The 139,634-nt window shown below is 31.2% G+C and overlaps 6 protein-coding genes across 12 annotated transcripts in view; 1 reads left to right on the top strand and 5 right to left on the bottom strand.

Annotated features, from left to right (window-relative positions):
- Positions 1-23,906: 23,906 nt before the first annotated feature.
- On the bottom strand, positions 23,907-42,898 carry LOC143054292 (basic phospholipase A2 3-like). Of its 2 annotated transcripts, XM_076227251.1 has the most exons (6): positions 42,839-42,898; positions 35,455-35,524; positions 34,153-34,248; positions 33,403-33,541; positions 25,686-25,789; positions 23,907-24,193 (listed from the first exon to the last, which is right to left on the bottom strand). In XM_076227251.1, the coding sequence occupies exons 2-6, from the start codon at positions 35,498-35,500 to the stop codon at positions 24,063-24,065; spliced, it is 516 nt and encodes a 171-aa protein (XP_076083366.1). In that variant the 5' UTR covers positions 35,501-35,524; positions 42,839-42,898; the 3' UTR covers positions 23,907-24,062. The 2 variants fall into 2 exon arrangements, with proteins under 2 accessions (XP_076083366.1, XP_076083367.1); XM_076227252.1 differs by lacking the exon at positions 42,839-42,898 and having other exon boundaries at positions 35,455-35,528.
- Positions 42,899-54,581: 11,683 nt separating this feature from the next.
- LOC143054290 (acidic phospholipase A2 PA-1G-like) lies at positions 54,582-66,668 on the bottom strand. Its single transcript, XM_076227247.1, has 6 exons — positions 66,588-66,668; positions 57,534-57,623; positions 56,750-56,845; positions 55,999-56,137; positions 55,641-55,750; positions 54,582-54,892 (listed from the first exon to the last, which is right to left on the bottom strand). Exons 2-6 carry the CDS (start codon positions 57,577-57,579, stop codon positions 54,762-54,764), a joined length of 522 nt encoding a protein of 173 aa, XP_076083362.1. The 5' UTR covers positions 57,580-57,623; positions 66,588-66,668; the 3' UTR covers positions 54,582-54,761.
- A 3,834-nt stretch (positions 66,669-70,502) lies between these two features.
- On the bottom strand, positions 70,503-87,167 carry LOC143054288 (uncharacterized). 5 transcript variants are annotated; one of them, XM_076227240.1, is made up of 14 exons: positions 87,036-87,167; positions 86,639-86,659; positions 85,630-85,689; positions 84,261-84,320; positions 82,686-82,745; positions 80,895-80,954; positions 79,452-79,511; positions 78,437-78,496; positions 77,196-77,255; positions 75,015-75,074; positions 74,169-74,228; positions 73,446-73,505; positions 72,533-72,580; positions 70,503-70,780 (listed from the first exon to the last, which is right to left on the bottom strand). In XM_076227240.1, exons 1-14 carry the CDS (start codon positions 87,070-87,072, stop codon positions 70,770-70,772), a joined length of 717 nt encoding a protein of 238 aa, XP_076083355.1. In that variant the 5' UTR covers positions 87,073-87,167; the 3' UTR covers positions 70,503-70,769. The 5 variants fall into 5 exon arrangements, with proteins under 5 accessions (XP_076083355.1, XP_076083356.1, XP_076083357.1 ...); XM_076227241.1 differs by lacking the exon at positions 75,015-75,074; XM_076227242.1 differs by lacking the exons at positions 77,196-77,255; positions 78,437-78,496.
- Positions 87,168-88,013: 846 nt separating this feature from the next.
- Positions 88,014-102,223, top strand: LOC143055544 (putative peptidylglycine alpha-hydroxylating monooxygenase 1). The gene is made up of 12 exons (XM_076228704.1): positions 88,014-88,208; positions 88,379-88,436; positions 89,334-89,421; positions 90,654-90,757; positions 91,746-91,823; positions 92,648-92,696; positions 94,187-94,254; positions 95,332-95,412; positions 96,367-96,446; positions 97,820-97,873; positions 98,757-98,806; positions 102,005-102,223. The coding sequence occupies exons 1-12, from the start codon at positions 88,092-88,094 to the stop codon at positions 102,150-102,152; spliced, it is 975 nt and encodes a 324-aa protein (XP_076084819.1). The 5' UTR covers positions 88,014-88,091; the 3' UTR covers positions 102,153-102,223.
- A 13,232-nt stretch (positions 102,224-115,455) lies between these two features.
- On the bottom strand, positions 115,456-123,664 carry LOC143054287 (uncharacterized). Its single transcript, XM_076227239.1, has 7 exons — positions 123,536-123,664; positions 120,333-120,723; positions 119,768-119,938; positions 119,160-119,244; positions 118,376-118,507; positions 117,377-117,536; positions 115,456-116,636 (listed from the first exon to the last, which is right to left on the bottom strand). The coding sequence occupies exons 2-7, from the start codon at positions 120,707-120,709 to the stop codon at positions 116,293-116,295; spliced, it is 1,269 nt and encodes a 422-aa protein (XP_076083354.1). The 5' UTR covers positions 120,710-120,723; positions 123,536-123,664; the 3' UTR covers positions 115,456-116,292.
- Positions 123,665-136,693: 13,029 nt separating this feature from the next.
- The window catches only part of LOC143054285 (acidic phospholipase A2 PA-1G-like), a 10,756-nt gene continuing 7,815 nt past the window's right edge, over positions 136,694-139,634 (bottom strand). For both annotated transcript variants that reach the window (XM_076227236.1, XM_076227237.1), the window contains exons 3-6: positions 138,897-138,992; positions 138,147-138,285; positions 137,787-137,896; positions 136,694-137,008 (exon numbers count right to left, since the gene is read on the bottom strand). In XM_076227236.1, the coding sequence (XP_076083351.1) occupies positions 136,878-137,008; positions 137,787-137,896; positions 138,147-138,285; positions 138,897-138,992 (476 nt within the window). In that variant the 3' untranslated portion in view covers positions 136,694-136,877. The remainder of the gene's footprint in view (positions 137,009-137,786; positions 137,897-138,146; positions 138,286-138,896; positions 138,993-139,634) is intronic.

The raw sequence follows: 139,634 nt of genomic DNA, 5'->3' as shown, positions 1-139,634 counted from the left end.
TGATGTGTTTTGTCATTTGATTTTGCCATGTGATTATGTACTTTCCGATTGGATTTTTCTCTGAGTTCATTTTTTTTGTGATTTTACTTTTTCGCCCCTTTTCGTAAACTTTTTAGCAAGTCTTGCCATTTCTTGTCAAGCTATCATCCATCTTTGCAGGGCTAATGAGTTTTCTGTTAATTGTGCCTCTATCTGACTTAACAACATGTTTATTTCCATTCGTTTTTGATGTGTTTTGTCATTTAATTTTGCCATGATTAGGGACTTTCCGATTTGATTTTTCTTTGAGTTCCGTATTTTTGTGATTTTACTTTCAAGTTTATATGTAAAAATAAACGTAACTAAAATGAAAATAAGTAGATATCTTGTGTGCTATATTTACGGAGGGTCCAAAGTGCCAGTTTGTTATTCAAAATTGTGAAATAGTGAAAACCGACCGCTTAAATGACGGCGAAACCCCTTTGTCTTTCAATGGCATTCGTATCTTTTCACTTCTTTCAATTATGAAAATCATGCTTCTATGTAATCAAACATTTTAATTTTTTATGATTTTCAACTAAATTTGAATATCGAACCGACTGCTATCGAATATCGCTCATTTGAAAAAAATGTTTTCTTATATATTTTTGTCCTTTTTGAACAATAAGATATTTTTTAAACCATTGAATTTTCTTTTAAAGTTATTTAATACAAATAGAACAAGGTGTTATACAAAAGTGGAAGGTATAATAAGTAGAAAAATAAAATCGGCAAAAGGACGACAACCCCCTCTCGGAAATGACAAAAAGATAAACATTCTACAAGTAGCTTTCAAGAAAACTGAAAACATACCAACACGGACCCAAGGAAAAAAGGTGATTTTAGGTCAAAGAAGAGTACAAGAAAGAATAGATTGATATTTTCATGTTTTCCAAACCTCCATATTTTATATTTAAATATATGCATCTACAACCTATGTAGAAATAGAGATTTTATATGTTTATCCTTTATGGTCCTACATCATGTTGTATGTCACAATAAAACTTAGGGTTTATCCACAATTTTTCCACATAAAGTTATACCTGTACCAAGTCAGGAATATGGCATGTGATTTCTATTCGTTTGATGAGTTTGAGGCTTTGGTCATTCGATAAGATAATTTTTGTTTTGAATTTTCCCTTCAGTTCGATATTGTTAATATTCCATGTTTTGCAGACACACATGATTTTCTCAGACTGTCAATAACTTCTTTACCCATCATCTGTTTAAGGTGTACCCTCTAAAAAAAAGTTTGTTTAAAAGATAGTTCATTCCCTAACTTAAAAGACTGAGTAATCTAAGATAGGTACTCTGTTTCGTAGGTTGCATTTTTTGTTGTTGCTTTGATCTAACTTGTATATCAATTTTAATGTCAACGGGTTTTTATATTTTCCTATTGTTTTTCTGTAAGGTAATATAACGGTTGAAAGAAGGCTTTTCAAATAATTTGTCCAGGTTCTTTGTCCAACGGCTGATATTTTTCGTGTTTGCTGTGCCCATATTTTGACTATTTTATTTATTATGTCTGTCGTTGTAAATATAACGGAATTTGAGGAGACTGTGTTACAAGTGAGAGGCGCTATAAAACCATGTTCAATCCACCATTTTCTTCGATTCGAAAATGCCCGTACCAAGTCAGGAATATGACACTTGTTGTCCATTCGTTTTTGATGTGTTTTGTCATTTGATTTTGCCATGTGATTAAAAATTTCCGATTGAATTTTCCTCGGAGTTCAGTATTTTTGAGATTTTATTTGTTTTTTGCAAACTTTTAACATATGATTATTTTCGTTTTAAATAATAACATGTATATAGTTTGTAAACATTTTTCATCCTCGCAAAACACTAGTTACTTTCAAAATGTCACCTATTAATGGTAAACACCTCTTGTCTATAAGATGCCTCCTTCTTTCAATTGCAATGGTTATTTTGTTGTTCAACAAAGTATGATTAGTATAATATTGAGCACAATTAGTATTTCCTCTTGAGTAATTCGGTTTTCTTGATTTCAATAAATCGTAATTGTAATTTTTATCCACATGCGTACTACCTTCGTCGATCCCTTCCTTTCCAGGTAATGTGACCTGATGTACAGCCAATGAGGTCGCAGTAAGGTCAATCACGTGACCAGGTACACGATTCACTGCCCTCAAAACAATAAATGAATCTATATAAGGTCTGCCTATAACCAGGTCAGGTAAGTCAAAAAGTGGATAGGATTTTTTTATTATGAGGAAGTCAATTCCATACGGTGTATGTAAAGATCCTCTATTATAAGCTGCATGTTTCAGGGTCACGTGATTCTTTGCTTCTTCGAGTGTTACATTCCGTACGTCTGTACGTCTACCTATTAGCAACAAATCGTCTGAATTGCTTAGCCTCGATTTCAAAATGGTTTCCAATGTTTTTATGAGGTCATCTGTAAACAGGATATCACCATTAGCATATGCATAAAACGTAGAATCTACAGCCTTGAAACTCGAGTAAAACAGATCTTTTAGCACCGGTACCTTAGTTACGCTTGCTACTTTTTTAACTGTAAGAACCTTCCAACCCATCGACTTCACTCTTACAGTCAAATCAGACTCATTAGTAAATAAGATTCTAACAACATTCTTCTGCAAAAGATTCCAGTTTTGAACAGTATTATTTCGGCAAATATTTTTTTTCTTGTCAGAAATCCATGTTGTAAAAATAGTAAGAAGAGGTTTTGTCTTAGGAATTACTTGTTTGTCATCTTGATGCTCAAGATGAACCGCTCCTCTTCGTAATGTAAATGTATTAAATGCATTTCTGTGATCTTGGTAAAATGGTTTCAGCAAGAAGAATATGTAGAGGGAACAGTATAGTACAATAGCGATGGTCGCCTGGTACATAATCTTTTTTGGGACCATTGGAAAGACGACTGGCTTTCAACTGTAAATAAAAAGTGTTTTTCGCATCAAAAGTCAATCATATCAAGACAGTTCGCCTTTTCAGAATCTAAAGGACTATGGGTAATCTCATTTTTCGTACATCATAATGAAAATAACGTTACTTCTTTCGTTGAATTTCCATTGTTTAGAACGTTTTAAACCAATCACAACGAATTCGAGTACGTTTTTGAAAATATTACCCAGAATGCATTAGATTCTGAATAGGCGAATTATATGTCCATGTCGTGAAGCATACCCTCTTTTATTCAAAGGCACCGAACCTAATAAAATAAATAAAAACAAGAGGGAAATTCGAAAAAAAACATCTTAAGATTTTATTGTCTTAATGCTGACTTCCGACCTCACTGGTGATAACATTGGAAGAAGAAACTGTACCAGTATCGGCACCAACCTTGTTGTAATAAGACTCATTATAGATACCAGGTTATGAATTATATAGAAGAGTTCAACACTGTCACCAGCCCAGTAGTCAGCACATGAATATCAATTATATGGTCATTTTTATAAATTTTCTGTTTACAAAACTTTTGAATTTTTTGAAAAACTAAGGATTTTCTTACCCCAGGAGTAGATTACCTTAGCAGTATTAGGCACAACTTTTGGGAATTTTGTGTCCTCAATGCTCTTCAACTTTGTATTTGTTTGGCTTTTTAACTATTTTGATCTGAGCGTCACTGATGAGTCTTATGTAGACGAAACGCGCGTCTGGCGTATAAAATTATAATCCTGGTACTTTTGATAACTATTTACACCACTGGGTCGATGCCACTGCTGGTGGACGTTTCGTCCCCGAGGGTATCACCAGCCCAGTAGTCAGCACTTCGGTGTTGACATGAATATCAATTATATGGTAATTTTTATAATTTTTTTGTTTACAATACTTTTGAATTTTTCGAAAAACTAAGGATTTTCTTACCCCAGGAGTAGATTACCTTAGCAGTATTTGGCACAACTTTTGGGAATTTTGGGTCCTCAATGCTCTTCAACTTTGTATTTGTTTGGCTTTTTAACTATTTTGATCTGAGCGTCACTGATGAGTCTTATGTAGACGAAACGCGCGTATGCCGTATAAAATTATAATCCTGGTACTTTTGATAACCAATTAATATAAGTTTCAGTATGAAATTTATGAAACTTTGAATTTTACAATGAAAATGTAGAATTTTAAAACATATCAGGACCTATTTTTCTAGGCGGAATATTCATATAAGTTTATTTTCACTTTTTAAGTTACAAAATGACATCATACATATATTACCTTAGGAAATATTCATCTAGTTTAATTTTCTGTAAATAATATATACAGGTACACGAATAACGAATCAATAATGTTGATTTCGTAGAGATTTGTGTTTCAAACTCCGGATGAAGACATTTAATAGAGTGAATTTGATTTTTGTTGTCCAGAAGTGCGTTTCTGTGAAATAATTTTATATCCTACCTACAAAAGTCCTGATTTAAATAAAGGATGACTACATTTGTTTTTCATTTTTTTATTCCGAAGTGCGTATGTGTGACACGTTTTTACATTATATAAAATAAAATATGACTACATTTGGTAATCTTTTTTTTGTCCAGAAGTGAGTTTCTGTGAAATATTTTTATATCCTACTTATAGAAATGTCTTAGTTTGAATAAAGTATGTCTTTATTTGTTCATTCTTTTTTTACGTCAGTATGGACACATGATACATGATAACAAATAAAGCTACTTTCCTTTCAAGCTATTTTATTCATTCTAATAGAAAAGCACAATAAATCCAAACGAAAAATAACTGTAAAACCAAACTAAGTTTTAATACGTATGACTATAGATTTTTCTTCATGTTCCATTGCGTTAATATCGATCCAAACATCACTATATAATTATATAATAACCACTTAAGCTACCATTTTTGCAAACATATATAATTATTTTTAACAGAATATACAGTATAAACCACACACGAAAAAAATCTATAAAAATAAATTTTTAAATTGAAATACCTGAGCGATCAAACGAGAAGAACCTAAATGTTTAATATTACAAAGTCGTTAAAATTTGTTATTTGATGTAATAGTTTGTGACTACTGATTTTAAAATGGAAATCGAGAATCGAAAGTGCAAAATTATTGGAAGTTAGTTGAAATCTTTAAAATGTGTAAAACATCTCTTGAAATTTAGATAATATGGGAACGATTAGAAATAGAACAATGATACACAAGAAAAATAAACTAACAATGACAGAAATATACACAGTGAATACACTGAATGTTAGGAATTATACAATATAATTTATGAATTGATTAAGGGGGAATATATTAAAGATAAATTTGCATATTATGAATTATATCAGTACCATTTCAATGCAGTATGTGCTTATCATACCCCAGTGGATAACCTTTTCAGTTGTAGCTATATATATATATTTAGTGCTAGTAAATGAAATAAATGCTTTACAATTTTTTTTCCTTCAAAACGTCTGCATTTCCCTTTATCAGGCAGGAACTTCCTAACCGAAACGTTTATAAGCCAGTTTGGCTTATTTAACTAGAAGCTGAATATATATCATCAAACAGGATATAAAAATATGACTTAATAATATACGCATTGCAGAAGGGACCTAGTAATGCTAACGAAAATAAAAAGAAAATAGATAATTTGTATTTTCAAATATTGAATGATGTTTCTAGAAAAAAATATAATTACAATTTAAATCGTAAAGCGTTTAATACAAAAACAGAAAAAATTCGAAGATATTTAATTTCTGAAAGCAAGAACCTATCAATGACATGGCATGTACAAAATGCATCTATATTTAGAAGAATAAAATGCAAAGAAGAATTGATGTAAGAAAATCATTGACAGGTGTAGGCCGATACATACAAAAATACAGTTTTTCATCAGATTTCCGCGTTCTGATTTTGTGTTTTAATGATAGTACATAAAACTATTTATAAACACCAATAACGAAATTTTTACTTAGATAATTTAACTTACCAGGATTTTAGATTCCGTCAAAATATTTTAAGTACATAAACAAGTTTCCCATAATCTATAGGTTATTTTAAAATATATGCATTTGAGCAGCGGAGTGTTTCAAAATATTCATCCTATTCATTTAAAATTGAAGGTAAAGTAGGTGAAATAACGAAATACGCAATGCTGTCTTTTAAAGCGTAAAGATTTATTAAAGGTAAAGAAACATAATATGTTTATTTCAAAGCCAATAAACTCTGTTCCAGCATTTTTTCGGTGTAACATTATTCACTGCAAATGTTATCGGTGTATCGTATGATTGATGTAACAATAATACAAATTGTAGTATAATTGTGTGCACTTGAAGTGTGGGAAACTATGAGAATGCCTGTACCAATTATACATCCCACAGAGTAAAAAAGGATGCATTTCTTAAAAATGAAGTTTTGGTACATTTTTCAAGAATTGGGGTGTATATTGGAAGGCAAGCATGGCTGAGAATTTATACATTACAAACAGTAAAAGGATGCATTTCTTTAGAATGAGGTTCTCTGTCGGAAGGCAAACGTGGCTGCGTTATCATACACCCTTAACAATAAATAAGGATTCATTTCTTTAGATTGGGTATTCAGTGGGAAGACAGTCGTAGTTGCGTATTAATACATCCTACACAGTCAGAAAAGAAGCATTTTATAATAATGGGTTTTCTAACACAAGGCAGACGTTACGGCATATTTATACATTAACAACAGTAAAAGATGCATTTAATTACAATGTGTTGTTTTGTCGGATAGTACACGTGGCTGCAAATTTCTATATCCCACACAGTGAACAAGGATGCATTTCTTTAGAATGGTGTTTTCTGTCGAAGGGTTGATGTGACGGCATATTTATAAAGATGCTTTGCTTTAGAATGAGATATATTTAGTCGAAAAACAGGATTGGCTTCGTATTAAACATCACATTTATTTTTTTAAACTAGACAATGACCTCACGGGCATGCAATGATTTCTTTTGCATCCTATTATGTTTTTTATGACTACAAAGTGTTTGATAACAATACTTTTATGATTTTATAGACATTTTATCGCATTCAGAAAAATTTGTTTTTATACAAATTATGTAAATTTCACACCGGGATATATGTTTATAAACGTAAATGGTCAAGCTATAGATTCTTTTAAAATTTTGATAGGACATATTGACGAGAGATTTTTACTGTATCGCATGTCATGTGAGTCTGAAAATGTTAATTTGTCAGTTTCAGGATTTGTAAGTTCTTTATTTGAAATAAGAGAAAATTTGCAATAAATGTTGTTATTCTTCTTCTACATATGAAATAAAACCCATAGGAAAATTAGATGCCCCGTTATGAATTTTTGTGAATACACTGAGATCTATGAGATTTAATTTTTAAATGAATTATGAGAAGATAAGTTTTATAATACGCTTTAAGAAAATAAAAATAAATGAATTTTAAATTGAAATACCTGAGCGATCAAACAAGAAGAACCTAAAAGTTTAATATTACAAAGATGTTGAAATTTGTTATTTGATGTAATAGTTTGTTACTACTGATTTTAAAATGGAAATCGAGAATCTAAAGTGCAAAACTATTGGAAGTTAGTTGGAATCTATTAAATGTGTGAAACATCATAAGAAATTCAGATAATATGCAAACGATTAGAAAAAGAATAAAAAATACAGTTTTTCATCAGATTTCCGCCTTCTGATTTTGTGTTTTATTATTATGTTTTGTCATTTTTATAAATTTCCTGTTCACAAAACTATGAATTTTTCGAAAAACTAAGGATTTTCTTATCCCAGGCATAGATTACCTTAGGTGTATTTGGCACAACTTTTTGGAATTTTGGATCCTCAAGGCTCTTCAACTTTGTACTTGTTTGGCTTTATAAATATTTGGATTTGAGCGTCACTGATGAGTCCTTTGAGAGGTAACCGGTGAGATCACGAACCGACGAATAATAACGAGCGAACGTATTGGGAGCAGTGATTTTCATCTTGGCTAATGCTCATTAAAATCGAATTATCGACTAAAATACCCCTTGACACCTCAAAAAGTTTCCTTTATTAGAAAACAATGATAAAATACCAGCTTTCAAGTAGAAGGATGGATATATAAGACTGTATTTTTAACATGACAGTTGAATACCGGAAGTGCCTATGTACGGATTGAAACGAAACAGTACGTATAAATGTATACCTGTGGTGATCACCTTCTACACTTTTAGTAGTCACGTGGAATGATAGCATGATTTAATCATGGGGAAAATCTTTTAAATACCACGGTGCATGTGTTTGATAGAAAACATATAGAAGATATTGAATATATACTTGTTAAAAAATAAACATTTAAACTAGTAGGGACCAACCCTTTAACTTGAAGGTTTTTTTATGCAGCGCGACAATTTTTTTTTTACTATATTCCTGCATAACGTGATTTTTACCACGCGGAGCTTTCATGAGAAAGAATACCTAATATGGAAAGTGAAACTGCACTTCATTACATAATGTCCAAAAGCACAAATAAGAAAATGAAGGTTTTTTTTGTCAAAGGATGCCGGGGTTATCCTCTCTGTGTTTGAAATATACACGAAATATTTGCCACTGCACTTTTTCTGTTCTATGAATTCTTACCCTGAGTTTTCTATCTGTTACATGCCAAGAAATCCTCGTTAAAAAATCCGGTCGACCTCCTACGGCACTCATTAGTAGTTAAAGATTTGATTCCATTCAACAAATTAATTTATGACCTTCATGTACAATGTACGTGTCGTTTAGAATACGGCCATATACCAAATGGTCAATATTTAGCATCCATTTAATTTGCTCCATGGGTATTTGCAGAATTTCAACGGAGGCAATTTTTTGGCATGTAATTGTTTTCTCAAAATTTAGAATCAAGTATATTATTTCCGAAAAAAACATGCCCACCTCTTCATGTTAAATGGTCGGTCCGGGACAAATTTCTTGCAAAGGACTGTCCCTAATAAGAAATTTGCAACAAATAATAAAAAAAAAAAATCATTTGCCCAATTTTATTCCCGTCTTTTCCCTACATATTATTTTATATCGCAGTTATAGCGGGCCCCGGTATCGACCATCTATCTTTGAGGGTATAAGGAGGCACACATTTGATTCTGAGGGGGCCGGTCTGGCAGGTTTGGTCAGTCAGATTATTTATATTAGAAAAAGAAATTCAACTGCTACACGCAAGATTATTTATTACACATGTATCATTTTCTGTTTAATAGAATTTGGAGGCCAGGTTTTTTTAGGTGGAAGCCAGCATATTTATTACTATTTTTTCCTGACCAATAAATTCATTTACTAATCTGCCAGCTCTGATCCTAAAATCAAAGGGTCGTCCCCTAACCCCCATTTGCGGTATTGCTGGTATTATTTCAGATATTTAGTCCGGCAAAAAAGAATAGTACGCTTAAAAAAAATAAAATTGAACTTAATACGCTGGAATTATAAAATTATATGAGTATATCTTATTTGGTTATTTATCGTTTATTCTGCGAAAGAACACATAGTATTCGGTATTCGTTTTTTTCCCTAAGTGCAAAGAGCACAAGGAATCTCCCCCCTTTTTTTTAATTTGCTCATTCTAAAAAATGATCCGGATTAATACAAATTTTAAGTTAATTCATTCTTAAGCTTTGCATGTATGCACCCAAGGTCACTTCCTATATTAAATTATATACAGACGTTCTGCTAGAATTGGTCATTTTTCAACTACATGACTGGGTATGAAATTTAAACCTTATTATATGACTAGGCCGGTAATGTCAGGCCTAATATATGACTAGGCGAAAATTATCAGGCAAACCTATGATTGGGGCAGAAATTTTAAACTAAGGGACCAGCCAATTAAACTGAAAATGGGGCTTGGGGAAGGGCATATTCAAGGAAGGGCATGTTCAATTTTCTAGTCAGAAATAAATTTTTGTCCCTTCCATTTCTAGCCATTTGTTTCCTTCAGTCTCCCGCCAGAAAATGCTCCGTGACTGACGACGACATTCAAAATAAAAAGAATAAAACAGACAGTACGCGTATTATATCAATCAATAAAAAATGCACTGATAATTAAGGCGAGATAATCATGAATACTTAGGCATCCTAACTTGAAATTAATGATCCCGCTTCGTGTCATAGGGCAAATTAGGTGATACGTTCGTGATTCGTACGTAATTCGGGATCTCACCGATTGACGAAACGCGCGTCTGGCGTACTGAATTATAATCCTCGTACCTTTGATAACTATTAATGATAGTACATAAAACTATTTATAAACACCAATAACAAAATATGTACTTAGATAATTTGACTTACCAAGATTTTGGATTCCGTCAAAATATTTTAAGTACATAAACAAGTTTCCTATAATCTATATAAGATAAGTTTTATAATACGCTTTAAGAAATTAAACAGATAAAAACGGTGTCACCGAACTTGTTTTCTTGTTACAAGTAAACCAAACAAGTTTATCCATCATTTTTGACATAAGAAAATACCTGTACCAAGTCAGGAATAGGACATATGTTATATATTCGATTGATATGTTTGAGCTTTTTATTTTGACATTTGATTAGGGACTCTCCGTTTTAGAATTTTTCTCGGAGTTCAGTATACTTTATACATTGCTGTTATTTTTAACTCCGAAAGGAATAAGACTGGTTGTGTCGACACATTTTCATACTCCATCAAAACTTTTTATTTATTCAGTTATTGACTTTTTATAACATCTTACCTTTGTCAATGATTCCTTTATATAATTTTTCCTTTTTTTTACATTGATTTTATATTGACGGGACCAAAACATTAACTCGACTTAATCGAGTATTCGAATTGACCGAGTTCGACGCATTAGAGGTAATTATGCATTTATCAAAACGGAATTTTAACGGGAATTAGAAATAACTTCGACTCATCCGAGTTTTCGACACGACGAGGTTCGACTGAACTCATTGATTCACAACATCAATTGAGTAATTTAAAGTAGTAGTTTAAAGTTCTTGGAACGAAACGGGAAATTTTTTCTGTTAAAACAATATAAATACTTGTACATCTGCTATCTGATTTTGTTGGTATCAAAACAAGGATGTGTGTTACATAAGTAATAAACACTTGTATTAATATGATTACAAGGAAATCAAAACACAATTTATCAAAGAATAACGCAAAACCTTTCTCTAGTGTTGATTTTTATTACATACAAAAAGAGGGACGAAAGATACCAAAGGGACAGTCAAACTCATAAATCTAAAACAAACTGACAACGCCATGTCTAAAAATGAAAAAGACAAACAGAAAAACAATAGTACACATGACACAACATAGAAAACTACAGAATAAACAACACGAATCCCACCAAAAACTAGGAGTGATCTTAAGTGCTCTGGAAGGGTAAGCAGATCCTGTTCCACATGTGGAGCACAATATTGGTCATATGATAACATGTCACAAGCATTTTAAGTAGTGGCTGTTCCAGAAATTTACTGCCTAGGAAGGGTCCCTCCAAGTCATTCTTCAGTGATTCCCTATATAATCAACCAATTATTTCCCACAAAAAAGGAGGACAGGCCCTCTAAATCGCGACTTCTGTTAGCGATTCTCATCATATTGTATCTGATAAGTTATTTTCAGTTAGCAGTGTTTTATTTGTGAAATGCTACGTAATAGATATTAAAGGCAAAAGTAATCTAACCCAGTTATTTCGTAGTGCATTTCTTTTAGACAATAAATGAATATTAAAAAAATTCCCACTTGCTCTTTCTCAATAATATTTTTTACAGTGTACTACTTTTGGGACAAATTATGTCAAAATTATAGAAAACTTCATCAGCTCTAACTCAAAATATGGACAATTCTATGTTAAGGGGGACTTGACATCTTTTAACAGCTTCCGAAGTGCTAATTTTTTACCTTTTTCAGCTGGACCTAATCACTACTTTACATTAATATTTATGACCCAAATTTTTTAACAATGTCATTTCATCCCCATGATTGCTATATGAGGCATAAAACATAAAGAAATAAATTTTGAAGGGGTATAAAAAAAATTGGCAAGCAACACACTGTCTAAACTAAGGACTATATTCGTGGACAAGGAAAATCAAAGGACGATAACTGTGTACTCGGACCTAATAGGATAGAAAAAGTTGACCAATCTTAATAAAACTTGGTATGACCAAAGCTTAATATATTATAAGACTGCTTACAAAGTTCATAGCAATAGGATATATATTATAGACAATATGATTAATTCTGTATTCAACTTTGCGTGTTAAATTTAGACGTTAAAATTGAGAATATTCAACTATCAACATTTGGGGATTTTAAAATTAAAATATTGCAAAAAAATACTTTTAAAATGCCTTAATATATAATATATCATGTATTAAAAGCAATAGAGTACTCATTTGGTATATCAGACTTAGCATAATTATTCAAAAGTAAAATTTATATGAGCCTGTGCCTAAAAATGGAGGTTTTGCCAATAAAGGTGGCCCTCACATGAAGATATAATATTTTCCAGCAATTTTAAATTTGTTATACGATGATGACTGATGTACCCACGACATAAGGAACATACATTATATAATATCATCTGTGAAACTGATATGTTAGTTGATCTGATGGAACATTATGTTAATTTGTACATGAATTTATACGATATATTATAACTTTTACTGCAATTAGATAAACCTTACCTGATGAAGTTACAATAACAGTCGTTACAGCTGCGCTTACCACTGCACGTTGTACTTGAACTTGAATATGACAATGAAGGAAAAAAAAGTTATTGTAGGAAATTTACAATTACCATACTTGTTCTTGAGATATTTTGGTTGGTTTTTGATTTAAAGAAGAGATAAACAGATATCTCTTTTTGTTTTTTTATATTAATATGGATCTTGTCTATATACCAGCTTCATCATTTGCTAATTTTCACTTCTTGGTACTACATTTCTATGAACATCAAGATTATTCTCCTTAGATCTGTACAGGGAAGTTTTATCTAGCTCTAAGTGTATAATTTTATTGTTGATTTTCACCCCATATGTATGTAGTTTTAAATTATGTATTTATTTGAAAGAACTTTCCAGGTATTCCTAATTACTGGAAAATTTTATACACACAGAAGTAGTATACCTAATACGACAAAGTTATTTTTCATTTACCCGTGTATACTATGAATAGTTATCAAAGGTACCAGGATTATAAGACTCATCAGTGACGCTCATATCAAAATATTTATAAAGCCAAAACAAGTACAAAGTTGAAAAACCGTTTTTTTTCAAAAGTGATTATTTTCTAAGGTTATTAAGTATTTCGCGATGGTGTCTTTTGTTTGTTTGGACTTGTTTGTTTGCTTTCTAGCATTGAATGTTTGTCCCTTATATTTTATTAACTATGTTTATGCAATTAGGTATCGCAGATCAAATTTATTCGTTCATAATGTGTTAATTTACGTTTTTTGATTGAGTTAAGCCTTCCCATTGATATTTTATGGTGTGTTTTTCTGTGTTGTGATGTTATACTATTGTTTCAGAAAAAGGGAGAAGGTTTGGTACCATTAAAACGTTTAATCCCGCTGCAAATGTTTGCATCTGTCCTAAGTCAGGAATCTGATGTACAGTAGTTGTTGTTTGTTTATGTAAGTTATACTTGTTTCTCGTTTCTCGTTTTTTATATAGATTAGACCGTTGGTTTTTCCTTTTGAATGGTTTTATACTAGTAATTTTGGGGCCCTTTATAATTGATTGTTCGGTGTGAGCCAAGGCTTCGTGTTGAAGGCCGTACATTGACCTATAATGGTTTACTTTTTTAATTTGTTATTTGGAAGGAGAGTTGTCTCATTGGCACTCACACCACATCTTCCTATATCTGTATATGACACATTACTTTTGTTGTTTCCGATTTGCTTTTTATCATGTTATTCATCAATAATCATATTTCCAGATTGTTGGACATGTTTAACATATAAATCGTCTATTTCGCAGATAACATTTGACATTTGGAATGTATATTTTTAAGGATTTTAATACCAAATGGCTTTTGAAATATCAATTCAACGTTAACACTCTTCGTATGGTATTGGCAAAATATCCGTTATAGCATGTTGTGTTTTTGTTTAACAAATCAGTACAAATCAAAAACTCTTCATAACCGAAGTGATGAAAAATATAGATTCCATGTTTTGTTGTAATGATAAGGTGTATTCGATCTACAAATTGAGCACAGAGGCTAGTAGTGTCAATTGTTTGACAACTGGTTTTTGATAAACTGTCGTTTGTATTTTTTTATATTTTTTATTTTACGACGGTCCCATAAGTTTGATTTTGATATTTGTTTTAATATCCTTTTAGTATTTTCAGCCTCTTTGTGGTTACTCGTGAATGAACAAGAACTCATCAACACATCAATATAAAACATTAGAGCTGTTTGTGGTCTTCATCGAAAGCTGATAGCATCTATAGTTGTCGAAGATCGAAGAAGCTGATGGTATAAATAACATTCATAGCATAAAACAGTAGACATTTGAGAATATGTTTGACTATTTTCTTCTCATCATTATATTTTTTATGCCACAACCTTGAAAAAAAAAGAGTTACAAATGTGGTTCCCTCAGTTTTAGTTTGTAACCCGAATTTGTTTTTTTCTCAATTGATTCATGAATCTCGAACAGCCGTATACTACTGTTGCCTTTATGTACAGTTGGCTATTAGAAAAATAAACGGAAGTAAAACAAGTTGTTTTACTCTTTTTATTTTGACAGTCAAATAATAAAACATGAGCCAAAACGTAGAACTTAAGCATTGTTTTTAATAACTTGATGTCAATTCAATCCTTATTCCTTAAAATTATCGATTCTCGATTGGTCTAGACGGGATGGTGAAATTCAAAAAAAAAAATGTCACCCGCTCATCAATATGATAGAGTTGATTAACACCCTCGTGTAAGCCAATCAAAATCTGGCATTTTAACTTGAGGTATAATGATATTACTTATTCATCCTATTATGATAATCTTGTCAAAAATTAAATTACAAAAATACTGAAAATTCAAAACGGAAAGTGCATAATCAAACGGCAAAACCAATAGCCCAAACACATCAAACGAATGGATAACAACTGTCATGTTCCGGTCTTGGTACTGGCATTTTCACATGTAGAAAATGGTGGATAAAACCTGGTTTTAAAGCTGTGTGACGGTTTGCCATTGTTTTACAATGTCTTATTCACACTATTTTTTTTATTATTTTTTTTATAGAAAGACAATTACTGTGCAGTGTCTAACGATTGTTTCAGGTAATCACAATCGCAGATTATAATGAAACGAATATTTTCATGTAAAATTTAGACAATGCCTACCACTTTAACTCTCTTAAAAATATCATAACAAAGAAAAAACTTAAACATCAGTACCTAAAAACAACAGATGAACACTCCAGTATATCAAGACGTTATTTCCGGATGTTACCTACCGCATTTGAATAATTACATATAAAACATGACCACATGTTGAGCAGGATTTTCTTATCCTTCCGGGGTCTATAAATTTCTATCTTGTGTTTTGTGTACTATTTTTTGTCTATTGGTTTTGTTTTGTATTTTTCTTTTTAACCAAGGCGTCGTCTATTTATTTTTGACATATCAGTTTGAATGTCCCTCTGGTATCTTTTGAACCTTTTTTTATGATCAAATTGACATTTTATATGTAATGTCAGTAAATTGATGTACGCAGAAACGTCAACAGATATTTCTCGGCCTAACAACTGGTATACCACCTATAGAATACTCTAGTGACATATACGAAATGTCGAGTGTAAACGTTCTCAATATACATATACGAACCGTCATCAAATATAGGTAAAGAAATTGTAGGAGCATTGAACTAAGCTCCTCGAATATAAAAGACAAAATGAATAAAAGAAAGTATGCCACAAAAGGTTATCAAATAAAATTGCATAAATTCTTAGTGCATCTACATTTCCTCATTGACTGTACGTACACTAGTCATATCATAATAAGATAAAAATAATAAGTCCCTGTGTTAATACAATTTACTTTTTACTGTACAGTTGTATTCCAAAACTGAGATTAGGGCTGCACGCCAAAAAGACATTAAATTAAATGTACAAAATATAAGCAGACAATTAGGTGAAGTTGAAATCATTCCTTCGTAAGTGTTACAGACGCCATCACGAGTTGGTTGACCGTAATGGAATAACCGTTTCACAAATATGTTTAGATATGTTCCTTACGTCGTAACTACAATCCCATTCCCTTTCATGAATGTGACCTCCCGATGTAGACCATTTACCGGATTTGTTATCACATAAGCAACACGACCGGTGCCACATGTGTAGCAGGATCTGCTTACCCTTCCAGAGCACCTGTGATCACCCCTAGTTGTTGGTAGAGTTCGTGTTGCCAGCGGCACCAGCATATGAAGTAAATGTGTCTCAATTGATACGTTACTCTAGAGCTAGCCCAAAGTACCCTTTTTTTGTTGAAGAGGAATACTGCTTTCTCAAAAGTTGCTAAGACAGGGCTATGAATCAATCAGATTAAGATCATCACTCAAGAAATTTTACGGTTGCCATCATGAGCTGATTGGTCATTATGACAAAAGTGTGTCAGAAATCATAAATGATATTCTTCCTCAGTCATAATAACATTCCATCATTACCGAACTTAACAAAGAAATAACACGACAGTTATACGGTGCAGGAAATGCTTACCCTTCCGGAGCACCTGATTTCACTCCCGAGTTTTAGTGGATTTCGTGTTGTTTCTTATTTATTATTTATAACTGTTGATGTAAATGTCCTTTGATTATTAGATTCTTTGTTTACTACTTGGTTTTGAATGTTATTGTCTTTAGTTTTCTATGTTGTGTCATGTGTACTATTGTTTGTCTGTTTGTCTTGTTCATTTTTAGACATGGCGTTGTTAGTTAATTTTCAATTTATGAGTTTGACTGTCCCTATGGTATCTTTCGTCCCTCTTTCAGATATCAACAGTTTGTCCATACTTTCGATATAAGCACATTATCATAATGCCTAATACCCAACCAACAATTAGTATTCCTAAAGTATGTATGATACAGACTTCTAGTACTGGCCTTGCTAGAACGTATTACCCTTTCACTATTTTTCCATTTTGTGAAATGAATAGTGGTGTCAAAATTTCAAAAAGAAATTCAGGAGAAATAGTTCATTTGGAACCCGTAAGTAATTTAGTAGATTCCAATCTTACGAGTGCTAAATGTTTGGTCAAAATTATTAAGAAAAGAGCGGTCATAAGATTGATGAATCCTACAAATCAGGAAACACACATTCCCGCAACAAAAGTGCTAGCTTCTGTATCAGACATTGATTCAAATTTTATTCATGATTTAGATAATAACATGCCATCTGTTGCTAGTAAACAGCAAACTAAGGGAAGCCAAAGAACCTATTAATTTTGATTTCAGCACTTCTGATTTAAGTTCTGAACAGAGACAGAAAATGCAGACATTTCTTGCTTCCTATAGAGATTTTTTTGCTACTAATTTATCAGAATTAGGTTGTACTAATAGGTACAAGCACAGAATTGAAACTTTTAGGGATTCATTCCAGACCAGTCAAAATGGGATTCTATAATCAGTCTCCTCATATGCATAAAGAAAAAGAAAAGCATTTGGTAGAAATGAAGAAAAATAACATCGTTAAAGAATCAACCAGTGAGTATCATTCACCTGTTATATTAGTGAAAAAGAAAACTGCACCGGGTCAGCGTCAGCAGTACAGATTTTGTGTGGACTTCAGAAAATTCAACCTTCTAACAAAAAATTGATCATTTCCAATTCCCCGTCTAGAAAACGTATTTGACACAATTTGTGAAGTGCAGCCGCAAATTCTGAACTAGACATAAATCAGCTTTTATTACTCGTAATGGTGTCAATGAATTTCTCAGAATGCCTTTGAACATTTGAATATGAAAGAAATATATTTAAAAACACTTATTATAGAATATACTTGTCACTTTATTTTCGCTGTTTACACATCTCTTATACATAATGATACCACGAAAGCTTTTGAAAGGACGTGACATACTAAAGAAAAAAGTAATCAGTGTTGATGTAAATTTGTACAAATGGTTTGGAAGTTATATTGCAAATGAAAAACTAAGCTATTTTTCAAGTTCGTATTGGAGTTTTAAGATAAGTTATGCTGGAGTTCTGCAGAGGCTATGTTTTATGTTCCCTTCTAATCATTATTTATGAATAATTTATAGGTTAACTCGAAGAACTTTCAGAAATATAAATATATATTTAAATTAAAGATGAAATTGATTAAATGATTTTGAACCCCACTCGTGCTGGTGAACACGACTCCAATTTAATTAATTAGTATTGATAGTTTTACTACCGAAGATCGGTGATTTCTCCAGGGACTCCGACTTCCTCCACAAAAAAACTGACCTCCACGAAATAGTACAATAGTGTAGAAAGTGGCGTTGAACACCAAGTAATTAATAAGTCAATCAGCCATCCAATCAATCAATCAATCAACTAATCAGTTGATACAGCCAGTTGTGGTGATATAAAACTTAACATTATTCCGCATGAGACATATGTGCAATTATTTAAATGCAGACATGCACCGTGTTACAATGGAGCTGTGACTATCCTGTTAAGAATAGTATTGACTATTTTAGATTGCCACAACGTGTAAAAGATATATGTATAAGTAATTAAAAAGATAACATGTAGCGTCTAATGGCCGGTGACCTTTCCTTTCAGTATAAAAACAAAGACATTTTTAGGTTTAAACACTTCTATATCATAATTACCCAAAGATTTATTAGAAACCTGTATTCTTACATCCAACACTTCACTCCAGTCCAGTCTTGTGTGCAATAATCCATACTATATTGTTTTTTCTTTTAAACTTTGTATAACGTGTCTGCAGATGATACAATCATAGCTTTTGTATCAGGTCAAAACACGAATTTTTTTTTAATGACGAATTCGGCGGTCGATATGCTTCCTTGGGTCGATATATCGTATACTGACCTAAAACAAAGGCTTTAAATGTTATATTAATAATTTTCGAGCATATTTGTATCGATATCGTTAGTCCATGTCATGGTCTTTTTTCGACCATTCAATTTTGTTGGAATTAAAAAAAAATATTGTCCTATTGACATTAACAACATATTGATGTTATACCAATTACCTTTTATGTTTTTTGGGTTCATCTTATGAATTTGAAGAAAAAAAATCATATGTGCTCTCTTTTTCATTCATTCCTTTCACATTTGCACCTTACACGTTTGCAAATGTTCATGAAAGTTTTGTGTTGAATAACTTTTTCATAATGCTTTAGTTAGCATGGTTAATGTAATGCGATGTACACTTATACAAACTTTTAACAATATCTTGACATTCATAAGATGACGTCGGAAGGTACACCGGTTTCTATATATTAATAAAATGACCGTGCAATAGCACTGCAGCTATGCGCCGTTTTCGAACTTCCTACACTTTGTAACATGTGACTATCCCTGAACAAATCAAATTGGTTAAAATGTACAAATTATTAATATTATGCTTTTCGTCATTAACTAGAAAATAGATAAACAAATATACCGAACTCCGAGGAAAAATTAAACGGTAAGATGTCGAAATCAAAAGCTCAAAAACATCATAAGAATGGATAACAACTGTCATATTCCTGAATCACTCATTTTCTTATGTAGAAATGGTGGATGAAACCTGTTATATATGCGTGTTTTTATGTCCTATATGTTCTCCTATTTATTTGTATTGTAGTTCTATCATGTAATGTTGTCGTTTTAATGTTATATTTTTTAACATAACCAGTAATGCGGGAGGTTTGGTATGCCACAAAACCAGGGTTAACCCACCATTTTGTTTATTAAAATGTCCTGTACCAAGTCAGGAAAATTGCCATTGTTATATTTTAGTTCGTTTCTGTGTGTGTCGTAGTTAACATTTTAATAATGTGTTTTTGTTGTGTTGTAGTTCAGCTCTTATTTTTTATGTGTTTGCCCCAGTTATAGTATGTAATCCGGCTTATTTATTTTTCGCAATCGATTAATGAATTTCGAACAGCGGTTTACTACTGTTGACATTATTTATATAGCTAGCTAAACCTCTCACTTGTATGACAGTGGCATTCAAATCTATTATGTTTACAACGATGATCTGTAATATTCTTACAATTGGCCGACATGTCTTACAGGTTATTGTCTGGTAAGACATTTTTAGCATTTGTATACCAATATATAATATACACCTTGTAGATCAAGGGATTTTGAAAGTTCGAAGGCTTCTTTTGATAATGGGTTTAGATTCTCAATAATTAGTGTAGCAAGGTATGAAATAGATTGGTTTGTAATACAATTTTCAACTTGAAGTCTACTTAGTTCAAATCTTACTCTTATATTTGATGACGTTTTCTTAAAACGTTAGATTGATTTTTTCAAAAGGTGTGTTATTATTAAAGTTGCGATGGTCAATGTTACAATTCTTTGGTCCGCTCTATGGTTAGCTCTAAGGAACACAACGAAATAATCCTTAAAGGATATTTCAGAGTTTATAAACTATCAATTTATAACAGTTTCTAAAAAAAACAGAGTTGCGAACATCTTTCACAAATACATTATATTCATCTTAACTAATATTAGTTTGCACTTTATCAAACAAAGATATCGCAAGTCATGTCAGGGACTCAGGGACACTAAAAGTATTGTAAATTAGTGTTCAGGAAAGCAGTATAAAAGGTTCAACATAACGTTTATTTGGTAACGAATTTAATTAACCATTACCTAAAACTACGATTCAGATATACGCATTTGCCTTGATTGTTAAAATTTTATGAGACACGTTGAAATAAATGAGATTGTGGGCAGCAACCCAATAACTAGTTAACCAATTCATCTGAAAATTTCAGGGCAGAAAGAAAGTTACTTGATAAACAATTTAGTTCTGTCAGATTTACTCTAAATGCTTTAGTTTCAGAGTTATAAGCCAAAATCTACATTTCACCCCTATGTTCTATTTTTAGCCATGGCGGCCTTCTTGGTTGGTTGGATGGGTCATCGGACACATTTTTTCAACTAAATACCCTAATAATTATTGTGGCTAAGATTTGTTAAATTTAGACCAGTAGTTTTAGAGGAGAAGATTTTTGTATAAGATTACAAAAAATAACGAAAAATTGGTAAAAAATGACTATAAAGGGCAATAACTCCTTAGGGGTCAACTGACCATTTTAGTCATTTCGACTTATTTGTAGATCTCTCTTTGCTGAACATTATTGCTGTTTACTGATTATCTCTTTCCATAATAATATTCAAGATAATAACCAAAAACGGCAAAATTTCCTAAAAATGACCAATTCAGGGGCAGCAACCCAACAAACAGTTATCCAATTCATCTGAAAATTTCTGGGCATATAACGCTTGATATTTCAGTGTAATAAATGTCACAAATTATGTCCGAAAATTGTCTTAAAAATGGACAGGCAACATTTATAACTAGTATGTCACTATGTGTAGAATATAGTTTTTTTTCAAAAAGCAGGGGAAATAACTAATTTTTTCAAAATTACATCCAGATTAGTTTGAGCATGAAATTTTCAATTGCTGGAATATGTTATATGATATAATTACCCTCAACACATCTAAAAATATTTTTGTTTATAAGAACGGACTATTCATATGACATATTTATTAACAACTAGAGCCAACAAAAGTGGGAATTTCAGGATAAATTACAATGACTAGAATTTCTCTATTGGCAAATTTTTGCAACATTTACACAAGAATTTGTTTGCACCATTTTGTTGACAAAACATCCATAATTTTATATTATATAGTCTTTTATGTGAGGATTTCTGCGTTTTCAGTAATATCAGGTGTAAAAAATGTCGAAAATCGGCAAATATCATTCCGATTTTTGTGTTAAGTGGACCACCTTATGTATCAAAAAACTGTTTTTTTTCGAAAAATGTGTCAGTTAGCAGTTTAAATGATTGAAATGGTCTCTTATACCAATGAAAATAACAGAAAATGTTATGCTTTATCTCATTTTTACCATAAAATACAATGTTAGCCATTTCTCCTTGCTATACTAATATAAACATATGATGTCACGTTGTTTTCATGGCAACCAGACTATACAGATTTTTTTATTTATTTTTTTTCAATTTGACTGTTAGTTTGGACCATTTTAACTTAAAAAAAAGTAATCGAAAAAAAAAAATCTTGCCAAAATTTTTCATATTTGGTCTATTATTACAGATAATTGATGTTAATATGTTATATTGCATTCAGCGTCTATATAAGGCACATTTTGTATTTATAGATAATTGACAAAAATCAATGAAGTTTACTTCGATTACCTTTTTAAACTTGCAAACAGGAATTTCAAATAGTTCTTTTATAATTTGTTTTGCAAAATATGAAAATAATTTCTTTAAGGTTTACATACACTACTGAAATAAAAACCATATCAACCAAATGAAAAGAATTCAATTAAAATTCAAGTAGAATACTGAAGTGAAATTAACGTTATTATTACTTTTTTTTTTATATTTATGCATATATGCTTTATGAAAGGTTAGCGCTCTTGACGCGATTTCACAGAATTGCTTAGTTTAGTTTAAACACATTTTATTTGCAAAAGTAGCAAAAGGGATTGAACACAAGTTATAACAACATTAGAGACGTCCTCTCCCAATATAAAAATAAACACAAAGAACATTAGATAATGACGAAAAAACATAGTAGGAATGCATGTAATACATACTACAAACGAAAATTAGAAATAAAAAGGAAAAAAAAATACAATATGATAAGGATTAATAATGAAAAAACTGGACTGGAGTGAAGGGTTGTAAAGTAGAAATTTAGAATGTTAATTGATTGTTTTAAATCTTTGTGTTATTCTGATATAAAATTGTACGGACTCAAAATGTCTTTGTTTTGCTGAAAAGAAAGGTCACCGTCATCAGCTAATAGAAGATCAATAGATATAGCATATCTTTCTAATTTTGAAAACAGTATTTCTCTTGCTTCGTTGTGAAAAACGCACTCTAAAAAATAGTGTATACTATCCTCAACAGGATGGCCACAGCTGCATGCGGGACTGGGTTTAATATTAACACGATGTAAATCTGAATTTAAAGAACTGAACATATTTCTCAAACGTGTATGAATGATATTATGTTTTCCATCCCCACAACTAAAATAGGAAGGTGGCTGTATCAATTTGGACTTCAACTTACTAACTTGCTTACTAAATGACCTTTGGTATTGCAGATGACCAAATAAATATGATTATAATCATAAGAGTACTGAAACTGAGCCGAAACACATTTGGTCATTAATTTGTATTATGAATTATGTTTTTTCGTGTCTTTTTAACTTAATATAACACATTTGAAAAATCTGCCTCTTTGTATTATATGTGAAACTATTAATAGTTAACATTTATGTGCATACGTTGCGCATTTCCTCTATTGATTTTTCTTCAGTGATGCGCAAGGAAAAAATAATCCAAAACCAAATATTAACGTTGTAAAGCAGTAAAAAAGTGACAAACTCAAAGTGAGGCCAATTGCGTTAATTTTATTTCATTGGTCCGAAAATACAATCATGATTTCATTAACTGTGATGAATAGTCGATGGCATGAAAGCCCCCAAAATATTCCACTTATCGCAATGCAATTGCATTCTCGTTGCCTAGATTATGACATTAATTATATAGGTTAGGTCAGCACACTTTAGCACGCCATTAACATCAAAGCGGGTGCAGATATTAGAGTAGGATTCATTCCTATCTTTTTGTTATGACCCCTCAATGTCTTCTCGCTTTTAGATAAGGAGACAAAAATCTATTCAAAGAATAAAATTGCAAACACTATAATTGTATATATTTATGAATATAAAAAAATCTGTAACATTTACAACAAAGATAACAATCGCAACATTCAAAACTCGAAAAAATGAGAATGATTTAAAAAAAAAGACACGTTTGTTCCACAGAGCACCAGAGTTAGTAATTATTGTTTTCCATTGTTCTATTTAGTTATTCGTTAATTTATGTTTTGATACAGTAATCTTTATTTCCTTTCTTCCATCGTTGATTATAATGAAGTTTCTTGTTTGACAAACAGTTTGCTGCCTCGATATCACACATACAGAATTTTTGTTTGCACTCTTCACTATCAGCTGAAGAATAAAAATGTAGATGCATATTAATTCAGGTGTCTGAAATATAAAAAATACTAGAACACACCCGTGATATCGCGGGTCCGTGACTGATTTAAAGTATATAACTATGCGCAAGCCTTATTTTAATATTAGTATTGTCATCTGATAAAGTCATGCCGATTATAAGATGCACAGTTTTCCGTCTGCTTTCAAATCTTTGTGTTTAAACCCGTCGAACTGGAACTTATCAATTATTGGTAATATTAATTATTTGAAAAACTAAAGGTCCTGGAATGGAGTATTTTTTAATCAACAGCATTGTCCTGTATCAGTTATAAATAAAGTTGAATTCTTTGATTCGCTGTTTTACGTCATGACCGCTAACATTGAAATTGAAAACTGTACCTATAGGCCTTATTTTTAGTCCAGATTTTTAGTATTCAGATTGTTATCTTAGAAAGTCTTACTGATTAAAATACTACAATAGGTAACAATTTGACCTGTGATTATGAACCGTCAATATAGCATATTAATCCTGAATACACCGTTTGTTGGTGCGCCTGTCAGATGCGGAACGTACAGATAAGATAATAGGTAACAGGTGAATATACTATTGGTATCGGTATCGGACTCGACCCGGAACTTCTTAATTATTGGCAATATTAATTACGTGGAAAACAAAAGGGCCTGGAGTGGTGTAATTTTTAATCTACACCTTTGTACTAAATTAGTTATATATAAAGTTGAATTCTTTGATTCGTCGTTTTTACGTGATGACGGCTGACAAATTGGACCTCGTAATTTTAGTATTATAGATATATACATATATAATAAAAAGATACCAGTCAAGTAAGAGAACATCTAAAGGGATCCAATTTTTACATGATTAAATTGAGATTTGCCATGACGTGTAAATTTATGTGTTGTTCTAATATTTCTATATGCCTTTTTGTGTTTCTTTGTAAAAAAAAAATGACGTGACTTTGTACCGTCATTGTTTTATTGTACATTTTTGAACTCTGCTTTGTCTATGTGTCATTTTCTTTTCTAAATATGTCTTTGTTTTATAGTGATTAAGATAATAACACAATGACGATTAATGTACATCAATTTTAACATATTTAACTATTGTGTGTGCTTGTTTTGTTCACACTTGGTCAAAAGAATGGAATTTTGTGCTACTGTAAACGAGGGAGAGTGTTAACTACATAATGTTCCTATGTTGTCTCAGTATAGGACCTTTTTTTGTTATGTTTTAAAACCACTAATTTATGAAAAGCATCGTAAACATGGATCTTGATAGTGTCCGGATAAACTCTTGCTTATTTCGAGTGTTCTTAATGAGGAGACTTGATACGGCATGTAAAATATTTTTATAGTATCTGCTACTATAAGCAACTTATTTTTGATGATACTTAATTTTGCGTTTAATATTTCTAGTCCACTTTGCGGGCTTTTTTGCTTAATATGCATTAAGATTATATGACAAGATGTAAACATTTGTACTTACTACATTTAAATATTAAGCACTGCTCATATGAGTAGTATCTAGATGACAATGGACAACCTTTTGACAATATCTCTTTAAGGCACATCTGGTGCTCTAAACAGCATCTACAGATAAAAAGCTGCATTTTTAGGATTCAATTAAATATAAAAGTCTTATAAGCTTTTGATTTTGCCATTTGATAAGGGACTTTCTGTTTTATTTTCCTTTGAGTTGGGTTTTTTTTTCTTCAAAATTCCCTTTCAAATTAAATTAGGAATTAAAACTATTTTGATTTAAGTGGATGACGATAAATCCACATCTACCAATTTGCAGTTTGGAACTAGTCGGAATTAAAACTATATAATCATTCATTTTTTAATTGTCTAAATGCATTCTGTTTCGTTTGATTCTGTCAATTTCTCTGTTTATCGTTGCGTTTGTTTGTAAGCGTGTCCGTTAAGGCAATTTCAAGTGAGAGGATTAGCGCTATAAGACCAGGTTTAATCCCTCATTTTCTATATTTGAAAATACCTGTACCAATTCAGGTATATTACAGTTGTTGTCCATTCTTTTGATGTGTTTCATCATTTGATTTTGCCGTTTGATTAGGGACTTTCCGCTATGAATTTTCCTCCGATTTCGATATTTTTTTTATTTTACTTTTTTGCGAAATAAGTGTCCTCACTAGTAACCCGAATGTAAATTGATCGGACAAAAACGCATTAACGCTGTTTAAATGAGATTAATCGTCATTTGAAAAAGATTGACAAAAGTTAAAAATCACTTTTAGTTTATTTCAATGCATATCAAATCATTTTAATGCCAGTCAAATAGATTCGCTTGCAGTCGTTCAATTTAATTCAAGTTGGTGGTAAGTTACGTCAAACAAATAGGGCACGCCCTGTTAAACTATTTCCAACTGGTATTAATTCGTTTTAAACCGTGTTGAGACCCGAGCTTTTAACAGGTAAATCATTCAAGCAAAACAACATTGATGTATCTTTCGTTTATTTGTTTCAAACTTTATCGACTTCTATATATATAAATGCGTGTATTTTTATTAAAGTCACACACTTCACAATTTAAACAAATGAATGATCTATACACGTAACATATAATGAATTTAAATAAAAACAATAATATATTGATGCACGGTTTAAAAAATGCAAAACTTGTGAATCTGTTAAAAATAAAATAGTTAGATGTCTAACATATTTTTAATTTGCCCAAATGCAGTAGATCTTTATCTCACATATTCGTTTCAAAACTTGCTGAGTGCTAAGAAAACTTGTGACTTGTAAGTAACGTATGGTCCATGGCAATGACTTACAAAACTTTATGTATTCCTGTATATTTCAGTTTCTCTTCTGTCTTACTATAGTGTACTCGAAAATAAAATATAGACACGGAAATTAAAGTAACTTACAAAAATTATGTATTAAATCGATGTGTCTTATATTTCCGGTCAACAACAAATATTCCCTAGCTGTATATTGATATATGAAGTAGCTTGTAATAAAAAACAATGCTGTGTTAAATAATAGAATTAAGGAAGATAATGCTGACATTTGTTGAATTTAATAAACAATTAAGTCTTGCTCAAAATTGTAAATGAAGAAACAGCTCAATAAACTTTTAAAACTATGTCAAATTGTAATACCGGTCACTAACGCGAAACGGGCGTTAATTGTAGAAAAGCAGCACAATACGCAAATTGTGAATTGTGGTTCCGATTCTGTAAAGGGATTATTGTGCTGTCATGCACCATGACGTACAAAAAGTCTTGCTATAAATGAACATATATTCTGTTTATATGAGATACATTTTAGTCTGCGATAACGATGGGTAGGTTGATTTAAGTTTAACGACCTTGACTTGCTCTAAGTCGACATTCTCTTACGTGTAATGCATTTAAAAATATGATTACGTTTAGGGCATTTAATATAAGTATACCTACCAAATTAAAATCAACAGAAACATTATTAAAATAAACAAGAATGGAAAAGAAACAATTATGCATTGTTGCTCTGATATAATTTTTAATAACTATATTTTAGCGGTAATTTCTAAATAAAAACTTATTGTCGTATAAATAAATTATTTCATCTAGGTGCTTTCGTTGAAATCCGCGTTACATTGTAAAATGAATTTCATTGGTCGGAACATTTGCAAACTTTCAATCCAGGTGTTCTCATCGAGGTCCGCGTTCGTGTTCAATTTTTAAAATACACAATATGGAGTCCAATATTGTAAAAAAAAGGAATTTTAAACTCTACGATGTCCGAGTAAATAAATAGAATTTTGAAAATAAAACACTTACACGATTCTTCCAACACAATAAACTTCAAACACAATAAAATTTCTATTCTGTTCGCCGATGAATAATTATAACTATTTATATAAGAACAAGGATTTTTATACTATTGCATTCAGTATAGCATCATATATTTTTAAAATATGTTTTCGCACAATGTCTGGATATCGGTGGACATGCATAATTGCAAAACCAGAAAACTACAAATGGCAATTAACACTTAGATCATAGCCATAAAGTAGGACAATAAATGGACAAAAGACAAATCCGAATCATGGGGTACAGATAATACACATAAGTACCAACAAAAGACGATCAACATTAAAAACTAAAAGTAAATCTTAAACATGCATGGATCATCCAAAACATGCAGACACCGGACTAATGGGAGTTTGCTTCTTGCAAGACATAATCATTCGCCGTGAAAACAATTTGATATGATGAACAATGATGAAGACCAGCTTTTGTTTCAACTTTTTTTTAAATTTCCAACATGAGGCTGTTACGGCCCCGTCCCATGTTCTTAAGTATCACATATTTTACTTTCATTTTATTGTTAGCTTTCTGAAATAAATATTTACATATTATAGACTATATTTTTTATAATTTATAATTTTTTTCAATTTCAGTTAAACACTATTTCTGATTTGCTTTTTTATAACTTTAAAATGTCTGCTTCTTTTTCTTCATTTTTTTTAAACCCCGGTTTTGTATTACAACTGACCAGTTCAGTCAAGAAACAGCTGCTTCATGTTTTCATAAATGTGTTTGTAACCAATCTAACATGCTATTATTTCCTTATTTTTTATTCCGTGTCTTTAAATATATAGTCTTTATCGGGGAGGCAAGATTTATTTTGTCTATTGGTTGCATAGCTAGCGTAAACAAATCGATTTACGTCATACTCTGAAGTTGGATTTTTCTCAATTTTAAATTGGGAAGTTTTATCACATGTTTTGCATAATTATTTTTTTGTGCTTGCAAATGAACGATTGATAAATTCATACCTAAACACAGCTAGCAAAATATATTTAGGATAATCTCCTAAGTGTAATTTTTATTTCAACTTTGACGTTTGTATCAGGACGACGTAAACAGTGAAAAGTTTCTTTTTTAGAATGACATTCGTTTCTTCAAACAGAAATCGCTTTTATCTTTTATTTTATTTTGGCAGTAAAAGACCGGTTTCTAAAAAAAACTTTCATACAATCGAATGAACGAAGTATATAAGCTTCAGGAAGGTCAGAGATTATAACATATTTTTCGTAATACTGAAAAAAACGAAACTTTACGGTAGTTAATGGTCGAATTAAAGCTTAATACCTTCCTAAAAAATCATTGCTAAAAGACTTTTATTTTATTAATCTCTGGTGTATCTAAGATGGATTGGTTTGAAGCGAGAACAGACGAAATAGGCTAACTAGTGCTGCTAAAAAACGGCCGTCTTTACCGAACGTCGCGTTCAACACGCTTTCGTAATCGCAAATACCCTAAATTAAATATGATGGCAATTTTTATTTCATGCACATATATATCAGTTTGAAACAAAATGCAATCTTTTCTTCATAGATATCTACTTTTATTTGACTTGTTTGTTGTCTCCAAAACATTTATTCGGCAGTTTTAAGAAAGTTATTTTTTTTCTCATTTTGTACATGTTCAGTGGCAGATATAACGTCTTTGACGTCGCAATCCCACAGAGTCGCTGCATTATATAAGTATATGTTAACCTTCGAGAACTATTCTAAAAGAATGACGGATTTTATGTTTACCATGGGTTTTTTTTTGTTTGTTCCGTTACTGAGGATATGTTTTGTCCTTTATGAATCCATATTAAAAATTTGACTCCAATACGGATAAGTTTTGTCTCATAGAAAAATCGGAAGTTTTTATCCGATAGATTTTCCCATTTTTATCGGATATAATTGTTTTTTTGAAAAAATACAAACGATAATTATTCATTAACGTTTCGTATGCATCAGAAATTTATTGATTGATTATAGAAATATCGAAGCAATTCTTTTAGGTTATATAATTAAATATACAATTAATTTTATTTAGTTATTTGGATTTAATTACCTTAAATGAAAGGGTGCGAATACAATAATATATTAATATTACTGTTTCAATAAATTGCATAATTGCATAGTATACAAATCCTTGTTCTAATATAAATAGTAATAAATTACATAGGCGAAAAAGATAGATACTAGCTTTTGCTGTGTTGGAAGAATCGTAAAAGTGCTATTCCTCTAAATTTTATTTGCTTATTCAGACGTCGTAGAGTATAAATTTGATTTTTTTTTACCGTATTGTGTATTGAATTGCAACATGAAGGCGGACCTCGTTGAGAACACCTGGATTGAAAGTTTGCAAACGTTCCGACCAATGAAATTCATTTTACTTTGTAACGCGAACTTCAACGAAAGCACCTAGATGAAATATTTTATTTGTACGACAATTTGTTTTTATTTAGAAATTTCCGCTAAAATATAGCAAATAGAATTATATAAGAGCAACAATGCATAATTGTTTCTTTTCTTTTCCATTCTATTTTTTTTTAAAACACAGTTTGTGTTCATTTTAATTTGATAGGTAGACTTATAAAAAATTATTGTTTAACTTAAACTAGCATCGTTATCGCAGATTAAAATTTACCTCATATCAATAGAACACATGTTCATGTATTGCAAGAATTTGTGTACGTCACGGTGCACGACAGCACAATAATCCCTTTACAGAATCGTAACCACAATTAAGGTTTCAGCTCCATACAATGGAGTGACCAATCCAACCTTTTTTCAAGTTAAATGGACCACCCTACCAGCATCTTTTGACTTGTATAAAGGATTGCCTTTGTTTTTTTTTTGTTTTTTTTATTTTACCTCAAAACGGTATTATTTGTTTTTCTTTATATTGGTTAACCAATTAAATGTAATTTTCAGGCTCTTACACAAGTTTTATTTCGGCTTTGACTCCTTGGGTAATGACGTTAACAGTATAAGACAACAATCTACACCTATACATCCTTATTAAAAAGAAGTTGTGATATGAATGCCAATTTTCATAATTACATGATCTTACATCATAACTATTGTTCCACCCCTCTTGATGAATCTATAATATATGCCACTGGACGTTAATCGATCAACTATTAATTCATCCATCTTATCCTCTTAATTTTGCTATAATTTGCATATCAAATACATGAAACAACTGCAGATTTGCACTTTAATTAGAAGGCTGGAACGGGAAGTATTGCACATATAAAAAAAAAACATTCACAACCCTACGTTTTGATCCCCTCACAAAACGACACTTTATAAATTTCACGCATCCGCATTATGGTGCTAAAAATGCTTTAATTTGTCCGTGTTTTTTATTTATGTTGTATTCAATTTAGTGCTGCAATTTATTAATTGATTAATAGAAATATGGAAGCAATTCTTTTAGTTTATCAAATTTTAAAAATATACAATTAATTTTATTTAGTTATTTGGATTCAATACCCTAAATTGAAGGGTGCGAACAGATATATTAATATATCTGTTTCAATAAATTGCATTGTATACAAATCCTTGTTCTAATATAAATGGTAATAATTTTATTTGGCGAAAAAGATTGATACTTTTGTTGTGGTATTTTTCTAAATTCTATTTGTTTAATCGGACATCGTAGAGTCTAATTTTTTTTACCGTACTGGACTTATTGTGTATTGAATTGAAACATGAACGCGGACCTCGATGAGAACACCTGGATTGAAAGTTTGCAAACGTTCCGACCAATGAAATTCGTTTTGATATGTAACGCGAACTTCAACGAAAGCACCTAGATGAAATATTTTATTTATACGACAATAAGTTTTTGTTTAGAAATTACCGCTAAAATATAGTTAATATAAATTATATCAGAGCAACAATGCGTAATTGTTTCTTTTCCATTCTTGTTGATTTTAATAATGTTTATGTTGATTTTAATCTGGTAGATAGAAATATATTAAATGCCCGAAACGTAAATACACGTTTTTTTTTTAAATGCATTAGACGTAAGAGAATGTCGACTTAGAGCAAGTCAAGGTCGTTAAACTTTGATCAACCTACCCATCGTTATCGCAGACTAAAATGTATCTCATATAAACAGAATGCATGTTCATTTATAGCAAGACTTTTTGTACGTCACGGTGCAAAACAGAACAATAATCCTTTTACAGAATCGAAACCACAATTCACTTTTCGTATTGTGCTTCTTTTCCACAATTAACGCCCGTTTTGCGTCAGTGACCGGTATTACAATTTGGCACAGTTTTAAAAGTTTATTGAGCTGTTACTTCTTTTACAGTTTGAGCAAAACTTAACTGTTTATTAAATTCAACAAATGTCAGCATTATCTTCATTAATTTTATTATTTAACACAACAGAGTTTTTATTACAAGCTATTTCATATATCAATATACAGCTAGGGAATATTTGTTGTTGACCGAAAATAGAAGATACATCGATTTTAACTATGTAAAAAATAAATAATTTTTGTAAGTTACTTTAATTTCCGTGTCTGTATTTAATTTACGAGTACACTATGGTAAGACAGAAAAAGAGAAACAGAAATATACAGGAATACTTGAAGTTTCGTAAGTCATTGCCTTGGACGTTACTTACATGTCACGATTTTTTTATAGAACTCAACAAGTTTTGAAACGAATGTGTGAAATAAAGATCTACTGCATTTGGGCAAATTAGAAATATGTTAAACATCTAACTATTTTTTTTTAACAGATTGACAAGTTTTGCATATTTAAACCGTGCATCAATATTTTAATGTTTTTATTTAAATTCCTTATATGTTACGTGTATCGATCATTCATTTGTTTAAATTGTGAAGTATGTGACTTTAATTAATAAGAATACACATATAATTCGATAAAATTTGAAACAAATAAACGAAAGATATATCGATGTTGTTTTGCTTGAGTGATTTACCTGTTAAAAGCTCGGGTCTCAACACGGTTTAAAACGAATTAATACCAGTTTGAAATAGTTTAACGGGGGCGTGGCCTACTTGTTTGACGTAACTTATCACTAACTTGAATTAAATTGAACGACTGCAAGCGAATCTATTTGACTGGCATTAACATGATTTGATATGCATTGAAATAAATTAAATATGATTTTTATTTTTTGTCAATCTTTATCAAATGACGATTAATCTCATTTAAACAGCGTAAATGCGTTTTTATCCGATCAAGTTAAATTCGGGTTACTAGTGCCTACATTGAATGCGATATTAATATTTCGTAGTAATTTGCTTGAACTATCCAGCTATTGCACCAAAATATTTCTAAGCCCAGAAAAACTATAAATGAAATTCACAATGGGAAGATGTGTTACCAATAGTATAAAATAGGTAGAGAAATAATATAATTTGTACCTGTCTAGTTCGTCTACAGGATAGCTAGTTCCGTTTTGAGCACACCAACATCCATACTTGTTTAAATCATCGGCAAAATAAACATTATCTGATTTAGTTTTGAGTATAAACTGAATTCGATAAATACTTTTGAGATCATCTACAAAATGAATAGATTATTTAATCCTTCAACAGCAGCTAACTGTATAATTAGCGTCAAAATATATACATAATTTGTTGGTGTATTTTACTTTGAACAGACTGGTTTTCGTTTAAATTGAAATTGGTACTTTCAAAGGGCATTTAAGTTTTATTAAGTATGCAATGTAAAATGACGCGTCACTGTACGAGTTTCAACGGTAACATCACTTATATCGCATACTGTAAACCAACTTATTTTCGCGAGCGATTTATTTTCGCAAGTAGAAGAATAACGCGAATTTAAATCGTCTTTAATATTTAAGACTTGGATCATTCCTTGTTTAACTTCATGAAGTCGGTCAGAAAATCGCGAAATTAAATAGCCGCGAAGTGGTCTACAAAGAGAAACACGCGATATAAAGTATCCTCGCAAATAGGTTGGTTTACAAAAACTTATGACAGTACCCGACATTACAAAATGTGGAATAGTTGAAAATATTGTATTATAAGTTCTAAGACTTATCTGGTATTCTTAACTTTTAAAATGAAATGACATATCTTGTTTGTTGAAATATGCATAAGTTAGAGTAAATATTTCTCTCTTTACTGTATTGAACAAAATGGTATTACCTGGTAAAAACAAATCTTGATTTGTATCCATTGCATTTTTTCCATCAGACGTCCACATCAATACATGTGTACTACCTCTGGCTGCAATGCATACAACTAAAAGAAGAAAAAAGTGTTTTGTAGTTACATGACGCAGACTAAGAGTCGTCTGATGCAAAGCTTTACCAATGTAATCATCGCATACCTGTAAATACCTAAGCTTAACTTCCATAATAGAGAACACGTTTTGACTCTACTTTCATAGTTTTAAGTTGGTGTGGGTCCATCCGGAAGTTTGGTTATCTTTGTTCATTTTTTATCTAAAGTGCATTGGACTTTTACTTCATCCTTGTGAAGTGACAAGAGGGGTTTATCTGCTCCTAAATTAGATTAAGGTAGCACAATACAAAGATTTTTCATCCCCAATCAGACATCTTTAAACTGATGTAATTCCACTCATCCTTCTTTAAATTTTATAAATGAGGTACCAAAAGAAAGAAGACTGATTAATCTTTCAAATTGTGATAATTTCATTATGACATAATTATTACATAATTAATTGTTATGTAATTAGTTGCTATTTTGTGATATCAACACTTGAATCAATTTAGCTTCTTTGTTATTCATAGCATCCCAAAATATTTTATAAATTCTTGCACAACACAGTTTGACCTCTAAAACTGTGTCTCAGATTTTTCCTATTGTATTTCATTCTCTCATAAATCTTTAATGATGTTTGCAACATCAATTCATAAGAGATCACTAAAATTCAATGTGGTATAAAATTTGTTCTAGCGATGTTTTTGGAAATCTGAGACACAGTTTTGGAGGTCAAGCTGTGTTGTACAAGAATCTATAAAATATTTTGGGATGCTATGAAGAACAAAGACGCTAAATTCATTCAAGTGTTGACATCACAATATAGCAACTAATTACATAATTATGTCATTATGAAATTATCACAATTTGAAAGATTAATCTTTCTTCTTTCTTTTGGTACCTCATTTATAAAATATAAAAAAGGATGAAATGAATTACATCAGTTTAAAGTTGTCTGATTGGGAGTGAACAAATCTTTGTATTGTGCTACCTTAAACCCCGATTTCACAAACTCCGTTAAACGAACAAACGTTTCAATGGAGATAATGAATTCAATACAAATCGCTCACGAAGACAAAGATATGTGCATTCTTCGAGTAATCTGTAATATCATGACATCCATCATCATTGAATAAATATATATTTTGGTCAAAAATAAGTATAGATAAAAAATAATACAGTTATATCCTGGAAGAGGACATACAGCCCATCCATCCAACTTACCTGCCAAAATCCATAATACCATCAGAAGTACAAGATCTATACCCATTTTCTGTTTTGTCTTTAACCAATGCTGTATAAATAATTCAAATAATCTAAAATGCAATATTTATCATATAAATTATCATTGTAGTTTAGTACGTAATATTGCCAAAACAAATTATGAATAAGAGTATTTTGCATTATGAAACCTTCTTTACATGATGAATAAGAATATGATTGGTAACAATGCAACCTTGTGAAGACCGTGTTTTTTTCCATATGGGGTTGGTAGACATTTACGGAAACTAGGATTACACTAAGACTTAAAATTACAGATAACGAAAAATAAGGGGTCTTCCCAAAATGAAAATATAAATCCAATTATGATACACAGTTAAATGACATAATCACGTAGATAAGTCTTTCGACTTCACACAAAGGCAGGAAACCTATGGTCACAGATGTGAATCGTCAAACAGTCCTCTTAAATTCATTTGTTTTCTTTTCATTTTCCGATGGCATAGTCAACCTTAACTCTGATTAGGGGCTTTCCGTTTTTGAATTTTTGTCGGAGTTCAGTATTTTTGTGATTTTTTTTCTAATAATGTATAATACGTCTATTTATTTTCTACATTCCCTGGTCTGCATATTTCTGTGGTTTGTCTCATGTAAGGTCTCAATACTGGATTTTTGTTCAGATATCTTTTGTTGCCAAGCATTAAAGCTCATGTAGGATGGGAAATGGTTTTCATACTTCTGATCAACACATATTGCTGCCTGTAGGAACAGAAATTTAATGGTTTTACACTAGTAATTTTGGGGCCCTTTATAGCTTGGTGTTCGGTATGAGTCAAGGCTCCTTGTTGAAAGCCGTACATTGACCTATAATGGTTTACTTTTTTAAATTGTTATTTGGATTGAGAGTTGTCTCATTGGCACTCACACCACATCTTCCTATATCTATTAACATAATATATGTTGTCTTCGATTAATTTAACAACGCGAGTGTGAATACAGTGACAATGTCTGTGTCCAGCAAAATTCTGTTCTAGGGGTCTATGATAATACGGATACGATTTTAGCCATAATAGAAACGAAGAATTGCGTTTCCCGCGGACAGCTAATTGTCCCGACAGGTTATCTGTCTGAAGAGCCCATTTACATCGACTACACTTTGTAGTAACGTTCAACTTCTGACCGAAACAGCACTGATAATTATCTCATGCGCTATGCGCATTCGTGAATTATTGTGTTGTTTGGTCACTTGTGGAATAATAATAAGTTTAGAATTATTATTATTATTATTATTATTATTATTATTATTATTATTATTATTATTATTATTATTATTATTATTCATCCTTTAAATCATTTTAAAAAGCGCATTTAATCTAATTAAAATTACCATAAGCGCTTAACATTAAACAATCAATGCAGTTAAAAGGAGGTTTAAACAATAAAACAATTAATGCAATAAGAATGAAATAAAATTTTGAACACATATAAAAAAAGGAACAAAGATTAAAAAATGAATAGATAATTTTACAAAAGCTTTTGATATTTGATATAAATTTTCGGTTTTCGCATTGTCTAGGAACATACGAAGTCTTCTTTGATAAAAATTTATATCAATAGCGGCAGATTAAACAGAGGCTAATGCAAGATTGGGAACAGGTGACATGCACCGAAATAGAGATATTGCGAGTCATGCTGATTCCCGTTTTTTCTTTTCTTTTTCCCAGTCTGTTTTGTCTGTGTATGTTTTCTCTATTTCTTGTTATCGGTGCCTTTTTTTAGTAAATTTTAGTGAATCATTTAATTTATTTTCTAAAGGAATAAAATAATCATCTGCTGAATAAATCTTTGACATGCATTTAATAAAAAAAAAAATGTTCACAGACAACTTGAATAATAATTTAATTTGAAAACATATGTCTACTTTATTTTTGAAGAATTGAAAACAATCGTCGTTTTAAAGTAATTGTTTCACTTGCATTAAATCTTAAACTGGGCTCACCGACATCCGTGTACTTTTTGCACCTAAGAGACAGCCAGATTACCTTCTAAATTTATAAATATAATTTTTTTTTTTAATGCATCATCTGTTTCTTTGTTTGAAAAGGACAAATAAAGGTAACTTATGATGCATTCAAAATTTACATCCATTGTAAATTGTAGGGAACATTAAAAGTCTTATTTTGAAAAATTCGTTTCTGAAAGTAATCAGGTGCATTTAGAACCAGTGAGTTGAAAAAAGACTCCACCATGTTGAGAATAAAGTTTCTATAATTTATAACAGCAACATTTGACAAGAAAAAAAAATCGTATTTTCTTACCAGTACTGGCTATTGGGCTTGTGATACCCATAAAATAAAATAACCAAATCGAAACAAACTTACCTTATCTATGTGGAAATAATTTTAAAAATACTTAGATTAATTCACTACTAATAAATACTTTTAATACCATGTCTAGAACAATAAATATATTTCCTGTTTGTTTCATATGCATTAACAATACTATAATAAACATTTCAATATTCACAACATCCTCATTATGATAGAGTACACTTTTAACAATCTGGTGAATACACAGGTGTATATGCTAATATATATAAATAGAAATTGACACACTACATTATTTAAAATCTTTTGATAGATAAACAGAATAAAATATGCTTGAATACTTTCCTTAAACCATTAAAAAGGTGCACTTAAACCTGCAATTTTTCATGTTTGTATCCCCCTCCCAAAACAACACCCCAACCTAAAAAAAAAAAAAAAAAAAAAAAAAATTACCTCCAAAATATGATTGTCTTTTATGAAATAACCAATGAAATAATGAAATATGTATTATGTATGCAGACTGCATCAGTGTCTTTATTTTAAAGGACGTTGCAGTTACTATTTTTAAGATTATTGATATGAATTTTTCTAAATATCCCTATCACATAGAATTGTCTATGGTATAGAATATGGTCATCATTAGCACAAAAAATAAAAGGGATAATAATCTTAATCAATTTGATATTAGACTGCAATACCTGGCCCTGCGGTCATAAAACTTTCGAGTCAGTTGTGTGTATTCGTATTCGAAATTCAACCAATTAAAATGCTGGATTTCATGTTTCGAGCATGATTTTTGTTTGTGCTCCGAGCACTGAGCAAAGTTTTATGTCTTCAAAACCAGAAAGAAGGATAATTGCCTACCGATGAGATATTTTGCTTTAAATATCAAGCACACAACTTTCTCTGTCTCTTCGCCGATTTCAAATTCCAGTATGCAATATATTTGTAAATTAAATGGCACTCCATACATATCAAAGACAAATAATTTCCAAATAATTTATTCAAGGGATTTTCTATATCTGAACCTGGTGCATAAAGGTAACAGTATGTTTAATTAATGAAGTGATGTCATGATTTACTACTTCAAATCAAAGCCAGTTTAAGTATTCATTTTGGCAAAAAAGGACAATATATTTCAAAGCTTAGTATTTCATTGAATTAGTAGCTTTTAACAAAGAACCAAATACGTTTTGTGCACACGAAGTGCGTTTGTTTCTGGATTACATTGAGTTGCGACATGATGTAACATGTAAATTTGTATTACGAGGGTATGTCGGAGTTTTCTCCCTTTTTATATTTAAAATTACATGTATGGTGTTATAACGCATTTATCAAGTTACACAAATATGGTTAAAAGATACTGTATCAAGTCAGCAGCTTTATAACTTGCAGAAATCGTTAAGGATATATAAAAGTCATATGAAACCTAAAATTAAAAAAAAATGATGGATATAATTTTTATAACTAAATGGATAGAGATCAGTATAAAACTTATGCACATATACTTTTTTTCTGCAATTCGTCGACATATTTTCCGTATGCAAGTGGCCTTAGCGTGACCCTCATGGTAAAAATCCGATGATCGCAATTCGCATGAATCTGTCATTATTTATAGGATTATCGTTGATCATCTCAACGAGATTGATTTTCTCGCTTGAACCGGTATGGTGAAAGCGAGAAAAGCAATCGAGTTGAGATGACCAACGCTAATCTGTTTATCGCTATTTTACCTATGACAACGTTGTCAATTTCATGTCAATTTCGTTAGCAACGCCACGTGGCCTCCTTAGTTTCTAGCGATAATTTTCCATCTCAAGCGAGAAGCATGATATGAAAATTATCACAAAAAAGATCAAAAGAAAAATGCAAAAAATAGCGATAATTAAAATTATCAAACAGTGAGGCAATACATGGTACAACCTATAGCAGTATTGTTTATTCACCGATGTCGCGGAGTTTGTAGGAGATAGCAAGAATAAGGTAATACAATATTAGAGTTTTAATGGTTGAAAATGCAATCTTTCATGGTATGCAGAGTACCTAAACAAATACAGCTCTATCTTGATATAAAAATCTTTAAAATATATGACGAAAGTGACAAAAGAAAACCCAATTAACAAATCATAAGCAGAAAAATGATTTACCTTAGGGTATATTTATGTATGTATGACGAGGATTGTTAACTGTTGGACATAAGTACGGACGAAGAACAGACTATAGAGATCTAGATTCGTTGTTTTCTAAATGAAAACTTATTTAAAGTTTACTTATAAATTCTGTTCGGTTCCCATATTATATACTTATTTATCCCTTATTATTTTTTGTTGAATCCGCTTTCTTTCTATAATTAATTGAACGAAGAAAGAATACATTTTTTTCAATTTTTATGGGGACGAAGTCCCCTATTACAGTAGAAAATTAAAAAAAAAAAAAAAAAAAAAAAAATCGGGAAAATTTCCCGAATTTTTCATTGTACTAATGAACTCAAAATCGTTCAATTTTTTTTGTCGTGTTTTTTAATTTCCGGATCTGCGCAGAACACAAAACTCTACTTCCTTCTTCCGGTCTTGTTGTCGTGAGACTTTGATTAGTCTATTGAAATATAGGAACTCAAGGAACACAATACCAATATTTCATTTTTAATCATTTTTTGTCTTTGGTATGAATAAACGTTAGGCCTACCTGATGCATTGCGTTTCTTTGTTTACATTTAACATGACGTCATAACTTAAATAACGTCACAAGTAAAATCCCTAACAACAGAACCAAAATCGGAAACGTTACGGTATTTCCGTATCTTTTTTTTAACAAATATTTAAAATACAAAAAAAAAATAATTTAAACAAACTTCGTCCCCATTTACAGGTAATGCCTGCCTCATATTATTAATGTCAACAAGAAGTAATTGTAACAGGATGCTGTTACTAAGTCTCCAAAACAAAGGTCCCATAACTCAACATTCCTATGGTCCCATATGCATTTGATTTGTTTAATTGTCCTATACAAGAATATATATGGTTTAGGGGTGGGGATCTTGATCGTTTACAAGTTTACAAACAAAAGGGGGTGGTGTGCCCCCTAGGGACTTCCCTTTTGTTTCATTTCTTTTGTTTTATTGTCCCCTACAAGAATATATATGGTTTAGGGGTGGGGATCTGGACCGTTTACAAAATAATAGCACATTCTCAAATTGAACAGGGTGGGGGTTACCCCTATGAACTCTCCCTATATTTCATTTGATGTGTTTTATTGTCGATATACAAGATTACATATGGTTTAAATGTGAGAATGTGGACCGTCAAGTTTTCAAATAAGAGGGGGCTGGGTGACCCCCTAGGAACCGCTCTTTTATTTCATTTCATTTGTTTTATTGTCCCCTACAAGAATATATATGGTTTAGGGTGGGGATCAGGACTGTTTACAAAATAATAGCACATTCTCAAATAGAATGGGGTGGGGGGACCCCAGGGACTTCCCTTTTATATCATTTAATTTGTTTTATGTTCCCATTCTAGCATATATATGGTTTAGGGGTGGGGATTTGCGCCGTTTACAAGATAATAGCAAATTGTCAAATTAATGGGGTTGGGGATGACCCCCAAGGATTCCCCTTTATTTTTAAGTTTTCAAGTTATATTCATTTGAAAATTTTCAAAAAGGAAATCACATAGGGTTCTATAGTAAACCCGTCCCTACTTTCTGTCCTCCCCCCAAAAAATACCCCTTAATAGACCCGAATGCACAAACGAAAGATTGATGGCTTCCCTAGACATATTAGTCAAACATTTTATGAAACCCTAAGTAAATCTGACAAGCGGTTTTGGAGAAACGCTGCGGACAAGTTCATTTTTTAAAGTGGCAGAAGAAGAGGAAGAAGAAGAGGAAGAAGAAGAAGAAGAAGAAGAAGAAGAAGAAGAAGAAGAAGAAGAAGAAAAATAATAACAACTGAGCTTAAGCTACCCTCTTTGCAAGCATATATAATAATTTTTAACAGAATATACACATGATACAGTATAAACCACACATGAAAAAAATCTATCAAAATAAATGGATTTTAAATTGAAATACCTGAGCGATCAAACGAGAAAAACCTAAATGTTTTATATTACAAAAATGTTAAAATTTGTTATTTGATGTAAAAGTTTGTTACTACTGATTTTAAAATGGAAATCGAGAATCGAAAGTGCAAAATTATTGGAGGTTAAATGGAATCTATTAAATGTGTAAAACATAATAAGAAATTCAGATAATATGCGAACGATTAGAAATAGAACAATGATACACAAGAAAAATAAACTAACAATGACAGAAATATACACAGTGAATACACTGTATGTTAGAAATTATATAATATAATTTATAAATTGATTAAGGGGGAATATATCAAAGCTAAATTTGCATATTATGAATTATGTCAGTACCATTACAATGCATTATGTGCTTATCATACCATAGCGGATAACCTTTTCAGTTGTAGCAATATATATATATATTCAGTGCTAGTAAATGAAATAAATGCTTTACAAATTTTGTTCTTTCAAAACGTCTGCATTTCCCTTTATCAGGCAGGCACTTCCTAACCCAAACGTTTAAAAGCCAGTTTGGCTTATTTAACTAGAAGCTGAATATATATCATCAAACAGGATATAAAAAGATGAACTATACACATTGCAGAAGGGACCTAGCAATGCTAACGAAAATAAAAAGAAAGTAGGTAATTTGTATTTTCAAATATTGAATGATGTTTCTAGAAAAAATATAATTACAATTTAAATCGTAAAGCGTTTAATACAAAAACAGAAAAATTCGAAGATATGTAATTTCTGAAAGCAAGAACCTATCAATGACATGCCATGTACAAAATGCATCAAAATTAAGAAGAATAAAATGCAAAGAAGAATTGATGTAAGAAAATCATTGACAGGTGTAGGCCGATACATAAAAAAATACAGTTTTTCATCAGATTTCCGCGTTCTGATTTTGTGTTTTTTATGATAGTACATAAAACTTTTTATAAACACCAATAACAAAATATGTACTTAGATAATTTAACTTACCAGGATTTTGAATTCCGTCAAAATAAGTACATAAACAAGTTTGCCATAATCTATAGGTTATTTTAAAATATGTGCATTTGAGCAGCGGAGTGTTTCAAAATATGCATCTTAATCATTAAAAACGTAAGGTAAAGTAGGTGAAATAACGAAATACGCAATGCTGTCTTTCAGAACGTAAAGATTTATTAAAGGTAAATCAACCATAATATGTTTATTTCAAGGGCAATAAACTCTGTTCCAGCATATTCTCGCTGTAACATTATTCACTGCAAATTTTATCGATGTATCGTTTGATTGTTGTAACAATAATACAGATTGTTGTATAATTGTGTGCACTTGAAGTGTGGGAAACTGTGACAATAATACAGATTGTTGTATAATTGTGTGCACTTGAAGTGTGGGAAACTATTGACAATAATACAGATTGTTGTATAATTGTGTGCACTTGAAGTGTGGGAAACTATGACAATGCCTGTACCAATTATACATCCCACAGAGTAAAAAAGGATGCACTTCTTAAAAATGAAGTTTTGGTGCATTTTTCAAGAATTGGGGTTTATATTGGAAGGCAGACATGGCTGCGAATTTATACATTACAAACAGTAAAAGGATGCATTTCTTTAGAATGTGGTTCTCTGTCGGAAGGCAAACGTGGCTGCGTTATCATACATCCTTAATAATAAATAAGGATGCATTTCTTTAGATTGGGTATTCAGTGGGAAGACAGTCGTAGTTGCGTATTAATACATCCTACACAGTCAGAAAAGAAGCATTTTATAATAATGGGTTTTTCTAACAAAAGGCAGACGTGGCGGCATATTTATACAAAAACAACAGTAAAAGATGCATTTAATTAGAATGGGTTGTTTTGTCAGGTAGCACACGTGGCTGCGTATTTATACATCCCACACAGTGAACAAGGATGCATTTCTTTAGAACGGTGTTTTCTGTCGAAGGGTTGATGTGACGGCATATTTATAAAGATGCTTTGCTTTAGAATGAAATATATTTAGTCGGAAAACAGGCGTGGCTTCGTATTAAACATCACATTTATTTTTTTAAACTAGACAATGACCTCCGGGCCTGCAATGATTTATTTTGCATCCTGTTATGTTATGTATGACTACAAAAAATTAAAAGTGTTATTTCGAAATCTCAAAAAATATATCAAAGGTATTGCTTTTTTCTGAGGGCATTTTATTAGAAAAGAACTTATCCATGGCTTTTTATTTGATAACAATAAATTTATGATTTTTTTTCAAACAAAAAATTCTCTGAAACTGATATTATCAAGATGCTTGATTTCTTGATTGACAACATATTTGTTACGTTCGGAGGACGTGTTTTTCAACAGACTGTCGGCATTCCAATGGGAACAAACTGTGCCCCTCTACTCGCCGACTTGTTTCTTTATTATTATGAGGCTGACTTCATGCAGGAACTTCTTAGGAAGAAAGATAAGAAGTTAGCAATATCCTTTAACTCTACTTTCCGCTATATAGATGATGTTCTTTCACTAAACAATTCAAAATTTGGTGACTATGTGGAACGCATCTATCCAATCGAACTAGAGATAAAGGATACTACAGATATAGTTAAGTCGGCTTCATATCTTGACTTACATCTAGAAATTGACAATGAGGGTCGGTTGAAAACAAAACTTTACGACAAAAGAGATGATTTCAGCTTTCCAATTGTGAACTTTCCATTTCTAAGTAGCAACATTCCAGCAGCACCTGCATACGGGGTATATATCTCCCAATTGATACGATATTCCCGTGCTTGCATTTCCTATCATGATTTTCTTGATAGAGGTTTGCTGCTCACAAGGAAGCTATTAAACCAAGAGTTCCAAATGGTGAAGTTGAAATCATCCCTTCGTAAATTTTACAGACGCCATCACGAGTTGGTTGACCGTTATGGAATAACCGTTTCACAAATAATATCGGATATGTTCCTTACGTCGTAACTACAATCCCCTTCCCTTTCATGAATATGACCTACCGAATTAGACTATTTACCGGATTTGTAATCACTTAAGCAACACGACGGGTGCCACATGTGGAGCAGGATCTGCTTACCCTTCCGGAGCACCTGAGATCACCCCTAGTTTTTGGTGGGGTTCGTGTTGTTTATTCTTTAGTTTTCTATGTTGTGTCGTGTGTACTATTGTTTTTCTGTTTGTCTTTTTTATTTTTAACCATGGCGTTGTCAGTTTGTTTTAGATTTATGAGTTTGACTGTCCCTTTGGTATCTTTCGTCCCTCTTTTATAGACATTTTATAGCATTCAGACTTCATTTTCGTTTTGTTATTTTTCAGTAATGAAAAATGAAAAATTTGTTTTTTTCAACAAAGCATGTAAATTTCACACCGGGATGTATGTTTATAAACGTAAATTGTCAAGCTATAGATTCTTTTAAAATTTTGATAGTGCATATGGACGAGAGATGTTTACTGCATCGCATGTCATGTGAGTCTGAAAATGAAAATATGTTAGTGTCACGATTTATAAGTTCTTTATTTGAATAAGAGAAAATTTTCAATAAATGTTGTTATTCTTCTTCTACCTACATATGAAATAAAACCCATTGGAAAATTAGATGCCTCGTTATGAATTTTTGTGAATAATCTGAGATCTAGGAGATTTAATTTTTAAATGAATTATGAGAAGATAAGTTTTATAATACGCTTTAAGAAAATAAACAGAAAAAAACGGTGTCACCGAACTTGTTTTCTTGTGACATGTAAACCAAACAAGTTTCCCCATCATTTTCGAAATGAGAAAATACCTGTACCAATAGTTAAAGGTACCAGGATTATAATTTTTGACGCCAGACGCGCGTTTCGTCTACATAAGACTCATCAGTGACGCTCAGATCAAAATAGTTGTAAAGCCATTTGACTGTACTTGTTGATTCACAACATCAATTGAGTAATTTAAAGTAGTAGTTTGAAGTTCTTGGAACGAAACGGGAAAAATTTCCTGTTAAAACAATATAAATTCTTGTAAATCTACTATCTGATTTTGTTGGTATCAAAACAAGGATGTGTGTTACACAAGTATTAAACACTTGTATTAATATGATTACAAGGAAATCGAAACACAATTTATTTAAGCATAACGCAAAACCTTTCTCTAGTGTTGATTTTTATTACCTACAATATTGGTCATATGATAACATGTCACAAGCATTTTAGGTAGTGGCTGTTTCAGAAATTTACTGCCTGGAAAGGGTCCCGCCAAGTCGTTCTTCATTGATTCCCAATATAATCAACCAATTATTTCCTGCTAAAAAGGAGGACAGGCCCTCTTAATCTCGACTTCTGTTAGCGATTATTATCATATTGTATCTGATAAGTTATTTTCGGACATGCTACGTGATAAGTATTAAAGGCAAAAGTAAACTAACCTAAGACCGATCTACAAACAGATGGATGTAAGTATTTTTCACTACAAACGTGTCAACTACCTGCAGGACAACAATGTTGAAGCAGTACATGTTACCATACTGCTTTCAACGATGACATCACCAATACCTATGTAAATATATACGCTGTTAAATGCCCGATATTATATAAATAACACATAGCTGAGAGGGTGATAGAGCAGATTGGTACTCCGAGAAAACATTGTCAACCGCGTCGAAGCAAAGCTTGACAATGCTATTTAGAAGGGTAACAATCTGCTCTATCACCCTCTCAGCTATGTATTATTTAATTCATTATACTGGATGTCCTATCATTAATGTCTTTACAGATGAAGTTTATTAAAAGTATTTTCTATGACGTCAAGTACATCACAACGTCACAGGTATTCGAAAAATCAACAGAGGTGAAGATAGATGTTTTTTGTTTTTTTTTTGACAGTCAAATAATAGAATCTGAGCCAAAACGTAGAACTTAAGCATTGTCTTTAATAAGTCGATGAAATTTCAATTCATTGTCCTTCAAATTATAGATTTTTGATTGGTGTAGACGAGAGGGTGACATAAAAAAAATTGTTACCCTCTCAGCCATGTGATAGAGTAAATTAACACCCTCGAATTAGCCAATACAAATATGGCATTTAAATGTGAAGTATAAGAATACAAAATATGACACAGTTCAAGAGAGACAGACTCAGACGTGATGTAGACTACACAAATGAATGAAAACGTAATTGATCAACGTTTTTTTTCTCTCTCTATGCATGCATCACACATGATGCTAATCCGCACCCAATCAGAAATTAACAATAGTGAATATGACAAACATGATACATTTTCAGAACAGACCCTTATTGGTCTATATTATGATTAAATACAATGAATACATATTAGAAGTGAATTAATTAGACACAGATCATATCCATCAACTTTTTAAACTTGAATTAATGGATAATTCGATGTTTGACTTGAATCACCAAACATGGCAGCACATAAACGATCACCTAAGTTGTTTCTTAGTTCCTGTGCGTCGTTATGTACAAAGAATATATCTGTTAAATTAAGGTTTTAATTTTTTTATTTTTCATCAAATAGAAATTAGTCATTGATTGGACGTATACAAACAATCGTTTACAATTTGACAATGGTAGTTTCGCATGTATTTGACAAATAGACACAGTACTAGCACTTAATTTCATAAAAAAATATTGGCGTTCAATTTTTAAATTATTAGTAGGATTCACTACCTCAAAATTTAACATGTAGGACGTCAAAGATAGGAACATATTTTACAGTATATACATAGTCACATCTGTTAAGCATTTGAAATTGTTTTCTACAAATAGATTATTCATGGATCACAGTCAATAAAATCATATATTTCCGACACTTTCTCATTGGCAATTGAACGGAAAATTGAAAAAAAGAAAAAAAAAGATTTTTTTTATACAAAAATTATAAACTTATTATTCTGTAAAACATCATTATGTAGGTATATAATCAGTACGATCGAAATTAACAAGCATAGGTTTTAAACACTTGAAAAAATGTACATAAAAGAAAAATGAAACTCAATCTCAGTGATTACGTTTCAAATCTAACTGTCTTTGTATCTGTAATACAAACATCACCGATGTAAATATTTTGTATGAAGTAAGAACATATAGTCTGTGTTGTACCAAATAATTAATTCCAAAAATTCCTCTTTAGTCATATTGCATCTTATTACAATGTTGACATGTCACACATACATCCTCTTCTTCTGAGATAAGAATACCTTATCCAGTATGTTTATTTTCTCACATGTAACTTGATCTGATAAAATATTATGTTAAGAATATTCGCTCCTCTTTTTTTAATGTTTGCCAGTGAAAAAAACTCCCCACAAACCCCTACATTTCTTTTTATAATTTAATTACAAATATTTAAAAAAATCTATATTTGAAAATACTTAATTGATCATTATTTTTGAAAGAAAAAGGGTGTCAATTTTATTTGTAAGAAAGTCCAGAAAAATTATTTCTCTCCAAATTTTCAATGGCTTATATTCCAAAAACAAGCACACGGATCTAAATTGGATTCTCCTTGTTTAGGTCCTTTATTTTTTTACTACCCATTTCTAACAGATTTTTTTAAAAGGCTTGTTATTTTGAAACAGAGTAGCCAACATCCTTAATATGTACATGTATTTAAACGATTTATGAAAACTTTTACTGCAATGCTATAAACCTTACCTGATGGAGATACAATAACACTCGTTACATCTCTCCACTACACCACTTCACGTTATACTTTATGAATATTTAAATGAAGGAAGATAAAGTTTTGGCAGGAAATTTACAATTAGTATATTTGTCCTTCAGATATTTTGGTTGGCTTATGATTTAAAAAAGAGTTGAACAGATATGTATGATACATTGATTTTTGTTGTTTCTGTTTCTGTTTTGCGTTTATTATGCTATTCATCAACAATCACATTTCCAGATTGTTGGACAAATAATATGATGGACAGATGATATTTGACAGTTGGTGTGTACATCTTTACCGACTGTGATACTGAAGTAATTTTAAATATTAATCAAAAACTTTGCATGTTATTTCCAAAAAAAATCGGCATGTTGAAGATACTATCCACGGTGTTTCTGTTTTGAAAATCAGTGCTGTTCTTCACAAATCAACATCTGTTCATTATCGAAAACAAGAAAAAATAAAGATTCCATATTTTGTTGTAATTACAAGGCGGACTCGGTCCACCAATTTAGCTCTGATAATATTAGTGTCAATATACGTATTTATACTTGTTTGGAAATTTGTCCGCATTATGTTAAATCACACAGGTTCTTGTAAACTTTGCCATCATAATTCAAAACATTTGACCTCACAATTTAAAAGTGATTGTTGCTTGACGTCAAACAGGTGATTCGGAGTGGATCTAAGGTCATTCGGAGGCTAAATATCAATAGTTTAAATACGTTCATTATATGACAACTGGTTTTTAATAAACTGTTATTTGTAGTATTTTGGTGTTTATTTTAAGTTTGATTTCGAGATTTGTTTTAATATCCTTTTATTATATTCAGCCTCTTTTTTGTTACTCGTTAATGAACAAGAAATCACCAACACATTTCTTTGTTTAATTTAGTGGTCTGCACCAAAAGCTGATAACACCTTTAATTTCTAAAGATCGTAGAAGCTTAGGGTATATCAAGCATCCATTCCATAAGACGGTAGACATTTCCGAATATGATTGAAAATTTCATTCTTATAAATACAGTTTTATGCTACAAGAGTGAAAATAAATAGTTATAGTTGATTCTTGTTATCTCGAAGTAAGAAGACGACTTTAGTTATATTTCATTATATCTTCTTTCATTTCAATCGTTCAAATCGCACGATAAAATACAAAAGGATTAAACGTTTTTGAGACGCCGATTGTTAATTAATGTGTTATTTGCTTTTCCATAGTCGAGCGTAAACGTTCTGTATATCCACACACGAACCGTGATCAAATAAAAGTAAAGAAACTATAAGAATACTGAGGCAAGCTTCTCGAATATAAAACGACAAAATGAATAAAAAAAAAAAACATGCAAACAAAAAAAAGACGAATGTGCATCCACAATTCTTTATTGGTTGTACATCTGTCTTATTATAATAATATGAACATAATAAGTCTATGATTTAATACAAAACTGAGATAGGGGATTAACATAAGCACTTTTAAATATATTTAAATGACAGATGAAATCTTAATAAGTATAAGTGATTTCGAACCCCACTCGTGCAGGTGCACCCGACTATAATTTAAATGACTAGGATTGGTGTTTTTTCCTGGGACTTCCTCCACAAAAAAAAATTGACCGCCACGAAAAGCACAATAATGTTGAAAGTAGCGGTAAACACCAACCCTTCAATTGATACAGCCACCCTCCTATATTAGTTGTGATGATAGAAAACCTAATGTTATTCATACCCGTATGAGACATATGTACAATTCTTTAAATGCAGATCTGAAATGAAAGCCAATCCTGCATTTAGCTGTGACTATCCCGTTATGAATAGTTTTTACATTTGTTATTAGTGCAACAACGAATAAGATAATTTTTCTTTATTTTTATATTAGAAAGATTACATGTAGCTTCTTTTGGCAGGTGACGATGAACTTTTCTTTATAAAACCACAACAAAAAGACATCTTATATCAGAATTACACAACCATTTAGACAGCTTATTAGAAAGAGGGGCGAAAGATACCAGAGGGACAGTCAAATATATAGATCGAAATAAACTGACAACGCCATGGCTCAAATAGAAAAAAAAACAGAGAAATAATTGAACTTAACATAGACAACTAAAGACTAAGCAGCACGAACCCTACCAAAACTAGGGGTGATCTTAAGTTCCCCTGAAAGCTAAGCAGATCCTGCTCCACACGTGGCACCCGTCTTGTTGCTCATGTTATTCAAACCCTGTAAACAGTTTAATCGGTGAGTCATATTCGTAAAAAGGGAAGGGGATTGTAGTTCCGACATAAGGAGCATATCCCATGTCATCTGTGAAACGATTATTCCTTAACAGACAACCAACTCGTGATGGCGTCCGTAAAATTTACGAAGGGATGATTTCAACTTCACCATTTGAAACTCTTGGTTTACTAGCTTCCTTGTGACCTTCAACCCTTTAACAAGGAAATCTTGATATGACATACAAGCCCGGGAATATCGTATCAGTTAAGAGATTTATACTCCGTATGCAGGCGCTGCTGAATGTTGTTACATAGAAATAGAATGGTTCACAATTGGGAAGCTGAAATCATCTCTTTTGTGGTAAAGTTTAATTTTTTAACCGACACTCATTGTCAATTTCTAGATGTAAGTCAAGATATGAGGCCGACTTAACTGTATGTGTTATACTCTTAATCTCTATTTCGATGGGATAGATGCATTCAACATAGTTACCAAATTTTGAATTATTTAGTGAGAGAACATCATATATATAGCTAAAAGTAAAGTTAAAGGATATTGCTAACTTCTTATCTGTCTTCGAATTCCTTAGAATTACCTGTATGAGGGTAGCCTCATAATAATAAAGAAACAAATCGGCAAGAAGAGGGGCACAATTGGTTCCCATTGGAATGGTGACAGTCTGTTGAAAAACAAGTCAACCAAATGTTACAAATAAGCTGTCAATCAAGAAATCAAGCATCTTGATAATGTCAGTTTCAGATAAATTTTTGTTTGAAACAGAGTGATTCTTTACAAAGTAGGATTTATCCCTCCATAAGACAAGGTACTGGTATCTTCGTTGTTCATTCCTATTTCGAAAGCAAAGCAATTCCCACTTCTTCAATTTTTCAATATTTGTTTAATTTTGGTTGTAGTTTGCATTACATGTATTTATACGATACAATTATAGCCTTTGTAGGAGGTAAAAACAAGGATATATTGACACAAAAAAAAAAACGAATGAGGATGAAGTCCAAGGTCGATTTACTTCTTTGGGTAGATATATCCTATATCAACCTAACACAAAGGCTGTATCCTGTATAAACCGATAACCTGTATATAACCAAACATGTTCTACAGCACTGTCATATCAAATTGTATACGTTGTAGACCTGATTAACCCGAACATCGGCCAACATGGAACAAAATCTTAACTCCAAAAGAGGTTTCACTGTATTATCATTCATGTTTTTTTGTGTCCATCTTATATATTTTTTCTTCTTCAAATTATCTTTCATAAATATATTTATATTTTGATGTAACTGTCATACAAGTGAGAGGTTTAGCGCTTTAAGACTAGGTTTAATCCACCATTTTCTAAGTCAGGAATATGGCAGTTGCTGTTCATTCGTTTGATGTGTTTTATCATTTGGTTTTTTCATTTGATTAGGAACTTTCCGTTTGCATTTTCCTCGGACTTTAGTATTTTTTTGATTTTACTTTTTAAATTTTTACAATATCATGACATTCATTTGATGACGTCACAAAGTATCTCGGTTTTTAGATATTCCAAAAATGACTGAGCAATAGCACTTTTGCTATGCGCCATTTTCTATCTTCCTTCGAAAATACCGTCTAACATGTGACAATCCCTGAAAGAATCAAATTGGTTAACATATACAAATTATTAATGTTATGCTTTTCGTCACTACCTAGAAAGAGTAATAACATATATAACGAACTCCGAGGAAAATTTAAATGAAAAATCACTCATCACAATCAAAATCAAAAACTCAATTATTAAGCGAATGGATAAAAAACTGTCATATTTCTGAGTAGGTACAGACATTTTTATATGTAGAAATGGTAGATGAAACCTGTTATATAGCTAGCTACACCTCTTACTTGCATGAGAGTCACATTCAATTCCAGAATGTTCACAAACGATGCTCTGTAATTGTCTAACAATTGGCCACTTTGTCTTAAAGGTTATTGTCTGGTAAGACATTTAAAGCATATGATAAGATAAGACAAGATAAATTTTTTTTCCATATGTGTACTAATAATATACCTCTTGTAGATCAAGGGATTTGAAAGTTTGAAGTCCACTTTTGATAATGGATTTAGATTCTCAATATTAAGTCTAGCACGGTATAAAATAGATTGAGTTGTAATGTAATTTTCGACTTGAAGTCTACTTAGTTCCAATCTTATTCTTATTTTTGATGAGGTTTTCTTAAAATTTTAGATTGATTTGTTCAAAAGGTTTCCTATTAATAAAGGTGAGATGGTCAATGTCACAATTCTTTGGTCGGCACATGCTTGGCTATAAGGAACACAAGGAATTAACACATAAAGGATATTTCAGAGTTGATATACTATCAATTGATAATAGTTATTTTAAAAATAAACAGAGTAGCCAATATCCTTCACATAAACATTATGTTCATCTAAACTAATCTGAGTTTGCATTTTATCAGACAAAAGTATCGCAAGTCATGTCAGGGACTCTAAAAGTATTGTAAATAAGTGTTTACGAAAGCAATATAAAAGTTTCAACTTAACTTGTTTTGTTAATGAAGTTAAATACCCGTTAGACATAACTACAAAACGGACATACGCATGTGCCTTTAATGTTTCAATTTTATGAGACGCGTTGAAATAAATGAGATTGTGTGTGTGTCAAAGAAGACCTATTTTTGAGTAAAGCAATTTTGTAATATTTTAGGTAAGCGCGGAAAATTAAATTTTACTAGAAAATAAAATAATAATAAACAGATATGTTTAGCACAGTGGCCTAACAGATATAAAGAAACGACAAAAATAAAAAGTAAAAAGTAATAAACTAAAAAATAAAAAGTAATAAAAACATAATAAACTGATACAACATGTAAATATGTTATATTGCATTCAGCGTGTATATAAGGCACATTCTGTATTTATAGATAATTGACAAACATCAATGAAGTTTATGTCGATTACCTTTATAAACTTACTAACAGGAATTTCAAATAGTTCTTTTATAATATGTTTTGCAAAATATGAAAATAAAGTATTTAATGTTTACATACACTACTTGAATAAAAACCATATCTACAAAATGAAAATAATTCAATTAAAATTCAAGTAGAATACTTACAGAAGTGAAATTAACGTTATTATTACTTTTTTTTTTAATATTTGTGCATTTATGCTTTATAAAAGGTTATCGCTCTTGATGCGAATTCCCAGAAATGTTTACTAAATGACCCTTTGTATTGAAGAAGACCAAACAAATCTGACTATAATATCAGAGTACAAAAAATGAACTGAAACACATGTGGCCATTGATTTGTATTAGGAATTATGCTTTTTCATATCTTTTTAACTTAATATAACATATTTGTATATAACATATACGTATGCCTCTTTGTATTATAGGTAGAATTATTAATAGTTAACATTTATGTGTAAACGTTGCGCATTTCCTCTATTGATTTTTCTTCAGTGATGCGCAAGAAAAAAAAAAGATCCAAAGCCCAATACCAACTTGAAAAGAAGTAAATAAAGTGACAAACCCAAAGTGAGGCCAATTGCGTTAATCATATTTCATTGCTTCGAAAATACAATCATGATTTCATTGACTGTGATGGATAGTCGTTGGCATGAATGCCCTCGAAGTGTTCCTCTTATCATTATAAAATTCAACACTGGCCTAGATGATGACATTAATTATATGCGTTTGGTCACCATACTTCGGCACGCCATTAGCAAAAAAGCGGGTGCAGATATTAGAGTAGGATTCATTCCCATCTATTTATTATGCCCCTCAATATCTTCTCGCTTTTAGATAAGCAAACCAAAATCTATTCAAAAGAATAAAATTGTAAACACTATAATTGTATATATTTATGAATATAAATGAATCTGTAGCATTCAGAACAAAGACAACAATCGCAACATTCGAAACTCGAAAAAATGAGAATGATTTAAAAAAGAAAGACACGTCTGTACCACAGAGCACCAGCGTTAGTAATCATTGTTTTCCATTGTTCGATTTAGTTGTTCTTGAATTTATGCTTTGATACAGTAATCTTTATTTCCTTTCTTCCATCGTTGATTATAAAGAAGTTTCTTATTTGACAAACAGTTTGCTGCCTCGATATCACACGTACAGAATTTTTGTTTGCACTGCTCACCATCAGCTGAATAATAATGATATAGATGCATATTAATTCAGGTGTCTAAGATAAAAAGAGTAACAGTCAAGTGAGATGATATCTAAAGGGATCAACTTTTTACAGATTAAATTGAGATTTACCATGACGTGTAAATTTTTGTGCGTTGTACTAATATTAATATATGTCTTTTGTGTTTCTTTTCGACATATGACGTGAATTTTTACTTATATATCCCGTCATTGTGTTATGGTACAGTTTTGAATTCTTGTCTTTCATTTTTGTTAAATTAAATGTGCTTTGTCTATGTGACTTTTGTGTATCGTTACATTTGAAAATGCATGTACCAAGTCAGGAATATGACAGTTGTTGTCCATTCGTTTGATGTTTTTTATCATTTGATTTTGCCTTTTGATAAGGGACTTTCCGTTTTGAATTGTTTTGTTTACACAACTTTGTCAATAAAATGGAATGTTATGCGACTGTAATCAAGTGAGGGTGTTTACTACACAAGGTTCTATTTTTGTCTCAGTATAGGACCCGTTTTTTGTTATGTTTTAAAACCACTAATTTATGAAAATCATCATAAACATGGATCTTAACATTATTGTCCAGATAAACTGAGGAGACTTGATACGGAATGTAAAATAATTTGTAAACCAACTTTTTTTTTCATGATACTTAATTTTGCGTTACAAATTTCTAGTCCACTTCGCGGCTTTGTTGCCTAATATGCATTAAGATTATATAACAAGATGTAAATATTTGTACTTACTACATTTAAATATTAAGCCAAAGCACTGCTCATAGGAGTAGTATCTAGATGATAATGGACAACCTTTTGATAATATCTCTTTAAGGCACATCTGGTGCTTTAAACAGCATCTACAGATAAAAAGCTGCATTTTAAGGAATCACTTAAATGTTAAAGTCTTATAAAGTTTTGATTTTGCCATTTGATACCTTTGATAACTATTTCGTCGTTATTTGCTTTAATTATCCTGCTATTGCACCATTACGTTATTGGTTATAATTTGTTAAGGGTTTTCTGAGCCCAGAATAAAACGAAATGAAATTCACGATGGGAAGATGTAGTTCCAATAGTATCGAATATAAAATGATAAAATAAGTACCTGTCTAATTCGTCAACAGGATAGCTAGTTCCGTTTTGTGCACACCAACATCCATACTTGTTTAAATCATCGGCAAAATAAACATTATCCGACTTAGTTTTGAGTATAAAGTGAATTCGATAAATACTTTTGAGATCATCTACAATATGAATAGATTATATAATCGTTCAACATAAGCTTACTATAGAATAATTGGCAAAATGCAAACATAGTTTTTTGTTGTATTCTACATAACACATTGAACAGACTGATTGCCGATTATATTGAAATTGGTACTTAGAAACGGCATATATGTTTTATTTAGTATGCAATCCATCATTTTCTACATTTAAAAAATACCTTTACGAAGTCAGGAATATGACAGTTGTTGTCCATTTGTTTGATGTGTTTTATCATTTGATTTTGCTATTTTATTAGGGACTTTCCGTTTTGAATTGTCCTCGGAATTCAGTATTTTTGTAATTTTACTTTTCACTACAGTGTAAAATGACGTGAAAGTTAATCATTTAAGGTTACTGTACGAGGTTCAATGATAAACTTCATTCATTCCGCATAATCAGCTATTACAGTACCCGACATTACAAAATGCGGAATAATTGAAAACATCTTGCTCATTGTATTATACGTTCCAAGACTTATCTGATGTTTTTTTTTACTTAAGTAAAATGAAATAACATATCTTGCTTGTTTAAATGTACCTAAATTAGAGTAAATATTTCTCTCTTTACTGAATTGCACAAAATGGTATTACCTGGTAAAAGCAAATCTTGATTTGTATCCATTGCAGTTTCCCGAACAGACGTCCATAACAATGTATTTGGACTACCTATGGCTGCTACGCATACAACTAAAATAAGAAAAACAAAATGTTTTGCAGTTAAATGAAGCACATTTAGAGTCGTCTTTAAAGATGATTGATAATCTATTACACATAGAAAGCTATTTTATGTCTCAACATTCCAAAATGTAGGACGATTAGAACAAGAAAACCAACATCCTGATTAAAGTGTAAATCAACAAACAAAATACATCCTCTTGATTTAAAGTAAGCACATGCAGAATATGGCTTACGTTTGTTTATTTAACCCATGCAATCACCGCATACCTGTGGATACCTCTGCTAAACTTCCATAATAGAGAACACGTTTTGACTCTACTTTCATAGTTTTAAGTTGGTGTGGGTCCATCCTGAAGTTTGGTGACCTTTTCTCGTTTTTTTTTCTAAAGTGCTTTGTACTTTTACTTCATACTTGTGCAGTGTCAAAATGGGTTTATCTGCTCCCAAATTAGATTAAACCCCCATTTCACAAACTCCGTTAAACGAACAAAACGTTTCAATGAAGATAATGAATTCAATACATATCGCTCATGAAGACAAATATATGTGCATTCTTCTAGTAATCTGCAATATTATGACATCCATCATCATTGAATAAATTAATAACTTGGATAAAAAATAGCACAGATAATACATAATACTGTTATATCCTGGACAAATGCTGGAACAGGACAGAAAGCCCATCCATCCAACTTACCTGCCAAAATCCATAAGACCAACAGAAGTACCAGATCTATACCCATTTTCTGGTCTGTCTTTTAAATGCTGGATAAATAATTCAAATCATCTAAAATGCAATGTAATTAAGTTTAATATATAATTATTAAATTATCATGGTAGTTTAGTACATGATATTGCCCCGATTTTTGTTTTTATCAATAAGAGTATCTTGCACTATGAAACCTCCTTTGCGAAATGAATAAGAATATGATTGGTAACAAAGCAACCTTGTGATTACCGTGTTTTTCCATATAGGGTTGGTAGACATTGATGGAAACTAGGATTACACTTAGACTTACAATTACATATAACGAAAAATAAGGGGTCTTCCCAAAATGAAAATATAAATCCAATTATGATACATAGTTAAATGAAATAATCACGTAAATAAGTCTTCCGACTTCACACAAAGGCAAAAAATCTTTGTTCACAGATGTGAATCGTCAAACAGTCCTCTTAAATTCTTGTTTTCTTTTCATTTTCCGATGGCATGGTCAACCTTTACTCTGATTAGGGGCTTTCCGTTTTTGAATTTTCCTCGAAGTTCAGTATTTTTGTGATATTATTTTTTCTAATAGTGTATAATACGTCTACTAGTATTTGATTTTCTACATTCCCTGGTCTGCATATTTCTGTGGTTTGTCTCATGTAAGGTCTCAGTACTGGATTTCTGTTCAGATATCTTTTGTTGCCAAGCATTAAAGCTCATACAGGAAAGGCAATTGTTGTCATACTTCTGATCAACACATATTGCTGTCTGTATGCAAAGATATTCGTACTTAACATAATGTAAGTTGTCTTCGGTTAATTTTACAACGCAATTGTGAATATAGTGACGACGTCTGTGTCCAGCAAAATACTGTTCTAGGGGTCCGTTATCGGTCAACTACTTTCTGTCGATAAACTTATAGCAAACGAAAGTTTTGTCCATCTCTTGTCAATTCTGCATGCCCATCGTCCAAAAACAAAGGCCAATAAATAAGACAGTTATCTGTGTTTATTTTTTAATTAGGTATACGTCTATGTGTTCATTCTTTGGTAATCGAAACATTTACAGCATATATGTCAGAATTCATATGATAATACGGATACGATTGTAACTATAATACAAAAGAAGAATTGTGTTTCCCTCGGAGAGCTAATTATCCCGACAGGTTCTCTGTCTGAAGAGACAATTTACATCGACTACACTTTGTCGTTACGTTTCCACAGTTTCATCTTTCAAAGGATTGTCGTTTGCTTTGAAACCTAGTGACCACATCTCACCCATTCCAAAAGTGTAATCATTGCTTATAAATTCCTTGTTTGTAAAAGATAATTCTTGGATTGTTAATCTAGGCCTATCAGGGTAAGAATCAGATGACGAAGAATATGTGTTTTATGACATCATGGACTTCTCAGAGGCGATTTCAGGAGGCCGGACCCATCCCTCAGGAGGGAGACCTTTTGTTGGTTATTTAGAGAACTAACGGAGGGGGTACCCTCTTAGGCAGTCAGTGCCTCCCCTTTTTTATGAAAATTATTGATCCGTCACTGCATTTCGTGGCGTACAACTAACTTTATAAACGCGGGTGGTATACAGTAATATGGAGTCGTTCATTTTTTATATGATAATATTTTTTGTATTCGCAACTCCTCCCTCTCTGAATAAAATAGTCTGCAGTTTTGTTTAAATTTGAAAATATTAAAATCTTGCCTAATAATGTAAACGGTATTTATTTCATTGGTTGCAATTAGTTATACGTATTTCCCAGTGAAATAACAACCGATAATTTCACATGTGAATAAATCTGGTTATTTCACTCCTCAGACGTTATACAACAAAAGGCGTTGTCATGACGTCGAATAAAAAAAGTGTGTAGGCTTAGATTTTGGGGCCCTTTATAGCGTGTTGTTCGGTGCCATAGCTCCGTGTTGAAGGCAGTACGTTGACCTATAATGGTTTACTTTTATAAATTGTTATTTGGATGGAGAGTTGTCTCATTGGCACTCACGTCACATCTTCATTTATCTATTAGAAAAAAATATAGTTCCTAACATTGTCTACTATAATTTAGTAATTCTCTTTATTGCCAATGAAATAAAAAAAATAACTTATCAAAGAATTCAAATATCGAAAAATATTCAACTCCTGACTGAAAAACATTGATAATAATCTCATGCGCTTTGCGCATTCGTGAACTAATGTGTTGTTTAGTCACTCGTGGAAAAATAATAACTTAAAGTTTATTATTATTATTATTATTATTATTATCATTATTGATAAAGCGCATTATCTATTTAAAATTACCATAAGCGCTTAATATAAAACAATCAATGTAGTTTAAAGGGGTGTTAAATATTAAAACAATTAATGCAATAAGAATAAAATATTTTTTTTAGCACATTAAAAAAGAAAAAAGATATAAATAAAGATATTCCGAGTCATGCTGATTCCCGTTTTTTCTTTTCTTTCTCCCAGTCCTGTTGTCTATGTATGTTTTCTCGTTTTCTTGTTATCGGTGATTTTTTAGAAAATTTTAGTGAATTATTTAATATATTTTCTGAAAGAATAAAATAATAATCTTTTGAATAATTCTAATAAATCTTTTGACATGCATTTAATTAAAAATTTGGTTCACAGACAACCTGATTGATAATTAAATTTGAAAACATATGTCTTCTTTATTTTTGAAGAATTGAAAAACAATCGTCGTTTCAAAGAAATCGTTTCATTTGCATTAAATCTAAATTTGGGCTCATCGACATCCGTGTACTTTTTGTACCTAAGAGACAACCAGATTACCTTCTTAATTTATAAATAGAATTTTTTGAATGCATCATAAGTTTCTTCTTTTGAAAATGATAAATCAAGGTAGCTTATGATGCATTCATAATTTCCATGCATAGTAAATTGAAGGGAACATTAAAAGTCTTATTTCAAAAATTCGTTTATATATTCTGAAAGAAATCAGGTGCATTTAAAACCCATGAATTGAAAAAAAGACTCCACCATGTTGAGAATAAAGTTACTATAATTCTATAACAGCAAAATTTGACAAGAAATTTTTTTTGTCAGATTTTCGAAATCTTCTGGTTGTATCCATTTAAATGCCTTAATGTTGCCCATGGACCCCCATTTTCTTTTCATAAATCTTTTACATGCATAATAGCATGAATAATTAGCCATTTGAAAAAGTATTATACAATCTTATTTATTTTTCAATATGTTTTGAGAACTTTAACTGGTCAATGATAAAACTATGAAAAATCAAGAGAGAAAATTTCAACAGCTGATATCTCGAAAACAAGCACATTGACCCCTATATTTTTTTTGATTTTTTGATTCCTTAATAAATCCGCTATCAATATTTTACTTCTGTTATGGAAAGCTATCATTTATTTTGAAACTGAGCAGCGAACTGCCGTAAGGAAAGCTTTTTATTATTTCTTTTCTCACTAGGTTCGCGCAACTCTCCCTTCCAAAACTAAAAAAAAACACTGTACAGAAATAGAGATTAAGCAACACAAACACGTAACCTCGGCATTCCGTTGCAAAAATTAGTTTTTATTGACAACAGGGTCAGTCTGTCTACTTCCGGGGAAGAATAAAGGCTATAATTTAGGCAATTAACTATATGTACTGACGCCAGATTACATTTAACACTGTTTAAATCAATCAAAAGTTTTACAGAAATTCAAACTAGAAAGCCTATCCTTTCAAATAAATCTACATTCAGTTACAGAACTAGTGAAATGATAACACTACACAATTTATAACAAAAGTTACATATTTTTTTTAAGAACTACATACCGGACGGGTTGCCTAAACTGGGATCCTATTCCAACTATGATACAGTGATGCAATACACGATAAAAACTATACCATTATAAATTTATGTTTCTAGGTTGCCGAAATTGTAGAATATAGCACAAATAAGGTAATAAAAAATAAGAGTTTAAAAGGTTGAAAATGCATTTTTTTTTAATTTGTACAGTATTATTATATCAATAACAGCTCTTTTTTGATATAAAATACTTTGAAAAGATGACAAAATTTAAAAATGAAAAACCATTAACAAATTATTAGCAGAAAGATGATTTTCTTTATTGTATATTTATGTATGTATGACGAGGATTGTTGTTGGATAGATGTACTGAAGAAGAACATACTATAGAGATCTAGATTTGTTGCTTTGTAAATGAAAAATTATTTAAAGTTTGCTTATACATGCTGTTCGATTGCCATATTATTTATTTATTTATGCCTATTTAGATTTTGTTGAATCGGCCTTTTTCTATAATAAATTAAAACAAAAGATTCATAATTGACATTAATATTAATTGAAAAAAAATACTTCTTTTTTTTCAATTAATATTAATGTCCATTACAAATCATTATAAACAAATTACGACTGACCCGTCTATGTCCGAATCCTATTGTATGATTTTAAGTTTCAACAAGCGATTAAGTATTTCCGATCCAGACAATTGGCGGAAATTAACACTCAATCTCAAGCCGAAGTTCATTGAAGATAAACGGACACCAATACATCCTTTTAGTAATCCATTGTAATTTGTAACAAATATTGCAGATACTATTTTAAAATAAAAAATGATTCTCAAATGACCAGTATAAAACTATTTTCATTAAACTGCATGTATAAATTATATAAATAAACTTATCATAGATATCAGGATTGAAATATTATATTTGCGCCAGACGCGCGTCTCGTCTAAACAAGACTCATCAGTGACTCTCGAATAAAAATATGTTAAAAAGGCAAAATAAAGCAAACAGTTAACTATGACCACATCTATATTACATGTTACTCAAGTCAACACAAAAGTTCTGACTACTGGGCTAGTAATACCCTCGGGGAATTAACTATGTACGTTCATAGAATTATGTTCAATAAAGTATGGCATTCGCCTCTTTTTGTATTTTGTACGATAGTGTAGTTTGTATTATATCATCATGAATATACTGATTAACAGTATATGGACATTGCAAATCTAAAAAAGGACGTAGAGAACCAATGTGTTCCTTTGAATAAGAAATGCATCAGGGGAACATCATAATATTTTTTTTCTTTTCTATAATTGACAATATCCACTGCATACATATAAGTTCAAATATTTTGCATTTAATCGAGAAAACAATAAATTTGAATGCGACCTATTTGTACTATCTTTAATTTTAAATTGTACCAATGTGCGATAAATTATGTTAAATTATATGCATTAAAACAAATGACGACAGTATTTCACTAGTCATTCCATGCAAGCAAGAAAGATCGGTATCAAGTCAAAAAAGGAATAGTTTTGATTGGAAAAGGAAATTATGATTCTGCAACTCACATTTAGTATATGATATGAAATTAGGAAAAGGGGTATGATTGTTTTTATATGAATTTAACTTTAGCAGATATTGCGCATAGCTCTTCACAAATGTAAAATAAAGAAACAAATATTAAGTTATGTTTAATTCATCAAAATAAAATAAAATACACAATTCTTTTTCTTACCAAAAATAAATATATTCAAACATATTTCTACCATGATATTCAATGATTCGTGACTGAGGAAGAATTTCGTTGCAAGGGAAGGGGTAGGGTATGGGGTGCTTTACCAAAGAACATTTTTCGTTTTGAAATATTCCTTATCAACTTCACAAATAATACATAATGGTCTTAAGTATAAATTCTAGGCACTGACGTTGTTTATCATCTCGAATACGTGTTAAAACATTTTCCTTTTTAAATTTGTCATTGTATATTTTGAACATTAATATCTAATCCAATTTTGTAAATATCCTTTGGGCGTGGATCGGTATTTACATCATTAAAAATTTTCATAGTTATACAGGGTTCATAAATTTATATCAAAGCATGCTCTTTGTCAATGGCAGCTATACTGTATATCGCAATGCATTCCGTCAAAGACGGAGGTATAAAAAGTAGCAATATTGATGACTCTGATTAAAAAAGATACATAGTTTATTAGTTTTACCTTTTTTCTCTATAGTAAACTAGTAGTGCAAGATAGATATTTATTAAGTCTTTCCACTTTTCTGTGGAAAGACTTATTGTATTTGTTCTGATTATTAAGTCTTTTCACTTTTTTGTGAAAAGACTTATTGTATTTCTTCTGATTATTATTATTTTTTTTTTCTTCCGCCAAATTTTGTTCTTGCGATAGATGTTTGTTTCGCAATATGTCCCTTAGATATTTCTCATATGGTATCGTATAGTTTATGCGCTTTTAAATTTCACCCTGCTAAGGCAAACCATTTTTTTTGTTAGAGTTATCTCCCTATTCACTGTTTATCATCTGTGTGCATCTCCTTCGTAACAAAAAAAGATAGCGACAAAATTCCTTTTATAAATTGGTCACTTCCGGTTTGTTGGAAGTCATTTTAGTCGTCCGTAATTAGTTTAGGTATCTATATGACGAAATATATGGATTCTGAGTACTTTAATATGTAAAAATTGCAAAAAAAACTACTTCCGGTTTTCCCAAAGTCACTTCCGGTAGTCATTTTTCAAGGTCATTTGTCACTTAACCTTTTGTTAAAGGTCAAATGCCTTTATAATGAACTAAGTTGAAGTGATAATCAAATAACCTCATATCAAGACATTTCAGGGGCACTAACTCCTATAAGATGCCATTAAATTGTATAAGACTAAATGTAGCATATCTTCATTACAATAAAACAGACATTTTTCACTTGTTCTTTTATATGTATCTTTCAAAGTGTCGGAGAAAATGCAAAAAAAAGCAAAAGTCACAATTGAGAACTTGACCTTGACCTTTGACCTAAACCTCATTTTCTAAGTTAGGACCTAGGAGCCCTAAATAAAAACATTCCAGGGTTATACGGTTAACTGTTTATGAGTTAAAAAAACATATCGACAAATTTATTTTGTAAAGGTAGATAACTCGAAGCGATTCGATGAAATTTTATAGGAGTTATCTACCTTTACAAAATAAATTTGTCGGTATGTTTATTTAACTCATAAACAGTTAACCGTATAACCCTTGAATGTTTTTATTTGAGTCCCCTAGGTCCTAACTTAGAATATGAGGTCAAGGTCAAAGGTCAAGGTCAAGTTCTCAATTGTGACTTTTGCTTGTTTTTGCATTTTTTCTGACACTTTGAAAGATACATATTAAAGAACAAGTGCAAAATGTCAGCTTTATGGAAATGAAGATATGCTACATTTAGTCTTATACAATTAAATGACATCTTATAGGAGTTGTTGCCCCTGAAATGTCTTGATATGAGGTTATTTGATTATAACTTCAATTAAGTTCATTATAAAGACATTTGACCTCATACAAAAGGTTAGGTGACAAATGACCTTGAAAAATGGCTACCGGAAGTGACCTTTAGAAAACCGGAAGTAGCTTTTTTTTGCAATTTTTTCACCTAAAAGTACCCAGAATCCATATATTTTGTCATATAGATACATAAAACAGATTACTGAAGACAAAAAAATGACTTCCAACAAACCGGAAGTGGCCAATTATCTCCCATTCTACATACAAAAGTATATAGAAACTATATATTTTTGGAATCAGTGTGAAAGAAGCTATCATATGAGACAGGATGTGACATTCATTTTACCGGAAGTAGCATATTATCTCCCTTATATCACTCAAAAAGATAATTAAACCATCATTTATTGCATCAGTATGAAGAAACTACCTTCTTATCCAAATTTCTTTGTTGTGGAAAGACTTTCAATTGTTCTCTGAACAATTGGTTTTTAATTAAGTCTTTCCACTTTTCTGTGGAAAGACTTATTGTTTTTCTTCTGATTATTATTATTATTATTATTTTTTTCTTCCGCCAAATTTTGTTCTTGCGCAAAATGTTTGTTTCGCAATATGTCGCTTAGATATTTCCCATATAGTATCGTATAGTTGATGTTCTTTTAAATTTCACCCTGCTAAGCCGATCCATTTTCTATGTAAGAGTTATCTCCCTTTTCACTGTTAAACTCTGTGTGCATCTCCTTCGTAACAAAAAAAGATAGCGACAAAATTCTTTTTACAAATTGTTCGTTACATCCTCAGAAATTTTTGGCTAATTTCGATCGAAGTGATTCGATGAAATTTTATAGGAGTTATCTACCTTTACAAAATAAATTTGTCGGTATGTTAATTTAACTCATAAACAGTTAACCGTATAACCCTGGAATGTTTTTATTTGAGTCCCCTAAGTCCTAACTTAGAATATGAGGTCAAGGTCAAAGGTCAAGGTCAAGTTCTCAATTGTGACTTTTACTTGTTTTTGTAATTTCTCAGACACTTTGAAAGATACATACTAAAGAACAAGTGCAAAATGTCAGCTTTATTGTAATGAAGATATGCTACATTTAGTCTTATACAATTTAATGGCATCTTATAGGAGTTGTTGCCCCTAAAATGTCTTGATATGAAGTTATTTGATTATGACTTCAACTAAGTTCATTATAAAGGCATTTGACCTTGTACAAAAGATTAGGTGACAAATGACCTTGAAAAATGACTACCGGAAGTGACCTTGAGAAAACCGGAAGTAGCTTTTTTTGCAATTTTTTTCACCTAAAAGTACCCAGAATCCATATATTTTGTTCTATAGATACATAAAACAGATAACTGAAGACTAAAAATGACTTCCAACAAACAGGAAGTGGCCAATTATCTCCCATTCTACATACAAAAGTATATAGAAACTATATATTTTTGGAATCAGTGTGAAAGAAGCTATCATATGAGACCGGATGTGACATTCATTTTACCGGAAGTAGCATATTATCTCCCTTATATCACTCAAAAAGATAATCAAACCATCATTTATTGCATCAGTATGAAAAACTATCTTCTTATGAAAATTTCTTTGGTGTGGAAAGACTTTCAATTGTTCTCTGAACAATTGGTTTTTAATTATCATATTATTTTTCTCTTTTATATAAAATAAATAGCTAATTACTCATGTTATACTTAGCAGTTTTTATTCCCATCGTAAACTAGTAATGCAATATAGATAGCTAATTATTCTTACCTTTCTTGCTCTTTAGCAAACTATTAATACCATTTTTACTCTTTCCAAATCATTTTGTTTATCAACCGTCCAAGTTAAACATGTTAAACACCAGTAATAAACATGAATGAAAACTAAAAGAAATCGTGCAGCAAATTGTATATTTGTATTTTATTTGTTTTAAGCTCACGATCGTATATACCTTCATTCTAAAAATAAACCTTGTTTTATTATATTTCTTTAGAAATAATTATGACCACTTCGTTAACTAAATAGTCAATTAATTTTTTATTCACAAAAAGAAGTTCAATATATAGGATAGCATTTGTCTAGATTTAAACTTATACTACCTCATCCTGTTCATGTAGTTCTACTATATATTGAATGTTATAATGATAATATCAAGGTTAAATCAGTGATTTTGATGAATGAACCAATAATTAAAGGACATTGTTCACACATTTTGTTCATGTATTCTTTCTAAACTTTAGTCACATGTCATTCTAAATATTAACCCTGCAATATCAGATTTCTTTAAAAAGAATACACATGACGGCTTTGTTATTTTAAATATGTGTCTGCGCCTTTTCTGTTTGCATCGGAAAAGTTACTATATTGGTTATCTTATGTAAATCACTAACAACTTGTTAACGTTTTATATGTTAAATCATCTTTTAGCAATTTCGTCGGCTTAACAAAAATCAGATTTGTTTTTACAAAGGGTTGCAACACCACTACTAACTGTGTATTAACATAAACCGCGACTACGAAACCCATGTGAAATATAATCGGTCTAATAGCGATTGATTTTCATCAATTATATTCATAGACATATTATAATATGTCAGAAAGTCATAAAGGGACTTTATGTCGACTACGAAATACTTACACGGTAAAATAATAGAAATGTACATTTAACATTTTCTGTGAAGACCTTCATATATGTCAATAAAATAGGAAACTAAGACAAGGAAAATCTTTTACATTTGTTAACTATGGTTCTGATCAACATATTTATGTGAATATAATGTCACCAAGGGATATACTGACGACTGCGACATAAGTTCAAGGTAAACTTATATATAACTGTTCCACGTCAGGAGTATGCCAGTTATTATCCATTCGCTTGGTGTGTATGAACTTTCGGTTTGATAACAGAATGTCCGTTTTGAATTTTCCTTGGAGCTCGGTATTTTTGTTTCAACTGCATTTAAAAAATCCACTTTGAAACGGCACTCACATGTTTTCCTGTTAAATATTTTATTCCAAATGCAGTGCAAAAAAAATCACGATTATTTGCAATGCCAAAATATAAGCAACAACATAATAAAAGACCATATACATAGATTCTATGTGGTCGAGTGGTCTCGCGCGTCATGCATAGTGCAAGACGATTTGGTACTACGATATCTCAGTAGCATGAGTTCGATTCCTGACCAGTTGAAATCATTCCTTCGTAAATTTGACGGACGCCATCACGCGTTGGTTGACCGTTATTTAAAATCCGTTTCATAGATGACAGCGGACTTGTTTCTAATGTCGCACCTACAATCCCGTTCACTTTTCACGAATGTGACCTACAGAATTAGACTTATTACCGGGTTTGTACTAACATGATCATCGAATGCCATATGTCGAGCATGATCTATTTACCGTCTCGGAGCAACTGAAATCCCCCATTGTTTTGGTTGGGTTCGCTTTGCTTAGTCTTTAGTTTTCTAAGTTGCGTTTTATGTACTATTGTTTGTCTGTTTGCCTTTTCTTTTTTAGCCATGTCGTTGTCAATTTTATTTTAACTTGTGTTGGCGTCCGTCATTTATACGAAGGGATGATTTCTCTGTGCTTCGTTGTTACATTTGTTTGATTTGACAAATATTAAGATGATAACACAATGTTGACTGCTGTACCCCTATTTTTGACATTTTACCCTATTGTGACTGTTTGTCTGATTCATGCATCGTTGTAAGTATAGTCGAATTTGATGCGAGTGTCATACAAGTGAGAGGTTAAACTAGCTGTAAAACCAGGTTCAATCCACTATTTTCTACATAAGAAAACGCCTGAGTGTACGAAGTCAGGAATATGACAGTTGCCCATTCATTTGAAGTGTTTTAGCTTTTGATATAGACATTTGATTAGGGACTTTCCTTTTTGAATTTTCAGTTCAGTATTTATGTGATTTGACTTTTCAATGATTGTAAGCGGTCCAAGGCATGTTTTAGCGGTGTTCAGATTCCTGTATGTAAAGTTGTCACGGAACTAGTAAAAGAGGGACAAAGGATACCAGAGGGACAGTCAAACTTATAAATCGAAAATAAACTGACAACGACATGGCTAAAAATGAAAAGGACAAACAGACAAACAATTAACTAGGGGCCTTATAAAGCTTGTTTGCATAATCAACAATGAATACGTATGAATAATAAAAAAATATGGCAAAATATGGTCTTGACTATTCGCAAGTTCAACTATGCAGGTCTGCATGTATTCAAGATATGTTTATAAGCATGTTCAATCATGCATGAGTAACGACATTTAACATATGTATTGTTAAGATTTCATAAAGTGTGATTCACAAACAAAATACATAAAAAAGACAACATACATGTTTCCTCACGATTATCAATGTATAGTGTTGAAAAATATCGTTCTTGAATTCTTGATGAATGTTTTAACTTGTGCAATACATATACACGTCGGCGTACAACATAATTAATTTGTATACTCATCAAATTTTATCAAATAAGTTAAATCCTATTTATAATAAGAAAATTTAGACATATTCATCATCCGATATCGCACATTTTTGCTGAAGCAGCACTGTGCTTAAATTTTAATGGAACACAGATCATATGATGATATCGGTAACGGAGAGGATTCCGGAAAAGTTATGTACAAAAAAGGAAAGAAAGACAAGATCTGTATGTGCATTTGTTATATACATTTGTGAAATTAATTATACTACAGATACTTATATTATGAGTTATATCTTACAACATAGTGTTTCCCTAGACTATTTTGTAAACTAACATCAGTAATTAATAAGGTATAAGCTGTAGACTTAGTATTTTTTTACAGCAAATATGCAATAAAGATTTTGTTACTTTAAAAAAAAACTGAATACGCCCGAAACCTAAAAAGGTGAAAATTGTACTAGAAAGGGCAAAAATTCCGACAAAGTGTCCGCTAGATAATAATGCATATTTAACATATTAGTAGATCTTCCCTTGCAGATATTTTTTGTGATTAAAGTGTCCTTCTAACTTATATAGTTCTCAAAATAGTAGACAAAACAAAAAAAATAAAAAAATAAAATAAAATTGCCCAGATGATATACAAAATAAATGACCAGAATGATGATATACAATTATAAAAAAAATCATTCACGCAGTTTCCGGAATCGCAAATAACATTATTAATCGAAACGAAGGAGGAAAGTCGATATCCATGGATAGGAAGATTCAAATAGATTACGTTTTGATTATTTTTGTGTTTATTAAAATAAACATCCTTTTGTAGAGTACACATCAGTATTTACATAAAAATTTTCATTCAAATGTGTTAAACATTTCTTGAAATTTACAAAATTAAAGTAGGTGATTTTTTTATCTTCAGATGGTTCATAATTACATTCAATGAACAATCGAGAAAGGCTTGGAAAAAATCAACGTGTACACTCTTCTTTAAAAATACAGGTTTATTTTGTTTTGTTTGCGACGGCTGGTCGTCGCTCAGAGAAACACATGTTTAGTAAGCATACATTGGAAGAGATGAAATACTAAATGGAATTAAATAAAACATCTTTGTTATCATCATGTTATAAATATATAGACCTGGACAACTGTATATAATTAATATTAAAGAAATAAATATTACATGCGTAACTATAGACGAAGTCAAATCGGAAGTAACAAGATTACAAATAAGCAGAACAAGAAGCGCAATGATTATTTATTAGGAGTTTATAGTTGCCAACAATGACGTGTTATCTTTCATGCAAGTGAACTATGTTCAGATTTCTGTCACTGTCTGTGCTGTAACTTCGTTTAGCATATTCAACTTATAATGACTCAAAAGATACTGATAGAAACATTTTACACCATGTGAATATTTTTGCAATATGTCCAACATGTCCAAAGGGTTATATAAACATATAAAGTGTGTACAAGTGTGATGTGATGAAAAATGGCGCAACAGATCAGCTTAGTTTTCAACTGAAAAATAAAGAAAATCATTATTGATCAGAATTGTTGTTATAAATGAGTAAACTCCCATCAAACAAATGAATGTTTATTAACAGCCAATTTAATCATGATTTATTACAACAATCTTATTGATTAGTATTAGATTGGGAAATTTGGTAAGATAATTGAACAAGAACTAATCAGAGGTCATAGCAAAGTTCAAGTATTTTACTTTCTTTGATCTACTTATAATGGCAGGCAATGTCATCAATTATGCCATTCTCAGAATTGTTTTTGGCACTACCAATACTCATCAGTAGTGCTAATCTAAAAATATATATCGAGAATAAACCATAAATATATATTTTAGCACAACAATGTTAAATCTGTAAAAATGCGGACGAACATTTTTGTTCTTCCCTGCTTCCGCAATTTTGCAGATTCAACATTGTAGTTCTGATATTTAGAGTAATTTTGAATATAATGTGTGCTTTCAGCCGTGTATCACTGGTAATCCAATTGATGGATCTGAAGTAGAATTGCCAGTTGTTTAGACGTACTCATATATTTATATATATATCTCTTTATTTTCGTAAACCAATAGAACTTTAAAGCGCTTTTAAAAAAAACCAACCCAAAAACTATGATAAATGCAAATAATTCCTGCTTGGAGAAAACCTAAGTATTTCGAATATTTTTAAACAAAGTTATAAACAGTGAATTAACGGAATGTCTACTGGGCGAAGGAAACCTCCGAAAACGAAATATTCAATATCTGACGCTATACAGAGTTGAATTAAATTTTGTTCGTAAATTTTGTATTCATTAGTTCCATCAGTGGCAAATTATTCAAAGACTTACTGATTTAATGTTTGTATCAGAGAGTATTTTAATTTAAGTGTGTCAGGTTATATTTATAAGTTTGACTTTCTGGACGACATACTAGTCACTTAGGCGATATGAAGATATTATTGCCATCCGGAAGTCCGTACAGTTTTTAGATTGTAAGATTTTATTGTTGATTTGGAGTTCTTTGATATATGAAAGTAACTACCAATTTTGTTGCTTAATTCATAGATATAAGAAGATGTGGTACGAGTGCAAATGAAACAACTCTCCATTCAAGTCACACATTTTTGACAACGATTTTACGTTGACTGCATTCTCTTTTAATCAACATCTCATTTTATTCATATTTACAAAATATTAACATTTAAAAGCAAGCAAAAATATTGACGATTTGTATAATATAATTTTTATATTCATTATCAATACACACAAACATGAATAAATGAAGATAGTACAGCAATACAATGATTCAAATCGAGTGTGAGAAAATTGTTTTACGATCGCTGTCGTTTATTTCCCGGACAATTTGGACAAAGTTCATTAAGTGCTTTTTTGGCTGCTTAGTAGTCAGTTTTTTTTTGTTTGAAAACTATTGCTAGTCTGTTTGTCCTGTTTAAAACAAAGCATTGGCTGCCAATTCATAAATGTGAATTTTTACTGCTTAATATATCTAAATTTTATTAATACTTTTGTCAGTTCGGTTACTACACAATTTTCTTTGGACCAAACACCATTCTGGTTTATCTCATTTAACAAATATGACAGGTTAACATATATCTATTTGAGTTTGAAACTTATTATCTCGGGACAATACAAACGGGACACTCTGATAGAATCAAACTTAAACCGTAAATGTAAAACACCCTTCCAGTTCTCAGTACTTAAAACCTTTAACCATAGTACGTATCCATAACTTAGTATTCTTATACTTACGATCGCGAAGACGTTGGGCGAGTCTCTCAAGGAAGAATCGTTTTGCAACTGAAAGAAATAAAATCATTACAAAAGAGAAATTCAGTTTTACAAATTTGTTTTAATAAGTCGAAGAGAAGAGGGTTCGAAACTACAGAAAGAGCAACATGAACACCGGCAGAAAATAGGAGCGACATCAGGTGCTCTGAGAGAATTGGCAGATTCTGCTCAACAACATCACTTAACTTAATGCAAAGTAATGTGTATTCAATTTTCCACCAACATTTTTATTTAAGATAAAAATTCAGCCATGTAAAGGATACTTACTTCTAGTTAATCTACTAGTGATATAAAAACAGTGTTCGTGATGACAAAAATTCAATTGGTCCACATTGTAAATAATAATACAAAAGAAAAATGTATAAAGGAAATTCATGGACATATATAAAAAATTGATACGATTTTTTCAAACAACTGAAAAAATAAAAGGGTACCTCCATGAATAACTGTCTTGAAAATCAAATACGAAACTTCTTGTAATGACCCCAAATATATCGTAATGTTGTTCGTTGTTAAAAAATAACAGCAATGAATGCACAACAAAAATGATTTAGTTTTTTTCATTATTCAGTAGGAATTATGTCTGGTATTCCACATTCTGATAAAAGTGTTAAGTAAAATAATTGTTTGTGCATATGTCAAGGAAAACGCTGTACTTTGTATAAGACTAGTATTATTACGATTTCACGTATGCTCGAATCAGTGCCTCATGTTTCAAATTGTGAAGCTGGAATTTTTTAAATCAAATTCACAATAAACTGACTATAACTTTAAATCCTGCATTTTGAAAATTATTTTCCAATTATTATATAAAACGATGTTTAAACTTTTTAATGATTACAAAATTGTTATTTCAAGGTAGATTAATACTTACATTCATTTACTCTTTCTACAGAGACTGTGCCTGTTTGTGGATAGGGATATCTGACCTTTACTGTAATGTGACAAATAAGCAAAATTATACGTTAACACTTTTTCGAATATGAGTGTGATTTCTACTCGCAATAACAATAAACAAAAATGTTTACAAACTGAATATACTTGATTATGAAAAATCAATATTAAAATACTATCTGCATTGCTTCCTAAATTTTAAGGAATTTGACAATTAACTTCTCTTGAGAAAGATTTGGATGTAAGCAGTTGGTAATTTGACAATTGTTAACATTGTTTATGGTAATATGTTAGTAGTTTTAATTTCTACAGAAACAGTGTCCGTTTTTTGGTGTCCACTTCTCTGACAAAGTGCTCAATACTTTATACACCGACAGATTACTCTTCATTCCAAAATTTCTCCTCTGTCTGATATTACTGAACGTGGAGTTGTCTGTAACGATGCCAATGTGCCCTTTGGATATAACTTAACAATTATGTTATCGTATGTTGTATGTAGTTTGATGCCAAAAGTGATTACTATGATGAAAAAAGGTCGCAAGACAGTGTTAGCAAACCCCTAATTATCAATGACAAAGGAAGGTTTAAGTACACATGCATTTTAAAATAATTTCACAATAATTACTTACTAATGAAAGCCAGGCGTTACTTTGTTAACAAATCCAAAACAAATAACTACACACTAAAATAAAATCAAACTTACACTCGTGCACTTTTTCTGCCGATACAGTGCCTGTTTGTGGGTAAATATATCTCTTAAGTACTGTAATAAAAAAGGTAACTGTTGTTCTAAATATAAAGGTAAAAAAGTCGAAGTAAAAAGAAATATACTTATCGGCGAATATGTAAAAGAGGGATTTCAAAATGGTTGATTTTGATAGCTATTTTACAGGACTGAAAGCTTCATGAGTTTCCAAATTAACAACAACCAATTTGCCTAACTAGAAAATTATTCCTACCAAACATTTCAATAAATTCTTGATTAAAGTTTTACTAGACTTTAAACTGAATTTAGATAAATTGATGTAAAATAACTAATAAAAATTCGGAAAAACACAGGAATTTTATTCGCAGGTAATTTCACGTCGGATGAACACACCGGGGGCGGGGTGGGGGGGGGGGGGGGGGGGGGTACGGAGGGTGGTGTTGGAGGGGGGCGGGCGTGGTGGTGGTGGGATGGGGTTAACGGTATTTAAAGATAATTTTTCAAATATCAGAAAACATATACAATTGTAGTTTGTGGAAATAATCTGTGTTTTAACGTTGTTTTCTATCAGTTTCATAAGAATGGAGATACCAACATTGTATTTTAAGCGCCGACGGCATCATTTGGTGATCTAGTGGTCGCAAATACCTGTTTACTGGCTCCGCTTACGAATTAATTTGCGATTATCAAATTTACAATTGATGCCATCGGAGCTTAAAATATAATACAGTTATCTCCTAAATCTTGCATTTTGAAATATGTTCACCAAATATTAAAGTAAATGATGAATACACATTCTAATGATAGCATACATGTCTATTTTAACTGCAGATTAACACCTACGTTCATTTACTCTTTCTACAGAGACTGTGCCTGTTTGTGGATAGGCATACCTGTCCACTACTGCAATGTAAAAATAGGCAAAATTATACCTTGGCATTATTTCTAATTTGATTATGATTTTTACTATCAATAACAAGAACATTAAATGATTACTATCTGACTATCAAAATTGCTGCCTGAATGTTTACGGACTTTGACAATTACCTTCTTTTGAGAAAGATTTTGATGTAATAAGTTGGTAATTTGACATCATTGTTTGTGGTAATATGTAAGTTGTTTCAATTTCTAAAGAAACATTGTCAATTTGTGGTTATTCACTTTTCTGCCACCCTGCATAACGACAATATAAAGACAATATATACCCACAGGTTATTGTTCATTTCAAAATTTCTCCTGTGACCGGTATTACTCAACATGTCCGTTATATCAAGTGATAGGTTATATATCAAAAGTAGATTGACGATGTCTAACTTGTCAATGTTTCATTTGTTCCGCTTTCTGCACTTGATAGATTCATTATTGTTTTTCTTTTTTAATTTAGTCATGACAATCCTTGATTATAAAACAAATCAATATCATAACAATGTATGCATTGCGGTCTAAATTACCTAAGGACTCTGACAATAACCTAATTTTGATGTACAGGATAAATATTTTTACAGTTATCAAATTTGTTTGTGTTAATATAAAAATGGTATTTTTAACAAAAATAGTGTGTAACATTTTTTCGTTGTGTTTCCGTTGTGTCGTTTGTTTTCTCCTATTTTTGAGTGTGAATTCACATTACTATAAGACGTGTCACGGTACTTTTCTATCCCAAATTCATGTATTTGGTTTTGATGTTATATTGGTTATTCTCATCGGATTTTGTTTATGTTTAGTCCGTTGCTGTGTGTGTTACATTTTTATGTTGTGTCATTGTTCTCCTCTAATATTTAATGCGTTTCCCTCAGTTTTAGTTTGTTACCCCAATTTTGTTTATTGTCCATAGATTTATGAGTTTTGAACAGCGCAATACTACTGTTGCCTTTATTTGTCTATGTGTGGATATGCACTTCACTGGCCAAGAGCTAAATTACAAACACCGACCAGTTACTCTTCCTCCCAATGCAATTTGTTTGTTGACAAGTATTTTGAAAGGTAAGATTTCACGTTCCTTCCGGTCAGTAACTAAGAAAGCCATCATTTTATTTCCAAATTTTTTGGGTATATAATGTCTAAAATAATAAGCAAGAAAATCATTTTTGTGCCTCAAAAATCTTTTTTTTTGTCAATATTGGAACCATTTAAAAGCGTACGAAAAGTATAAACTTTTCCTCTGACTGGTATTACTGAAAATAGACGATTGATTCATAATTGATTTTTGATTTATATTAGTCCTGGTTTTAACGGTACTATGAAACATCTTTTATTTGAAAAGGCAAAATGAAACAGAAATTAACAAATATAGGTATCTGAACGGCCTTCAAAAATGAGCAACACCCCTACCGTATAGTCACCTATGAAAGGCCCCGAAATGAAATATGTAGAACAAGTCAAAAGAGAAAACTAACGGCATAATTGATGTAAAAAATAATGTTGGAAAAACAAATACGATACACAGAAAACAAACGACACCCACCGAATAACAGGCTACAACCTAGGACAGCGATTAAATTTCTTAACTGGGAAGTATGGAGTTATCTGGTACATTACAGATACAGCCTTCACCAATTTTAAGCTACATTTTATGTTATAATAAACTCATCATAGATACCAGGACTAAAATTTTATATTTACGCCAGACGCGCGTTTCGTCTACAAAAGACTCATCAATGACGCTCGAATAAAAAAAAAATTAAAAGGCCAAATAGAGTACGAAGTTGAAGAGCATTTAGGAGCATATGTTGTGTTTTAGATTTGAATTTCTTAGGTTTTTCTTATGTTGCGTTTGAACAATTTTCACATTGTATAAAACGTGAATATAATTGCGACGTATAAATCCCAATTTTTAAAATGTATCAACCGTGATTATATGTAGCGAAGCGAAAAGTGTTTACTATGATAGAAAAGGTCGCGGGAACATATCATTTATCAATGATAAAGAATGTTTATAGTATAAATGAATTTCACAATAAATACTTACTAAAGAAGACCAAATCTATAACAAATAAGTACAACATAGACTGAAACAAAACTTACATTCGTGTACTTTTTCTGCAGAAACCGTGCCTGTTTGTGGGTAAATATACCGTTTATTTACTGCAATAAGAGAATCAAAGATTATGAATGAACTTAATAATCATCAATTATATCATGCAACAAAGTTAATATTTCAGACTCAATATAACATATATGATATACGTTGACAGGTTTGGCATGTGAAGCAGGACATACATACTATATGGAGGTATCATGTTTACTCCTTTTACAGTTGATGCATTGGCTATTGAAACGTAAATGAACATCATTTTGAATTAAATATAAATATATGTATATACAAAAATATGAAAATAACATTGTTGGGGTAATATTTGGACGAATTATAAATATGAAATATATAGGTTTAATTCGTCTCAAACATAGGCCAACAATAATTTATCTTCAAATTTGAGCTAGAAACTTTTGTTCTTCCCGCAGCTGGACTCGGACCCTAGCTTCAGTGACAACATGGCAACACTCCCTGAACAGTGTCCATACCCTTAGACCACTCGACCACATAGGCTACATACAAATATAGCTTTCGTTGGTCAATGTTATGCCTTGCCTCGTCAGCTTTGTCCTAGATAACGGTTGTACCTTTTGAACTGTTTGAACCTTTTATCTCCGGATTTACTATCTTAAACAGATTAAGGTGTCTCATGATTAATTTTGTTAATAAACGCGCAACATCCCTTTTGCTTAGGTGTTGTGAGGAGATCTCAAATTTCGAATGAGATTTATTTCCAAATTTTTGGGGTACATAATTTCTCAAAAAATAAAAAAAAGATAATGATAGCAGAAAAGACATTATGAAATAGCTGTCCTGCCTCATCAATGTCATAATTATTTACTCTGTTCTTATTACATAATATTTGAAGTCCTGCAAGAAACATGATTCAAAGATTTTGCATAAAATTTTCTAAAGTTCTACATCTTGTTATTACCTTTACAATGATTACCTTATTTAAGATATATATTTATTGATTGTGGTAAGACAAAAAGCTGCATTTTTTTTTGTAGTACTGTAAATTCATACAATTTTTCGAAGTAACGACAGCATATGGTTTGCAAAAATGAGAATTGGCATTTTAAGTTTAGTATATCAATTTCCGTATATTATTTTTCTTGAAATCGCTATTGAACATCTCGTAGCTATTCCAATTGATGGAAAATAACAATCAAAGCCAACTTTGAAGTTTTTTTTACACATTTATCAATTTTAAATGAAGATTAATACTTACATTCGTTCAATCTTTCTACAGAGACTGTGCCTGTTTGTGGATAGGGATATCTGACCTTTACTGTAAAGTGAAAAATAGTCAAAATTATATCTTGAAACTTGTACTACCGTGATTCTGATTTCTACTCGCAGTAACACGACACAAAAATGTGTACTATCTGACTATTCTTGTTTATGAAAAAAAATTATAAGTTCTGTATGCATTTCCGTTTGATAAAAAAACTTTCCGTTTTGGTTATTTTATAGATTTTTTTGTTTAATTCTACTTTTTTGTTAGAACTTTGAAAATAACAAATTACACACAAAAAAAAGATTTTGATATACTAAGGTTGTAGTGTCGCAATTATAAACAATGCAATTTGTGGGTGTACATTTGTATATAGGTTTTAATTTCTACATATGCCATGTCCGTTTTTGGAGAATGGACTTCTGTGTCCAACTGCAAATTGACAATATAAATAAAGTATTCATCGACACCTTACTCGTCGTCATTTTATGTTTCTGATCAGACTAGTATTACACAATACTCTTTATTGGAATGAAATACAAGGTTAAATATCTTAATTGCTACACAAACTGTTTATACGTCTCTAGCACAGTGCTACATTATAATATAAAGACATTTAAAACCGACACGTTACTCTTCATTCTAATGCAATTTGTTTGTAACGATAATTTTTATTTGGATGTTGACAACTATATTTAATGGGGAGGAATCCACGTTCTACCAGCCTCTAACAAAGAAAGAGTGAATCTAAGAACGACGCTATAATCCCATTAGTCATTTTAAAATGAATCAACACTTAGTTTATCATATGTTGCAATGCCAAAAAGCGTAAACATTGATGAAAAAGTTCGAAGTGTAACAAATCTCATTTATCAATAATAAAAAAGTTTATAGTATTAATACATTTTACAATAGTTCCACAATAATTACCTACTAAATAAGTTCAAGAGTAAATATTTTAGCAAATCTATAACAATTAATTGCAATTTAAAATTAAAAAAAAACTTACATTCGTGCACTTTCTCTGCAGAAACCGTGCCTGTTTGTGGGTATACATACCGTTTATTTACTGTAATGAGACAATAAAAGATTATGAATACACTTAATTATCATCGATTATATCATGCAATAAAGTTTATAATCGTCACTTGATATAACAAACATTATAATTTTTGACGGGTGTGGCATGCTGCGCAGAATATATATATACTCTGTCGAGGTATTGTGCTAAGTAAGTTTGAAGTTGATCCATTTGTAAAGCTATACAGAATACTTAAAGAATTCAAACGCTCAGAGAGGGAAATAATGACGTGCATCCGTCGATAAAACGTTTTCAATTCAAAATCATGCAATATAAACTCTAAATTCCCAAAAATAATGTTTTAAAGTGTTTTAATAAAATATTACATACACGATAAGATTGTTTTTTTAAGCAAATTACAAAATCCTTCACTAATGCAGAAAAAATCAGGGTGGGGTTTTCACAATATAGTTTTTACAAAAAATAGTCAAACAAACACAAACAGTAATAATGTGGCATTCCCGTATTAAGGTGTATATCACTTTCGCCAACGGCTCAGAGAATTTAAATTCTAAGCATGAGATGTCACATTATATACCCTGCGTGAGACTTGAATAACATATAGTATAATGTTTTGGTTTACGCCTCAAAATGCAAACAAAAGCGACACAAAAATATGAGGTAAAGAAGCACAATAATTATTATCAATAGATATATTAGACACCCGATAATTCTACAATATTAGGATGAACAGTGGAGTCTTATTTTGCTTTATTGATATTCATACCGATGGAAAAGTTATTTGTGGAATCTTAGTTCATGTAGTTAAGTATTTGAAATATATGGAACTGCGCATTGTACACCCCAAATAACACTCATCTAGCTGTTGTTGTTAGCACTGCACTCTTTGAACTACACTTGTTTTTCTAGATTGAGTCTCTTCAACCTAGACCAGAGCTTTATTATGATTAACGTAATAAATAGTCAGGCGATTGCGATATCTTTAGTGATATCAGAAGATCTCAAATGACGACTTAAAAGACAATCTTGCTTACTTTTCTTAAACATTCTATTCTTCGCAATTATAACTGCACACCATATTTAAATTGTACAATGTTAATTAAGATTAACCTTCGTTATAAAAATGCATTTCGTAGTTATAAGCTAAAGAATGTACTGGTATGCATATGTCAAGGAAGCAAGATGTTATTTTGTGTAATGCAAATAACACCCGGATCTGCGCCTGCTCAAATCAACATATAAAGTTGGCAAGTTTCTGTTGTATTCAATTCTCAAGAAATTGACATTTATAGATAAATCTTGCATTCTGAAAATTATTTCACAAATATTGTTTTCCATGAATAAATGAACGATGCGAAAATATATAAATGATTGCACAATAATCAATTTTAACTGAAGATTTATACTTACGTTCATTTACTCTTTCTACAGAGACTGTGCCTGTTTGTGGATAGGCATATCTGTCCACCACTGTAATGTGAAAACTAGTCAAAATTATATCTTGAAACTTGTACTTCCGTGATTCTGATTTCTACTCGAAGTAACACGACACGAAAATGTGTACTGTCTGACTATTCTTGTTTTAAAAAAATAATTCATAAGTTCTTTTTGCATTGCCATTTGATAAGGAAACTTTCCGTTTTGAGATATTTTTGTGGATTTTGTGTTTTTTTTTTTATTTTACTTCTTTTTTTTAAATAACCCCTTTCTAATTTAATGTTGATATAATAAGTAGGTGGTGTCACAATTATTAACTTTCAAATTTGTTTGTGTGTAAATATGAAAAGGGATTTTAATTTTTACATAGGGCATGTCCGTTTTTGGAAATGCACTTCTGTGTCCAATAGCAATTTTACAATGTAATGTAATAATTCACCAACACGTCACTCGTCATGTTGTGTTTCTGTTCTGAATAATATTACAGGAAATATTCTGTATTGGAATGAAAATATAGGTTTAGTATATTTTTTATTCTACTTTTTTTGTAAGAACCTGGAAAATAACAAATAACAAAAAAGATATTGATATACTAAGGTTGTAGTGTATCAATTATAAACAAGGAATTTTGTGTGTGTACATTTGTAAATAGGTTTTAATTTCTACATATGCCATGTCCGGTTTTTGAGAATGCACTTCTTTGTCCAACAGCAAATTGACAATATAAATAAATTATTCCTCGACACGTTACTTGTCGTCATTTTATGTTTCTGATCAGACTAGTATTACAAAATGTTCTCTTTTGGAATGAAATAATTGATTAGATATCAATAGAAGATGTCTACCTAGTCGCGTTTTTGTTTGTTTCTCTTTCTGAAGTTGATAATATTTTTTAGTTCTTTATTTGACCTGTTGATAACTTGTACAATGAGTTTGATCTGCTCAATGAACATATACATATCTTAATCTTGTGCTAGAATTTAAAATCCAATATTACGACTTCATATGACATATTATTCCTAAATATTTGAATCGAGAAAGTGGCAATCTATATTTGTCCTTCTACGACTAATATGTCTGCTTAAAAGTAAAACAATCATCTTTCACATGACGAAAATAGAAGAGTATTATTTCCATAAGTGTTTAGTATCTGAAGTATTAACCAGAAGGAAGGTTGTTAAATAAACGTGTAATAAAATTGAGAATGGAAATGGGGAATGTGTCAAAGAGACAACAACCCGACCAAATAAACAAAACAACAGCAGAGGATCACCAACAGGTCTTCAATGTAGCGAGTGTAAGCATACTATAGGCATAAACTATTTACGAAGATACAAGAAAGAATGGAGTTATCTGGTATCTGGTATACAGAACGCCTTGACCAGTATTTGGTTTAAATATCTATCATGTTTTTTTTTAAATATGACATTCAAGGTTTGATTTGTTTGTTCATTGCTTACGAGATATAGGAAATAAATACAAAATCTTATAACGATGACACAATCCCATGTGCCTTATGAAAATAAATCAGCTGTTATGTGTTCCTGTGCTGTGTCAAGCTATACCAATACGACAAGTGATAAATATGACGAACAAAGGACAGGGTAATAGTGTAAGCAACTCCCCATAAAAATATAAATATGATAGTGCATATGCATTTTACAATAAGTGCATCTAAGGAGAAACAAGGAGCTACTGTTTTAACAAATTGAAAAAAAAAAAATAAAAATACAAACTACAAACTGAAAAAAAATTTAAACTTACATTCGTGCACTTTTTCTGCCGAAACTGTGCCTGTTTGAGGGTAAATATACCTTCTTAGTACTGTAATAAAAATAAATGTTGTTTTAAATATATTAGAGATGGTAAAAATTGCAAAGTATAAAAAAATGTTATTATCGGCGAATATCAAAGAGGTTGATTAAAAAAGTTGACTAAGATAAGTGATTTATGACACTGAAATATTCATGGATTTTCAGATTTACAACATCTGCCTAATGTTTTAAAAATCAGAGTACAATTTCTCATGTCTTTAAAATGAATTTAGTTAATGTAAGATCACTAATAAAATTCGGAAAAACACAGAAAATGTATTTGCAGGTAATTTCAAGTCGGGTTTTATAAAATTTAAAGATCTCTTTTCAAATATACACAATAAACTTTGCAACAAATGCTTGTATTTCAAAACTGGATGGAAAGTAGATTGATAAATATCAACGACAAACTGGATCACATGTTTTTGCTTTAGAAAAATTAAACGATAAGTCAAATTGATTTGTAAAGGTTAAGACATAAACATCCTACATCCTGAGGAAATGACAGCAAGTTCTAATAAAAGAAAATTATATCAAGAATATAATCAGTATTGAAGTGAGATGAGAAAATAAACAAGAGATGAGAAAATAAACAAATCCAAAAACAAAAGATATTTATGATAAAATGTTATACGATAGTTAAGCCTGTTTACTAGATGAACACAATTTACACATCTAGTTTGAATCTATGGTTGGATAAGTTATTTAAAGATAAACAACTATCCACATATATCATTCATAAACGATTTTATATTCAAATTTTTAATAGAGAAGAAGATGAAATGTTTAAATGGAAATTGCTTCAGTCATGTTATATTATATTATAGTATATTATTGCTACAAAGCAGTCTCTGTTGAGATGAAAAATTTCGAACGATAGTTCATGTGTTTTTGTAAAACAGTAGGGAAGAAGATAATTTACCTTTTTTTTCAAAGTTAATTTTTAAAAGACTTTTTGACGGCAGTAGAACATCTTTAAACAAAACTCAATTTCGATAAACAAGATATCAGAAAAAATGTAATTTTCCTTAATTTAAAGGAATTAATATCATAGAATAATATTTATTGTCATACAAAATTATATTCTGTGTATTTTCTTGGCCAATCAGAAAGTATAACACTGGAATACCCCACTCCCTGGCGTTCTGACACTAAGGTAGACACGAAACAAGCAATATAAGGGATTTAAAACATATCTTTGTTGTTAAAAAAAGACAAAAATAACTCAATACTAACACACTTCACTATCATCAATGATATCATGCAACAAAGTTCAAAATCAAAACTCGAAATATAGTACATGATTAATGTTGACAAGGGGGGGGGGGATATATATATAACCTATCAAAGTACATTGATAGTTCAGTTTAGAATTTGTCATACGAATGATCTATCATTATTTACATGCTATATAAGTTGATCATATCTCAATTTATTTTGCATTAGAAACTGAAATGTTAGTTTAAATCTTGTATTCTCAAAATTATTTAACAACTTTAATATCAAAAGGAAGATTAATACTTACATTCATTCACTCTTTCTACAGATACTGTACCTGTTTGTGGATAGGCATATCTGTCCACCACTGTAATGTAAAAAGAGGCAAAATTATACCCTGACCTTATTTCTAATATAATTATGATCTTAACTAGCAATAACAAGAGGTCGAAATGTTTACTAACTGACTATTCTTCATTGAAAAAAATCAAAACAAAATCAAAGTATGGTTTGCATATGTCTAAAATTGTAGGACTTTGACCATAAACTAATTTTGATGTACTAAGTAGATACTTTTACAAATATACAAGTGGTTTTAAGTTCTACAAACACAGTGTCCACCTCTCTGGCCAAGTGCTACATTACAATGTAAAAACATTGAACACTGACACGTTACTCTTCATTCTAATGCATTTTTTTTTGTAACGATAACTAAATATAATGGAATTTGATGCGACTTTTTGTTGTCAATATTGAAACTATTCAAAAGCGTACAAAAAACTACAAATTTATTCTCTGACTGTTATTACTGAAAATGTCCGACATTGGAACCAAGTGATGGGTTATATATCCAATGCAGACATAAGATACCAACTGAGACGAGGTTTCATTTTATCCCATTTCTGAACATGATGGATTCATTATTGTTTTCTCTTTTATGTTAGTCCTACTTTTAACGGTACTATGACTTTGGCAATCTCCCTGAACATAGATACTATTTAAATATTAAAAACCCAATATCTAAAAGAAAGCCCAGCATTTTCATTGAACAACTTATTCCTAAATCCTGCAAATATTTGAATCGTATAGTGACTTATAGTTGTTAATTTCGGTGTCGTTTGGTCTTTTGTGAAGAATTGTCTTATTGACAATCATACCCGATCTTCTGTTTTTATATTAACTCATCAGAAGGATAAGAACAGATTTTATATAAGAAAACCACATTGTTGACGTTAAATGGTACAGTTGTCGTTTAATGAATTATTTGTCTGCTTTAAAGTAAAACAACCATCTTTTGCTAGATGAAATAGATTAGTTTCGTAAGGCTAAAGTACTGTGTCTGGTTTATGAATCAACCTTACAATTGTGAAAACAATTCTTTCATTGTATGAAGTGTGAATCTAATAACAATCCCAATTGCATTTTTGAAATGAATCAACAATTATTGTATCCTATGCTGCATGAGGCTTATATGTAGCGATGCAACAAACGTTAACTATAACGAAAAAAGGTCGAAGGAAAGTGTAATAAAATCTCAATTATCCGTAATAAAGAAAGTTTATAGCATGAATGAACTTTACAATAATTTCACAATAATTTACTACTAAGAAAGATCAAGATTTAATGTTTTCACAAATATATAAAATAATTACGATATATTTTGAAACAGAACTTACATTCGTGCACTTTTTCTGCAGAAACCGTGCCTGTTTGTGGGTAAATATACCGTTCATTTACTGTAATAAGACAATATTATATTACGAAAACACAAAACTATAATCGATTTTATCATACAACAAAGTTTATATTTGAGACAAAATATAAAATACACAAAAATGTTTCGAAGGGTGTGGCATGTTAAGCAGGAGATATACTCTATCAAGGTATTGTGTTTACTCAAATTACAGTTGATTCATTTGCAGTTGACTATTAATACATAAATGAACATCAGTTTGAATTATTTATAAATATTGTTTATATATATATAGATTCTACCACTGCATCGAGTGTGATACGATATTTATCCACTCGAGACAGTTAAATTTTAAAATTTAAAACGCGAGACTCGCCGAGCGTTTTAAATATTTGAAATTTAACTGTCGAGAGTGGATAAATATCGTATTACATGAGATTTGGTGGTAGAATCTTTTTATCTGAAGATTTTCAAACAATATGCAGGCAAACGTATTCCTTCTTTTCGAATGATCTGCAAAAAGATGTGTTCTTTCTATGTGACGTCATCAGGCATGGTAGCTTTTTTTCATGCCGTCAGAAATGTCGACGTCATAATCGGATTTTAACCAATGAAGAACTGAGATCAAACGAACCACATGTTGGTTAAATTTTTTTTATACAATGGGTGCAGAAAGAGATAAATTGACGAAGAATTAGAGAAATATATATACTATGTTTTGGAATAAGCGGGCATTTTATTTCAGATTTACTGAAGTATTTATGGAGAAACGATTAATGTACATCAGTTCAAAGTATCGGTATTGAATTGCGTTTTTGCCTGGTAAACCTTCAACAATAATAAAAACATGTCATTACAAGCAGGATACTACCTCTATTGAATGTTGCATATGATTTTTTTAAAACCAAGATTGATGTATAGCTAATATTTGTTCGGATACGTTTATGGAATCAGATCAAATTGAATTTATAAAATAGGGTAAATAAACTTACAACCAATTGCCGACTGAAACACTGAAATTGATGAAGAAAACACATTATGATTGTGCATTGATCTATACAAACACAAAAGTAATACAATTCTCATCTTCCCGTTTTTATACTTTAAGTGAAATCAGAAAAACGCATGTAACTTGAAAGATTAGTACATTCTGATTTGTTTTAAGTTGTCAGATCTACTGGAACTTTTCTATACGTTATAATCATATAAGCATAATCAGATGAACTTCAAAGTTTAAAAATTTATGATTCACATAGTGTGTAAACCAAAAAAAAGCACAACAAAAAAACAAACAATTAAACGAATAAATGAGAAAATTCGCTATTGTGTTGTCTCTTTATGCAATGGTGTCTGAAGTTTTAACATTAATTTGTGTTGCAATGAACTTACCGCTTATGCTCAAATAAACCAAACAAAGAACGATCATGTTGAAATCTAGAAATAGCAAGTTATAAACAAATTTCGCTGTATATCGGCTATATATACAGTTTTATCAGTGGAAGAACTGATAAAGGAATACCATATTTAAGTGAGTGAAATGCGCAGAAGAATATAACAAAGCCAAATAAAGTTCAAGGTTTTGTTGTTAAAGGTTAATTTTAGCTTTGCTAATAACTGATATGTATAATTTTCAACTTGAGAATGATCGAAGTAAATGAAAACAATTTCAAAGTACCTAATCTGATGATAAGAAATCCTGTTTTACACTCTTATATGGACCACACAAGAAAGTAGATTACTCTTGATTCTTGTACAAATAAACTCATCATAGATACCAGGATTAAAATTTTATATTTACGCCAGACGCGAGTTTCGTCTACAAAAGACTCATCATTGACGCTCGAATTAAAAAATGTTTAAAAGGAAAAATAGAGTTCGAAGTTGAAGAGCATTGAGGACCACAAGTTCATAAAAGTTTTGCCAAATACAGCTAAGGTAATTTATTCCTGAGGTAGAAAAGCCTTAGTTTTTCAAAAAGTCAAAGTTTTGTTAAGTTAATTTATAATTATGAACATACCAATGATAACTCAAGTCAACACAGAATGATATATTGTTTTGTTTAAATTTTTTAATTTTGTGTTGATCTACTCCTTTTTAGGGTGTTTATATCTTTGTATATACATTCACTTAAACTAACTTGTAACTGCAAGGCACCTGATTTATTACACCTAAAGTATTCCAATAGCTAGTCTTATTAGGCATACATATTATTCGTTCCTATCATGTAGATCAAGGTTAACATTGCTGATCGAATGGCGTATTACATAAACAAGATTAATGTCGACGAACGTTTGTTTTGAATAAATTTGTTTTAAGCGAGGGGGAACATAACAGCTGTAAATAAACAGATATATAGTTCGTCGAGTATACTTTGATATCTTGAGAGGACAGCACAATATATAGCAATATTGGGATTTATTTTCAGATCAATACTATTGAGAAGACATGTATCACGCGAATTCAATGATGTACTGTTTTATTTTTTTCGCTTTTCTTGCAATGATGCGCTCAACACATTCCAAAACGTTTACCGTTGAAATGCCTTCAATCGATACCCTGGAGGTAAGTAAATAGAAACCACTTACATATGATAAAATATAACATACTGTGTTCATATTGATGTCTGTAGTTTTTCCTTGTAACTCTGTTTTTCATCACACCCTTGCTAATTTAAACCATACAGTGTGAACATGTGTACTAATGAAATTCAGAAAGGATGTCAATAATTTCAGGAGGAAGCATATGTGTGTAGAGTTATTCCTTTCAGCGACTATGAAAGAGCTTATATTGGTAAGTCATAGATATTTTTTTCATTTTGTCTCTTCAAACTTGGTTGAAAATAAAGTAAATGGATTGATAGCTTAACTATAGTGAAATAAATTCCTACATTCTATCAAATAGTTATAAAAAGTCTCCTAATTAAACTTTACCAGTTTTATTATAGCATAGATCATCAAAGGAGGAAACGTTTATTGATCTCTAAGTCCGAGTTCGAACTGCCTTTTGGATGAGTCTTCTTTGCATATATAATATAAATATATATCAATACACGTACGTGATATTGAGGACTAGTTTACTTTTTTAAACTTAGAATACATTTAGATCAATACGTAATGTATTAAGGGATTGTGTTATTATTTTTCCTGCTTCGTGTCGATCAAATGAGTTAAGTAATTTTCAACTGATTTCTTTTGTTATTTCATATGTTATTTATGTCATCGTGACTGGTTTTATGGCGTGGTAATACGTTGAATCCCAAACCAACATCATTAACCTCGCCACTTTTTGAGCTTTTTAAGGCAAGGTACCTGTTTTTAAAAGGTTGTCCATGGCTGTTGTCTATCATTATTGGTTTTCTTTTATTGTCTTAGATCAAATTATATAGTCATTTTCTGACAATTGAATGTATCTTTTTTATTTGGTTATTAATATGTTAGTTGTCTTTTTTGGAAGTAGAGCCACACATCCCTACCGTATTTTTGCGTTTATTTGGAGACTAAAATAGCTTGAAATAGTTATCATTGTTTGTAAGTCAACACAAATTACTTGCAAGGTAAACTTCAACGAGACAGCAAAAAAAAAAAAAAAAAAAAAAATATAGAAAAAATACAAATGTCAGGTAAAAACCTTCAACATTATATATATATTTATTATTCTTATTGTACATAATTGATTTTGCAATATCAGTTGGACTTCACATGGATGTTGATCGTTCCCGAGTGCATCATTTGACCACAAGCGTTTGCGAAGAAGCAATATCAAAGGAAGAGATATGGTAATGATTTTTTTTTAATGTCATTTAAACATTTGATAGACAGGCTTAAGTTACAAACATACATAACAAACTTATTAGCTAGCAAACATTTTTTATAAATTTGTTACTTCTGTATATTAAATGTTTCTTGTAACACGTATCATATGAGGGTTAGCACGATATTACGTCTCAATTTGTAACGTCAAAATTTGATATTTTCGCCGATTATTGAGGATACTTTGTGTAATTCGTTGGAAATTTGTTTTATGGATACTTCTAAATGTTTGGTTGCACTAAATATGCATGAAATATTTCCCACTTGAAGTGACGACACAATTGATGTATTTAGGTAAGATAATAGTCTATATAAAATGAGAAGATATGGTATGGGTGCCAATGAGACAACTTTCTTACAGAAACTTAATGACATAGAAAGTACTTCAATGCAATATTTCCCCATTTAAATCCAAAAAAGGAAGAAGTATTCATTTTGCTTAAACCAAAAACAAATTGTGGGGGTGGGATGGGTTAGTTACAAATTAAAAAGGTCTTACTTACAAAGTACTCTGTATACTTTTTTAAATAACGGAACAATTAAATTAAGATATGCAACCATTGTCAGACAAAAATAGTAATATGCATCCCATATATGTTTACAAGCTTTGTATGATATAGGAGTATATAGCCACATAGAAAATCAATATAGGCAAGCGTGCTTGATTTGCAATCATGATCTTAACTTTTAGCTTGAAATTTTTGATTTTCATTTACATGTATGTTGCCCCTATGAGGTATCACATGGCGTTTATTAACACAACAGGTATAGCTGGATCTGATTACTCTTCTGGATCACCTGCGATGATTCTCTGCATTGATCGATGGAGTTCGTGTTAGCTTTCTATGTTGTGTTTTGTATTCTGCTATTTGTCTGTTTGTTTGTTGGTCGTTTATCGTTTTTATTTTGTCATGGCATTGACAGTTCGTTTCTTGGGATAGTGATTATTCCTTTAGGATCAATTCCTTGTTTTTTTTTAACTGATAAATCAACTGAAATCCACGGGAAGGAAAGAATGTTAAAAATGTACATATTCTAACGATCAGTGTAAAGAAAGGAAACATTGAAATATTAAGCAAACATGAGAAAATAGACATTTTTTTATTGTATTGAAATTGATTTTTGATTTTAGTGATTTCCGTTAAACTACATTTTTTTACCGTATTATATACATCATAGAGCTTAGTTCTCTTTAAAGGGGATGTAAGGTTACACAAGGCAGTAATTGTATCGGCGCATCAGCTGGATTTGGAGGTTGGGATAAATACACATTGGATAAACATGACTTTACATTTCCAAACGGTAGGTATAATTTCGTTATCTAAAGTTTAGAAACCGAAATATTACTGGGGAATGGAAATATTGTTACTTTTTGTCTTCTCTTGACCGGCAGTTTTAAACTTGATAAAGTGAGACGTCCATAAGGCTTAACAGGATGTATAAGTGCGTAGCCTAAACCTGTAATAATCGGGACGTTAAATCCGATTCCTCGTTAAGAGAGAAGGTGTCAAGCTCTCTTCACATTAAGGCAAAATTCAACAACTATTTGAGTGGTTCGTAGGTGGCCTGTTGTTAGGGAACACTTCCATGTCAGTCAAATTTTCATCCATAACATCATCTTTTACTAAATCTACCTATTGTATTTTTCACCAAAATGTGTTATTATTGTGTTATCGTCTTGAACATGTGTGATATGTTTGCCATTGGACATGAAAGAACCAACGTCTGTTTCCTATCTGGGACTCATAGTAACAGTTAAATATAAGATCGTTATTTTTTTTTCATTTTTTGAAGAGAGAAAAATCCATATTCACATATAATATCATTTACAAATTTTTGAAATTGCATGTCTAACATATAACGATTCCGTATGCTGTGTAGTGTATAAAAAACACAAGTACGGAATATTGTTGTGATATCACGTGTATTGTGTACATGTAGATCATTGTTAGCCAATTTCGGACAGTATAACAATTACTTTATATATCATGGGCTAGGTTATTATGCAGTTCGTTGAATTTTAGTTGTGACTATATCAGTGATAAACAAATAATTATAGAGATCGGCTCATTTATGTTCCATATACCCTTAATTTTTTTTTATTTTTCATTCGCAGTGTCCGTATGATAGATAATATTGCTTCAAACTTTCGTTTTAAGTTTGAACAGGAGTTGATGTGTATACTCGAGGACATTATTGCCTTTTTTTTTTTTTTTATCTTTTATGATTTTATTCATTACTTTGATACAAATCCATTTATGAAGGACTGCGTTGTATATTTTAAATTCAGATTTGTCGATTGAGGTCGGCTCAAAAACCCGAATGAAAAACTTGGTATTGCAGCTGCATTATACAACTAAGCAAACAAGTAAGCATGTAATACATATATATACATATATACATACAAAACATATGCACATTAATTTTATGATTATATTTTGCAACACAAAACGTATGCCGCTTTGTTTGCAGACGACAGTGAATACTTACTATAAGTCCTTTCTATACTGGTTTGACTGCAATTTATTTCAGATTTAAATTAGTTATGATTTAAAAAGAATTTCTGGTCTATACAATAAGTGGTGCACTAACAAAATAATTAGAAAATCAAAGTTATAACGAAGTGGTGGATGACTTAAATTTAAAATTTCCGAAACACAATTATGCCTTTTTTGCCAAAGCGATCTATGCCCTGGATTATAAACACCTTCGTGTTTTCTTTTTTACATGGAATAATATTAAATATTATAAACCTTAAAGGATCAACGGTATTTTCTGTTAGCGTAGGAGTTGACACTAATAGGCTGGAAATATTATCAAAAAAACAAACCGCTAGAAAACACAATCAATAACGTAATAAAAGAAAAAAATAATACACATAACGGACATACGTCTTGGACATCAGAGCATGTTGACATAATAATCAAAGTTTTACATTTTATTAAAAGTTCAAAACGCATCAATCATCTATTTGATTAATAAGGCATGACAGAAGAGGGACAATGCATATACTGATACGGAGAAGAGGCGATTTAAACGAGGCAAAACAAACAAAAACAGTTTCCTTTAGTTAGTAATAATAATTGAATTTCATTCCACAAAAGTTATAATGAAATAACAGGTTAATATGTACAATGAAGCAAATGAAAAATACCATCGACTAAACATCTTTATATCAATGATTATTTCCAGACCAGACCAAACCTGCTGCCAAAGTTGTTTTCCAACTATCTGATTATCCGTAAGTATATATTTATTTCATCTTTCAATCTTTAAACCAATAAAAGATTCTGAATACCCTTCTTGATCACTCATGATTATTTCTAGTTTTCGTTCGGATTTTTGTTGCCCTTGGACTTACTCATTTTGGAGTTGCTGTGATTCTCTCGGTTTTTATTGTTTACTTGCATTATCTATTTGTAACCAATTTACGAGCTTTCGAACATCGATCAAGTTAATGACCATAACTCCATCTTAATTTTGCAGTTCAGTGTTGGTCTTTTCGTTGTTTTTCATTTAAGTGTCCTGTCTGTTTTCTGTAACTTATGAATATGTTTGTCGCTTTGGTATACATTGTTTCTTTTTCCTTACTTAAATGTTACGTTTAATCAAACAATTAAAAATCAACGAACGAATAAAACAGATAATCTCTTATGGGACAGCAACCCAAACACAACAACAAGCAAAGGATTTCCAAGGCAATGCTCCAACATGTAACTTGTTTTGGAACAAAATAGCTAAATTAAACTTTTATTTGGTTATTAGATATAGGAAGATGTGGTATGAGTGCCAATGAGACAACTCTCCATCCAAATAACAATTTATAAAAGTAACCATTATTGGTCAAGGTACGGCCTTCAACACGGAGCCTTGGCTCACACCGAACATCAAGCTATAAGGGCCCCACAATTACTAGTGTACACCATTCAAACGGGAAAACCAACGGTCTAATCTATATATAAAAAGAGGAACGAGAAAAACGTATAAATTACATAAACAAACGACAACTACTGTCTTTTTTTTACAAAACTTTGATTATGTTTTAAGTATTATACGATTTCTATAAGTTTTTACTATTTTTCTGCATATTTAGATTTTTGAACCCTTTCTATAACCCATACATTTAATCAAGTCGTTTCCTTTGGCCCCACGTACTGAAGTTTGCTGTTGATATTGATGGGAGAGTCAATTAATTTTACATTCAATCTCCTGTTTGTATACGCAATGTCTCCCCAAAAATAATGTGAAATGTTGGAAGATTCTTTCTGACATGATATTTTGTACTTTCAATTGCATTTCTTCTTCGAAATTGGTTTCGGAGGTTCACCTTAGATTGATTTGTTATCATATTCGCACCCTACATGTGTATCAAGTTGTGTCTGCTACTAGTATATCCTTATCGAAAATTAAATAACAATCTGTAATCCAATTGTACACATCAAGTTTTTTTTTAGAGTTATTGTGGGCGTATACGTTAGCCAAGTATGCATTTTACTAATAATTATATTATCTATTATAAAAAACTATTTATCATTTTGGAGCATCTGCGTTGAAACTTTCCTACTTTTTTTGTTGGGGTTCGTGTTGCTTTGTTCATCGTTTTTATTGAATTAGTTATTTGACTTTCCGTCGTTTTTTTTTCTCTCACCATGACGATCAAGTTGTCTGTTTTTATTTGATTTTGATCAAATGTTTTTAATCCAAATATGAAATATTATCGATTCATTTCAGGACTCGGTATCAATTTCAGTTGTATACGATTGGTAACAGAGGATATATCCCAAGTAACACACCTAAAGGTAAAAAGTAACATTACAAAAATACTGAACTGCGAGTAAAATTCAAAAAGGAAAATTCATAATCAAATTGCAAAATCCAAAGCTCAAACACATCAAATGAATGTATAACAGTAAGAGTTATAAAAATGGGACTATGTACTATAATGGTAAAACAGTGAACTAAAGATATAGAAGAACACAAATGCCAAAATCCAGAACAAATTCATGTATTAGGAATAAAGTCTTACTGGAAGCTGACATTATCCAGTAACTTCACAAGAGAACACTAATTAACGTAACAAAAATGTGCAATAATCATCAATGCTGTGTGATTTTTATGACAACCATGGATTTTTTGAGATTTTACAGTGTGGCATTGAACAACGTTATCCTTTACTAAAATGGTGAATGAAACCATCTTTTGAATGTGCTTTATTCATATTTTAGTTCATTCATTTAATGACTATTGGTCATTGTTCTTTTGTGGAACACAACAACACTTTCAAAATCTATAATGTGATAAAGTGTTGCCAAACTATACATACAATATAGTTTAAAATAAATTCACAAATATATATGACATCACACATACATCACAAATAATGCAAATCGTTGAAAAAATTCCTAACTGAAAGAATGGACATTATAACATAGACGTTTTTATCAAATTTTTATTATATTATCGAAGTTGAAAAAAAATATTGATTTTAAGGGCCAAATTATGATTTAGTGAACTTACGAAACCGACGTCTTTTGTTCGAAATTCAATGTCAGTTATCTTTGATTAGTGTTTTCAAGTGCATAATAACTGAATATATAAATTCATAAGAAATTGCTTTTATCTGCGAAACTAATGAACACAAAGGGGGACGGAGTCTTGTTTAAACACTCGTTGCTGTATATATCTATCAAATAAATCATCGTAGCAAAGTGTTTTCTCGGGGGAAAAGAACCCTTTACCAATACCCATATCTTCTCTTATACGTTTATTGTTAACCTTTTTCATATAGATTGTGTCTCTTTTGTGTTCGATTTATGGGAAAAAATATAATATTAGATTATTTTTCAAATATACTTGGCACTTATGTTTTATTTCAGGATTCCTGACAAATGTTGCGTGTCGTTGGGAATTGCCTAGTGTAAAAGCTTACCGCTATCGAGTACACACGCATCATATAGGTTTGTATAGCATAAGCTAAGGAAATGACATTTTTTTCATAATGCAGTTTTCGTTTCACGTTTCGTTTACTAAATTTTCTGTGATCCACTTACAATTAAATGTTACAGTATCTAATTTCTAATCAGCTGATTATCACAAAAGTTCATAAAACATAAACAGACTTGTATGTTCGCATTAGAATATCCTAAAAATTCTTACTAACTAGTGTTACCATAATTGTATTCCTTTTATGAAACAAAATAGACGGGTATTATTGAATAACTTCGTGGCATTTGATAATACAGGTCCCCTTTCTTCCAACGATATGATTAGTCGTTAGCTAGGATTCCGACAGTGTAACAATATATAAGTTCAAACATCTACAAAAACGGTATATTGAATAACATTAACTTAGCAGTCAATGCTGTGTTGACCTTATTTGTATAACATGCATGCAACTTATGAATTAATCTGAATTGATTACGATTGCACATGTGCGCAGAATGTTGATTAAAATTACAAGAAATTCAAAAGGCGGAGATCGATTGCTTTGACAAACAAGATAAATTTAAGGCAAACAGATGATATTAATTATACTATATTTATTATATTAGATAAAAAAAAAATGTTTTCATTATACTTATTTATGGTTATCTCTGAACACTTGTTTAACGGCAATTGTCGTGCAGATGGTTAATTTAATGGCGCTCACTCCGATGATTTTGATATTCGTACATGTACGCTATCATGTCATGTCAGATTTTACAATGGAGCTATTGTAATTCTGATAAACGTACATATACATTTTTAAACGAGCAGAAAGGGAAAAGGGTCAAAATAAAAGTGCAAATTTAAGTAATCACGCATTATATGAATCAGAGGGTGTCTAGAAAAAAAATTCACATGCATTTTACAAGCTTCTTTGTGAGTTAACTAATAGTAACGTTGAAATGTTTTGCATTGATAATTTAAAGGTTTTCATGTGGAGGCATTTCTAATAAGAAATGGAACGTGGATTCTTCTAGGAAGTGCTCTATCTCAGGCTAAAACAAAGGTATTGTGTCAATTCTCATTATTTAGATTGCATTCAAAGCAGCTAATTTATACACATAATTAAAGAATTTAATGTATGTTGGTACTTTTATTGCCGAGTGAAATTTCTGAATGGGCTAAAGTTATATTGTTTTTGCTAAGTTAAAGAGATAAAAAAGCTCTTTGCTTGTCTTAAATTCTCTATGCACATTGTTTTCATTTATCACAACTCTTTAATGTTCTTATGAACTTAAGCGACTTATTTACGTTCATGATTGATGCGGAAGTTTACCTGATCGTAACCTTGATATGCAATCAACTCAAAATCATGGAGCACCTGGAAATAAAATGAGGTAATCGAGCGACAATTCAATTGCTATACGTTACCAGATTGTTTTCATACTTTGAATCAGTTTTCCTGGAACTATTTCCGGAAGTTTCAATTTTCGCGTCTCCAATCTTTCTGCGATAATAGAGAAAGTAAAATTATTTACAGTAACACTATTTGCCTTCAAATGCACGATTTTTTACATTCTTTAAACACGTTTAAATACCGTGTCCTCTCGCATTGGTTCGGATGGCGAAGTTCTAACGAGTAAATTCGTGGCTAAGGTCACTTCAAACGGAACAGACTATCGCTGAATTAGAGTACAATAAGACGATAATTTGATAACAGTACATTTTTGAAGAATTTAAAAAGACTTAGGATTTTTTTTATTGTAAAGTTCATTGATACTTGTTTGATAATAAAACATAGCTACTCAGCTATATAAAACTAATCGACTTTTGAAAACAATTCATATGATTTTGAAGCATGTTTAGATATTTTCTTGTTTTAAATTCAATACGTGTTCAGACGTTTCGCTTACGGCCATTTTATCACTGTTCAGTACCTTTTTCGGCGAATTGTCTGACAAGTACTGAATTTACCAGCGTAGATAAATCTAAAACAAAAATGAAAGACTGAACATAACTTAATCATTATTTTAAGCATTTGTCATGTATTATGTTTCTTGTCACTTGTGTATATTATGTTTGCATTTTAACACAGCAGGGTTTCACATTTTGCAATAAAGTTATTATTTATGTTCAGTTTTTTCTGAGCTTTTAAAATCAAATTAACTGTTTTACTTAACACACATTCATTGACGGAATGTGCATCTGGTGCAAAAAAAAAAAGTGCTGCTACTGTCATTTAAGATAACAATTGATTTACAAGATTCGGTTATTAAGGTTAATGATTCTTAAAAGATTGTTCTTCCTATCAAAAAGACAAAAAAACCCAACTTTCTATTACATCTATTCCGATTTTTATAATAATGATTAACTGCATGCTGCAATACATTCTTCGTAACTTCTCATCCTGTCATAAACTTTATTTTCTTTATTTTTAAGAACTGGTATGAAGTACTTGGAGGACCAAAGCGAATAGAACATGGGGACATACTGGTTAGTAATAATTGACGATTTTAAATATCGACTGACTTTCTATAAGGAAACTTCAATTACCACTCAGCCTTCATTTGATAATTGAATATCGTCAATCATATATCGACACCGATTACCAACGTAGGTGCTCTCTATTAGTTCGATGATAAGACAATTCATGCATGATCATTTCAACATTTGTGAAAGGTAACCCTAAGTTGTTTACAAATACATATCGTATTTGACATTTGTTTTCTATTGTTTGTCTAAAGGAATAGCATCTATTATAGGAAAGATAAATTTAAAGTTTGAGTGTCAATCTGGTATCTTTCGCCCTTCTGATGCAAGAAGGTGCAAACCGTTAAAGTATTTACGTTAAAACAAGCACCCTTTTGATAATGTGAATGCAAAGTAAGCATTACATACATACTTAGTTAGGGACCAGCTGAAATCCGCCTTTGGACACGGGATTTTTTTCGCTCTGTTGAAAACCCATTGGTGACCTCAGGCTGTTTTCTACTCTTTGGTCGGGTTGTTGTCTCTTGGAAACATTTCATACTTTCATTCTCAATTGTAGATCCCCGTCTATACGATATTTTAGATCATCCGATATCACCAACGGTTAATGAGAATAATGCTAAAACAATCAATGTGGTCTGTTAAAACTGTTTTTTTTGGTATTCTAAAAAGTTGATTAATTCTGTCCACCAAATCTATTGTCTTTGAAAGTTCATATTCAAATTTATTCCCAAAACATGAATATTTTTAGATAATCTTACGTTGAATGTCAAGCATTTAGAATGTCTATTATCTTCTGGGTATGATTTTTTTTATCTAACATTTTTATTTTTGTTTACTTATGATTCTTATTTGTGTGCTTTATCTATTTATTGTCTTATTTTAGGCTGCCAGATGTCTTTACATCAATTCAAATGCTAAGAATGTTCATTTTGGGTAAGGTTATACAAAAATAATCAATGACTTTTAAATGAATGGACATTTGCATAATCACCGAAGACGCTGTTAGTCATATGTACATAAATATTGTCTTTGTATATTTTTACCCCTAACGTTTTATTCAATTTTTGGTATTATTCTTTTGTCATTTCTCTGTATTTAAACATCCATCCTTTACATTATTGTGCTATTGTCACTTTTTGTATTCCTGTCATTCATTTTTGCTTATCTGCTTTATAAAAATAACGAGATGTGGTATGATTGTCAATGAGACAACTGTCGACTAAAAGTTCAATTGAAGTGGATGTAAGCAATCACAGGCAACCGTACGGCCTTCGACAATGAGAAAAATACATACCGTGTGGTCGGCTATAAACGGCTTCGACATAAAACTTTTGAAAAAGGCTTAACTCATTAGATGCATACACATTGAAATACAAAACACGACGTGAACGGGTACTTGTACATCCCAAAAACATTGGACACTGAGTACATATCTGAGAGTACAGTTACTGACAACTGTTTCAAAGCCAATGAAAAAAACATGTATCTTAGACTAAATTTTCAACCAGTACACATCCGATATCAAATGGATTTAGTGTGAGGACGTCAATAACAGTCAAATTAAAACATGATGTGTGCAATGCCAAACTATAAGTATCGATAGGTGGTAGTACCGTGAAATTACATATGTAGTATGGTTTTAATTTACTGATAACAAAATCCATATTTACACCATAAAAACAATATGCCAGGATTTAATTATATAGTGTTGATCAGGTAACCTTTAATAATACGTTTATCTAAAGGATGGTTAAGTTTACCGGGATCGTAACTGAATTTCCAAGCTCGGTTTTTTTCATCACCATAACATTTCGGATGTGCTATTCCGTTTGAAATAAGTTTTCTACAGCCAGTTTTGCAAATCAAATATTTGTATCTTTTAATTAAGGAAAGGTTTTAATCATTTTTGGTAACGAAATTCCTGACTTTACTAATTTACTAGTAAGACAAAGATTACGCTCATTAAAATACTAAACGTAACTACAGACACTGGCATATCGAATAGGTTGGGATATATAAACACGGTAAGACGGCCTTTAGAGTGTCTACGTGCCATTTTGTTTTTTCTTTATTATTAAATTTTAATAGTGATAAAGATTATAACACAGTGTTGACTGCTTTACCTTTTTTTTTAAATTTATACCTATCAATTTTGTCTGATTGTTTTTGTCACAAGTTGCTGTCAGTATAATACACTTGTATGCGACAGTAATTCAAGTGAGAGGTTTTGATAGCAATAAAGCTGGTTTAATCCATTTTTACATCAGGAAATGTCTTAAATAAATCAGAATAGTATGACAGTTGTTTTCCAATAGTTTGGTTTGTTTGAGCTTGTGATTTTGCCATTCGTGACTGGACTTTAGGTTTTTTATTTATGTTATTTTGTTTATTTTAATTTTGTCTTATAGATTCACACTTTGAACAAAGCGTTGAAGCACCTTGTACTAATATATTTCCGAACGGTCAATGTTTCTACAACCTATCGAATCACGAATAGGAATCATTCAGTTCTTATAATTAATCATGACTTACAACTCAAAATAACGATTTATTTCAAGCTTTTTTTTATATTTACCAATGCATAATTGACGTCACGAGAAGCCTGAATGTTGCGTACTGTTCATAAATAATGAAATCAATTTAATAACATTTTAGATCAATAATTGCAATCCACTCAAAAGAGCTAACTGTTACAAAGCATAGATTAATGTCCAAATTAAAAAAAACGGTACCTTTACAAATTTTAACAGTTTAGCTGTGTAGGCGATTAATATAATTTCAAATTTGAAATATGATTAAAATTCTTGTCATTAATGATAATGTCAGCAAAGGATTCGTTTTTGTATTGTTATATCGCAACAAAATGTAAAAAAAGTATGCGATACACGGTACTCTTCACTCATTTTATGTTATGGAATACTTGCTATAATTCAAGGATTTTTTTTTTCATCAAAACAACATATTATTTAAGCAAGTGCTAACAACATTGAATATATCATCCTGATTATGTTGTTAAGTTTCCTATCTATGGTGTGATCTTTGAATTTCTATTTTGCTGTCCATGCACAACTTGACAAAACTGCAACGTTGTAATTTGAGTTTGTTATTATATCTGAATATTGTTTTATCACTTATGTCATTTTAAGTTATCTGATGAACTTTAATTAAATGTATGATTTTTATAATGGTTGGCAAATTTGATAAACGTTTAAAAACATAGTTTTAAAGTAGCTACTTTATGGATACATTTGTACACCTGTAGTATGCACACTGATTATTGCATGTATTGTTTTATTAGTTATCAAAGGTACCAGGATTATAATTGTATACGCCAGATGCGCGTTTCGTCTACATAAGACTCATCAGTGACGCTCAGATCAAAATAGTTATAAAGCCAAACATGTACAAAGTTGAAGAGCATTGAGGACCCCCAATTCCAAAAAGTTTTAAAAATACTTGAATTTGACTATACATGTCAATGCGATTTCATTATAAACCAACTTGTACAAAATACAAAGCCCTGTTTTAAATATGCCAATTAAAAACCAAACATGGCTACACGTAATCGAGTTCGCACATCCTATTTGAATACAAGGAATATTTTATAAAACTGAACAACAAGACCACAACCCCCACACTAGATGCAAAACAACATTGAGATGGTTCTAAACCCAGGTATATCATAGTCCAAAGATGTACTCCACATTTACGTTGGTAAAATATATTAGACATGTAATTTGTATGTCATAATTTGTACCTGAATATGAATATAATGTTGGAAATTTATTAAAATCCAGTAATATACTTGTACGAAAACATGGGTTTACAAATTTTCACGTTTCTAGTTTATACCAGTAATGGAACAATACAAAATTCCCAATACACTCCAATATCAAATTAATACATATGGATTACATTTATTGTGTTTTCTGTGTCAGCATACCCCTTGGAATCTCGTAGAGTGCAACAACTGTATGTCAGTTTTTTTTTAAACGTTGATTTTTAGTTCGAATGTAAGAATTATATTTGGGAGGATACCAATTATCGATGTTCGTTTGATACTTTACATCAATAAATGCCGCTTAGAATAAGTATACTGATTGACAATCGAAAATTAAATTTCATTTACAGAATGGAAAACGACAACGAGATGTGTTCCTTCAGTCTGGAACTGGGGTATAGGAAGGAAGATCATTTACATTTTGGGAAACAATTTTACTGTGAAGCAGAATCGCCTACTTTCCGGTTCAATAACTTTCCAAGTCTGAACTATTTTTAATCAGTGATATAAATTAAGATATTAATGTCTTTCAAGATATTATATGAAATAAAAACAAAACTGGAACATTATTTTGTTATCTTATTACATTTTAGACTGTCTATTTATTTTTAGAAATTTAGCTTTGATAATATCAACGCCACAAAAATCCTTTTGATACAACATTTATATACACAAAGTCTATGAGGTCTAATTATACACGTTATATGGAAACTGAAAAACTTAGGAGCGTCTCACCGTCATTTAAGCTGTCTCTGGTAGGTTTTCACTATAACTTTTAAATATCCAGTTGGCACTTTTGTCACTCCGTAAACATAGAAAAAAATGAAATGTATCCAAATTATTTGGAGACGAATTTGTATTTTCATAATAACTAGCTGTTTGCATGATATATGAAGATTGAGATATCAGGGGGGTCTCATCATTGCCCAAGGCCCTGTGTCCTGAAATTTTAACAATTTTTAGGTGAAAAGTGACAATCTAACCACTTTGTAGATATCGAAGATGACTTTATTCTGGAAAATCCTTATGATACAACCTTTATATATACAAAGTCTATGATTTCATCGAATTTTCTGGACATTGAAAGACCAAGGGGTCAAATCGTCATTGAAGCGGTCTCCGGTCTAATAGGTTTTCACTATAAATTTTGAATATCCAAATGGCACTTTTGACCATAAAAGACAGAAAGTGTACCCAAATTACTTTAAGTCACGTTTGTATTCACATCTTATCTAACTATCTGCATACTATAAGGAGGATTGGTCGATCAGGGGGTCTCACCATTTCCCAGTGCACTTTGTCCTGAAATTTAAACATTTTTAACTGAAGTGACAATCTAAGCACTCAGTATATATCAAAGATGATGTTATTTGGTTAATCCTTTTGATACAACCTTGATAATTTCACTATAAATTTTGAATATCCAAATTGCACTTTGGGCCCTCTGAAACATAGAAGACAGGAAGTGTACACTGCATTATAAGATTAAGAGATCAGGGTTGTCTCACCATTGCTCAAAGCCCTTTGTCCTGAAATTTAAAAAAAAATCGGGGGAGGGATACATGTTTCTATTTATTTTTCGAAATGGTTCTGGACAACGAGAATTTACGACAGCTTAAACAGAATTTCCTTCGTTTCATCTCACTCCTTTTAACTATGAAAATCATGCTTCTTTGTTATCAAATATTTAGATTTTTTATGATTTTCAACAAAATTTGAATATCGAACCGACTGCTAGCAGCCGGTTGGATATTGAATATCGAATATCGAACAACGAATCGGCCGCTTACTTTACATTCATCTGTGTCTCGTCTTTTATGGCCTTACACTTTTACATTGAATGGAAAACAGCAGTATTGAAAAAATGCATCATTTTGAGAGCTGATCATTTATCATGAAGAAAGAACAATGCTTTACCCATCAAGATATTTTACAACCATGCATATCCATTTTTAAAAGATGCTTATGTGTGTTAAAATATTTTTTGGAGTGAGTATTTATTTTTGCCAAATAAAAAAATGGACACTTGCGTTCCTATATGTCATTTCAAGATTTCTATAAATGATCTCTCTACACGAAATGGTCCAGAATACGCCAACAAGCTCATTTATCTGAACACATGATCATGATTTGAAAGATTAGAATAATTCTTATCTATCTGTGCAATTATAGAGGCTAAAAGGACTCTTATCATATCTGTTCCTTTGGTAATATAAATATACAGAATCAATTTTGATATTTCGCATATCAATTTATTCGTATAATGTAAAAAATTTCATTGAATTTTATTTTTTGTCGACGAAGACAATGCTCAGTTGAAAAACTTTTGTCTCATACATTGTCCTTTTGAACAATAAGATATTTTTAAACTATTGAATTTTCTTTTAAAGATTATTTAATACAAAAAGAAAAAGGTGCTTTACAAAAGAGAAAGGTATAATAAGTAGAAGAAAAATCGACAAAAGGACGACAACCCCTCTCGAAAATGACAAAAAGATAAACATTCTACTAGTAACTTAACAGAAACTTAAGACTTACCGACACTGACCCAAGAAAAAAGTAGGTGATTTTAGGTCAAAGAAGAGTACAAGAAAGAATTGATTGATATTATAGTGTTTTCCCAAACCTCCGTATTTGATATTTTAATATGCATCTAAAACTAGAGATTTCATATGTTTAACCTTTATTGTCCTACATCATGTTGTATTTCAGTATAACAATTAGGGTTTATGCACCATTTTCGACATAAGGTTATACCTGTACCAAGTCAGGAATATGGCATGTGATTTCTATTCGTTTGATGAGTTTGAGGCTTTGATTTGGTCATTCGATAAGATAATTTTTGTTTTGAATTTTCCCTCAGTTCGATATTGTTAATATTCTATGTTTTGCAGACACACATGATTTTCTAAGACTGTCTATAATTTCTTTACCCATCATCTTTTTGGGTGTACCCTCTAAAAATAAGTTTGTGTAAAATATAGTTCATTCCCTAACTTAAAAGACTGTGAGTAATCTAAGATAGGTACTCTGTTTCGTAGGTTGTAATGGTACTGACATAATTCATAATATGCAAATTGTTGAACGTATTGTATTTTTTGTTGTTGCTTTGATCCAACTTGTATATCAATTTTAATGTCAACAGGTTTTAATATTTTCCTATTGATTTGCTGTAAGGTAACGGTTAAAATAAGGCTTTTTAAATAATTTGTTCAGGTTCTTTATCCAACGTCAGATATTTTTCGTGTTTGCTGTACACATATTTTGACTATTTTATTTATTATGTCTGTCGTTGTAAATATAACGGCTTTTGAGGAGACTGTCTTACAAGTGAGAGGCGCTATAAAACCAGGTTCAATCCACCATTTTCTACATTCGAAAATGCTGGTAGCAAGTCAGGAATATGACACTTGTTGTCCATTCGTTTTTGATGTGTTTTGTCATTTGATTTTGCCATGTGATTAGGGACTTTCTGATTGAATTTTCCTCGGAGTTCAGTATTTTTGAGATTTTACTTGTTTTTTGCAAACTTTTAACATATGATTATTTTCGTTTTAAATAATAACATGTATATAGTTTGTAAACATTTTTCATCCTCGTAAAACACCAGTTACTTTAAAAATGTCAACTATTAATGGTAAACATCTCTTGTCTATAAGATGCCTCCTTCTTTCAATTGCAATGGTTATTTTGTTGTTCAACAAAGTATGATTAGTATAATATTGAGCACAATTTGTATTTCCTCTTGAGTAATTCGGTTTTCTTGATTTCAATAAATCGTAATTGTAATTTTTATCCAGATGCGTACTACCTTCGTCGACCCCTTCCTTTCCAGGTAATGTGACCTGATGTACAGCCAATGAGGTCGCAGTAATGTCAATCACGTGACCAGGTACACGATTCACTGCCCTCAAAACAATAAATGAATCTATATAAGGTCTGCCTATAACCAGGTCAGGTAAGTCAAAAAGTGGATAGGATTTTTTTATTATGAGGAAGTCAATTCCATATGGTGTATGTAAAGATCCTCTATTATAAGCTGCATGTTTCAGGGTCACGTGATTCTTTGCTTCTTCGAGCGTTACATTCCGTACGTCTGTACGTCTACCTATAAGCAACAAATCGTCTGAATTGTTTAGTATCGATTTCAAAATGGTTTCCAATGTTTTTATGAGGTCATCTGTAAACAGGATATCACCATTAGCATATGCATAAAACGTAGAATCTACAGCCTTGAAACTCGAGTAAAACAGATCTTTTAGCACCGGTACCTTAGTTACGCTTGCTACTTTTTTAACTGTAAGAACCTTCCAACCCATCGACTTCACTCTTACAGTCAAATCAGACTCATTAGTAAATAAGATTCTAACAACATTCTTCTGCAAAAGATTCCAGTTTTGAACAGTATTATTTCGGCAAATATTTTTTTTCTTGTCAGAAATCCATGTTGTAAAAATAGTAAGAAGAGGTTTTGTCTTTGAAAATACTTGTTTGTCATCTTGATGCTCAAGATGAACTGCTCCTCTTTGTAATGTAAATGTATTAAATGCATTTCTGTGATCTTGGTAAAATGGTTTCAGCAAGAAGAATATGTAGAGGGAACAGTATAGTACAATAGCGATGGTCGCCTGGTACATAATCTTTTTTGGGACCATTGGAAAGACGACTGGCTTTCAACTGTGAATAAAAAGTGTTATTCGCATCAAAAGTCAATCATATCAAGACAGTTCGCCTTTTCAGAACTATGGATAATGTCATTTTTCGTACATCATAATGAAAATAACGTTACTTCTTTCGTTGAATTTCCATTGTTTAGAACTTTTTAAACCAATCACAACGAATTCGAGTACGTTTGAAAATATTACCCAGAATGCATTAGATTCTGAATAGACGAATTATAAGTCCATGTCGTGCAGCATACCGTCTTTTATTCAAAGGCATCAAACCTAATAAAATATATAAAAACAACAGGGAAATTCGAAAAAAAATTCTTAAGATTTTATTATCTTGATGCTGACTTCCCAACTGGTGATACCATTGGAAGAAGAAACTGTACCAGTATCGGCATCAACCTTGTTGTAATACGACTTATTATAGATACCAGTAATCAGCACTTCGGTGTTGACATGAATATCAATTATATGGTCATTTTTATAAATTTTCTGTTTACAAAACTTTTGAATTTTTCGGAAAACTAAGCATTTTCTTACCCACGGAGTAGATTACCTTAGCAGTATTTGGCACAACTTTTGGGAATTTTGGGTCCTCAATGCTCTTCAACTTTGTATTTGTTTGGCTTTTTAACTATTTTGATCTGAGCGTCACTGATGAGTCTTATGTAGACGAAACGCGCGTCTGGCGTATAAAATTATAATCCTGGTATTTTTGATAACTATTTACACCACTGGGTCGATGCCACTGCTAGTGGACGTTTCGTCCCCGAGGGTATCACCAGCCCAGTAGTCAGCACTTCGATGTTGACATGAATATCAATTATATGGTCATTTTTATAAATTTTCTGTTTACAAAACTTTTGAATTTTTCGAAAAACTAAGGATTTTCTTACCCCAGGAGTAGGTTACCTTAGCAGTATTTGGCACAACTTTTGGGAATTTTGGGTCCTCAATGCTCTTCAACTTTGTATTTGTTTGGCTTTTTAACTATTTTGATCTGAACGTCACTGATGAGTCTTATGTAGACGAAACGCGCGTCTGGCGTATAAAATTATAATCCTGGTACTTTTGATAACCAATTAATATAAGTTTCAGTATGAAATTTATGAAACATAGAATTTTACAATGAAAATGTAGAATTTTAAAACATATCAGGACCTATTTTTCTGGGCGGAATATTCATTTAAGTTTATTTTCACTTTTTAAGTTACAAAATGACATCATACATATATTACCTTACGAAATATTCATCTAGTTTAATTTTCTGTAAATAATATATACAGGTACACGAAAAACGAATCAATAGTGTCGATTTCGTAGAGTTTTGTGTCTTAAACTCCGGATGAAGACATTTAATAGAGTGAATTTGATTTTTGTTGTCCAGAAGTGCGTTTCTGTGGAATATTTTTATATCCTACCTACAAAAGTCCTTATTTAAATAAAGGATGACTACATTTGTTTTTCATTTTTTTATTCCGAAGTGCGTATGTGTGACACGTTTTACATTATATTAAATAAAGTATGACTACATTTGGTAATCTTTTTTTTTGTCCAGAAGTGAGTTTCTGTGAAATGTTTTTATATCCTACTTATAGAAAAGTCTTAGTTTGAATAAAGTCTGTCTTTATTTGTTCATTCTTTTTTTTACTTCAGTATGGACACATGATACATGATAACAAATAAAAACTACTTTCAAGCTATCTTATTCATTCTAATAGAAAATTAAAGCACAATAAATCCTATCGAAAAATAACTGTAAAACCAAACTAAGTTTTAATACGTATGACTATAGATTTTTCTTCATGTTCCATTGCGTTAATATCAATCCAAACATCACTATATAATCATATAATAACTACTTAAGCTACCCTCTTTGCAAGCATATATAATTATTTTTAACAGAATATACATTATAAACCACACTCGAAAAAAATGTATAAAAATAAATTTTTAAATTGAAATACCTGAGCGATCAAACGAGAAGAACCTAAATGTTTAATATTACAAAGTCGTTAAAATTTGTTATTTGATGTAATAGTTTGTTACTACTGATTTTAAAATGGAAATCGAGAATCGAAAGTACAAAATTATTGGAAGTTATTTGAAATCTTTAAAATGTGTAAAACATCATAAGAAATTCAGATAATATGCGAACGATTAGAAATAGAACAATGATACACAAGAAAGATAAACTAACAATGACAGAAATATACACAGTGAATACACTGAATGTTAGGAATTATACAGTATAATTTATGAATTGATTAAGGGGGAATATATTAAGGTAGCACAATACAAAGATTTTTCATCCCCAATCAGACATCTTTAAACTGATGTAATTCAACTCATCTTTCTTTAAATTTTATAAATGAGGTACCAAAAGAAAGAAGAAGGATTATTCTTTCAAATTGTGATAATTTCATTATGACATAATTATTACATAATCAATTGTTATGTAATTAGTTGCCATTCTGTGATGTCCATACTTGAATGAATTTAGCTTCTTTGTTCTTCATAGCATCCTAAAAATTTTTATAGATTCTTGCACAACACAGTTTGACCTCCAAAACTATGTCTCAGATTTGTCCTATTGTATTTCATTCTCTCATAAATCTTCAATGAAGTTTGCAACATCAATTCATTAGAGACCACTAAGTTCAATTGAGTATAAAATTTGTTCTATTGATGATTTTGGAAATTTGAGACATAGTTTCGGAGGTCAAGCTGTGTTGTACAAGAATCTATAAAATATTTTGGGATGTTATGAAAAACAAAGACGCTAAATTCATTCAAGTGTGGACATCAAAATATAGCGACTTATTACATCATAATTAATTATGTAATAGTTATGTCATAATGAAATTATCACAATTTGAAAGATTGATCTTTCTTCTTTCTTTTGGTACCTCATTTATAAAATATTAAGAAGGATGAAATGAATTACATCAGTTTAAAGTTGTCTGATTGGGAGTGAAAAAATCTTTGTATTGTGCTACCTTAAAGATAAATTTGCATATTATGAATTATGTCAGTTCCATTACAATGCGTTATTTGCTTATCATACCATAGTGGATAACCTGTTCAGCTGTAGCAATATATATATATATATATATATATATATATATATTCAGTGCTAGTGAATGAAATAAATGCTTTACAAATTTTGTTCTTTCAAAACGTCTGCATTTCCCTTTATCAGGCAGGAACTTCCTTACCGGAACGTGTAAAAGCCAGTTTGGCTTATTTAACTAGAAGCTGAATATATATCATCAAACAGGATATAAAAATATGACTTATACGCATTGCAGAAGGGACCTAGTAATGCTAACGAAAATAAAAAGAAAGTAGATAATTTGTATTTTCAAATATTGAATGATGTTTCTAGAAAAAATATAATTACAATTTAAATCGTAAAGCGTTTAATACAAAAACAGAAAAATTCGAAGATATGTAATTTCTGAAAGCAAAAACCTATCAATGACATGCCATGTACAAAATGCATCAAAATTAAGAAGAATAAAATGCAAAGAAGAATTGATGTAAGAAAATCATTGACAGGTGTAGGCCGATACATAAAAAAATACAGTTTTTCATCAGATTTCCGCGTTCTGATTTTGTGTTTTAATGATAGAACATAAAACTTTTTATAAACACCAATAACAAAATATGTACTTAGATAATTTAACTTACCAGGATTTTGGATTCCGTCAAAATATTTTAAGTACATAAACAAGTTTGCCATAATCTATAGGTTATTTTAAAATATGTGCATTTGAGCAGCGGAGTGTTTCAAAATATGCATCCTAATCATTAAAAACTTAAAGGTAAAGTAGGTGAAATAACGATATACGCAATGCTGCTTTCAGAGCGTAAAGATTTATTAAAGGTAAATCAACCATAATATGTTTATTTCAAGGGCAATAAACTCTGTTCCAGCATATTCTCGCTGTAACATTATTCATTGCAAATTTTATCGGTGTATCGTTTGATTGTTGTAACAATAATACAGATTGTTGTATAATTGTGTGTACTTGAAGTGTGGGAAACTATTAACAATAATACAGATTGTTGTATAATTGTGTGTACTTGAAGTGTGGGAAACTATTAACAATAATACAGATTGTTGTATAATTGTGTGTACTTGAAGTGTGGGAAACTATTAACAATAATACAGATTGTTGTATAATTGTGTGTACTTGAAGTGTGGGAAACTATTAACAATAATACAAATTGTTGTATAATTGTGTGCACTTGAAGTGTGGGAAACTATTAACAATAATACAGATTGTTGTATAATTGTGTGCACTTGAAGTGTGGGAAACTATTAACAATAATACAAATTGTTGTATAATTGTGTGCACTGGAAGTGTGGGAAACTATTAACAATAATACGAATTGTTGTATAATTGTGTGTACTGGAAGTGTGGGAAACTATTAACAATAATACAAATTGTTGTATAATTGTGTGCACTTGAAGTGTGGAAAACTATTAACAATAATACAGATTGTTGTATAATTGTGTGCACTTGAAGTGTGGGAAACTATTAACAATAATACAGATTGTTGTATAATTGTGTGCACTTGAAGTGTGGGAAACTATTAACAATAATACAGATTGTTGTATAATTGTGTGCACTTGAAGTGTGGGAAACTATTAACAATAATACAGATTGTTGTATAATTGTGTGCACTGGAAGTGTGGGAAACTATTAACAATAATACAGATTGTTGTATAATTGTGTGCACTGGAAGTGTGGGAAACTATTAACAATAATACAAATTGTTGTATAATTGTGTGCACTTGAAGTGTGGGAAACTATTAACAATAATACAGATTGTTGTATAATTGTGTGCACTTGACGTGTTGGAAACTATGACAATGCCTGTACCAATTATACATCCAACAGAGTAAAAAAGGATGCATTTTTTAAAAATGAAGTTTTGGTGCATTTTTCAAGAATTGGGGTTTATATTGGAAGGCAAACATGGCTGAGAATTTATACATTACAAACAGTAAAAGGATGCATTTCTGTAGAATGAGGTTCTCTGTCGGAAGGCAAACGTGGCTGCGTTATCATACATCCTTAACAATAAATAAGGATTCATTTCTTTAGATTGGGTATTCAGTGGGAAGACAGTCGTAGTTGCGTATTATTACATCCTACACCGTCAGAAAAGAAGCATTTTATAATAATGGGTTTTTCAAACAAAAGGCAGACGTGGCGGCATATTTATACATTAGCAACAGTAAAGGATGCATTTAATTAGAATGAGTTGTTTTGTCGGATAGCACACGTGACTGCGTATTTATACATCCCACACAGTGAACAAGGATGCATTTCTTTAGAATGGTGTTTTCTGTCGAAGGGTTGATGTGACGGCATATTTATAAAGATGCTTTGCTTTAGAATGAGATACATTTAGTCGGAAAACAGGCGTGGCTTCGTATTAAACATCACATTTATTTTTTTAAACTAGACAATGACCTCACGAGCCTGCAATGATTTATTTTGCATCCTGTTATGTTATGTATGACTACAAATATTAAAAGTGTTATTTCGAAATCGCAAAAAAAATATCAAAGGTATTGCTTTTTTCTGAGGGCATTTTATTAGAAAAGAACTCATCCCTGGCTTTTTATTTGATAACAATAATTTTCTGATTTTATAGACATTTTATCGCATTCAGAAAAAATTGTTTTTATACAAATCATGTAAATTTCACACCGGGATATATGTTTATAAACGTAAATTGTCAAGCTATATATATATATATATATAGATTCTTTTAAAATTTTGATAGACATATTGACGAGATATTTTTACTGTATCGCCTGTCATGTGAGTCTGAAAATGTTAATATGTCAGTCTCAAGATTTATAAGTTCTTTATTTGAAATAAGAGAAAAATTGCAATGAATATTTTAATTTTTCTTCTTCCTACATATGAAATAAAACCCATAGGAAAATTAGATGCCTCGTTATGAATTTTTGTGAATAAAATGAGATCTATGAGATTTAATTTTTAAATGAATTATGAGAAGATAAGTTTTATTATACGCTTTAAGAAAATAAAAATAAATGGATTTTAAATTGAAATATAAACCTGAGCGATCAAACGAGAAGAACCTAAATGTTTAATATTACAAAGATGTTAAAATTTGTTATTTGATGTAAAAGTTTGTTACTACTGATTTTAAAATAGAAATCGAGAATCTAAAGTGCAAAATTATTGGAAGTTAGTTGGAATCTATTAAATGTGTAAAACATCATAAGAAATTCAGATAATATGCGAACGATTAGAAATAGAACAATGATACACAAGAAAAATAAACTAACAATGACAGAAATATACACAGTGAATACATTGTTTGTTAGGAATTATATAATATAATTTATAAATTGATTAAGGGGGAATATATTAAAGATAAATTTGCATATTATAAATTATGTCAGTACCATTACAATGCATTATGTGCTTATCATACCATATTTGATAACCTTTTCAGCTGTAGCAATATATATATATTCAGTGCTAGTAAATGAAATAAATGCTTTACAAATTTTGTTCTTTCAAAACGTCTGCATTTCCCTTTATCAGGCAGGCACTTCCTAACCGAAACGTTTATAAGCCAGTTTGGCTTATTTAACTAGAAGCTGAATATATATCATCAAACAGGATATAAAAATATGACTTATACACATTGCAGAAGGGACCTAGCAATGCTAACGAAAATAAAAAGAAAGTAGATAATTTGTGTTTTCGAATATTGAATGACACAGTGTAGATACTATTCTGTACGCTATCCGGAAGTCGCGATTTTCGAAGCGAGAACTTTTTGGATCACATTTTAAATTTGATGGATATACTGAATTAAACGGTAAGTTGATCATCTGTACATTGCTTAATGATTAATTCAGCCGACATCGATATTCTCAAATGGTTTAGAATTAAATTCCGCACATTCATTATTCGTATCTTTGCCTTAGTCAAGAGATTTTCAAGTGCATCTCTAAGAAAAATCAGTCGGCGAACCTAAAAACTATCTGTTTGCCCTCTTAGAGTACAGAGTAACGTAAAAACCTGACTTAAGGTGGATAAGGATGTTTTGTTAAAAAAAAATCCTCCAATAGATTTCTACAATATTTATCATTTTGCAAGATTAGGGTGTCCTCAGAAAAATATGAAAGTATTATGACCACTTTCTTGGTAAATAAGGGAGATAACCCACCATGAGTTATCCCCCCTAATGATGATTTCCTCAATTTCCCAATAAAACACTAATTTCATGTTATTTTTTTTATTTTTTACAGTTAAAACATTTTTTTTCTACATAATTATAAAAAATACATTTGTTTCATATAATAATAATTGGATGTGTGCTTTACTTCCAGTTACAATCTGTGAACGGGGTAAAAATAACACATTTTGATGAAAATTGGCACTTCTGTAGGAGCCAATTATGCAAATTAGGTCACCCTGTACAAAAAACCACCCAATAGATTTTTTTTTAAATACAAGCATTTTGAAGGTCTATACCTAAGCATTGTTTAAGCATAATATGAACATACATTTCTTACCTCATTTATTGTCTGTACTGTATACTGATAATTGAAGTAAAGTGGCAAAATTTGGAAAATTGACTTAAAATACCATTTAATAGATAAACTGTCATAAATTAGTAATTAAAATTGATGAAAAATGTATGGTGAAAGGGAGTTTGTTCTATCAGTCATTCTAAATAAACAAACCTTATCATGGACCTGCCAAAAAAAAAGAAGATGCCCTTTGGGTATCAGTCTGTCCGTAAGTCAATCTGTTCAGATCAGGTTCTGGTTGTAACATTTTTGTCTTTTTATGTAGGCTATTGATATATATGGTATAAGGGTAGCTCAGCTCCAAAGGATGTGTTACTACCATGATAAGTGACTTTTGACCTTGAACTTTGACCTCAAGGTCAATTTAATGATTCTTTTTTTTCTAGAACTGTAACTTTTGTCTTTTGATGTAGGCTTAACTGCTGCTTTTGATATTTTGTATGAATGTAAATCAATTCATGAAGATGTGTCATGCACCATAGTGACCATAGTATTGTTGACCTTGAACAAAGACTTCAAGGTGAAAATGATTTCCATATAAACAAATTTTTGTTTGCAGGTCTTAAAGTGACAAAAACTTTGCACACATGATAATGCTATGACTATCCCACACTTGTAAAATTCAAAGTATTGATAACAGGATGAAGGTATTGGACAGACCCAAAAAGTAACTACACGTTTCAACTTATCACTGTCAGGGTGTTGTATTGGCCAATTAGGAATAATGAAGTCATTAATTCTGCCAAGTATTTTCTGAAAGAAAAAATATTCGACCTAAAATGTTACAAGTACCAGCAATTAGGAAGTAGTTTTCAGACAGACCAAAAAGTGATAACATTACAACAGACAACTCATGATTATTGGTTCTTACTTCTATAGATTGAATGTAATAAACAATTAATTTCTCCAAAGGCAACAATGGTTGCCTTTTTTCAAGATACAGAATCAATCCTCCCTATATATTGCTCCTTATTCTAAATAGGGACTATGTTGCGAATACTTAGATGCTTTCCCTTTTGGAGTCCTAACCAAACGCTGAAAAGATACAGTGCAAATGAAGCATCTGATTTACACTAATCAGAGATCAGTAAAGGGCCCAGGATATGTTAACTGGTTCTTAGTTAGAAGTATAAACTGAACAAACACAGATTTGGGACAAAGAACCACAGTTTAATATTTTCTTTGCATATCAATAAAGCAATACATGTAAACATAATTACAAACAAAGCAAATTCCAGTTGAAAATCTGTGGTACTCCTAACACAAAGTACATAATAACTGTGAGTTCTAATAATAAAAAAATAACATGCACTCATATGGACCTGATTAGCCATAATCTCTATTCTGAATACCATGTTATGTTCATAAAATGGTTGTGCCAATACAATCTGGTAACCTATAGATGTAATCTACCATTGATTTTCCTAAACAGTCCTTGTTTAATATGCAGAATTTTTTTTTTTCAAATAAAATATACTTTCTTTGACACATTTTGTGTGTTAATGTGCCTTTTCTAACTCAGGAGCCTGTAATTCAGTGGTTGACGTTTGCTTATGTGTTACATGTACATATATTGGTTTCTCAATCATTTTGTGTACATAAACTAGACTGTTAGTTTTCCCCATTGAAATGTTTTACATTGACATTTCGGGGCCTTTTTATAGCTGACTTTGTGGTATGGGATTTGCTCATTGTTGAAAGCAGTACAGTGACATATAGTTGTTAATTTTGTGTGTCATTTTGTTCTCTTGTGGAAAGTTGTGTCATTAGCAATAATACCACATCTTTTTTTTCCATATTTAGCATGAGTAAGGTCCAGCACTAATACTATAGAAAAAGATGAAACTGTACATTATACATTGCATGTAAGAAACTAACCATCACTGGATATTAACCAATAAAATTTTCCTACGCAACTGGATGTAACTTTCTATGATTTGGTGGTATTACATCTATAACAAGTTATTCCTCAGTACATGTTAAATATTTAGTAAAACATGTGACTGTTTTGGCATTAAAGCCATGCTCTAACAAAATAGATTTGAGGCCATTTTCACTGTCTCTGTTAAATGCTAACTGTAGATGTTTCAGACAAAGTCCACTGTGTGCTAATCTTCTAGCTGTTAGCTTGGTGATGCGCGAGTCCCTTATCAAGGGAATGTAAGAATCTGTTAGCAAAGCTGAATTGAATGGAAAAACATCCTTTTCTGAATATTCAAAGTGCGCAAGAAGTTGAAATAGACTTGTGACATCAGCACATGCATTGTGAGCATCATATTCTACACCAAGTAATTTTGTGACCAATGTTTGTTGTTTATGATTTCCTATGTCTTTAGTTTTGAATTTCCTTCTTGCCAATTTTATTGTATCAATGCACCCATAAAATATGTAACATGAATTCTGAAAGAAAACTGTGCTGACGTAGTTTGTTCATCAATATGGGAATGTCAAACGAAGCAATGTTGTGACCGAAAAAAATTGGTTTCTTCTTTTTGCTGATAAACTCAATAAATTCCAGGAGTACAATCTGAATATCTCTGCTTTTAACTGGTTTACCATGATTGTACATCTGATCACAAGAAAAATCAAAAGTCAATCCTGTTATTTCTGATGATTTGGGTGAAATAACCTCCCTAGGTGATACATACTCATTAAAAACAGAGGTTCCATCACATGCAGCCAGCTGAGTTATATCAGACTTCCTTGATAATCCTGGAACAAAAATAAACAAATATTGCATTAATAATTAAAAGTGTATCTATCCCGAAATGTGAGATGACTTGTTCCATATATCAAGTTTGGTTAAATTCTGCTTTAAATACTGTTTTTGTCATGTTAATTTTTTTAATTTAAGCGACAGCAAGTTTTAAATGGTGGACTCTTTTAAAAACTTATGGCTTCTTGAAAAGCGCATCCAAATTTATGGGAGTCAAATTTCTTGATTACAAGAAAAATTGTTTCAATTTCAGCAGGTTCTAATTTTAGCAGTGCACCCTATTTTCATATGAACATTATATTGCGATTTCATTTTCATCTAACTTAATTATATTTGTCAAGTTCCTCATGAATAAAGCTAAATTTAAATCAAAGCCTATAGTGTATGCTGTTAAATTGTAATCCATGTCAATCTTAAGGGACTTAACTCCCAACAAACATCAGTAATATATCACTTTATTCCAAGATAATCTTGAAGCATTCCCAATACAATGGAGGTTTACTTCGCTTTATGTTATGTCACTTTCATCTATTTCACTGAATTACAATTAAATTGTAAGCTTATTTCACTTACTAACAATAGCAATGTAAGTTTTAAGGTCATGGTAACTTTATTCCAAGCATCAATATTTGATTAAAGAATCACTAATAAAGTCATGAAAGTAGGCAAATCATGTATCTTGTGTGCCATTATTTTAGCCTGATATCTGTGATTCAATTTGTTTGTTTACACTTACCTGTTGTTTCTAAATCAAAAACTACTACTGATTCTTCTCCTCCAAACTTCATCTTCGATGGAATAGTTTCTGTGTCAATATGTTCTTGCACTTCTATTTCTCCTCCATAGGTGTCTCCCTCTTTTACTGATTCTCGCTGATTATCTTTCAATTTCTTGGACTAGAAACAATATAAAAAAATTTAAGAACAATTATGGAAGAAGTGGTTCAGATCTATGCAAATGCACAGTGGGATCTTTAGAATAATTGCTATTTTATGTTGAAACATTTAATGTCTCCTTCCAATCAAAATTAAGAGCCAGAGAATTCTCCATCGGTGGGTTTTCAACTAAAATGTGAATAAACTTTAAGACTTGTGGCTAAGTTTGATCAAATTTGGCCCAGTAGTTTCAGAGGAGAAGATTTTTGTAGAAGATTACAAAAATTTACAAAAAATTGGTAAAAACCGACTATAAAGGTCAATAACTCCTTAAGGGGTCAAATGACCATTTTGGTCATGCTAACTTTTTTGTAGATCATACTTTGCTGAATATTATGATGTTTACAGTTTATCTCTATCAATAATAATATTCAAAATAATAACCAAAAACTGCAAAATTTTCTTAAAATTACCAATTTAGTGGCAGCAACCCAACAACAGGTTCTCCAATTCATCTGAAAAATTCACGGCAGATAGATGTTGACCTGATAAACAATGTGTCCACACCAGATTTGCTCTAGATGCTTTGGTTTCAGAGATATAAGCCAAAATCTACATTTTACCCCTATGTTCTATTATTAGTAATGGCGGCCATCTTGGTTGGTTGGCAGGGTCACCAGACACATTTTTTTAACAAGATACCCCAATGATGATTGTGGCAAAGTTTGGCTAAATTTGACCCAGTAGTTTCAGAGGAGAAGATTTTTGTAAAAGTTAACAGACGACAACAGACGAATGACGCAAAGTGAAAAGAAAGGCTCACTAGGCCCTTCAGACCAGTCAAGCTTAAAAAGGCCTACCTTTATTGTGAGTCTTTTTCTTTTGAAATTAGTAGTTGACTGTGTTTTCCTTATCTGTTTACGCCTTCGATCCTTTCGAATTCCATGAAGTATGGTCAAATGTCCAGGAGAGAGTAGAGACTTCTTATTCACCTGAAAAGAATGAAGACATTTGCATGTAATGTATTTTGAATGATTCATTTACTTTAAAGATATAAAATTTAGAATGTAGAGAAAAAAGTACAGATCTGAAAAAAAAAATATCTAAAAAAAAATATAATTATAGAATAACTACACATCAATTCACCAATGTATACATGTAGTGTGTGAGTTAATTATCAGTGTTGTTTGGTCATGAGTTAAATATTTTTCTCTATTGGAATTTACTCTTTTTATAACACTGGCAAATGGCATTTTTTCTTCTGAAAATAAGGTAGAAAATGTAAGGAACCATATTTTTCACAATTTGTTTTGATCCAACATCATGACAAAACCTACAGTTGTATGGTGTCAGGGGAGTGAAATAACAACATTTATACACAGAATTATACGACTTTTCAAACTTTCTTTTTCTCTTTTTACTTTCTCTCCTCTTTTTACCATTATGAAAGCTAGTATTATATTCTTTAAACTGTTTGCTTTATATGCATGTCCATTATATTATACTATTATTGTAATTTTATGTTGTATTATGGAGATGACTTCATAAGTATGATTTACTTGTGTCTAATCCATTTTGCTTTAATTAAGCAAATAAAATAATTTTAAACTAAGCATACATAATAAAGCCCCTAAATACATTTACCTTGCTTAACCAACCATAGCCTTCATTCTTTTGCATCACAGCTGAAGACACCCTAGCTTTTAATGATTTAGTCCCTCCATAAAACCTGAAAAAATCCCATAAATAAATGTTCAACATACAAACAAAATAGTTTATGCTCCACAAAAGTAAAACACATAAATATGTCTCTCTGTTGCAGCTAGTCCTAGAAAATGACAGTTAGTGGATCGTGACTGTGGGGCATATGAATATAATGGTAAAGGAACTAAGATGAGCTTGAATTCAGAGCTATGACAGTCTTCAACATCAATGACATTGACATGATTTTACAAAAAAAATATTCATGTTTTCCATTTTTAATGACAAAGTTAAACATTAAACACCCCAGATTGCATTGAAATCACAGTTACCACACATTATTGGAATACCAGAGAGTGTGTCACTGACAATTTGTATGTGTCTTACAAAAAGTTCTGTTTAAAACTTGAATTGTTTTACTTTGAAATTTTAAATTACAACATTGAAGATAAGGAACATTTGTGCAAACAAAGACTTCTATTTCAATTTTTAAACAGTTGCAGAGATTTTGACCATAATCAAAAGAAATTCTTAAGTAATGTAAGGCATACCTGTTTTTTGGGGCAAAACTAGCAACACTGTTGTTGAAACTTTCGTTTGACTGTGTTGACCCTAGATTTAACAGCCTATCTGCTCTTTCAATATAACTTTGTGCCAACTTGTCCAGCTCTTCCCTCAGCTTGTCTCCAGACAGGGCTTTCCCATTTGGTAAATGTTTGAATCTGTAATATTTATAAACACACAGAAAATGAGATTGCACTGCCACTGGTTTTTTTTTCTACACTAATAGCAGAATTCTAAAAATGTTATTCAGTCTAATGATCTTTTTTGTTCTGATGTGAAAAATTAAATCTTTATCATTAAAGTTTATTTTCAATCCACACTGTACTTTTAGAAGAAAGAAGTTTTGAAAGTTATCAGATGGGCCAAGACAAAGATGGATACATGATTAATACATAATGATGACAATAGTTCACACAGCCCTACAATTGTTGTAATTATACATATACTTTACTGAACTCTAGGAAATAAAAACTTGTAAAAAAATTATTGCAGCATTGAAACATTAAATGATCACTTCATCCGGCCAGGGATCAATGTCATGGTATAAATTACCTAAATTTAGTTGGATCTTTAACATATGTACACCAAGTTGGACTGCACTGTTCATGGTGTCCAAATATATGTGGCACTATAGTGGCGAGTTCTGTCTTCATTGATTGTTTACTATTTTGGTGTTTAGAAATAGTATACATAAAACACCTCACTATGTAGGGAATGACTTTTGCTGATTTTAACTGTTTGTAGTTTTTTGACAGACCATATAGACGTTTGGACAGATTTTTCTTCACATGTGTTTTGTCATCTTTTTTAATAATTGAACGAGGCAGTCTTGATTGGGTTGTAGCATCATTATCCGCATGTAAAGTCCCAACCGTATATCCATCCTCAGCAAGCCTTTGGATCATTAAACATGTCATGTCTGGCTCCATACCTTTGCTTGATCCTGCAATACAAAATAAAAATAAAGTGAGTGTGTCCAATAATTTGTAATACTGTGAACAACTGTTGACAAATTAGAGGTACATTATACACATGATATACATTATCATTATTGACTTTTCTTGAGGTGTACTCAAGGGCTATACACAGACATGGTCACTGGTTTCTTCTGTGGCCAAAGTCTAAAATGAGCCAATGTCTTGTCAGGAAATTATAGTCCTTAGCATACCTCAGAATGAGTCATTTACAGACATATTAAATGATAAGGATTTGTTTACTTAATTTTGTTTACTTTTATTATTTCATTAAAAAATAAATAAATTTTCTGTTTTTCGAATATGCTCCCTACTTTTTCCAAGGTCAAGCAAAAAAATCAATGAGCGTTCATGTGATTATATTGGCAAACTTTCTATGAATTTATGATTACTTGGACACCCCCATGAGTGGCCTTTATTACAGTAAACATTAACATGGGGAACAGGAAAGTAATTAATATGTAACTGTTAACATCCCTATACCATATACACCCTTAATTACATGACCTTTTAGTCAACACTTACAACTGGTCAAAGGTGTTGAATTTTTATACGAACAACTATCTAAATGCACGATTATACATCTTTTAAATCAAATAACACTATCAATTCTTCTTAAAAGGGTTGCAAAGACATTTTTCAAAGTTGTCAACTCTTTCCAGTACAAGGAAAAATTCAGAACGGGGAGGGAAACTATATGACAACTTGTTCTTTTTAAAGGTGTCAATTCGTCCCTTTACATACTTCATCCCATAATCTTAAGTTACATTTCTCTTAAAACTAGAGGCTCTAAAGAGCCTGTGTCGCTCACCTTGGTCTATATGCATATTAAACAAAGGACACAAATGGATTCATGACAAAATTGTATTTTGGTGATGGTGATGTGTTTGAAGTTCTTACTTTACTTAACGATTTTGCTTCTTACAATTATATCTATAATGAACTTTGCCCATTAGTAACAGAGAACTATATTTGGTAAAAATTTACATAAATTTACAAAATTAATGAAAATTGTTAAAAATTGACTATAAAGGGCAATAACTCCTTAAGGGGTAAATTGACTATTTAGGTCATGTTGACTTATTTGTAGATCTTACTTTGCTGAACATTATTGCTGTTTACAGTTTATCGCTATCTATAATAGTATTCAAGATAACCAAAAACGGCAAAATTTCTTTAAAAATTACCAATTGGAGGGCAGCAACCCAACAACCAGTTGTCCAATTCATCTGAAAAATTCAGGGCAGATAGATATTGACTTGATTAACAATTTAAGTTCTTGTCAGATTTGCTCTTCATGCTTTGGTTTCATAGTTATAAGCCAAAAACTGCATTTTACCCCTATGTTCTATTTTTAGCCGTGGCGGCCATCTTGGTTGAATGGCCAGGTCATCGGACACATTTTTCAAACTAGATACCCCAAAGATGATTGTGGCCTAGTAGTTTCAGTGGAGATTTTGTAAAAGATTACTTAGATTTATGAAAAATGGTTAAAGATTGACTATAAAGGGCAATAACTCCTAAAGGGGTCAACTGACCATTTTGGTCATGTTGACTTATTTGTAGATCTTACTTTGCTGAACATTATTGCTGTTCACAATTTATCTCTATCTATTATAATATTCAAGATAAAAACCAAAAACAGCAAAATTTCCTCAAAATTACCAACTCAGGGGCAGCAACCCAACAACCGATTGACCGATTCATCTGAAAATTTCAGGGCAGATAGATCTTGATAAACATTTTTACCCCATGTCAGATTTGCTCTAAATGCTTTGGTTTTTGAGTTATAAGCCAAAAACTGCATTTTACCCCTATGTTCTATTTTAGCCGTGGCGGCCATCTTGGTTGGTTGACCGGGTCACGCCACACATTTTTTAAACTAGATACCCCAATGATGATTGTGGCCAAGTTTGGTTTGATTTGGCCCAGTAGTTTCAGAGGAGAAGATTTTTGTAAAAGCTAACGCCGGACGACGACGGACGACGGACGACGGACGACGGACGACGGACGCCGGACGCAAAATGATGAGAAAAGCTCACTTGGCCCTTTGGGCCAGGTGAGCTAAAAATATGACAGATGACTTTCTCAGTGTGTTTAACCATGTTTGTTTACATTTCAGAAATACCAAACTATTTGAAATCTTGTCTTTGGCTTTGCTCATTGTTGAAGGCCGTAAGGTGACCTATAGTTGTTAATGTTTGTGTCATTTTTGTCTTTTGTGGATAGTTGTCTCATTGGCAATCATACCACATCTTCTTTTTTTATATTTGATAAGAACAGTGTAACATTCCCATATACTGTTATTAAAATGTGAGCAAAACTCATTAAAAACAAGAATGTGTCCTCAGTACACGAATGCCCCACTCGCACTATCATTTTCCATATTCAGTGGACCGTGAAATTGGGGTAAAAACTCTAATTTGGCATTAAAATAAGAAAGATCATGTCATAGGGAACATGTGTACAAAGTTTGAAGTCGATTGGACTTCAACTTCATCAAAAACTACCTTGACCAAAAACTTTAACCTGGAGCAGGACAGACGGACGGACGGACGCACAGACCAGAAAACATAATGCCCCTCTACTATCGTGGGTGGGGCATAAAAATTAAATTGTGTCCATATTTTACGGATGCCCCACATGCACTATATGCTTATGTATTTTCAGTTGATCATGAAATTCGGGTGGAGTATAATAAAAAATAGCGAAGGCCATATACATATATTGAAGTTGAACAATCCACCCCTTATTTTCAATGAGTTAATCATTATTCTATACCTGTCCAGTTAACATTACACTCATGTGGTGGCTTTGGTTCATTTTTTCCTATGTGATATTGGCAAATACTACAATTTCTGGTTTTGACGTCAAATTCTACAACTTTCCCAGTATTAATTCCAATTAGACTTGCATGACCTGAAATAGTATGTAGAAAAGGGAGACTCAATATTATTTCATTTCATTTTTAGCTAACATATAAACGAAAAAGAAGATCTCAAATTGAAAATCTTTGGTGGTTTAATAGAGCATGATACCCTGTTTTTATAAAAGAATAAATTAAAGTTCAATTTTGTGACAATAACTTCTCAATGTAATTTCATAAATCCATAAAAAACAAGAATGTGTCCAAAGTACACGGATGCCCCACTTGCACTATCCTTTTCCATGTTCCATGGACCATGAAATTGGGTAATAATCTAATTTGGCATTAAAATTAGAAAGATCATACTATAGGGAACATATGTACTAAGTTTCAAGTTGATTGGACTTCAGCTTCATCAAAAACTACCTTGACCAAAAACTTTAACCTGAAACTCCCATTTTCATTTTCTATGTTCGGTGGACCATGAAATTGGACTTTGGCTTTAAAATTAGAAAGATCATATCATAAGCAACAAGTGTACTAAGTTTCAAGTTGATTGGACTTCAGCTTCATCAAAAACTACCTTGACCAAAAACTTTAACCTGAACGGACGCACAGACGGACGAACGAACGAACAGAGCCACAGACCAGAAAACATAATGCCCCTCTACTATCGTAGGTGGGGCATAAAAAGGAGTTTATCTTAATAGATAAATCCCAGCCACCAAAGCTTAAGTGTTATAATAAATGCTCAAAACTGAAAAATCCACCTTTTTAAAACTTAAAATATGAAATTAATAAATCAACAATATTTGTACTTGATCATGTGACACAGGTCTGAATTTGGATTGTAATCAAATATTTGACACATACATATAATAGGTTTCTGACAGAGAATAACTGTAATCAAAGACTTAGAATTGGGTAATGATTTGAATTTATATTATTTTTTTTTGCTATGGTGCAATACACCATCTGCAGGGGCATATGCAGCCATTTTTAAAAGGGGGTCCCAACCCAGAGTAAAAAGGGGTTGGGGGAAGGGGGGGGGGTGGTTCCATCTACATGTACAAAATGTATATGTTCCCATTCATATTCATTCATCGGCCAAAAAAAAAAGGAGGTCCAACTCCTGGACCACCCCTCCCTTGATCCACCTATGATGCTGTTGCAAATTTAACTCCCTCCATTTTTTATTGGCAAAAAAAAAAAAACTATTTGAAGAAATTTTCTTTTTAGTTTTTAAAATCTTAAATCATAGATTTCTATTCAATTAAAGTAAAGATATTGTCTGGAAACCAAATGTCTTTGGACTTCGCTAGCTGATTACAACGACAGGGTCAAGGTGATACCAATATACAACCGCAATATAAAAAAAAATTAAAAATGAAATGCAGAGGACAGACCGACAGACAACTGTATTAACGGGCTTGTATATTTTAAAACTGTATGATCAGTCTTTATGTCACTGTATTCTAGTGGTGATTTCAAAGTTATTTACGATACATTAGAAGGCGGCATTTTTCAAAATAACACAAATATATTTCAATACATTCACATCCTGAAAACTTATGAATCATGTTTTAGCTTAATAGGGTGTACTCGCCTTACTACATTAAGTATTAGGATGTTTAAATGTTGCTAAAATAAGAGGAAGGTTTGTATACTAGTATATAAGTTTCAGAAATGTCCTCCGTTACACTTAAAATTGTACAAACACACAGATTTAGTTGTTATATAAAAATGCATGTATTTACACATATTCGAGGCCGTACTGTAGCCTATAATTGATCACAGTTCCTTCACTTTGTTTAAGATGTAGAGCTGTCTCTTTGACACTCAATTGTACACCACTTTGTCAAGCGGGGAGGGGGGGGGGGTTATAGTTATAAAGAAGTCCGTCTTTCCGTTCGTCCGTTGGACCGGTACAATATGTTTCGCCGGTTTTGTAAGCACATCTCCTCATAAACCACTTAATATACATTGGGGGTTCCGGCCATTTTTAAATGGAGAGGGGGTCCAAACCAGGAGAAAAGGGGATTCCAAATATATGTTCCAATACAAATGCATTGATAGTTAAAAAAGTGTTTCTGTAAACTTACCAAAATTATATCACATGAATTATCACCCTACGCAAAGCTGTCTTTATCCATTGTGTGTTATTTTAAAAAAGACAAGCTTGATTTATGTTATCACCAATTGGTCAACGGCGGACGGTGTAAATCTATAATACTAAAATGACGAGGTCCAATTTGTCAGCCGTCATCACGTAAAAACGACGAATCAAAGAATTCAACTTTATATATGGTACAATATGTTTCGCCGGTTTTGTAAGCACATCTCCTCATAAACCACTTAATATACATTGGGGGTTCCGGCCATTTTTAAATGGAGAGGGGGTCCAATCCAGGAGAAAAGGGGATTCCAAATATATGTTCCAATACAAATGCATTGATAGTTAAAAAAGTGTTTCAAACTGCCGGATCCCCCTTTTTTTTAATCCGTCACTGATATAACTATTAATTAATATTATTAGGTTCCCTTATCATAAATGATAATGACTGTATTGTGCACCGTATATTTCGAATTTTAGTAAAAATCTTTTATGGGGTTACTTTATATAAGATACGGACATGAACATTGCATTATATGGGGGCACCCATCAGGTATTTCCAACACCTCCTAAAAAATCATTAAAGTTTTCTGAAATTGCTCCATTTTTACTCGATTAATGCATTATGGACCTTCTATTTCTGTAAACTTACCAAAATTATATCACATGAATTATCACCCTACGCAAAGCTGTCTTTATCCATTGTGTGTTATTTTAAAAAAGACAAGCTTGATTTATGTTATCACCAATTGGTCAACGGCGGACGGTGTAAATCTATAATACTAAAATGACGAGGTCCAATTTGTCAGCCGTCATCACGTAAAAACGACGAATCAAAGAATTCAACTTTATATATGACTAATATAGTACAAAGGTGTAGATTAAAAATTACACCACTCCAGGCCCTTTTGTTTTCCACGTAATTAATATTGCCAAAAATTAAGAAGTTCCGGGTCGAGTCCGATACCAATACCAATAGTATATTCACCTGTTCCGCATCCAACAGGCGCACCACCAAACGGTGTATTCAGGATTAATATGCTATATACACGGGTCATAATCACCGGGTTGACAATACTAATTAGTCAAATTGTTACCTACTGTAGTATTTTAATCAGTAAGACTCTCTACCTTATCTGTACGTTCCGCATCTGACAGGCGCACCACCAAACGGTGTATTCAGGATTAATTAATATACTATATACACGGGTCATAATCACAGGGTTGACACTACTAAATTGTCAAATTGTTACCTATTGTAGTATTTTAATCAGTAAGACTTTCTAAGATTACAATACGAATACTAAAAATCTGGACTAAAAATAATGCGTATAGATACAGTTTTCAATTTGTTAGCAGCCATGACGTAAAACAGCGAATCAAATAATTCAACTTTATCTATAACTAATATAGGAAAATGCTGTTGATTAAAAAATACTCCATTCCAGGACCTTTTGTTTTCCAAATAATTAATATTACCAATAATTGAATAAGTTCCAGTTCGACGGGTATAAACAGAAAGATTTGAAAGCAGAGAAAACTGTGTATCTTATAATCGGTATGAATTTATCAGATGACAATACTAATACTAAAATAAGGCTTGCGCATAGTTATATACTTTAACATGTTTAATTTGGTCACGGACCCGCGATATCACGGGTGTTACCAATAGTATATTCACCTGTTACCTATTACCTTATCTGTACGTTCCGCATCTGACAGGCGCACCACCAAACGGCGTATTCAGGATTAATATGCTACATACACGGGTCATAATCACCGGGTTGACAATACTAAATAGTCAAATTGTTACCTACTGTAGTATTTTAATCAGTAAGACTCTCTACCTTATCTGTACGTTCCGCATCTGACAGGCGCACCACCAAACGGTGTATTCAGGATTAATATGCTATATACACGGGTCATAATCACAGGGTTGACACTACTAAATTGTCAAATTGTTACCTATTGTAGTATTTTAATCAGTAAGATTTTCTAAGATAACAATACGAATACTAAAAATCTGGACTACAAATAAGGTGTATAGATACAGTTTTCAATTTGTTAGCGGGCATGACGTAAAACAGCGAATCAAAGAATTCAACTTTATTTATAACTAATATAGGACAATGCTGTTGATTAAAAAAATACTCCATTCCAGGACCTTTTGTTTTCCAAACAATTAATATTACCAATAATTGATAAGTTCCAGTTCGACGGGTTCAAACAGAAAGATTTGAAAGCAGAGAAAACTGTGTATCTTATAAACGGCATGACTTTATCAGATGACAATACTTATACTAAAATAAGGCTTGCGCATAGTTAAATATTTTAATTCAGTCACAGACCCGCGATATCACGGGTGTGTTTTAGTAATCTTTAAAAATGTAACAGCTAAACAGATAACTGTAACCATACACTATTACAAAGTCCACAAGCGAATCATGTATTACTTTTTAGGCATTTGATTTTAAATAAGAATGATGGAACAAAAATACAATTATTTTGCCGTCTCAAAAATTCATCAGAAATATATTTGTATTGTCTGATGAAAGTAATTACACGTTATAGTTCCCTGGATAGTTCATAATATCACATATACACATATACACGTATATACATTCAAATTGCTGTTGTTTTTTCTTCAAAATCACGACTGGCCATACAGTCAAAAAATCTGAAATCGCTTCTAGAATACAGTCAGTTCTAGACTGATCGTACAGTAATTTATTTTGGGATCCTCAAGAAAAACATATTCTTCATGGGAAATACGAATATTCTACTTAAATACGAAAATAATATTGAAACAGTATATATTTAACTGTACACTGATTCAAATATTTGCAATAAAAGATTATTTGCTTTGTACTACGAGCGCAAAATTGTCCATCGATTTCACTTTTTTTCTACCAAGTTGATGTGATGCACACGTATATTTTATATTTTAATGCATGTTTTTGTTACAGTTACTCATATGTATGATGCTATATACACCTTGAAGATGTTCAAAGCACTTTGTAGATATAGTAGTAAACAAATGATGAGAAAAGTTACCTTAGGCAAAACCGTCCAGTTAGCCAGTTGGAAATCATCGCTTTGAAAATCGCGACTTCCGGATAGCGTACAGAATAGTATCTACACTGTGAATGATGTTTCTAGAAAAAAATATAATTACAATTTAAATCGTAAAGCGTTTAATACAAAAACAGAAAAATTCGAAGATATGTAATTTCTAAAAACATGAACCTATCAATGACAAGGCCTGTACAAAATGCATCTATATTTAGAAGAATAAAATGCAATGAAGAATTGATGTAAGAAAATCATTGACAGGTGTAGGCCGATACATAATAAAATACAGTTTTTCATCAGATTTCCACGTTCTGATTTTGTGTTTTAATGATAGTACATACAACTATTTATAAACACCAATAACAAAATATGTACTTACATAATTTGACTTACCAGGATTTGGGATTCCGTCAAAATATTTTAAGTACATAAACAAGTTTCCTATAATCTATATAAGATAAGTTTTATAATACGCTTTAAGAAAATAAACAGATACAAACGGTGTCACCGAACTTGTTTTCTTGTTACAAGTAAACCAAACAAGTTTATCCATCATTTTTGATATAAGAAAATACCTGTACCAAGTCAGGAATAGGACATATGTTATATATTCGATTGATATGTTTGAGCTTTTCATTTTGACATTTGATTAGGGACTTTCCGTTTTAGAATTTTTCTCGGAGTTCAGTATTTTTGTAATTGTACTTTATAAATTGCTGTAATTATTTTTAACACCGAAAGGAATAAGACTGGTTGTGTCGACACATTTTCATACTCCATCAAAACTTACATCTTACCTTTGTCAATGATTCCTTTATATAATTTTTCCTTTTTTTTTACATTGATTTTATATTGACGGGACCAAAACATTTACTCGACTTAATCGAGTATTCGAATTGACCGAGTTCGACGCATCAGAGGTAATTATGCATTTATCAAAACGGAATTTTAACGGGAATTAGAAATAACTTCGACTCATCCGAGTTTTCGACACTATCGAGTTCGACACGACGAGGTTCGACTGTACTTGTTGATTCACAACATCAATTGAGTAATTTAAAGTAGTAGTTTGAAGTTCTTGGAAGGAAACGGGAAAAATGTCCTGTTAAAACAATATAAATACTTGTTTATCTACTATCTGATTTTGTTGGTATCAAAACAAGGATGTGTGTTACACAAGTATTAAACACTTGTATTAATATGATAACAAGGATATCGAAACACAATTTATTTAAGCATAACGCAAAACCTTTCTCTAGTGTTGATTTTTATTACCTACAATATTGGTCATATGATAACATGTCACAAGCATTTTAAGTAGTGGCTGTTCCAGAAATTTACTGCCTGGGAAGGGTACGGCCAAGTCGTTCTTCATTGATTCCCTATATAATCAACCAATTATTTGCTGCAAAAAAGGAGGACAGGCCCTCTTAATCTCGACTTCTGTTAGCGATTCTTATCATATTGTATCTGATAAGTTATTTTCGGTTAGCAGTGTTGTATGTGTGACTTGCTACTTAATAAGTATTAAAGGCAAAAGTAAACTAACCTAAGACCGATCTACAAACCGATGGATGTAAGTATTTTTCACTACAAACGTGTCAACTACCTGCAGGACAACAATGTTGAAACAGTACATGTTACCATACTGCTTTCAACGATGACATAACCAATACCTATGTAAATATATACGCTGTTAAATGCCCGATATTATATAAATAACACATAGCTGAGAGGGTGATAGAGCAGATTGGTACCCCGAGAAAACATTGTCAACCGCGTCGAAGCAAAGCTTGACAATGCTATTTAGAGGGGTAACAATCTGCTCTATCACCCTCTCAGCTATGTTTTTATTTAATTCATTATACTGGATGTCCTATCATTAATGTCTTTACAGATGAATTTTATTAAAAGTATTTTCTATGACGTCAAGTACATCACAACGTCACAGGTATTCGAAAAATCAACAGAGGTGAAGATAGATGTTTTTTGTTTTTGTTTGACAGTCAAATAATAGAATCTAAGTCGATGTAATTTCAATTCATTGTCCTTTAAATTATAGATTTTTGATTAGTGTAGACGAGAGGGTGACATAAAAAAATTCGTTACCCACTCAGCCATGTGATAGAGTAAATTAACACCCTCGAATTAGCCAATACAAATATGGCATTTAAATGTGAAGTATAATAATACAAAATATGACACAGTTCAAGAGAGAAAGACTCAGACGTGATGTAGACTACACAAATGAATGAAAACCTAATTGATGAACGTTTTTTTTTCTCTCTATGCATGCATCACACATGATGCTAATCCGCACCCAATCAGAAATTAACAATAGTGAATATGACAAACATGGTACATTTTCAGATTGGTGTATATTATGATTAAATACAATGAATACATATTAGAAGTGAATTAATTAGACACAGATCATATCCATCAACTTTTTTAACTTGAATTAATGGATAATTCGATGTTTGACTTGAATCACCAAACATGGCAGCACATAAACAATCACTTAAGTTGTTTCTTAGTTCCTGTGCGTCGTTATATACAAAGAATATCTCTGTTAAATTAATGTTTTATTTTTTATTTTTCATCAAATAGAAATTAGTCATGGATTGGACGTATACAAACAATCGTTTACAATTTGACAATGGTAGTTTCGCATGTATTTGACAAACAGACACAGTACTAGCACTTAATTTCATAAAAATAAATTATTAGTAGGATTCACTACATCAAAATTTAACATGTAGGACGTCAAAGATAGGAACATATTTTACAATATATACATAGTCACATCTGTTAAGAATTTGAAATTGTTTTCTACAAATAGATTATTCATGGATCACAGTCGATAAAATCATATATTTCCGACACTTTCTCATTGGCAATTGAACGGAAAATTGAAAAAAAAGAAAAAAAGAATTTTTTTATACAAAAATTATAAACTTATTATTCTGTAAAACATCATTATGTAGGTATATAATCAGTACGATCGAAATTAACAAGCATAGGTTTTAAACACTTGAAAAAATGTACATAAAAGAAAAATGAAACTCAATCTCAGTGATGACGTTTCAAATCTAACTGTCTTTGTATCTGTAATACAAACATCACCGGTGTAAATATTTTGTATGAAGTAAGGACATATAGTCTGTGTTGTACCAAATAATTAATTCCAAAAATTCCTCTTTAGTCATATTGCATCTTATTACAATGTTGACATGTCACACATACATCCTCTTCTTCTGAGATAAGAATACCTTATCCAGTATGTTTATTTTCTCACATGTAACTTGATCTGATAAAATATTATGTTAAGAATATTCGCTCCTCTTTTTTTAATGTTTGCCAGTAAAAAAAATTCCCCACAAACCCCTACTTTTCTTTTTATAATTTAATTACAAATATTTTAAAAATATATATTTGAAAATACTTAATTGATCATTATTTTTGAAAGAAAAAGGGTGCCAATTTTATTTGTAAGAAAGTCCAGAAAAATTATTTCTCGCCAAATTTTCAATGGCTTATATTCCAAAAACAAGCACACGGATCTAAATTGGATTCTCCTTGTTTAGGTCCTTTATTTTTATACTACCCATTTCTAACAGATTTTTTTAAAAGGTTTGTTATTTTGAAACAGAGTAGCCAACATCCTTAATATGTACATGTATTTAAACGATTTCTGAAAACTTTTACTGCAATTCTATAAGCCTTACCTGATGGAGATACAATAACACTCGTTGCATCTCTCCACTACACCACTTCACGTTATTTTTTATGAATATTTAAATGAAGGAAGATAAAGTTTTGGCAGGAAATTTACAATTAGTATACTTGTCCTTCAGATATTTTGGTTGGCTTATGATTTAAAAAAGAGTTGAACAGATATGTATGATACATTGATTTTTGCTGTTCCTGTTTCTGTTTTGCGTTTATTATGCTATTCATCAACAATCACATTTCCAGATTGTTGGACAAATAATATGATGGACAGATGATATTTGACAGTTGGTGTGTACATCTTTACCGACTGTGATTCTGAAGTAATTTTAAATATTAATCAAACACTCTTCGCATGTTATTTGCAAAAAAATCGGCATGTTGAAGATACTATCCGCGGTGTTTCTGTTTTGAAAATCAGTGCTGTTCTTCACAAATCAACATCTGTTCATTATCGAAAACAAGAAAAAATAAAGATTCCATATTTTGTTGTAATTACAAGGCGGATTCGGTTTACCAATTTAGCTCTGATAATATTAGTGTCAATATACGTATTTATAGATATAGGAAGATGTGGTATACTTGTTTGCAAATTTGTCCGCATTATGTTAAATCACACATGTTCTTGTAAACTTTGCATTCATAATTTAAAACATTTGACCTCAACCCTTTAACAAGGAAATCTTGATATGACATACAAGCCCGGGAATATCGTATCAGTTAAGAGATTTATACTTCGTATGCAGGCGCTGCTGGAATGTTGTTACATAGAAATAGAATGGTTCACAATTTGGAAGCTGAAATCATCTCTTTTGTGGTAAAGTTTAATTTTTTAACCGACACTCATTGTCAATTTCTAGATGTAAGTCAAGATATGAGGCCGACTTAACTGTATGTGTTATACTCTTAATCTCTATTTCGATGGGATAGATGCATTCAACATAGTTACCAAATTTTGAATTATTTAGTGAGAGAACATCATATATATAGCTAAAAGTAAAGTTAAAGGATATTGCTAAATGTTACAAATAAGCTGTCAATCAAGAAATCAAGCATCTTGATAATGTCAGTTTCAGATAAATTTTTGTTTGAAACAGAGTGATACTTTACAAAGTAGGATTTATCCCTCCATAAGACAAGGCACTGGTATCTTCGTTGTTCATTCCTCTTTAGAGAGCAAAGCAATTTCCACTTCTTCACTTTTTCAATATTTGTTTAATTTTGTTTGTAGTTTGCATTACATGTATTTATACGATACAATTATAGCCTTTGTAGGAGGTAAAAACAAGGATATATTGACACAAAAAAACGACTGAGGATGAAGTCCAAAGTCGATTTACTTCTTTGGGTAGATATATCCTATATCAACCTAACACAAAGGCTGTATCCTGTATAAACCGATAACCTATATATAACCAAACATGTTCTACAGCACTGTCATATCAAATAGTATACGTTGTAGACCTGATTAACCCGAACATCGGCCAACATGGAACAAAATCTTAACTCCAAAAGAGGTTTCACTGTAGTTCAATTATCATTCATGTTTTGTTGTGTCCATCTTATATATTTGAAGATTTTTTCTTCTTCAAATTATCTTTCATAAATATATTTATATTTTGATGTAACTGTCATACAAGTGAGAGGTTTAGCGCTTTAAGACTAGATCTAATCCACCATTTGCTAAGTCAGGAATATGGCAGTTTCTGTCCATTCGTTTGATGTGTTTTATCATTTGGTTAGGAACTTTCCGTTTGAATTTTCCTCGGACTTTAGTATTTTTGTGATTTTACTTTTAAATTCTTACAATATCATGACATTCATTTGATGACGTCACAAAGTATCTCGGTTTTTAGATATTCCAAAAATGACTGAGCAATAGCACTTTTGCTATGCGCCATTTTCTATCTTCCTTCGAAAATACCGTCTTACATGTGACAATCCCTGAAAGAATCAAATTGGTTAACATATACAAATTATTAATGTTATGCTTTTCGTCACTACCTAGAAAGAGTAATAACATATATAACGAACTCCGAGGAAAATTCAAATGAAAAATCACTCATCACAATCAAAATCAAAAACTCAATTATTAAGCGAATGGATAAAAAACTGTCATATTTCTGAGTAGGTACAGACATTTTCATATGTAGAAATGGTAGATGAAACCTGTTATATAGCTAGCTACACCTCTTACTTGCATGAGAGTCACATTCGATTCCAGAATGTTCACAAACGATGCTATGTAATTGTCTAACAATTGGCCACTTTGTCTTAAAGTTTATTGTCTGGTAAGACATTTAAAGCATATGATAAGATAAGACAAGATACATTTTATTACCATATGTGTAATAATAATATACCTCTTGTAGATCAAGGGATTTGAAAGTTCGAAGTCCTCTTTTGATAATGGATTTAGATTCTCAATATTAAGTCTAGCACGGTATAAAATAGATTGGGTTGTAATGTAATTTTCGACTTGAAGTCTACTTAGTTCCAATCTTATTCTTATTTTTGATGAGGTTTTCTTAAAATTTTAGATTGATTTGTTCAAAAGGTTTCTTATTACTAAGAGTGAGATGGTCAATGTCACAATTCTTTGGTCGGCTCTATGCTTGGCTATAAGAAACACAAGGAATTAACCCATAAAGAATATATCAGATTTTATATACTATCAATTTATTACAGTTATTTTAAAAATAAACAGAGAAGCCAACATCCTTCACATAATCATTATGTTCATCTAAACTAATCTGAGTTTGCACTTTATCAGACAAAGGTATCGCAAGTCATGTCAGGGACTCTAAAAGTATTGTAAATAAGTGTTTACGAAAGCAATATAAAAGTTTCAACTTAACTTGTTTTGTTAATGAAGTTAAATAACCGTTAGACATAACTACGAAACGGACATACGCATGTGCCTTTAATGCTTCAATTTTATGAGACGCGTTGAAATAAATGAGAGTGTGTGTGTCAAAGAAGACCTATTTTTGAGTAAAGCAATTTTGTAATATTTTAGATAAGCGCGGAAAATTAAATTTTACTGGAGAATAAAATTATAATAAACAGATATGTTTAGCACAGTGGCCTAACAGATATAAAGAAATGACAAAAATAAAAAGTAAAAAGTAATAAACAAAAAACTAAAAAGTAATTAAAACATAATAAACTGATACAACATTTAAATATGTTACATTTCATTCAGCGTGTATATAAGGCACATTCTGTATTTATGGATAATTGACAAACATCAATGAAGTTTATGTCGAATACCTTTATAAACTTACTAACAGGAATTTCAAATAGTTCTTTTATAATATGTTTTGCAAAATATGAAAATAATGTCTTTAATGTTTACATACACTACTTGAATAAAAACCATATCTACAAAATGAAAAGAATTCAATTAAAATTCGAGTAGAATACTGACAGAAGTGAAATTAACGTTATTATTACTTTTTTTTAATATTTGTGCATAAATGCTTTATAAAAGGTTATCGCTCTTGATGCGAATTCCCAGAAATGTTTTCTAAATGACCTTTGGTATTGCAGAAGACCAAACAAATCTGACTATAATATCAGAGTACAAAAAATGAACCGAAACACATGTGGCCATTGATTTGTATTAGGAATTATGCCTTTTCATATCTTTTTAACTTAATATAACATATTGGAAAAGTATGCCTCTTTTTATTATAGGTAAAATTATTAATAGTAAACATTTATGTGTTATTGTTGCGCATTTCCTCTATTGATTTTTCTTCAGTGATGCGCAAGAAAAAAAAATCCAAAACCCAATACCAACGTTGAAAAGAAGTAAATAAAGTGACAAACCCAAAGTGAGGCCAATTGCGTTAATCATATTTCATTGCTTCAAAAATACAATCATGATTTCATTGACTGTGATGGATAGTCGTTGGCATGAATGACCTCGAAGTGTTCTACTTATCATTATAAAATTCAACACTCGCCTAGATGATGACATTAATTATATGCGTTTGGTCACCATACTTTGGCACGCTATTAGCAAAAAAAGCGGGTGCAGATATTAGAGTAGGATTCATTCCCATCTATTTGTTATGCCCCCTCAATATCTTCTCGCTTTTAGATAAGCAAACCAAAATCTATTCAAAAGAATAAAATTGTAAACACTATAATTTATAATATGTATATATTTATGAATATAAATGAATCTGTAGCATTCAGAACAAAGACAACAATCGCAACATTCGAAACTCGAAAAAATGAGAATGATTTAAAAAAGAAAGACACGTCTGTACCACAGAGCACCAGAGTTAGTAATCATTGTTTTCCATTGTTCGATTTAGTTGTTCGTTAATTTATGTTTTGATACAGTACTCTTTATTTCCTTTCTTCCATCGTGGATTATAAAGAAGTTTCTTATTTGACAAACAGTTTGCTGCCTCGATATCACACGTACAGAATTTTTGTTTGCACTGCTCACTATCAGCTGAAAAATAATGATATAGATGCATATTAATTCAAGTGTCTAAGATAAAAAGAGTAACAGTCAAGTGAGATGATATCTAAAGAGATCAACTTTTTACAGATTAAATTGAGATTTGCCATGACGTGTACATTTTTGTGCGTTGTACTAATATTAATATATGTCTTTTGTGTTTCTTTTCGACATATTACGTGAATTTTTACTTATATATCCCGTACTTGTGTTATGGTACATTTTTGAATTATTGTCTTTCATTTTTGTTAAATTAAATGTGCTTTGTCTATGTGACTTTTGTGTTTCGTTACATTTGAAAATGCATATACCAAGTCAAGAATATGACAGTTGTTGTCCATTCGTTTGATGTGTTTTATCATTTGATTTTGCCTTTTGATAAGGGACTTTCCGTTTTGAATTGTTCTGGTTGTTTTGTTTACACAACTTTGCCAATAAAATGGAATGTTATGCGACTGTAATCAAGTGAGGGTCTTTACTACATGAGGTTCTATTTTTGTCTCAGTATAGGACCCGTTTTTTGTTATGTTTTAAAACCACTAATTTATGAAAAGCATCGTAAACATGGATCTTAACATTGTCCGGATAAACTCTTGTTTATTTCAAGTGTTCTTAATGAGGAGACTTGATACGGCATGTAAAATAATTTGTACACAAACTTATTTTTGATGATACTTAATTTTACGTTAAACATTTCTAGTCCACTTCGCGGCTTTTTTGCTTAATATGCATTAAGATTATATAACAAGATGTAAATATTTGTACTTACTACATTTAAATAGTAAGCCAAAGCACTGCTCATAGGAGTAGTATCTAGATGATAATGGACAACCTTTTGATAATATCTCTTTAAGGCACATCTGGTGCTCTAAACAGCATCTACAGAAAAAAAGCTGCATTTTAAGGAATCACTTAAATGTCAAAGTCTTATAAAGTTTTGATTTTGCCATTTGATACCTTTGATAACTATTTCGTCGTTATTTGCTTTAATTATCCTGCTATTGCACCATAACGTTATTGGTTATAATTTGTTAAGGGTTTTCTGAGCCCAGAATAAAACGTCAATGAAATTCACGATGGGAAGATGTAGTTCCAATAGTATCGAATATAAAAAAGAAAAAATAAGTACCTGTCTAATTCGTCAACAGGATAGCTAGTTCCGTTTTGAGCACACCAACATCCATACTTGTTTAAATCATCGGCAAAATAAACATTATCCGACTTAGTTTTGAGTATAAAGTGAATTCGATAAATACTTTTGAGATCATCTACAAAATGAATAGATTATATAATCGTTCAACATAAGCTTACTGTAGAATAAGTGGCAAAATGCATACATAGTTTTTGTTGTATTCTACATAACACATTGAACAGACTGATTGCCGATTATATTGAAATTGGTACTTAGAAAAGGCATATATGTTTTATTTAGTATGCAATCCACCATTTTCTACATTTAAAAAATACCTTTACGAAGTCAGGAATATGACAGTTGTTGTCCATTTGTTTGATGTGTTTTATCATTTGATTTTGCTATTTTATTAGGGACTTTCCGTTTTGAATTGTCCTCGGAATTCAGTATTTTTGTAATTTTACTTTTCACTACAGTGTAAAATGACGTGAAAGTTAATCATTTAAGGTTACTGTACGAGGTTCAATGATAAACTTCATTCATTCCGCATAATCAGCTATTACAGTACCCGACATTACAAAATGCGGAATAATTGAAAACATCTTGCTCATTGTATTATACGTTCCAAGACTTATCTGATGTTTTTTTTTACTTAAGTAAACTGAAATAACATATCTTGCTTGTTTAAATGTACCTAAATTAGAGTAAATATTTCTCTCTTTACTGAATTGCACAAAATGGTATTACCTGGTAAAAGCAAATCTTGATTTGTATCCATTGCAGTTTCCCGAACAGACGTCCATAACAATGTATTTGGACTACCTATGGCTGCTACGCATACAACTAAAATAAGAAAAACAAAATGTTTTGCAGTTAAATGAAGCACATTTAGAGTCGTCTTTAAAGATGATTGATAATCCATTTCACATAGAAAGCTATATCATGTCTCAATATTCCAAAACGTAGGACGATAAGAACAACAAAACCAACATCATGATTAAAGTGTAAATCAACAAACAAAATACATCCTCTTGATTTAAGGTAAGCACATGCAGAATATGGCTTACGTTTGTTTATTAAACCCATGCAATCACCGCATACCTGTGGATACCTCAGCTAAACTTCCATAATAGAGAACACGTTTTGACTCTACTTTCATAGTTTTAAGTTGGTGTGGGTCCATCGTGAAGTTTGGTGACCTTTTCTCGTTTTTTTTCTAAAGTGCTTTGTACTTTTACTTCATACTTGTGTAGTGTCAAAATGGGTTTATCTGCTCCCAAATTAGATTTAACCCCCATTTCACAAACTCCGTTAAACGAACAAAACGTTTCAATGAAGATAATGAATTCAATACATATCGCTCATGAAGACAAATATATGTGCATTCTTCTAGTAATCTGCAATATTATGACATCCATCATCATTGAATAAATTAATAACTTGGATAAAAAATAGCACAGATAATACATAATACTGTTATATCCT

The sequence above is a fragment of the Mytilus galloprovincialis genome, chromosome 12, assembly GCF_965363235.1.
Source record: "Mytilus galloprovincialis chromosome 12, xbMytGall1.hap1.1, whole genome shotgun sequence".
Classification (NCBI taxonomy): domain Eukaryota; kingdom Metazoa; phylum Mollusca; class Bivalvia; order Mytilida; family Mytilidae; genus Mytilus; species Mytilus galloprovincialis.
The sequence above is the reverse complement of the archived record's forward strand: the minus strand, read 5'-3'. Positions and strand labels throughout refer to the sequence as shown.

Excerpts from the sequence above, each read along its gene's own strand:
- LOC143054292 (XM_076227251.1), bottom strand. The coding sequence starts at position 35,500 with ATGGGTATAGATCTTGTACTTCTGATGGTATTATGGATTTTGGCAG. Across the intron at positions 34,249-35,454 it reads GGTATTATGGATTTTGGCAG|TTGTATGCATTGCAGCCAGA; the intron begins GTAAGTTGGATG and ends TTCTTCTTTTAG. Across the intron at positions 24,194-25,685 it reads GTGCTTAATATTTAAATGTA|CTGATAGTGAAGAGTGCAAA; the intron begins GTAAGTACAAAT and ends TTTATTCTTCAG.
- LOC143054290 (XM_076227247.1), bottom strand. The coding sequence starts at position 57,579 with ATGGGTATAGATCTGGTACTTCTGTTGGTCTTATGGATTTTGGCAG. Across the intron at positions 56,846-57,533 it reads GGTCTTATGGATTTTGGCAG|TTGTATGCGTAGCAGCCATA; the intron begins GTAAGTTGGATG and ends TTCTTATTTTAG. Across the intron at positions 56,138-56,749 it reads TCAAGATTTGCTTTTACCAG|ATGATCTCAAAAGTATTTAT; the intron begins GTAATACCATTT and ends TTCATATTGTAG.
- LOC143054288 (XM_076227240.1), bottom strand. The coding sequence starts at position 87,072 with ATGATCGTTCTTTGTTTGGTTTATTTGAGCATAAGCG. Across the intron at positions 86,660-87,035 it reads GGTTTATTTGAGCATAAGCG|TGTTTCAGTCGGCAATTGGT; the intron begins GTAAGTTCATTG and ends CATCAATTTCAG. Across the intron at positions 73,506-74,168 it reads GGCAGAAAAAGTGCACGAGT|TAAAGGTCAGATATCCCTAT; the intron begins GTAAGTTTGATT and ends GTCACATTACAG.
- LOC143055544 (XM_076228704.1), top strand. The coding sequence starts at position 88,092 with ATGTATCACGCGAATTCAATGATGTACTGTTTTATTTTTTTCGCTTTT. Across the intron at positions 88,209-88,378 it reads CTTCAATCGATACCCTGGAG|GAGGAAGCATATGTGTGTAG; the intron begins GTAAGTAAATAG and ends CAATAATTTCAG. Across the intron at positions 98,807-102,004 it reads GCTAAGAATGTTCATTTTGG|AATGGAAAACGACAACGAGA; the intron begins GTAAGGTTATAC and ends TTTCATTTACAG.
- LOC143054287 (XM_076227239.1), bottom strand. The coding sequence starts at position 120,709 with ATGGAGCCAGACATGACATGTTTAATGATCCAAAGGCTTGCTGAGGAT. Across the intron at positions 119,245-119,767 it reads AGTTTTGCCCCAAAAAACAG|GTTTTATGGAGGGACTAAAT; the intron begins GTATGCCTTACA and ends GGATTTTTTCAG. Across the intron at positions 117,537-118,375 it reads GAAAAAGACTCACAATAAAG|TCCAAGAAATTGAAAGATAA; the intron begins GTAGGCCTTTTT and ends TATTGTTTCTAG.